Source organism: Macaca nemestrina, chromosome 1 (genome assembly GCF_043159975.1).
Source record: "Macaca nemestrina isolate mMacNem1 chromosome 1, mMacNem.hap1, whole genome shotgun sequence".
Classification (NCBI taxonomy): Eukaryota; Metazoa; Chordata; class Mammalia; order Primates; family Cercopithecidae; genus Macaca; species Macaca nemestrina.
In genome coordinates this window covers 19,692,093-19,836,271 of record NC_092125.1, presented here as the reverse complement: position 1 = coordinate 19,836,271, position 144,179 = coordinate 19,692,093, and the positions used below count along the sequence as shown (strand labels likewise).

Sequence of the window (144,179 nt, the reverse complement as noted above, 5' to 3'; positions counted from 1 at the left end):
ACTGAAAACTTAAAAGCAGAAAGGAAAAAGCAGGTAGAAGGCCAGTAGCAGAGGAAAATTTGTGAAAATTTTTGAATTATAGTATTTAAAGGGCTATATTTTTCTGGACATCAGTGCAATGTATAATGCAAATTAAAATGCATCTGGGTACAGATAATTAATTTTTTCTCCTTATTATCCACCTTTTTATTTTTTATTATATATATTGATATGGTTTGGATTTGTGTCCCTGTCCAAATCTCATGTTGAATTGTAATCCCCAACGTTGGAGGAGGGACCTGGTGGGAGGTGAGGAGATTGGATGATGGGGGCGTACTTCCTCCTTGCTGTTCTCATCATAGTGAGAGAGTTCTCATGAGATCTGGTTGTTTAAAAGTGTGTAGCACCTCCCCCTTTTCTCTCTTCCTCCTTCTCTGGCCACGTAAGACTTTCCTTGCTTCCCCTTCACCTGCCATCATGATTGTAAGTTTCCTGAGGCATTCCCAGCCATGCTACCTGTATAGCCTGTGGAACTGTGAGTAATTAAACCCTCTTTCTCTATAAATTACCCAGTCTTGAGTAGTTTTTATAGCAATGCGATAAGGGACTAATACATACTTTTTTTATTTCAATAGCTTTTGGGATACCAGTGGGTTTGGGTTACATGGATGAAACATATAGCAGTGAAGTCTGAGATTTTGGTGCACCCATCACCCGAATAGTGTACATTGTATGCAATGTATAGTTTTTTATCCCTCACTCCCCTTCCACCCTCCCCCTTCTGAGTCTCCAAAGTCTATTATACCACCCTGTATGTTTTTGTGTACCCATAGCTTAGCTCCCCTCCCACTTATAAGTAAGAACATATGGTATTTGATTTTCCATTCCCGAGTTACCTCACTTAGAACAGTGGCTTTCAGTTCCATCCAAATTGCTGCAAAAAACATTGTTTCATTCTTTTTTATGGCTGAGTAGTATTCCATGGTGTATCTATACACCATATTTTCTTTATCCACACATCAATTGATGAGTATTTAGGTTGGTTACATGTTTTTGCAATCGTACAGCTAATTGTAGGACTAATTAATGAGCATAACCAGGCTTTCATAGTTAGACATCATTATGTAATGGCATGCTATGAAAACAAAAAACCTTTCATATGTATACATTTGTAGTTAGACCAGGAACATGAAAAGGTACAGCAATGATCTTCAATTTATTGGGCTCTCTTTGAAAAAGTCTTGTCAGGCACACAGTGGGTCATATCTGTCATCCCAGCAGTTTGGGAGGCCAAGGTGGGAGAATCACTTGAGGCCAGGAATTTGAGATCTGCCTGGGCAACATAGTGAGACCCTCATCTCCACACACAGACACACACACACACACACAAATTAGCCAGGCATGGCAGTGCACACCTGTCATCCCAGCTATTCAGGAGGCTGAGGAGGACGGCTTGAGCCCAGGAATTTGAGGTTGCAGTGAGCTATAATCACACCACTGCACTCCAGCCCGGATGAGAGTGAGACTTGTCTCAAAAGAAGAAAAAGTCTTGCTATTTAATAATGTTTTCCTTTTTTATGTTTTTATGTTTCACGGCTCACTGCAGCCTTGACCTCCTGGGCTCAAGGGATCCTTCCACCTCGGGCTCCTGAGTAGCTGGGACTACAAGCGTGCACCACCGTGTCTGGTAAACTTTTAAACTATTTTTGGTAGAGATGAGGTTTTGCCATGTTGCCCAGGCTGGTCTCAAACTCCTGGGCTCAAGTGATCTTCCTGCCTTCACCTCTCGGAGTGTTTTGAAAATGCAGAGGAAGAATTATTTCAACACCTTTAGCATTGAGTAAGAATTTCTCTCCTTTTTTTTTTAATGAGACAGGGTCTCACTTTTCACCCAGGTGGAGTACAGTGGCACAATCACAGCTCACTGCAGCCTCAGCCTCCCTGGGCTCAGCTGATTCTCTCACCTGAGCATCCAGAGTAGCTGGGACCATGGTGCACACCACCCTACCTGGCTAATTTTTGTATTTTTTGTAGAGACAAATTTTCACCATGTTGCCCAGGCTGGTTTCAAACTCCTGGGCTCAAGCAATTCACCTGACTTGGCCTCTCAAAGTATTGGGATTACAGGCATGAGTCACTGCCTGGAAGGAATTTCCTTTCTCAACAAATGCAATTTCTTAATAAATGGTGTCTGGATTAACAAGGTTTTCTTTTTTTTTTTCAAGACAGAGTTTCGTACTTGTTGCCCAGGCTGCAGTGCAATGGCATGATCTCGGCTCACTGCAACCTCCGCCTCCCGGGTTCTAGCAACTCTCCTGCCTCAGCTTCTCAAGTAGCTGGGATTACAGGCATGCGCCACCAACCCTGGCTAATTTTTGTATTTTTAGTAGAGATAGGGTTTCACCACGTTGGTCAGGCTGGTCTCAAACCCCTGACCACAGGTAATCCACCTGCCTCTGCCTTCAAAAGTGCTGGGATTACAGGCATGAGCCATTGCGCCCTGGAAATGAGGCTTTTGTAGGGGTTGAGATTCAGGAATTTAGAGGAATTTCAGAAATCTCTTAGCCAGCCGGATGTGGTGGCTCACGCCTGTAATCCCAGCAGTTTGGGAGGCCATGGCAGGCGGATCACCTGAGGTCAGGAGTTCGAGACCAGCCTGACCAACATGGTGAAACCCCGTCTCTACTAAAAATACAAAATTAGCTGGGCGTGGTGGCACATGCCTGTAATCCCAGCTACTCTGGAGGCTGAGGCAGGAGAATCACTTGAACCTGGGAGGTGGAGGTTGCAGTGAGCCAAGATTGCACCATTGCACTCCAGCCTGGACAGCAAGAGTAAAACTCCGTCTAAAAAAGAAATCTTCTCTTAACCAAACTGAAAGTGACAAGTGATCATTGGTTTACCCCATATCAGTGTACTTGACACTTGACAACTTGTCTTAGTCAGTTTGTGTCGTTATAAAGGAAGACCTGAGACTGGGTAATTTATAAAGAAAAGAGGTTTATTTGGCTCACAGTTCTGCATGCTGTACAATAAGCATGGTGCCAGGATCTGCTTCTAGGGAGGGCTTCAGGTTGCTTCTACTCGTGGTGAGAGGTAAGGGGAAACGGGTCATAAGGTGAGAGGAGGGAAGCAAGAGAGAGAGAAGGGAAGTGCCAGGCTCTTTTTAACAATTTGCTCTCAGGCAAACTCTCGTGGGAACTGGCAGAGGGAAAGTTCACTCATTACTGTGAGGTCAGATGCACCAACCTGATCATGAATACCTCCCACCAGGCCCCACCTCCAACACTGGGATTAAATTTCAACCTGAGCCTTGGCAAGGCCAAACAAACCATATTCAAACCATAGCACAAGTAGCCCTCTCTAGTTCTGGAAATACAGAGTAAAGTTTTCTTGGTTTATTTAAGTATCACCTCACCCACTTGTGGGGTTTCATCTTCTGAAATTCAGAACAGCATTGCTCAATCTGCTTCCTTTGATAGCCTCAGAGCCTTTCAGCTGTTGCAGACAGCCATATCCTATCAGTAAGTCATTCATTCCTAACATGAGAAGGGTCCTAACAGATCATCGAGTCAATCCCTTCGCTTTAGCGATAAGGAAATGGAACCTCAGAAGCCAAATCCGTGCCCCTGAGCCCTGGCCAAGCTCACTTCTCGCCTCCCCAGCCTCATCTTTGCTCCTTTACAAATGGCTTCTCCTTGGTGGGAATATGGGCATTTTCTTCTCCGCTGCTTCTTTATTTTTTCCTGATTTTTATAATATGCATTTTGTTGGTTTTCTTAAAGTAAAAAACTAAAAACATACATATGTTTTAAACATTAAAATGTTTCTGGCTTGGCGTGGTAGCTCATGCCTGTAATCTCAGCACTCCGAGAGGCGAAGGCAGGAAGATCACTTGAGCCCAGGAGTTTGAGACCAGCCTGGGCAACACGGGAAAACCTCATCTCTACCAAAAATAGTTTAAAAGTTTACTAGGCATGGTGGTGCACGCCTGTAGTCCCAGCTACTCAAGAGCCTGAGGTGGAAGGATCCCTTCAGCCAGGAGGTCAAGGCTGCAGTGAGCCGTGATGGCACCACTGCACTCCAGCCCGAGTGACAGAGTGAAACCCTGTCTCAAAAAAAAAAAAAAAATTCTTTATATTTGACTCCCCAGTTCTTTTTCACATGAATTGCCAAGATGTTTCCCCCATGGTTAAAAATCTAAATCCAAACTTGACATTTATCCGGGCTCTCATTTGACTTGTTGGTCTGAGCCCATCATTCCAGGCCTGTCAAGCTTCTAAGTTGAATTGTGTTGTTGACATACTAGCTTTCCCTATAAGTTTTTTATTATTGACAGATTTGGCAGCAAGTTTAATATTTCTGAACATTGAAATTCAAAAATAGACGACTTCATTCTCCAGGATAATACTGATCCAGTTTTTTTCTTGTATTATATAATTTATTACATACAAATAATTACACTTAGCCCCATGCAAATTTAGTGAGAAATAAAAATACAGCAAATCTTCAAAAAGGAGCGTGGAAATGACATATGGGGTAGACATATTTAAATCTGAGAACTCTAGGATTCTAACCACATCGCAGTATTTTTGAAAGTCCCAAGGTGGTTTTCTCCTTTTAAATTTACACTGTGAATAGATGTTCTATGGTTGGAAGGGAATTTAGTGATTAAAATTTAACCTACCCCAAACTAAAATCTCTTATGCAACCACATCAAGAGATCCTTAAACATGATCCATGTTCTTACCTTCAAGGGTTTTTTCCTCTCGTATTTTATTTTTTATTTTTAAAATTGATATATCACAGATGTATATATTTTGGGGATACATGTGATATTTTGATACATGTGTACAATGTGTAATGAGCAAATCAGGGTAATTGGGACAGTGCAGGTTTTTTAATGTAGATGTTCAATCAATTGATCTTTCACCTGTCCAATTGTGCTACCACCAAGACCATATTTCTTTATTTTATACATGGGATTTTATGTCAAATGCTTGATAAAATGTTAAAATATGCTTTCTATGGGATTCTTCTGAGGTATGAACCAAGGACCTCTAAACAAGGAACAGTGTGAGTTTGGCATGGCCTGCTCTTCTGAACTAGCACAGATTCCTGGCAATCTGTATTTCTTCCTAATGTTCATAAATCATATGCTCAACAATCAACCCCAGGAGTGCTCAGGAAGCTACGTCAAGCAACCCAACAGTTTCTTACGATCTACTCTATTTTTCTTCTCAAAAAAAGGAAGAGATGCTTACCTGATTCTAATCTTTTCGGTGCTTTTACCATTCTCTGTGATGCATTAAAAATCATTTAAAAAAAAAAAAAGTTTCAAATTATATCCAGGAGCACGGAGCACCATAGGAAAGCCCAGTTCTGGATCATCTGGGCCTGGAGTCTGCAGCTCCGTTAAAACATCCCGCTCTGCCCTGCACTCTGCTGTTACCTCAGAGGACAGCGCAGGATGCTGGGGCTGTGGGAAACTCCAGTCTCCATTGTAACTCATGAGAACTTCTCTAGGGGTATGAACTGACACAGAAAACTGAGTGCCAGTGAGTTCTCCACGCCCAGTGCAAGTTACAGCTGCAGACATTTTCAAACCAACCAGCTGGGGTCCTCAGGGACTGAACTTTCCCGTGGGGCTCCCTCAAGGGCTCAGATGGCATTCCCTGGGCAGCAGGCCAGGGCAGATTAGAGGGTAAATGATACCATGTCCTCCTCCCTAAACGTCCGGTTCTGGATGATGCACTTGCCGAGCCCAGCACCATCGTGTGCTGCATTTATAAATAGCTCCCCACTTCTCTGCAGTAGCTTAGGAGGCTTCCCGCAGACACAAAAAAAAGGGCGCTCGCTGCATAAGAAAGGAGAGAGATTTTACAGTTCTTTTTCGGCAGGCAGTTTGCATGAAACGAAAGTAGCAAACCAAGCCCGTTACAGAATCAAGGATTTTCAGATTAATTTCTTTGGGATTCGGATTTTGGGTTTTATGACAATAATGGCTTAGTCAGCACGTGATGGAAAAATTCCATAGAGGTTGGGGAACTAAGTTTGAGGGGAAGATGTAAAGAATTGAGATGCGAAATAGAATGTTAATATATGACTTAGTTCCTAAAGACACTGATGACCTAATTTGTTTGAGAAGCTGGAAACCCTTTCTAAGCTTTCTTTCTTTCTTTTTTCTTTTTCTTTTCTTTCTTTCTTTCTTTTTTTTTTTTCTGGATATGGAGTCTCATTCTGTCACCCAGGCTGGAGTGCAGTGGTGTGGTCTGGGCTCACTGCAACCTCCACCTCCTGGGTTCAAGCAAGTGTCCTGCCTCAGTCTCCCAAGTAGCTGGAATTACAGGTGTGTGGCACCACACCTGGCTAATTTTTGTTTTTTTTTTTTTTTTTTTTTAGTAAAGATGGGGTTTTGCCATGTTGGCCAGGCTGGTCTCAAACACCTGACCTCAAGTGATCCACACACCTCGGCCTCCCAAAGTGCTGGGATTACAGGCATGAGCCACTGTGTCTGGCCCCTTTCTAAGCTTTCTGATTTGCTATTACATTCAGCCCAGTCCTCTCACAACACATCAGTGGAGAGCTCAACAACATCTTCTTACAACCACTGACAAAGGACTAGATCCAGCTTCTCCGAGAAACAGGAATGGAATCTACTTGGAGAGTGCCCGGCAGAAGTGATTCAGAGAACAAACATCCTTACCTGGTTGTATTCCACCTAAACCCGGGCAGACGGCTTCCATCCACAGCTCATAGAACACCGAGGGCTGTGGTTTGAAACATGACACACATTACCTGACCACCAAAATGAGGGACTGAGGCGTAGGTTTATTCAGCCACTTTAGGGAACATCTGGAAAAACACAAGCCACTTTACCAAGTCCTCTGAACAAAACTGCTGGCCCCCTCTGTGGTCTACGCCTTAAAACTGCTTAAAAACACACTGTTTGCGAAACTAGGACAAGTGGTCCTGTTGTTCTCCACGGCAGCCCTCAGCTTCAAGTCTTTGGGTCCTGATATCTGAGTATGAAGACACACTATGAAAGAAGGCTCTAGAAGGGTGAATAGTGTTTGACTTTCTAAGCGGTCAGGCCAAATCCAGGCTTTCTCTGGCTCTGCGGTCTGCTGCACAGGCCGTGCTCAGGTAGACTCAGGAACCTAGCTGGGGACAAGATGTCCTGGGTTCTGCAAGTTTGGGTCTCTGCACTGTGGTGTGAGCTTTTCAAAGCCTGGGCCCATGTCTTTTACTCAATTCAACAAATATTTGCAGCAAATATTCACCAATGTGACTGTATAGTAAAGCTAATTAAGCTTCAGTTTTAGGGACCCTTATTTGCACAGGTACATATCAAGACCCTGGGAGGAACTTTTCAATGCTTATGTAAAAGGTCAGGTTTTGGTAAAGTTTGCAAAAGTAAGGTATCTTTCCTACAACTTTCCCTGGATTACACTTCCCTCTACATGGGATAGGGGTAGCCACGGGGGATTCAGGATCTAGCTAGAGGGGTGTTGGGATGGAGATCCTTTAACTTGGGTCTGGCGGGCTGTCTGATGATGAGCAGGAAGTGATAGTCACTTCCACATGTAGCCATCTCGGGTACAGCTCCCACACCTCCTCCTGCCCACTGCGCTGACTCCCTGGGCACCCTGAGGCCACGGTGCAGCACAGGAGCTGTGCCATGGCCTGAATGTCCCCTACTGAGCCCAGCACTGGGCATGTGAGCAAAGGTGACACAACAGAGTGGAAATCAATGGTGCCAGAAGCTAGTCTGCAGACAAGCACTTCGGAGACTGGCAAGTGAACTAATTCATAAAAAATATGTGATTGTCCTACATCTTAGGATAACATGGCCTGCAAGGCTTTTTAAAATCTGCAATTGTTATGATTTTTCAGTCTAAATAAATTATTTTGAAACTTTTTTTTTTGAGACGAAGCCTTGCTCCTTCGCCCAGGCTGCAGTGCAATGGCCAGATCTCTGCTCACTGCAACCTCTGCCTCCCGGTTCAAGCAATTCTCCTGTCGCAGCCTCCCAAGTAGCTGGGATTACAGGCACACACCACCATGCCTGGGTGATTTTTGTATTTTTTTAGTAGAGACAGGTTTTCATCATGTTGGCCACACTGGTCTCAAACTCCTGACCTTGTGATCCACCCACCTCGGCCTCCCAAAGTGCTGGGATTACAGGCATGAGTCACTGCGCCCAGTCTCCTTTTCTTAAAGAAGCCCTCCAGACCAGGTGTGGTGGCTCACGCCTGTAATCCCAACACTTTGGGAGGGCCAAGGTGGGCGAATTATCTGAGGTCTCGAGTTCAAGACCAGCCTGGCCAACATGGCGAAATCCCATCTTCACAAAAACACAAAACTTGGCCGGGTGTGGTGGCGCGTGACTGTAATCCCAGCTACTCAGGAGGCTAAGGCAGGAGAATCACTTGAACCCAGGAGGCAGAGGTTGCGGTGAGCTGAGATTGTGTCACTGCACTCCAACCTGAGTGACAGAGCAAGACTCCATATCAAAAAAAACGAAGAAGAAGAAGCCCTCCAAAACTGTCTGTGCTGTGAGCCTATGGAAGCGGGATATGACTGTCACTGTATGTTCACTCTGCAGACATTCTTCCAGCTAGTGAGCAAAACAGAAAAGACAGCTGCCCATAGGTACTACTAATGCCTGTGACAATGCTGCCACTCGGCAGACACCTCATGACTGTTAATGTAAACCCAATGGCACCCTATAAGAGTCAACTTCTCAGGGCGGTCCAGGGCTAATCCCAACAGCATCCCAGGGTCACTGGGTATCTTAGCCTGTTTGTGCTGCTGCTGTAAAGGAATGCCTGATGCTGGGTAGTTTATAAAGAAAAGAAGCTTATTTGGCTCACGGCTCTGCAAGCTGTACAAGAAGCATGGCACTAAGCAAGGAATCCCTGGCTTAGTAAAGTCAGTCCATTTATCTGCTTCTGGTGAGGGCTTCAGGGAGCCTCCACTCATGGTAGAAGGGGAAGGAGAGCCAGCATGTGCAGAGATAACACGTCAAGAGAGAAAAGAAAAGATAGAGAAAGGCCAGGCACGGTGGCTCACGACTGTAATCCCAGCACTTTGGGAGGCTGAGGTGGGCAGATCACTTGTGGTCAGGAGTTCGAGACCAGCCTGACCAACGTGGTGAAACGCCATCTCTACTAAAAATACAAAAATTAGCTGAGTGTGGTGGCGCACCTCTGTAATCCCAGCTACTTGGGAGGCTGAGGCAGGAGAATAGCTTGAACCTGGAAGGCGGAGGTTGCAGTGAGCTGAGATCGTGCCACTGCACTCCAGTCTGTGTGACAGAGTGAGACTCTGTATAAAAAAAAAAAGAGAGAGAGAGAGAGAAAGAGAAAGAGGAGGTGCCAGGCTCTTTTACTAAGAATGAGGACTTCCTCATTACTGTGAGAAAGGCAGAAGCCACTCCTGATGGATCCGCTCCCATGACCAAAGCACCTCCCACCAGGCCCATCTCAAACACTGGAAATCAAATTTCAACATGAGATTTGGAGGGTCAAACATTCAAACTATCCTGCTGGATCAGGCTTTCAGAGCTACTCCCTCACCCCTTCAGAAAGGTAAGGAGTCCACTCTGACATCAGTCTTCCTGCCTCTGCTGCAGGGCAGAAAGGTAAGGAGAAACCTCCCTCCAGTCCTCTGCGGTGAGTGATGAGCTACTGTCCCACAGCCCGAGCTCCAAAATAGCTCTCATCGGCCCGTCCCATGGCCTAAAATACTTCCATAAAGATGATTCTCTGGTCTGAACATTTGTGTCCCCGCAAAATTCATCTGTTGAAATCGAATCCGCAATGTGGTGGATTGAGAGCCAGGATTTTTGGGAAGTAGGCTCTGCCCTCGTGAATAGGCTCTGCCCTCATGAATGGGATCAGTGCCCTTATGAGGAGGCCCAGGGGAGCCTGTCCACCCCTTCTGCTGTGTGGGAACTCAACAAGGAGGCGCCATCTGTAAAGCAGAGAAGCGCTCACCAGACACCAGATTTGCTGGTACCTTGACCTTGGACTTCCCAGCTTCCAGAACTGTCAACAATCCATTTCTGTTGTTTATAAACAACCTAGTCTGTGGTATTTTGTTATAGTCACCTATAGGGACTAAGACCATGACCTTTGTGTTTTTTGGGAAACACTCTAAAATACAAGGAATCCCTGGCTTAGTAAAGTCAGTCAATTTATCATTTATGTCTTCTCCAGAGCAAGTATAATCCGCTCCCTTTTCTCTGTGATTGGAAATTAAGACCGGCTCACTGCGGCACAGGTGGCACAGGTGCACACGCAGGAGGGTGCTTCTCAGCCAGGTGGCATCATGAAGGCCCTGGAAGCCAGCCTGTGGGGTAGGAGAGGGTGCAGGGAGTAAGGGATGGGTACAGAAAAGGAAGCAAGAGGGCCCAGAGAACCTGCCCCATGCGGTATAATTGCACCCAAGCCCCTGCCTCCCCTGCAGGGAGAAGGGCAGTCTCTCCCTCACCCATGGGGGAGCACTGAGTGGCCACCTCTGCGCAGGCCCTCTGCAGGGGCAGAACCCTCTCCCCGCCTGGCCGACCAAAGAGCCAGACACTCCATCTGGCCCAACCGCAGCTGAAGGCGGCACCAGCTTGCTGTGCCTTCAGGGACTCACCAGGGCCACTTGAGTGTGGTAAACATGCATTTTAGGTTAAGTTTTTTAAAATAATTATTAGAGAGGTCATATTTATTGTAGAAAACTGGCAAAGGCCGGGCGCGGTGGCTCATGGCTGTAATCCCAGCAGTTTGGGAGGCCACAGCGGGTGGATCACCTGAGGTTAGGAGTTTGAGACCAGCCTGACCAACATGGAGGAACCCCATCTCTACTAAAAATGCACAATTAACTGGGTGTGGTGGCACATGCCTGTAATCCCAGCTACTTAAGAGACTGAGGCAAAAGAATCGCTTGAACCCGGGAGGCGGAGTTTGCAGTGAGCTGAGATCGCACCACTGCACTCCAGCCTGGGCAACAAGAGCGAAACTCCATCTCAAAAAAAAGGAAAAAGAAAAAAGAAAACTGGCAAAATGTAGAGAAATAGAAACATTCCTTTAAAAGAAAACACTCATAACCTCCCCACGTGGAGACATGTGCTTCTAGTATTTATTTAAGTTTATTTCATACACATTTTATTTATTTTTATTTTTATTTATTTATTTATTCATTTATTTATTTTTGAGACAGAGCCTCACTCTATCGCCCAGGCTGGAGTGCAGCGGCGAGATCTCTGCTCACTGCAACCTCTGCCTCCTGGGTTCAAGCAATTCTCCTGCCTCAGCCTCCTGAGTAACTGGGATTATAGGTGCCGGCCACCACAGTTGGCTAATTTTCGTATCTTTAGTAAAGACGGGGTTTCACCATGTTGGCCAGGCTGATTTTGAACTCCTCACCTCAGGTGATCTGCCCGCCTTGGCTTCCCAAAGTGCTGGGATTAGAGGCATGAGCCACCGACCTATTTTTTATTTTTAAATTTTAATTTATGTATTTTAAGATACACAGGGGTCTTGCTCTGTCCCCCGGGCTGGAGTGCAGTGATGCGATCATAGCTCACTGCAGCCTCGAAACCTTGGGCTCAAGTGATCCTCCTGCTTCAGCCTCTAACTAGGATTATAGGCCTGTACCACCACACCTGGCTAATTTTTTAATTTTTGGTTTTTGTAGAGATGTGGTCTTGCTATGTTGTTGCCCAGGCTGGTCTGAAACTCTTGGGCTCAAGAGATCCTCTGCTCTCAGCCTCCCGAAGTGCTGGAATTACAGGCATGAGCTACTGCACCCAGCTTATACACATTTTAAAAAATAAAATTGGGAGCATGCTGATTTTATGATGTAATGTGCTGCTTTTTTATAGAATATGGCGTCACAGTCGTTTTCCTATATCACTTCAAAACCTTTGAGTATATGCCTCTAGTGGCCACACAGCAGTACATCATAGACCACAGGCCATAAACCATCATGCTACGCTGTATCCTTACATGACCCATCACTTCCTACTCAGTTCAGGATTAGCATAAACAGCACGACGCTCATTGTCTTCAGATTCACATCTTTGCTGCCTCCTTTATTATTCCCTTCAGATAGATTTCTGAAAGTAAGAACACAGAATAAGACATTTTTATGGCTTTTGGCTTTCATTTTCCAAATTGCTTTCTAGAAACGTTTCCAATTTCCATACCCCCAGCAGTGTGAGGGAGGGCCCACCTCACTGCAGCTCCCCGGCACGTCTCAGAGGTCTGTGTTTGGTTCTTAGTCTGTCAATCTGATTTGTGAAAGGACTGATTAAGCTGCTTAGATGATCACTACCTCGGTCACTCCTAGTGTTAAATATTCTTCATGTGTATTGATTTAGAGATTTCTTATTTTATGTTCCCAGTGCTTCTATATATTATTTACCTGAAGCTCTTATTTGTTTACATATGTCCGTTGTTTGCTTTTCTATTTGGGTCTTTTTAAGGTTAATTTTGTGTTTTCTTCAGGTAGGAATATATTGACTGTCTCTCAGATTATGGCAAGTGTTTTCCCCATTGATTGTTTGAAGATGAATTTGGTGGCTGGTTCTGTCAGTCCTGCCACCTCTGTCTCAGGCATGAGGGATGTCTTCGTGCAATAGATCTATCCAGGACACTGATATCTTTCTTGAAACACAGCCTGAAGGGTAGTGGGCAAACTGATCCATAACGGACACTTAAGTCTGCAAACTTCCCTCTACTGGATCAAGTGCAGAACGAATTCATCTGCCAGGTCTTTCTTTCTGGCTGTCAGCTGTGCATGAGGCTTGCACACGCCTCCTCCAGCATCTTCCTCAGCAACCTTACTTAAGGTGCCCCATTGCTTAAGGTCTTAGGCAGCTCCTGCGGAGGGAAAGCCAAACCCCTTGGCAGGATACAAAAAACCTTTCCCGCTCTGGCCTCTGCCTGCCTTTCCATCCCCATCTCCTCCAGCCCACGCTTAGCCTAAGCTCCAGCAATGCTGTGTTGAACATCCACAGATCTCTGGGTGAGAAACCTTCTATGCTCAGTATGTTTCCCTGTGAAGCTAATGATCCATGTCCAGGGCTCTCTGGAGGCAGTGCCCCTTTCTGGAAGTCTCCCTCTGTCCACACGCACCTCTCTCCTTGCCCTCATCACAGTGGCGTGCACTGTTTGCTTGCTTCTGTCCTGCCAACATGCTGTGTCTGGCTTGGCACCGGGAGCTGGATTTCTTCTCTTTGCAAAGCCCACTTGCACATAGTAGGCACGCAATGCAAATTTGCAGAAGGAATGAGGGGAGGGAGCAGAACTGGTTGTTCCCTGTCTCTATAGATTTTGCGTTACAGAAGAGTGCTTTGCAAAGTGAGTCCTTCTACCCATGCAGGGCATCTTAGTAGCTGTTGGCGGCAGCGGTCATATTGGGGTTGTTACTATCATCTACTTTAAAATTAAAGTAGGAGCCATCTGTAAAGTCTTACACTGAGCAGGCAGAAAAACACAACCTTCATGGAAGAAAAATCTTTCTTGAAGGGTGAAATTTCTCACTTGGCAAGAGAAACGAATATATGAAGCCAAGGTGGTTTGTTTGCTAATTGCACTCTCTTTCTAGGGTTTCAGCAGCCACCAGGTGTGAATGTCAAGGGGACCACACCATCTGCTCGATGATTCTCTGGGGGGCCTGTGATTAGATTTGTATATGACACGTCACCCACATTTTACAAGCACAGGATAGAGTGTGTGTACACCTAGGGGCGTAGGGGTGTCACAAGACAATGCCCCGCCAGGGGCTAGGCAGGAGCAGAGCCTGCCATGCTAAAACGCATTTCTTTGCAGTGTTGAAGGTGGATTTGTTGGGAGACTTTGCCACCCGCCACCTCAGAGGACATCAATGCTGCATCCTGGGTTAGCATCCAGGGTCCTGCCTGCCAGCTCTGCAGGGGCCACCGCCTTGTCGCCTGTGTCCCGCATGAGTAACTGCTCTTTGACGAATACTGGAGCTATAAGCGATGTTCATGAAGGGCCCTCCCCATCTTGTCCCCGCATCGGGCCCTTCTGAGTTGTTTTTTCCTTAAGGCAGCATTGCCTGTAGGCCTTCCTTATCCCAAGATCTGAAGTGCTAATTGTCAGAGCCATCCTAGGAAGCACATCTCCCAGTTCCAGGAGTCAGGAGGCCAAGACCTGGGGCTACAGCAGCAGTACAAGCCCACGGACCTTAGCAACCTAGGCTCTGCTGGGGATGGGACACTTCTGTTCCCTGGAGCAAACATTCACCAACATTCATCCACTTGAGGATCATCCAGGACTTAGATAATCTGCAGGGTCCAGGTGTCCTGCCCTAGTTGCTGACTGGATGGAAGCCCTGGAATCTGCATGCTCCCATCTGCCCTAGGGGACTCTGATGAGGCGGCCTGAGGCCCAGTCATCAGGAAACACCACCCTCACTGGGCTGACACACACAGCAAGCAGCAGGTGGAGGAAAAGAGCTTCTAGCGTATCAGGCAGCACTTTCGCCACCTCATTCTGGATCAAAATAGACACCATCTCTCCTCCCACATTTATCAGGTCCCTCCCTGCCCCATGCATTAAAGGATGGTTCAAACCAGAGTGGGTTTTTTTTTTTCCCAAAAAAGGAATTAATGTTAGTATTTTTATTTGAATTACATTAGAGTTATATTTTTACTCTAAATATAGAGTTATATTTTAACTGGGAGCATGGGTAACTATAAAACTGTTGTTTTTCTAAGAACAGGTCATACATTTGCTTTTTAAAAATTTTTTTAGAAGAGGGTCTCACTCTGTCACCCAGGCAGGCTGGAGTGCCCCTCTGTGACAGCCTGTCCAGGGATGCCAGTGCCAGGCTAACTCCAGCCGTTCTGGCCCACCCTGAAAAAGTTAGAATGCGAGTCAGAATGGCATCAATCGAGGGACCATCTTAACCCATCAGACACAGGCTCAATCATTAGCAGATGGTTTATTGTTACTATTAATCACTTTGGATTGTTTACTATTAGGGCAACAGACTACATGCAATCCAGCTATTCGGAGCACCTAGACCTGGCCAGAGGGCATGGAATTCCTCCCCACCCCCAGGGATGGGTACAATGACAGGTTGGCATGTGCGGTGGGGCAGACAGTGGAGTGGGCGGCTGGAGGGAAGAGGAGGAGATGCTCAGAGAGCAAAAGGATACAAGTTCAAAGCGGAGTTTTGCCTCAAGCAGGGCTCAGAAATGTGTACCTGTGGAACTGGAACAGGTCACTGGGGGATTAAGGGAGAATCAAGCGTCAGTTGCAACCTCCCTGAGCGCAGCCTGGTGCCTCGTGACTGAGGCCTGCTGGCCTCGGCCTGATTGCTGACCCTTCCCCTGGTGTCAGGAGGCAGAGGGGTTTTGATGGGGCCACACACCCCTAGCACTAGCAAGAGGAGCCCCGGGAAGCCACTGCCTCTCTCAGCGTGTGAACAAGGAAGGGTAGGGGCTGAATGCTCTCGTAGGCCATTCCAGCTTTAAGGTTCTGTGATTCTGGGTCAGAGAGATTTAATATATATATATTAAATTTATATATAATATATAATATATAATATGTTAATATATTAATTATTATTTTAATATATTAATTATTAATTATATTAATATAATAATATATTAAATATATATATAATAATATAATATATATTTTTTTGAGACAGGGTCTCACTCTCACCCAGGCGCGAGTGCAGGGGTGTGATCACAACTCACAGGAGCCTCGACCTCCCAGGCTCAGGTGATCCTCCCCACTCAGTTTCCTGAGTAGCTGGGACCACAGGCAGGCAGCACCACACCCAGCTAATTTTTGTATTTTTTGTAGAGATGGGCTTTTGCCATGTTGCCCAGGCTGGTCTTGAACTCGTGGACTCAAGTGATCCACTCCCTTTGGCCTCCCAAAGTGCTGGGATTATAGGCATGAGTCACTGCATCTGGCTGAAATTTAATATTGGTCGATTATTTTCACTCAAGGCCTAGGGGTAATTATAGGCTAAGGGTGACTCCCCAGCAAAAATCAAAGTATCAGACAAGTAAAACGGAATGATTTACCCTCAGAGTTCAGCATCAGATAACATCGCTAGCGGAAAATTTTTTTTAAGAAATCTGTCTCGGAATGCTCACTTCAGCAGCACATATACTAACATTGAAAGGATATGGAGAAGATTAGCATGACCTCCCCAAAAAGAATAAACAAATAAATGTGTCTGCAAAAGCGAATCAGATGGGAAATGTTGCCTCGATCATTCATGAGAGACTGAAGGAAAGACTGCCCAGAAGGGAATCTCTAAGACCCACCTTGCCTAGATACTCAGTAAGTTTGTTTCTTGAGACAGGGTCTTATTCTGTTGCCCCGGCTGGAGTGCAGTGGCACCATCACAGCTCACTGCAGCCTTGACCTCCTGGGCTCAAGTGATCCTCCCAATTCTCAACCTCCTGAGTAGCTGGAACTACAGGCACATTCCACCATGCCCGGCTAATTATTTTATTTTATTTTATTTTATTTTAGAGACGGGGTTTTGCTCTTCTTGCCCAGGCTGGAGTGCAGTGGTGCAATCTCCGCTCACGGCAACCTCTGCCTCCCGGGTACAAGCGATTCTCCTGCCTCAGCCTCCTGAGAAGCTGGGATTATAGGCACCTGCCACCATGCCGACTAATTTTTTTGTATTTTTAGTAGAGACAGAGTTTCACCGTGTTGGCCAGGCTGGTCTCGAACTCCTGACCTCAGGTGATCCACCCGCTTTCGCCTCCCAAAGTGCTAGGATTATAGGCATGAGCCACCGCACCCGGCCGCTAATTTTTGTATTTTCTGTAGAGATGGGTTTCACTATGTTGCCCAGGGCTGGTCTCAGTAAATGTTTTTTTAAGTAAATGGACACACATAAAATATACCTAAACTACTGTGTTCATCAGAGATTGCTAGTTGCCATCCAAAACCATCCTCCTTTTTTCCATCTTCATTGAATCCCCACTTTTTATTTGAGCATATGCACCCCCAGAATAAAAATTACTTTTCTTCGTCGCCTTTGAAGTAACATATGGTCATATGACCAAGTTCTGACTAATGAGATGTAAGTGGCAGTATCCCATGGCAGCTTCCAAAAGTTTTCCATAAGGACAGCCGCTCATGTCCTTTCCCTTCCTCCTTCCTTCTGGCTGGAATGTTTGTGTGATGACTGGACCTGCGCAACCATATTGGACCAAGAGGCAACCATATGAATTGAGATGATGGACAGCAACATAGAAGAAACCTGGGTGTCTGAGGACTCGGTGGAGCAGACTCACAATTCTGGCCCTGGACTACCTACTGCCAGACTTTTATAGGAAGGAGAAATACATTTATATCTTGTCACTAGCAGTGTCTCTTACTCGCAGTCGCATCTAATCCAAACTGATGTACCATGCCATTAGGGATTACAATATCCCTAATCATCTGACACTTTTCCAATAAAACGCAAATAAATTTACCCCTGGCCGTAAGATTACACATTATAATAGCTAGCATTCATTCCTCCTTACTACAGAACAGACACTGTTATGATAGTAACTCACTTACTCTAAACAACAAATTTTGATTATTACCATTTCCTATTTGGCAAATGAGGAAACCAAGACACAGAGGGATTTGATAATTTGCCGAAGGTTCTACGGCTAGTAAATGGTTGAGCTGGGATTAAAACACTATTTCTCATGCACGTGTGAGGATTCAATGAGGGTGCACACTTTCCGCCTTATTCACTCACCTGTGCCCACTGACTAGAACGGTGCCTCAGGAGTGTTTACTTACCAAATAAATGCCACAGAAATAATGCACATTGTCAAAAAATGAAGAAATATAGACAAACTATTTTCCTATAGAACGAAAGAGAAAATTTGAGGCTCATCCTGAGTCCTGCCTACAGCTACAGAACTGGGTATTAGTGGGCACGAAACAACTGTTTGCACAGCAAATGCCAAAATACTGTGCGCCGAGCTTCCCTGGAACCTGAGAGCTCAACCATGCAAAAACAAAACCAGATTTTTTTTTTCTTTTTTTTTTTTTTTCTTTTTTGTGAGATGGAGTCTCGCTGTGTCACCCAGGCTGGAGTGCAGTGGCTGGATTTCAGCTCACTGCAAGCTCCGCCTCCCGGGTTTACGCCATTCTCCTGCCTCAGCCTCCCGAGTAGCTGGGACTACAGGCACCCGCCACCTCGCCCGGCCTTTTTTTTTTTTTTTTTTTTTTTTTTTGTATTTTTTAGTAGAGACGGGGTTTCACCGTGTTAGCCAGGACGGTTTCGATCTCCTGACCTCGTGATCCGCCCATCTCAGCCTCCCAAAGTGCTGGGATTACAGGCTTGAGCCACCGCGCCCGGCCCTGGATTTTTCTATAATCAAGTTTTACTTTTGTTTTGAGCCCCTATTTTCTCCCAAGAGCAAATAATCGTGTTATTTCCATACCAACTCCATTAAATGATTAATGATGAAGTTGTTTCAGGATTTAAATTGAGCTATTCCCCCACCCTCACCCTGCTGTGCTCTGGGGATGTGTGGAGACTCTGGGAGACTCAGGCAATGCTGCAGGTTTAGGGAGCAGGTGCTGGCCTCAGTCCACCTCTGCCTGACTTGCCCTTCTGCAGGGGTTTCATCTCCTGCCTCCCAATCCTTCTACTCTGGAGGCTGAGGCAGGAGGATCACTTGAGCCCAGGGGTTCGAGGTTATAATGAGCTATTATGGCGTCACTGCCCTCCAGTCTGGGGGACAGAGGGAGTATTTTCCCATAACATTAAGTTAAACAGATCTATTAGGTATCAGAAAGTGCTCAGGGGTGAAGCAAAAACAAACAAACAAATAAAAAACCAAAAAATCCTAAACAAGCCAAGCTCCGCTGGAGCTGTAAATTCCCCGGAACCACTCTACCTCTGAACTTTCGTGTTTAAGTCCCTTTTAGTCAGTTTCTATTCCTCGTTGAGGAAGCATTCTAATGGGTCCCGAGGGGCTCCACTATGGATGTGGCTTTGAGGACGTTGCTTACTTCATGACACTTTCTTTAAGAGGGCTCACAGGAGGCAGTGACATCTGGCCTCAGTTTTATGAACCATTGTACTTCTGAGCAATTGGCTTCTTTTTCTCACTGGACACCATGAATTATTGCGAACTGTACCTGGATTATCTTACTCAGCGATGGTAAGAAAAACAGGAACAGAAATGACTGTCAGGAAGGAAGCAGTTCGTATGCCACAGGTCCGCAGAAACAGGAGGCAGGGTACAGGATGCAGGGCCACTGGGGAAGCACCAGCGTGGGTCAGGAGGAAGGAGCAGGAGAGGATGATGGGGAAGAGCCTTGACTGTGGTATCTAGGGAAGGAAAGGCAACACATGCAAGCTTGGGCTTGGCTGGTGTCTATTATTTCAGCAGACTCTGGGACATAGAAACTGTCCCCGGTTGTCTGGTAGCCAGCCCTGCGGTGACTTGGGTAAGGGAGAGTGGTCCAGAGGATGACAGCCCCACAGAGAAGGTGGCTGGGGCTGTGGGCTCTGGAGTAGTTGGTTTGCTTCTGAAGGGCATGCTGAGAGTCCTAGCCCTTTACTATCTTTGGAAACTGGCCAACCCTGGGAGGACAGTCTTCCAGGGTCAGTAAGGCTCCCAAAATGTCTAAGCATCAGAATAGAAAGTCATGATTGGCTGGGAGCAGTGGCTCATCTCTGAAATCTTAGCACTTTGGGAGGCCAAGGTAGGTGGATCACCTGAAGTCAGGGGTTCAAGACCAGTCCGGCTGACATGGCGAAACCCTGTCTCTATTAAAAATACAAAAATTAGCCAGGCCTGTGGCGGGTGCCTATAATCCCAGCTACTCGGGAGGCTGAGGCAGGAGAGTCGCTTGAATCCGGGAGGCGGAGGTTGTGGTGAGCTGAGATTGCGCCACTGCACTCCAGCCTGGGCAACAAGAGCGAAACTCGATCACACACACACACACACACACACACACACAAAGATAAATCAGTCATAAACCTGCTTGTATGTCCCTCTCAGCATAGCTGTTAATAATCTCAGAACCAAATTTATGGTTCACTCTGCACCTGCCTGTGTACTACTAATCCACTCCTAGATGCATCTTAGCTTTCCAATCTCTATATCCCGTTTCTTCACTTAGTTATTCTTATTTTATCTTCTATAATCTTGTATAAACTATCATAAATCCTTCCTGGAATGAGACAATGTATAAATAAATAAACAAAGAAGAAAAACATTGCAGCCTCTTGCGAGGATTTGCACCTTATGAAAAAAGACATACGATAATTTTATAAGAAATAATCATGAACCCCACAGTACAACATCCTGCAGCTCATAAAAAAGGCATTGCAGGCCAGGAGCAGTGGCTCCTGCCTATAATCCCAACACTTTGGGAGGCCGGGGCAGGCAGATCACCTGAGGTCAAGAGTTCGAGACCAACCTGACTAACTTGGAGGAACCCCGTCTCTACTGAAAAATACAAAATTAGCTGGGCATGGTGGTGCATGCCTGTAATCCCAGCTACCCAGGAGGCTGAGGCAGGAAAAATTGCTTGAACCCAGGAGGCGCAGGTTGTGGTGAGTCGAGATGGCGTCATTGCACTCCGGCCTGGGCAACAAGAGTGAAACTCTGTCTCAAAAAAAAAAAAAAAAAAATCCTGGCTAACACGGTGAAACCCCGTCTCTACTAAAAAAAACCAAAAACCTAGCCGGGCGAGGTGGCGGGCGTCTGTAGTCCCAGCTACTCGGGAGGCTGAGGCAGGAGAATGGCGTGAACCCGGGAGGCGGAGCTTGCAATGAGCTGAGATCCGGCCACTGCACTCCAGTCTGGGTGACAAAGCAAGACTCTGTCTCAACAAAAAAAAAAAAAAAAAAAAAAGAGGCATTGCAGCTAGGTCATGAACGTGACCTCCTATTGTACAGTCATAAATGGGTATTTGTTACACATTTAGTTGAAAATAGCTCTGTCCTGGAATGTAACAGCAAGTTTTAGGGGTGAGTAGGAATTCCTTCTTTAAAGAGATCTCTGGAGAAACGGGAATGGTAGTTGTCTTCATCTATTCAGGCTTCCATAACAAAACCAACAAATTGGGCAGCTCCAAACAACAGATATTTATGTCTCACAGTTCTGGAGGCCGAGATCAAGGCACAGGCAGATCTGGTGTCTGGTGAGGGTCGATTCTTGGCTTGCAGATGGCCATCTTCTCATTGTATCCTCCATGATGGAGAGAGAGAGAGAGAGAGCAAGCTCTCTCATTTCTTCTTTTTTATTTATTTCAATTTGGGGTCTCACTCTGTGGCCCAGGGAGAGGTGGTACAAACACAGCTCACCGCAGCCTCAAACACCTGGGTTCCAGTGATCCTCCCACCTCAGCTTCCCAAGTAGCTGGAACTACTGGTGTATACCACCACACCCAACTATTTTTAAAAAACTGTTTGGGGCCGGTCGCGGTGGCTCACGCCTGTAATCCTAGCACTTTGGGAGGCCGAGACGGGCTGATCACGAGGTCAGGAGATCGAGACCATCCTGGCTAACACGGTGAAACCCCGTCGCTACTAAAAATACAAAAGTTAGCCCGGCATGGTGGTGGGCGCCTGTAGTCCCAGCTACATGGGAGGCTGAGGCAGGAGAATGGCATGAACCCGGGAGGCGGAGCTTGCAGTGAGTGGAGATTGCGCCACTGCACTCCAACTTGGGCAACAGAGCGAGACTCCGTCTCAAAAAAAAAAAAAAAAACTATTTGGGGAGACAGGGTCTCACTATGTTGCCAAGACTGGTCTTGAATTCTTGACCTCAAGCAATAACTCCTGCCTAGGCCTCCCAAAGTGCTGGGATTACAGGCATGAGCCACCACACCCGGCCCCGGTTTATGTTCTTCTGCTCAACCAGGACAGTGATGGTAGCTGGTTGGAGATGTCTGAGCAGATGGAGAGGCAGACCAAGAAGTTAAACCACTGCACCTGGCCTGCTTCTTCTTCTAGAAAGACACTAATCACATCATGAAGGCTCTACTTTCACGACCTAATTACCTCCCAAAGGCCTCACCTCCTCATACCATCCCCTTAGGGATTCAGGTTTCAGCATATGAATTTGGAAGAAGTATGACTATTCAGATCATAACATTTATTTTATCTGTCAAGGGAATATTCAGAGACAAAGTCTTTCAAAAGGAGAAAAGTTTGTGGGCAAAAAAGGGGAAGAAAACTAGGCTTCACTAAGACTAGCTCATCCAACAAAAAGTCCAACAAGTAGTTAACGTTTTTTGGGTTTTGTTTTGTTTTGAGACGGAGTCTGACTCTGTTGCCCAGGCTGGAGTGCAGTGGCGTGATCTCGGCTCACTACAGCTTTTGCCTCCTGGGTTCAGGCAATTCTCCTGCCTCAACCTCCCAAGTAGCTGGGACTACGTGCCGCCACTCCCGGCTAGTTTTTGTATTTTCAGTAGAGACAGGGTTTCACCATCTTAGCCAGGATGGTCTTGATCTCCTGACCTTGTGCTCCACCTACCTCAGTCTCCCAAAGTGCTGGGATTAAAGGCGTGAACCACCGCGCCTGCCCTTAATGTTTTGTGTCTAAAGCCCGCAAGATCACCATGTTTATACCCACCTTTTCATGGTGGAAAAACACCAAGTCCTCTCATAATTATCATGCACAACGCTGTGTTACTTCCTCCAACATCAACCCTGCAAAAGTCGGAGATGAGGTGGTTTCTGCTCAGGAGTCCAGGCTCACAGGAAATGCTCAAGATTTTGTTCTTTGGAAACCCAAGCTGGACAGAGTGGCGGTATTACTTTTGTTTTCTATAAAGGCACAAAGTGTTTTTTAATCCCTGTCTGTGGAAAATGATCTGCTCACACATTGTAAGAAGGGCTGAACCACGTGCCGATTTCCAACATGATGAATCATTTGTTTACATTTTTACCCATTTCTTTTCTCATTGCAATATCATTTCAGCCCCTTCAAATACATAATCAAAATCAGTGTCATTCCTAAGAGGACACCTTTTTCTTCTACTCATATTGGAAGTTCATGGGACCATACGGAAAAGTGACTTAAACAAAAGTGACATCTGTCATTTTGCATTAGAGAAGTTGAGACCGTCATACCAAGGTTGCTTAATTCTGGTTCTTTCAGATTTTTTCTTATTCCTTGAACACAGTCTGAGACATATGAGTCATTACATCTGTTGATCTTAACGAAGCAGAAGAATATCTGGAATTATCACTATTCTTGGAACTTCCTTTCCACCCTATGACTCTCATATTAAAGAGGCTGAACTCAGAGATGGCAGAGTGTGTGTATGCTCACTTTGACTTCGAAACCAGGCTCCTAAAACCCACACCAGAGAGAGTTTCAAAAATCAGCATCTTTGTTTGCAAGCACCTGCCTTACCTGCGAATAATAAGGGTATTGAAATCTCACAAGAAGACTCCAGGCAAAAGGATCACACACGTGCACCTGCACACGCATACATGAACACACACACAGAGTTTTGGAAGGGCTCATGCTTAGCCTGTTTTCCTACCACTTTCGGAGGAGAGAAAGATTTTCCAGGTGGGGACTTGAGGGCCTGCTCTGCCAAGAAGACTCAACTTCGATCCTAGTTTCTGCACCATGGCTCCTGGAGCCTCTGAGACGTTGCTGGCCTTTTTCACTCATTCACTGAACACATAGTTGTGGTGCATCTATTTCACCCCTTCCAAAATAGAGACATTGAGCTGGGTTGACTTTAGCTCCCTGACACTCATGGAACATTCAGGAACAGATTTTGGGCTCACTCTGAATGTGATGCCAATGGGGATACTACCCTTGCTTTGTGTTATCTGGTCCACTTGCCTCCACTTAATTTGGAGGGGGACTCAGAGGGGAACTGTTATGGGTTGAATTGTGCTCCCTTCAAGTTCACGTGTTGAAACCCCAATCTCCTGTATCTCAGAGTGTGACCTTATTAGGTGTTAGGGTTTTTACAGGGGTAGTGGAGTTAAAATGAAGTTGGTCTAATTTAGGGTGGGGTTTAATCCAATATGTCCTGTGTCCTTATAAAAAGGGGAAATTTGGAGACAGTCATCCAGAAAAGAAGAATGTCCTGTGAAGATGAAAAAGGCCACCTGCAAGTCAAGGAGAGAGGCCTCAAAAGAAACCAACTCTGCTGACACCTCCATCTCGGACTTCCAGGCTCCAGAACTGAGACAATACATTTCTGTTGTTAGAGCGCTCAGTCTGTGGTGCTTTGTTACGGCAGCCTCAGACATTGAATACAGGCACCAATTCGAGCCCTTCAAACCCTTTGTCTCATGTCAGATGCCCTGAGCAGACTGAAGTCCATTGTGTTTTAATGTCTATGCATCCACCAAAGACTTCACGGACCCCCCTCATCCCAGTACAGGTGAAGAGGAATCCAGCACTGTGTGGGGTGGGTAGGTTGTGGCGTCTCTTGGCTTTGGATTGCTGAACTATCTGTTCCACCCATTCTTTTGAGGGTTATCTGTTGGAGTGCCTGCCCACCCACAGGCCAGTGACCCTCTTCTTTGGGAGCTTTTCTCTTCTCCTCCTTCTATCTGTGAGAGCAAACTCCCGTCGGCCACATTATGCTAGGGAATCCCCTTCCCCAGCCATTGCTTACTGGACCAGGGACAGAATCTTGATTCCAGCTAGATTTTCTTATTCCTGGAATCATCAACTAGAACTGAGAGACAGCTGAGCTCTGTGTCTGACTGGACCTGGAAGTGAATTTGGAACTGAAGGGTTCCCATTCCCTAAGGGAGGCTGGAGGAGCCCAGGAAACCACCTGACAAAGGGAGGAACAGAGCAGATGTGGCAAGAGAAAGCAGCAGTGGGGAGCGGTGCTCAGGCCAGTGCTGGAGGCTGGCCTCCCGCACCCTCACCATGGCTCCCACCCACCCCGCTTTGCTGAAGCCAGCTGGGCTACTTTCTCTGTTCTCACTATCAAATCTCTAACATACCTCCTTCTCTTCATGTAGCTAAACACCTCCAAATACTAATTAAATAGCTGAAAGCAATCTGCATAACCCAAAAACATTGACCCATTTGTCTTTTTTCTTGTTTTGTGAGACAGGATCTCACTCTGTCGCCCAGGCTGGAGGGCAGTGGCACCATCATAGCTCACTGCAGCCTCAACCTCCTGGGCACAAGCAATCCTCCCACCTCAGCCTTCCAAGTACCTAGGACCACAGGTGCCTGCCACTATGCTCAGCTATTTTTTTTTTTCTTTTGTAGAGAAGGGGTCTTACTTCCCAGGCTGGTCTCGGACTCCTGGGCTCAAGTGATCCTCTTGCCTTTGCCTCCCAAAGTGCTGGGATTACAGGTATGAGCCACCGCACCCAACCAGTTCTTAGTACAAGTACAGGAATGCCAATTTCTTTTTGGTTGGAAATAAATATAATAGCTAAACGTATGTGCTTTGTATTAAGTCAGAGTTGAATCCAAGCCCCAGCTCCGCCACTTACTTGCCGGGTGATGTTGGACAAGTTTCTTAACCTCTCCTAGCCTCAGCCTCTTCGTGTCTCACACAGGGATGACGATAAGAGGCACTTAGCTCAATAGGTTGCCATAAGAAATCAGGTTCACATACAGTGTGGCAGGCATGTCTCTAGCCACGTGGAAAGATATCCACAATCTCATCATTTATTTTGGATAAGGTTACAGAAGTATGATACCATTTGTTTAATTACTCATATTTACTTGCACTAGAAAAAATCTACACTTAAACACAGTAAAATCAGATCTCTGAGTGATTGCCACTTTTTTTTGCCTCTATTTTCTCATTTTTCAACAAAAACACACATTACTTATATCAAATAAATTAGGAGGACTTACTCTGTGATCTCTGTGATTCTCTCTCTCTCCCTTCCTTCCCCTCACCTGTCTCTCTCTACCTCCTTCCCTTCTCTGCTTCCCTTCTTTCTTTTCTTTTTTTTTTTTTTTTTTTTTGAGATGGAGTTTTGCTTTTGTCGCCCAAGCTGGAGTGCAATGGCATGATCTCGGCTCACTGCAGCCTCTGCCTCACAGACTCAAGCAATTCTCCTGCCTCAGCCTCCCAAGTAGCTGGGATTACAGGCGTGCGCCACCACAGCAGGCTAATTTTTGTATTTTTAGTAGAGACGGGGTTTCACCATTTTGGTCAGACTGGTGTCAAACTCCTGGCCTCAGTTGATCCTCCCACCTTGGCCTCCCAAAGTACTGAGGTTACAGGCGTGAGCCACTGAGCCCGGCCTTTTTCTGACATTTTTAAAAAATTATAAGTAATAAAAAAGAAATTAAGAAAAAATACCTTCCTCAGTGAGGGGGGGCCTGAAATCTTTTTCTTGAAAGATTGCCGTATTTGCCATCTTTGAAGTCAGACGTAACCTTAAGGATCATTTCATTTAAACACTTCTTTTTATGAACAGACTGAGGAACTAATTTCAAAAATATCTGGACAAGTTATATACCTGCAACTTACCTTAAAATGCATGTAAATATCAGTGGGTAGAGGGCTGACAGGTGGATAAATAGGTGATAAAGCAAGTGTGGCCAATGTCAGCAGTTGACTCTGGATGCTGAGTGCAGGATGCTTGTGTACAATCCTTGCAACATTTCTGTCTGCTTGAAATGTTTCATAATACAATATTGAGAAAACTCACAAATACATGCAGGTGATAAAAACTCAAGTGGGCCAGGTGTGGTGGCTCACACTTATAATCCCAGCACTTTGGGAGGCCATGGGAAGATAGCTTGAAGCCAAGAGTTCGAGACCACCAGCCCGAGTAACATAGCTAGACCTCATCTCCACAAGAATCAAGAATTTTAAAAATTAGCCAGGCGCAGTGATGCACACCTGTAGTCCCAGCTACTCAGGAAACTGAGGTGGGAGGATCGTTTGAGCCCAGGAGTTTGAGGTTGCAGTGAGGTATGATCTTACTACTTCATTCCAGTCTGAGAGGCAGAGTGAGACACTGTCTCAAAAATAAATAAATAAATAAATAAATAAATAAATAAATAAATAAATCTCAAGGGCCAGGTACGGTGACTCACATCTGTAATCCCAGTACTTCGGGAGGCCGAGATAAGTGGATCTCCTGAGGTCAGGAGTTCGAGACCAGCCTGGTCAACACAATGAAACCCCGTCGCTACTAAAAAAAAAAAAAAAAAAAAAAAAAAAAAAAAAATTAGCCAGGTGTGGTGGCCCACACCTGTAGTCCCAGCTATTCAGGAGACAGAGGCAGGAGAATTGTTTGAACCCAGGAGGCAGAGGTTGCAGTGAGCAGTGACAGAGTGAGAGTCAATTTCAAAAAAATAAAATAAAACTCAAGTGGAACAGAAGTATAGAAAGGAAACAGTACAAGTTCCCTTTCATATCTGCTCTCCACACCCGCTGGTCTCCCCAAGTCAACTGCTGCAGACTTCCAGCTGAACCCCCTAAACGTCACTGCCTTACTTTTTAGAAGAGCCCTGGAGAAATTCCATTTCTTGCCAGGATCTCATTGCAAGTTACGAGGCTTCTATCTCCCAGTCTAAGCCCTCATCATTATTCTCCCTGTCACCCAGGGCTTTGAACCACCCAATATTTCTTTTCACACTCAACAAGCAAGAGTGTCTTAACAGCTGGTAAAGCCCATGAAGTACTCTCAGCCCCATTCATTCAAAGACACTTGAGGGAAGCAAATTTATCATCCCTAGTGACAAGAGTTTTCCTTGCCAGCATGCAATCCAAAAATTGGCTCCAACCATAGAAATGCACACCTACGCTGACTGATAGTGTGTAAATAACTGCACATCCACCTCAACGTGGCCATTCAGAAAGAAGTTGCCTGGCACTGATGAACCAGAAAAAACAATGTACAACATGCAGACCGGCCTGGATATTAGAATGTAAATAGTCTTTACAAACTAATAAGGAAAATGGACATGCCCTTCGACAAATGTGGAAAGGATACAAACAGGCAAGTCACCAGAGAAAAAATCTGGCCAATAAGCATCTTCCACACACACTCCACAAAAAATAAAGTTCTGACCCAGCCATCCCATTCTTGGGTATATAGCCAAAGGATTATAAATCATTCTACTATAAAGACACATGCACACATATGTTTATTGCAGCACTATTTACAATATCAAAGACTTGGAACCAACCCAAATGCCCATCAATGATAGACGGGATAAAGAAAAGGTGGCACATATACACCACAGAATACTATGCAGCCATAAAAAAGAATGAGACCATGTCCTTTGCAGGGACATGCATGAAGCTGGAAACCATCATCCTCAGCAAACTAACACAGGAACAGAAAGTCAAACACTTCATGTTTTCACTCATAAGTGGGAGATGAACAATGAGAACACATGGACACAGGGAGGGAAACATCATAACGGGGCCTGTCGGGGGGTGGGAGGCAAAGGGAGGGAGAGCATTAGGACAAAAACCTAATGCATGTGGCACTTAAAACCTAAATGACAGGTTGATAGGTCCAGCAAACCACCATGGCACATATATACCTATGTAACAAACCTGCATGTTCTGCACATGTATCCCAGAACTTAAAAAATAAAATAAAATAATCTGGGCGTGATGGCTCACACCTGTAATCCCAGTGCTTTGGGAGGCCGAGGCAGGTGAATCACCTGAGGTCAGGAATTCGAGATCAGCCTGGCCAACAAGGCGAAACCCCATCTCTACTAAAAAGTACAAAAATTAGCTGGGCGTGATGGCGGGAGCCGGTAATCTCAGCTACTCAGGAGGTTGAAGCAGGAGAATCATTTGAACCCGGGAGGCAGAGGTTGCAGAGAGCTGGGATCTCACCATTGCACTCTAGCCCGGGCAACAAGAGGGAGACACTGTCTCAAAAAAATAAATAAAATAAAGAAAAAAGTAAAAGAAAAGTAAAGTTCAATTTCACTAGTAAACAAAGAAATACACAAGTGAAGTCAACAATTACATTTTTTTCACACATTGGATTTCTCAAGGTCCAAACAATGATAATAACCAGTGTTGGGATGGGTTGGCCCCTTCACACCACTCCCATGTCCGCCCCCCTTTTTGTTTTACTGATTGACTCTTTTCTACACTTTTTGTGCAGCTAGGGGCTGGCAGCCCACCTCCCCTGAGTCTTCACTTTCTTCTGGTCCAGGAAGTCACTTGTTTGGCTCCACAGCCAAAGGGAATTCATCTATGTTTGGAAAATGCCAGCCACACATTAGGCTACTTTGGAGAATTGTGTGGTCAGAGAGTTAATTCTACAGGAACTAGAACAAATATTATTTCCCAGTATAGACTTGGTTTAGAAAAAAATTTAGCTGGAGACTGTGCACCTAACACACCTTTTTGGTAATAGTGTCACCTTCCCACTCTCTGTTGCCATTTTCAGGGTCCCACTCCCAAAAAAAGTCAATTCAAAAAGAAAAGAGGAGAGCTGGGTGCCATGGTGCATGCCTGTAGTCCCAGCTTCTCGGAGGCTGAGGTGGGAAGATCACTTGCGACCAGGAGTTTGAGGCTGTGGTGTGCAATTTTCATATCTGTGAATAGCCACTGTACTCCAGCCTCGTCTACTAAGTTGGGCAATACAACGAGACCTTGTCTCTAAAAGAAAAAAAAAATTTTTTTTTTAAGATGGTGTCTCACTCTGTCACCAGGCTGGAGTGCAGTGGCGTGATCTCAGCTCACTGCAATCTTTGCCTCCCGGGTTCAAGCAATTCTCCTGCCTCAGCCTCCCGAGTAGCTGGGACTAGAGGCACATGCCACCATGCCCAGCTAATTTTTGTATTTTTAGCAGAAACGGGGTTTCACCATGTTGGCCAGGATAGTCTTGATCTCTTGACCTCGTGATCTGCCTGCCTCAGCCTCCTAAAGTGCTGGGATAACAGGCATGAGCCACCGTGCCTGGCCCTAAAAAAAGTTCTTAAATAGTAAGCCTGGACAACAGAGTGGATCCTGTCTCTACAAAAAAATTACAAAATTAACCTGGCCATTGGTATGGTGGTGCGCACCTGTGGTCCTAGCTGCTTCAGGGGTACTGAGGCAGGAAGATCGCTTGAGCCTGGGAGGTCAAGGCTGCAATGAGCTACGATCGCTCCACTGCACTCCTGCCTGGGCAAAAGAATGAGACTCTGTTTCAAAGAAATAAATACAAAATGCAAATTAAAAACAAATAAAGAAAGAAAATAAGACATGGGCTACAGGTGCGCCAGTCTACTTCCTCCCTCACTTTCCCCTCCAGGCAGCACTTCATTGCTGAAGTCATGGGTGGGAAGATTTGTCAAAACACTTGGGAAATTTGACAGCACTCAGGGCAGAGCAACAACAGGGAAAGAATATGCTTCATTTCAGAGCTGTCAGCAGCTGAGACTGGCATATCCAACTTAAAAAATATACCGCACACACAATTAGGGGTTTAGTAGAATAGCCTTTAAAATTGTAGAATTGGCTGGGCACAGTGGCTCACGCCTGTAATCCCAGCACTTTGGGAGACCGATGTGGGTGGATCACCTGAGGTCAGGGGTTCGAGACCAGCCAGGCCAACATGGTGAAACCCTGTCTCTATTAAAAATACAAAAATAAAAATAAAAAATAAAAATTAGCCGAGCTTGGTGGTGGACGCCTGTAATCTCAGCTTCTCGGCAGGCTGAGGCAGGAGAATCGCTTGAACCTGGGAGGCAGAGGTTGCAGTGAGCTGAGATCTCACCACTGCACTCCAGCCTGGGCAACAGAGTAAGACTCTGTTTCCAAAAAAAAAAAAAAAAAAAAATGCAGAATTTGCCAAAGCAAACATATAATTTCATTTATTTATTCATTAATTCCCTACTATTTATTAGGCATCTACTAAGTTCCAGGCATTAGCTAGACACAGGATGCACTAGAAAACAACATGCCGCCCCTTTCCCCAGACCTTGTGTTCTAGTGAAGGAAGCTGACAAAACTCTAGGAGTCAGAGGAAATACGATAAACATCATAGAGACATGGAGTGCTCATGGGAAGGTCTCTGGACTACGCATGCCTTTTATTTGTGATACTTCTGATGCATTTTCTCTGGGGTCTTGCTGATCCTGGAGGGACTGCCCCTCCCAGGGTGAGTCAATTCCTAGAGAGAGTAAACAACTCGGCTGCAAGTGAACAAGCCTCTCAAATGCAAGCCAACCCATCCAGAGCCAACACCCCAACCACCTCCTCTGTGGGGCTGTCACACTCTGGGCCACTCTCTCCTGCCCTAATCACCCTAGCCAGACAATTATGTATAGTCCCTAAGCCCTACAGCCTTCAGATGATCCAAAGCAGCCCATCCTCAGCCCGCTTATCCTGCCCCCTCCTTCCTTCCCATGGAAATCACAGCAAAGACTCTTGCCCACTGCTCCCTCACTCCCCCTCTGCCTCCTGACCTACCTGGAACCTCCCCGTGCGGCTCTGAGTGGTGTGCCGGGCCTCCTGTTTCTAGGGACCTGCGCATATAAACTTCCTCCTTCGTGACAGTCATTCCTGTGCTCATGTGTCTCACCAGACCTGAGGAAACAAATCCTGGGTCCGCTTAAAACAGCTTCTCTGCAAGGAAATGCTTCAGCTGATCTCTGAAGGGTGGGAAGGATGCCCAGAAAGGAGGAAGGTTGAGACTCACAGGCAGAGGGAGCAGCTGTGCAAAGGCCTCAGGTCAGGAAAGAGATTGCTTGGTTGGGGGTCTGAAAGAGACCCCAGTGGGCAGAATGTGGTGGACAGGGAGCTACCAGCAGGCGCATCCTCCACAAGTGTTTTATTTGTTTGTTTGTTCTAGAGGTGAGGTCTCTGTCACGCAGGCTAGAATGCAGTGGTGTGACACTAGCTCACTGCAGCCTCAAACTCCTGGCCTGAAGTGATCCTCCCTCCTCAGCCTCCCGAGTAGCTGAGACTACAGGCACGCAACACTGTCCCAGGCCACACCTGAAGATCTGGAAGCCTGTGGCACTTACAGCTCCTTCTTGGCATCATTGATGAAAAAAGCGGTGATACAAATCCACACAGAATGCCCTCCTAAGGCTCCACTGGGAGCTCCTCACGCCACCCACCACTGCCCGAGCAGGGCTCTCGGCCTTCCACCTCTGGAGAGGAACTGCATAAGCTCCTGCTCATAAGCAACCTGACATAGGAGAAAATTCTTTTGAAACTTTCATGAAAATGATTTAAGAGAATATTTTGTACCAGTTAGTGTGGTGTTTAATAATTGAAGCAGAAAGAACCTTTCAAATATTAAACATTCATGCCCATTTTTCTTGCCATCTGGAGTCTAGTAAACTCTTCCCTCAGTAGATTACCTATTGCGTTCTTCATTAGGATTCCACAACAGAGTCCTCTTGGAGGATTTAGCTGTGATGTGTGAAGTCTCCACTGTGGGCAATGCAACTGTCTTGAGATCACATCAGCTATTGGTGAGAGGACTGAGACAGGCTTCTTTCCTCTCCAAACTGCACTTCTGAAAGAAATCAGGAAGACCAACAGGTGAGGGAGGAGGACTGGTGAGGGAGCTGGGGGGCGGGGGTGGAGATGAAGAATTGTGGAGCCCTCATATGCTCCAGGCACTGTCTTGGGCACTTCTTTTCCATTTTAACTTTTTTATAGATGTATAATATACATTCAGCAAAGCATCAGATCATGTGCATAGCTTGATGAATTTTCACACACGGTGAAGGCACTGGTATATTCCACGCCCTAACTAGGAAACAGAACGTAACTGGCAACCCGGAAGTCCTTCGCTGTCCTCTTTCCATCATCATATCCTCCCATGAGTAATCATTGTCTTATTTATTTATTTTTTAAGAGGGAGTCTTGCTCTATTGCCCAGGCTGGAGTGCAGTGGTGCAATCTCGGCTCACTGCAACCTCTGCCTCCCAGGTTCAAGCGATTTTCCCTCCTTAATTTTTTATTGAGATGAAATTAAGATAAGATTTACCATTTTAGAGTGAACAATCTGCTCAGTGGCATTTAGTACATTCACAGTGTTGTGTGTTGTGCAGCCACCATCTACCCCTGGTTCCAAAACATTTTCATCCACCCCAAATGAACCCCACCTCCACTGGACAGTTCTTCCCCATTCCTCTCCTCCCATGGGCTCTGAACAGCTGCCTGTCTGCTCTCTGTCTGCGGGGATGTACCTGTTTTGGATATCCCATACAAATGGGCTCATACAATATGTGGCCTTTTGTGTCTGGCTTTTCACTTAGCCTGATGTTTTCGAGATTCATCCACGGTACAGTGTGTATCAGCTCTTCAATCCTTTTATGGCTAAATAATATTCCATTGTATGCACAGACCGCATTTTGTCCATCCATTCATCTGGTGGGGACAATTGAGTTGTTTCCACCTTGTGGCTATTGTGAAGAGTGCTGGTATGAACACGGGTGTGCAAATATCTGTTCGAGTCCCTGCTTTCCGTTCTTTGGGGCATATCCCTAAGAGTGCAATTTCTGGGTCCTATGATGAGTTTATATTTAATCTGGGGGGAACTGCAAACTGTTTTCCAAAGGAGCCGCACCATTCTTTTCTCCCATTGAACTGTCTTGGCGCCTCTGTTGAAAATCAACTGGTCATCACAGATTATACAAGACTCAGACTAATCCTGTTAGAGCTATTGCCTCACAGCCAAACAACCTAACATAGGAGGAAATTCTCTCTCTGATGGGGAGAAAGAAGTCTTTCTTGGAGAGGCCAGCAAGACACCGAAGTGAGTTCAGTCCAACTGGAACCTAAGCGCCAGCTACAAATACCCGCCTTGAAAGGATACAGTGAGCATCTCTTACATGCCTGGCACCATTCTGAGCACCCTACAAATATCATCTCACGTCATCCTCACAGCCATCTCCAGGATACCTAACAGAGGAGGGAACGAAGGAACTAAGAGGTGACGAAGTTTGAGAGCAAAGCCATGCAGCTGGTAAGAGTGGGAGCCAGGACTCAAACCCAGGCAGTTTGGCTCCCACGTCTGGGCTCCCAAACACTATACAGGCTGGGTATTCCTCACCTGAAATACTTGGGACCAGAGGTGTTTTGGATGTGGAATTTTTTTTTTTTTTTTTTCCTTTTCAAACAGGGTCTAGCTCTGTTGCCCAGGCTGGAGTATAGTGATGCCACCATACATTACTGCAACCTTGAACTTGGGCTTGAGCAATCTGCCCAGCTCAACCTCCCAAAGCACTGGGATTGCAGGTGTGAGCCACTGTGCCCAGCCAGATTTTTTTGAATTTTGAAATATTTGCATATATTATATAACGAGATCTCTTGAGGATGGGACCCACCTCTAAACATGAAATTCATTTTTGTTTCATATACATCTTATACACATAGGCTCAAGGCAATTGTATACAATGTTTTAGAAAATTTTGTGCATGAAACAAAGCTTTTATTTCATTACTCTTTGTGAGCATGCTTGCATGGGGGATCTGGGCATGTGTGGAAAAGACATATTGCAGCCAAAGGGGACTGGGAAGGCCTTTTCCCCCTCGGGGACACTGAATAAACTCTGTGTAGTGCAACTGCATTTTGACTGTGACCCATCACATGAGGTCAGAGGTCAGGTGTGGAATTTTCTTTTTTTTCTTGTTTTTGAGATGGAGTCTCCCTGTCACTCAGGTTGGAGTACAGTGGCACAATCATTGTAACCTCCACCTCCCAGGTTCAAGGAATTTTCCTGCCTCAACATCCTGAGAAGCAGCTGGTATTACAAGTGTGTGCCACCACATCCAGCTATTTTTTTGTATTTTTAGTAGAGACGGGGTTTCGTCATGTTGGCCAGGCTGGTTTTGAACTCCTGACTTCAGGCAGTTCACCCGCCTCAGCCTTCCAAAGTGCTGGGATTATAGGCATGAACCACCGTGCCAGATCAGGCGTGGAATTTTCTACTTGTGGCATTATGTCAGTGCTTAAAAAGTTTTGGATTCAGGAGCATTTGGGTATTGGATTTTCAGATTAAGGATGCTCAACTTGTACTAATTAAATAAGGTACTTGTACTAAGTAACTAAGCAAGGAGCCTAACACAGGCCCTGCCAAATCTCAAGCTCTCAAAAAAGAAAAAGGAAAAAAGCCACACGGTGGCTCATGCCTGTAATCTCAGCACTTCGAGAGGCTGAGGTGGGAGGATTGCTTGAGCCCAGGAGTTTGAGACCAGCCTGGGCAACATAGCAAGAGCTTGCGTCTACTAAAAATAATAATTTTTAAACTAGGCGGGCATGGTGGTGTGTTCCTGTAGTCTTAGCTACTCAGGAGGCTGAGATGAGAGGATCGCTTAAGCCCAGGGATTTGAGGCTGCAGTCAGCTAGGATCGCACCACTGCACTCTAGCCTGGGAGACAGAGTGAGACCCTGTCTCAAAAAAAAAAAAAAAAACAAGGAAAAAAAGAGGAACTATTCTTCATGAAAGGGAATAATAACATCTACCTCATAGGTTTGAGATTATACATGTGCAAGTGCTGCTACATAAACTCCCTAGTGCCATTTCAACGTGGCTTCATGAGCTCCAGATGAAGGACTGAGGTTCTGCCAGTTTTTTCACTGGCCACGTCTGTGAGATAACCGAGGACTCCTATTTGTGGAGAGTCCTGCTGGCTGGCGGAGGAACCTTCCATCAAGGGACATATTTCTGGTTTAATCTTAAAACAGCTTTACAATGCCAAAGAATAGAGCAGGTTTTTTTTTTTTTTTTTTTTTTCCAAGGCTTCCTCAAACTCACTGAAAGCTCAGCCCATCTATTTCTGGAAGGGCTGAGAACACATGGAGCCCCCACACTCACAGGCACGTGCACACACACACACCAACTCCACCATCCCGCATGCCCAGCTCCAGGAAGCTACCTTTCCCTTGGAGACGCTTTGTTATTTGGAAAGAAAAAGCAACGCGTGAAAATAAATCTTCAGGTTGCAGAGGATCTATCTATAGGATATTGTTGTCATCCTGATATTCAGGAAATGAAGATGCTCTAAATAGCAAAGGCAGATCGTTACTGCCTTCCAAGGAGAATTGGCAAGAACTCCAAAGAAGGGAAACCGAGTTTGCCTCCATCCAAGTAGGACTGATGCATATAACAAATTTGCTTTTGATGTGGAAGTGATGGAAATGAAAGTGTCAGTGTTAATTACCCCAGGGTAACAAGTTTGTAACACGGATCCCAAAGAAAAACATGCCCCTTTGCAACATGGTCTCTATTTAGCCTCTGCAGAAGGTTTGGCCCATCCCCAGAAGAGGAAAATCAGCCCAGGAAAGGGTCATTTTTCATAACACACTTGTATTCGTTTTCTATTGCTGCAGTAACAAATTACCACACATTTAGTGGCTTCCACAATACAAATGTATTATACTTTTAGAGGTCACAAGTTTGAAATGGGTCTCAAATCAAGGTGTTGACAAGGCTGTGTTCTAGGGGAGAATCCATGAGCCTAGGAGTGAGGCCACCTGCACTCCTGGGCTCATGGTCTCCTTCTGCCATTGCCCCCTCCAATGCTGTGTCTATTGTCTCACCTCCTTCTCTGACTGACCCTCCTGCCTCCCTCTCATAAGGACCCTTGTGATTAAACTGAGCCTATTCAGAAAATACAGGATGGTCTCCCACCTACAGAGGTCCTTACCAGTCCTTTTTGCCATATTAAGATAACAAGTTCACAGATTCCAGGGATTAGGACATGGACATCTTTGGGGGCCATTATTGTGTCTACCATTCAACTGTAGCCTTTTCTGCTTCCAAGGGAACAGGTAAGGAGACCGCTGTGCCTGCTCCAATCTGAGGCAAGCGCAGAAGGCTGTGGTCCTGTTCTTCCAGGAGCGTCATGGAAGATGCAGCATCGAGAGTGTGGGGGATGAGAGTACCTGGAGCAGGTGGCCTTGGACTTGGCCTTCCTTTTTATTTATTTAGGGTTTTTTTTTTTTTTTTTTTTTTTTTTTTGTACATGGTCTCATTCTATTGCCCAGACTGGAGTGCAGTGGTACAATCATAGCTCACTGCAGCCTTGAACTCCTGGGCTCAAGGGATCCTCCCACTTCAGCCTCCCAGGTAGCTAGGACTAAAGGCACATGCCACCATGCTCCACCAATTTTGTAATTTTTTGTAGCGATGGAGAGGTCTCGCGATGTTGCCCAGGCTGGTTTCGAACTCCTAGGCTCGAGCAGTCCTCTCACCTTGTCCTCCCAAAGTGCTAAGAATACAGGTGTGAGCCTCGACACCCTTTTAGAAAGGCCCTTTCTTTCTAAATAACAATGACGGCTACTACCAGTAACTGAACGGCTACTGTGTGCCACACACCCAGTTGAGCATTATGTAGACAACATCACCTTTATCCTCACAACAATTTTGCAAATATTTCTCTTGACAGGAAGTAGAGGCTTGGAGGAGCAAGGTGGAGCTCCCAAGATCACACATCTGGGGAGTGATCACACAGATTCAATAACCATCAGACTCAGGATCTGCTCCTAAACACCACACACGACCCGCTCTCCACCCTCCCAATCCCCAGCCTATGGGAAGCCTTTGTCAAGCAGTGCCAGCCCACAGAGGTCACACGGGCCCTGAATGTCTGAACTGCATGACCAGGACCCATGCCCCCAGGGTGGTCCCTGCACATCCTACCTTCTCCTGAAGACCGTGAACTCTTCGGGACAGGAGCAAGGTCTCCCCCTGCCCTGTTATTTCCCCCAGTGACTAGCAAGAGTGCTAGGTACACAGTGGGTGCACAATTAAAGCCTATCTCCTTGACTTACTTGCCTTAGATTTACATACCAGGATGGAGTACATATTAAGCACCACACCCCACATGCCCTCAGCACGGCCCCACCCGGTAAGGTCTTGAGCAGAAGGAAGAGTGAGGACGTCTTCTCCACACAGCCTGTCCTCATAAAACCTTTCATGCTTCATCCTCCAGGGTTCTTTCAGCCAAGATTCTTTCTCCTTTAATCCAGAAGCATCTGGGATCTATGAGCCCTGTATGTCCCTTGGATATGTCTTCTGTGTCTTTGACTTACCAAGTGAGCGAGACCCAAAGCTCCAGTGACACGACCCTTTTGCCCTGGTGCAGAGCAGGGACAGGTGGAAGGGAGCCGGGGCCCGCTCCCACCCTGACCACAAACTCCTCTAAAACAGGCTGTGGGGGCAGTGGCCAGTCACTGCCATTGGCCCCAAAGGTGGAGGCAGAGCTCAGGCAATGACACTAAATTCAGGGCTACTTTCGGACTGCAGGACCAGGAAGCCAATAGCACCTGGCAGTGGGAGGAGATTGTGCTGCGAAGGAGGAAGACTAGAATGACCTTTTCCTGCAGGAGCGAAGACCAGGTTTCTCATGGTCCATGTGGCCAAAGCAGCACCTGTGGGCATGCCTCCCCCTCAGGAAAGGGGAACCCTTGGACTCTAATGATCCAGCCAGGGCACCTAGAGGTTCCTGAGCAAGGACACCCCATCCAGCAGGAGGTGCCAGCATCAGCTCTAACGTGGCCAAGCAGCTACCAGCATAGTAAGGGGGAAGGGTGGCACCCAGAGACCAGAGAAAGGATGCCTAGAAGACAAAGGCCAGAGCATGAGGAAAGGACGCCTTCCCATCCTTACCAGAGCTGGCTCTGGCATGAGGGCTATTTTGTGGGGATGTGCCATTTCAGTCTGACTCCATTGGTAGCTATATGTTGGCAGGCAACTGGGTGAAAAGTAAAAATACAGAGTAATCAGATGTCCTCTGTGTAATCTAGTTGTCCTCTGGGGTCATATGTCCTCTTGAGATAGAAATAAGATAAGCAGCCAGGTGTGGTGGTGGCTCATGCCTGTAATCCCAGCACTTTGGGAAGCCGAGATGGGATGATTGCTTGAGTCCAGGAGTTCAGGACCAGCCTGGGCAACATAGGGAGAGCTCATCTCTACAAATAATAGTTTTTAAAATGTTAGCTGGGTGTGGTGGTGCATGCCTGTGGTCCCAGATACTCGGGAGGCTGGGGTGGGAGGATGGCTTGAGCTCGAACAGTTGAGGCTGCCATGAGCCGGGATCACACCATGGCACTGCAGCCCGAGAGACAGATCAACACCCTTAGTAAGGAAGTGCTGGATAAGCAGAAGTATTAGGGCATGTCAAAAGAACAGAGGGGCCAATCCAAAAGAGCTTCAGATGGGCAAAGCTGGAACCATTTAAGCAACAAAATAAAGAACAAATAATTGAATTATAACCCAAGGTACAAAATAAATATATATACGTTTATACTGATATAAATTATGACTGAATAGTGAGAAGGGGTGGCTTCTCCCTACAAAGGATTCCAAACAGTATATTAGATGCATCCTGATCCAGGAGGTGGAGTTAAATCTCCCCACCCCCAACAAGCCTGGGTTCCAAAGAATGTGGTAGAAAAAGTGAAAAATAGTGACTTAAGAGTAGAGAGATCTGGCAGACACCACCTTAACCAAATGATTAGTGTGAACATTACCAGGGATGGCATGCCACGTACCCACTGCTAGGATGCCGGGAGAAGGGCATTCTACCTCATTTTTTTTTTTTTTTTTTTTTTGAGATGGAGTTTTGCACTGTCGCCTGGGCTGGAGTACAGTGGTGCGATCTCAGATGACTGCAACCTCTGCCTCCCGGGTTCTAGCAATTCTCCTGCCTCAGCCTCCCAAGTAGCTGGGATTACAGGTGCCTGCCACCACACCACACCCAGCTAATTTTTTGTATTTTTAGTAGAGACAGGGTTTCACTATGTGGGCCAGGCTGGTCTCAAACTCCTGACCTTGTGATCCACCAGCCTCAGCCTCCCAAAGTGATGAGATTGCAGGCGTGAGCCACCGTGCCTGGCTGGCACTCCACCTCTTTAGTGTTCTTTCCAAACGCCCATAACCCCAGACTAATCATTGAGAGAAACATCAGAGAAAATCCACATTGAGGACATTCTGCAAATCTCCATCTACAAAGGAGTCTTACCGGGACTTCTCAAAATGGTCAAGGTCACAAAAAACAAGGAAAGACTGAGAATCTATTACAGACCAGGGAGAATAAGAAAACATGATGGCTATGTATAACGTGGCATTCTCAATGGGATCCTGGAATAGAAAGAGGTCATTCTATGGGAAAACAGGAAAAATCCAAGTAAAACCTGGAGTTTAAGTAATGTGAATGTGCCAGGGCATGGCGGCTCACACCTATGATCAAAGCACTTTCAGAGGCCAAGGTGGGAGGATCCCCTGAAGCCAGGAGTCCATAGACCAACCTGGACAACAAAGCAAGATCCCTCTCTCTACAAATAATTTTTTTATAATTAAAAAAATAGGCCAGGCAGGGTGGCTCATGCCTGTAATCCCAGCACTTTGGGAGGCCGAGACAGGTGGATCACTTGAGGTCAGGAGTTCGAGATCAGCCTGGCCAATAACATGAAGACCCGTCTCTACTAAAAAATACAAAAATTAGCCAGGCGTGATGGTGTATGCCTATAGTCCCCGCTACCTAGGAGGCTGAGGCAGGAGAATCTCTTGAATTCGGGAGGTGGAGGTTGCAGTGAGCCTAGATTGTGCCACCGACTCCACCCTGGGCGACAGAGCAAGACTCCATCTCAAAAACAAACAAACAAACAAACAAATAGAATTCACCACAACTGATTCTTCAGTGTGATGGCTATAGCAAGGTAACATATGGTGTTAACAACAAGGGGAACTGGGTGCAGGATATGTGGAAACCTATGTTCTACCAGGGCAACTTCAAATTTTTCTGCAAATCTCAAATTTGCCCAAAATAAAAGTTTACTTGAATAAAAGCTTGAGCTGTAATTGAGGTTTTAAAAAACGTATCCTTTTAAAAATGCATTCAATGAACTCACATATAGAACTTCACCTGCTCAAGGCACTGTTCCAAGTGCAGCACAGATGTTAATTCCTCATTGTAGTATTGTTATCACATGTAACCCCTCGGCTGCTGTCTGGCTGAGCCGGACATTCTCCTCCACTTACTATCCTACCTCTCAGCTCCTGTTTATAGCCTGTGGTCTGCACCATATCAACCAAGGTTGGTCTCAGCCCCTGCTTCGATTGCCATCAAAAAAAGTGTCGCGTCCTCCACACACCTCCCCAAAACCAAACAAAGGCCATTCACAAAAGACCTCTGTGTGTATCAGATGTCTCTGCTGTTTCAGAAGCAGTGGTTGGGCTTCTCCACCAGACAGAGAGCCTGGCCTCTGACCCCTCCCCCCTCTCTCCTCCCCTCCCGCCCTGGTCTCTAGGTTTACTTCATGCTGAGGTTGGTCGCTTCTTTCATCCACTGTCTCCTACGCAGTCCGTGCCACGGGGGAGAAGTTTTTCACAAGTGTCCTTTCTTCCCCACAGTGAAGAGACGTGCCCTGAGTCTGGAGTTCAACAGGCAAAATACGACGTGAACAACTCCTGCACACAAAAAAGGCCCCGAGTTAACTCTGCTGCATAGGCGAGGGGGGCACCGCGTCGCCAGTCGGGGACGCAGAGCGAGCGCGTCCTCTGGGATCTGAAGGCCGCCCCCATCGAAACAGGCATTCGGGGACCTGAGCGTCCCGGAGCTGTGGAGCGGCAACTAAGGCAGGAGCTCAGAGCTGGGGGGAAAGAGAGATCCTGGAAGTGATTAACGTGCCCCTTGCTTTACAAATGTGGCAGATAAAGCCCGAGAGGGAGCCCTGGTTCCTGAGGGGCTGTCCTGGGAGGGAGCGAGGTGGGGAGGGGGAGCAGGCCCTGCCCGGAGCGCCCCGCGGACTGAGCATCTGGCGTGCGCGGCGGAGGGGTTACCGCGGGGAGGTGACACCCTAGGGTGGAGAGGGCACGCAGATGAGCCTGGCCTGACGGGTGCCTGCTTTGGGGAAAGCGGTCTGTGGAGGGAGGGCGGGCGATCGCAGCCCCACGCGGGTTGTGGTGCTGCAGCTCCGCGCCGCAGGAAAGGCACCGTAGCCGGATTCGCCCTGGGATGCCCCAGCTGGGCGCACTCACGCGGCTCTCCAGCGGCTTCTCGGGAATTCGCCTCCAGGGCAATCAGCTCTTCACACAAACATTCGAACCAAGGTGAGGAGCGATCAGAACCAACCAGATCTGCTTTGCAGGCCTGGCCAGGGCCCTAAGCCCCCACCCTCCCGCTCAGAGGCGGGAGAGGCCGAGGCAGCGCGAACCCGCCCCACCGGATCAGCTCCAAGGCGCCCTGTTTAGCGTTACCTCTACGACCCTGGGATGGGCCTGGGCAGGGGCTCGCTTCCCCTGGCTAAACGCAGTCAATGAAGGGGGTTCACTTGCCTAAATACGCCGGGCCCTGCCCGTATCCCCCGTGCAAAGACGCAGGGCCCCTCTCCCTCCAGTCAATGGTCCTGAGGCTTCGGAAAGGGCGGGAGAGTTCGCTTTCCTCCCAGCCCGAAGCTCAGCCTAACAGGGACCTACTTGTGGCGCCAGGTGGCCTCTGCCCTGGATGGGCCCCCCCCCCGACCCCTCCAGGAGCAGTAGGTCCCGACATTATCCACCCTGGTAAACTTGCCCGTATGTTACCAAGAGGAGAAAGCTGTTAGACCCTTGTCAGCCGTGAGCTAAGATAATCTAGAGAACAGAAAGGATCCATCAGGTGCAGGGTGCCGGAGGGACATCTGAGCAAGGCAGGCCGCATGAGGCCTCAGGGACAGTGGGGATGAGAAGTGGCACCTTCTTCATTCTGCCTGGAAGCAGGCAGTGGGCCAGGTCTCTTTCAGCCGGGCTGAGGACCCTGGACAGAGCTCAGGTTCCCGATACGGTTCCTCCACAGAATGGGGTGGGAATCCGGGTGGGAATCCGGGTGGGCCCCACCCACTGAGGCTCACCCAGGCTGCAGGAATCCCTGGGACCTAATTATACACACAAATCAGAAAGCGGGCCGCAGGCCCTGGCCATGCAAGGAGAGAAAGAAAGCTGACGCCTGTCCTAGCCTGTCCCCACTGGCTTGCCCTAAAAGCAGCAGGGCGTCTGGTCCCAGAGCCCAAGGACTCACTGGCTGGGCAGCCAATAGCGCCCTATATCAAGAGGATGAGCATGCTGCAGGGAATGGCAGGCATGTGGCCCAGCTGTCACAGTGAGCACAGCCCCGTGGGCCCGCCCCGGCTGCCTGCTTCAGGCTTCTCCCACTCCACAGCCTCCTTCCTGTCCCAGGCTCTGGAGCCAGCAGAGGAGCTGCGGTCAGACCAGCTCAGGCACTTTCAGCCTAGTTAGGAGGACCAGGCAGCTGTAGGGAGGGGAAGGGGAATAAATGCAGCCTGATAATGGGGAGCCTGTGAAATGAAACATGAGGAGGTCGAGGTCGCTTAGAGGCGAGCAAAGGTAAAAACCTGCTTATGGAAGGTGGAGGGTACCGTTCTCAACACTGGCTCTGACTGACGGGATCTAGAGGGAAACACTCCCTTTTATCTCCCACCCAGGAAGGAGTCTGAGAGCTTCCATGCCCCAGACTTGCCCACCATCCCCACCACCACATCCCCTCCGAACATTCCGTGACACTAGAGACACAGGCTCCATGACTTTATGATCAACCATCAGCCTTGTTTTTCAAAGCTACTCAATGGGAATACGTCTAGCTTTCCTCCCAAGCAGGCGGCTCATTAAGTTCTTGGCCCCGGAGGAAAGATCCTTTCACCCAGTTCAGGGTGGACAGAAATGCCAGGAGACTCGCTGATCAGTCACCAGGCCCTCCCTGAGCCAGCCCTGGGTGTAAGGACCTACATGGGCTCCTAAGGGGCATGTTATAAAGGACACTTGGTCACTGCTCTCAAGGAGTACCTGAGATTAACAAGACGTAAGTCAGAAAGCTGGTGCTGAGGGAGGGTGTCCAAGCAGTTCAAGGCTACCTTCTGCCCAGAGTTGCGGACCCCACGCACACAGCTCCGTGTGCTTGTGGAGGAAAGGCAAAGCAGTTTGAATTCCTGATCAGAAGGGTGGGGAGCACAGTGTGAAGTGAGCTCCCAGGCCTCCCTGGAGCCAGGCACCTGAGGCACTGAGAGACAATGTCCCTGAGAAGGGGCCAAAGTGCAGAGAAGGACGGGGTGGTGCAGGGGATGGGGGAGGGTGGCACAGGAGAGCACAGGGTATGCACTGGGGCCGTGGGTCCAGGGAGCTCCCAGGCAGGGTCTGGATGCTCTTGTCTTTCCCCCAGAGCATGAGAACCCTGGGGAGATGCCCACCAGAGCCGCTCTCCTGGCTCTTACGTTTGGGTTTAAAGCTGTGCTTATTGTCAAAGCGGCTGGGGGAAAGAACAAGCCCTTTGTCAGAGGCCCTCTTCTTCCTTCTATGTTCAGGCAGAGTGTGGGAAGGAGAGGACAGCTGACACCCAGGAGCCTCCAGAAAGGAGAGGTCTGTGACACGGCCAGATGTCCCCACTCTAGGCATGGTCCTCGGGCCCTTGGAGCTATGCTGGGGCCAGGACTCTGCTTCTGCATGCAGTTAGGCCCTGGGAACCTGCGTCTCCAGCATCTTGCTCTGAACACGGGGATTCTTCCTGAGGACAGATCAGACATGTGCCCATGCCTCTTCTCCACCAAACCCAGGAGCTGGGAGAGAACAGCAGGGCCGGCATCCATCCCAGGCACACAGGAGCACACATCAGCTCTGGCTGCCCATCTCTCTCTGAGCATTGCAGAAAGGGCGGTGCCGCAGAGCTCCCAGCTCACCCCAAGTTTCTCTTAGCAAAAGAAAACCTGAATTCTCCTCTTCTGAATTCTCCTCTTCTGAGTACTTTGAAGGCAGCAGGATGTCCATGTTCACCATTCACCTTCTGGTTTGAGCTTGTCCGCGGTTCTAGCAGGGAACGGTATACACTTGACCACAGAACATTTGTCCTCTGTCAGAGAAGATCCTCCTCTTCCAGCCAGCACGAAGCTTCAGGAGAGATTCACATGGAGCAGTGAGGGAGGAAAGGGATGCCTGCCTAAGCCAGCAGGTGTCAACCCATTTGAATCAACCCTCTGCAGAAGGGTAGCCCCAGGCCTCGTGCCTGTCATTCGCTCTGATCATCTATTATGTGCAGATAGCAGCAGCCCCCCACCATCTGTTTAGGATCCTTATTATGTGGGTGTCACATGTAAGTGCCTATTAGCACAGCTTCCCTGAGCCCCTCCTGCAGCTGCTACCACCCTTTGGTGCCAAAGCCCAGGCGGTTGCTCTGGTTGACACTCTGTTCTCCTTCCCAGAACCCTGATTACTGCTGGGAGGGCTGGCAACTCCCCACAGCCCTCTAGAGCAGCAGCTGAAAGCGCCTGGTTATTAAAAAGGCGAAGAGCTCCTGATAAGAGAGAGGGATCGCTTTATAATTCCTATGTAGACTTCTAAATTATTCCCTCAGCCCTCATCCTCTGCCACCAGATTCCCCTCCACCAGTTGGAAGGCTTAGTTAACGAGTCAGATATGAGCAGGCGCTGATATAAAAATAGAGGCAGGCAGTGGGAGCTGGCACCGTGACTCACCGTGTGGCAGGCGTGGGGCTCTGCAGACAGCTGCAGGCCTTCTGCCTTCCCCCTCGGCCTCCTCCTCCCCTCACCTATCTCTCCCTGTCCCCTCCTCCCCTCTCCCGCCCCTCCCTCTCCTCCACTCTCCTCCCCTCCTAGTTCCCTCTCCCTTCCTTCCCTTCCTTCCGTTTCCTCCCCTTTCCCTCTCTCTTCTCCTGTCCCTCTCCTACATCTCTCCTTCCTCCCTCTCCCCTCCCCCCTTCCCTTTCCAGCACCAGAGCACAGGCCTTCGAACAGACCCTGGGTCCAGCCAGGCTATTTGAGCAGGTTTCTCATTTATTATTTACATTCCCTTGAGGCAGTGAGTCAAATGGGAGGGAATGCTGAAATAGCACAGACTCTCATTCTCCTGTGGGCTTTTTGAGTTTTCTGCAGAGAATATTCTAATGACCCTCCCTGCCAGCCCCAAGGCTCCAACAGACTGAGAGGAAGTAAAAAGCCTGGGACCCAGGTCATCCCGCAATCTCAGGCCCAGCCTGCCCTCCTCTCCCCACTAGGCACGCTATTTCCAGGGCTCCCATCCTGACTGGTTCCCCACACCAGTCAAAGCTCCCAAAGGAAGCTGCCCTCGGCGAGCATCCAAATGTGTGAATCAGAGACCTGAGAGCTGTCATTCAGTTCTCCCTCCTACACCCACCGAGGCCCGGTTCTGTGTGTATGTGTGTGTATGTGTGTGTACGTGCGTGTGTGTGTCTCTCTCCCTCTCTCTCCTTAAAACAGTTCAATGGATTTCCATTGCTCTTCAAATAAAAATTATATGTACATTCAGCAGTGGAGGGTCTGCATGGGTTGGGTTGCCACCTGTGCCTCCTCCACAACCCCACGCCACCCCTACCCTCTCTCACAGCTACACGGACCTCCCTTCAGGACCTTGCTAGAGCCGTTAAACCTGCCTTTCAGAGCTGCACTTGCTCTGAAAGCCCTCCCTGACCTGAGGCTCGGTCAATGCTGTCTCATGCCACACCCCTCCTTTGTAGCATGTGTGAAATGTGCACAGAGGTCCAAGTTGCTATTACTTGTTTGTTTGTCTGAGACGGAGTCTCGCTGTATTGCCCAGGCTGGAGGGCAGTGGCACAATCTCGGCTCACTGCAACCTCAGCCTCCTGGGTTAGACGGATTCTCCCACCTCAGCCTCCCGAGTAATTGGGATTACAGGCACCCACCACCACACCTGGCTAATTTTTGTGTTTTTAAGAGAGATGGACCGGGCGCTGTCGCTTATGCCTGTAATCCTTTCTCTTTGGGAGGCCAAGGCGGGCGGATCACAAGGTCAGGAGTTCAAGACTGTCAGGCCTCTGAGCCTAAGCTAAGCCATCATATCCCTTGTGACCTGTGCATATACATCCAGATGGCCTGAAGCAACTGAAGATCCACAAAAAAAGTGAAAATAGCCTTAACTGATGACATTCCACCATTGTACTTTGTTTCTGCCGCCACCCTAACTGATCAATGTACTTTGTAATCTCCCCCACCCTTAAAAAGGTTCTTTGTAATTCTCCCCACCCTTGAGAATGTACTTTGTGAGATCTACCCCCTGCCCGCAAAACATGCGCCTTAACTCCACCGCTTATCCCAAAACCTGTAAGTACTAATGATAATCCATCACCCTTTGCTGACTCTTTTCAGACTCAGCCCACCTGCACCCAGGTGAAATAAACAGCCTTGTTGCTCACACAAAGCCTGTTTGGTGGTCTCTTCACATGGACATATGAGACAGAGACCAACCTGGCCAACATAGTGAAACCCCATCTCTACTAAAACTATAAACATTAGCCGGGCGTGGTGGCTCATGCCTGTAATCCCAGCTGCTCAGGAGGCTGAGGCGGGAGAATCGCTTGAACCTGGGAGGCGGAGGTTGCAGTGAGCCGAGATTGCGCCACTGCACTCCAGTCTGGATGACAGAGTGAGACTTTGTCTCAAAAAAGAGGAGAGAGAGAGAGAGAGAGAGAGAGATGGATGGGGTTTTACCACGTTGGCCAGGCTGGTCTTGAACTCCTGACCTCAGGTGATCCACCTGCCTTGGCCTCCAAAAATGCTGGGATTACAGGCCTGAGCCACTGCGCTCAGCCCATGTTGCTGTTTGATCAATATCCACCTCTCAGGTAGACTGCCGGCTCCCTGAGGGCCCAGGCACTGATTTGTAGGTGCTAAGCAAGTGTCGGTTGAATAAATCGGTGAATTAATGGAGGATTGGAGTGGGTGTCAATAAGAAGGGCAATAGCAAGGGAGGGGGTTCTGTATCCGTTTGGAAAATAAGCTGAAGCATAATTTCTCAGGCTGAGGAGCAGCACAGCTCCCTCCCATGTAGTCCCATAACCAGGAAAGTACATGGAGGAAAAAGGACACAGACACTTCCCTGGCTGGGGGCCACGGTGCCTGTGCTCTCCTGTAGCCTGGAACAATTTGCTTTGCCTCATGGTGCCCAGGGCTGCCCCTTGGAAAAACTACAGCCACCTAGTGCAGGGCTGGGTCTAGGTATGTGGAGTGAGGCGCATCCTCTGTGCTGGTGGTACAAGTGCACGTGCGGATTCGGGGGCCTCTCATCTCATCCTCATCCCGGCCTGAACCAGTGTTTGCTTTGCCCATGTCGGGAAGAGATCCCATGATAATTTCAGAGATGCTGAGTTTCCTGGTTTTCAAATTCCTGGTCTCCAGTTCCAGCGTGGTGTGGGAAAACACATGCAGCTCCCCCATCCCCCAACCCGGGGAGAATGACCCTGGTAGGTTCTGCCCCAGGGCACCTGGAGATCTGAGCATGCGTCTTCCTGGGGCCTCGCTGTACCTGCATGGACTTGCTTCCACCTGCCTGCCTTGCACTGAGCCCTAGAGGCTGAAACTAACATTAGTGGAAAATCCAGATTCTAGAAACAGATGACATGCGCCCTGACATGTGCCCAGGGATGACAGGCATCCTTTTGAAGCATTTACTTGAGAAGAAGTTCAAGTAGGGCTAAGTTATTCCATATAACTATATTCCATATTGTGCCTCTCTGTGCCTGCAATGGTAGAGATACTCCATAAGTATGTGTTGATGAATGGACAAAACGAAAGAGAGGGAGGAAAGTGGGGGAGAATCTTGAGCTCTGTAGCATTGGAAGGAGAAAGAGTACAGTGGAGCCTTTTTCGAAGCTTTCAAGGAACGTGCCATTGGAAAAATGTGACTCTCCCACTTCTAGCTTGCTCCCTCATCCGGCAGAAATCTGCTCCTCCCTCTCCCATGGCAGAATGGTATTGGAGGGGGAAACCCAATGGGCTAGGCAGAGCTAGGACTAGAACTCAGTCTCCTGAACTCCAAGTGTTCTCTTTCCACGGATGTCTGCTGAGTACATCCAGAATTGCTCTGGTGCACAGGGCAGGTCAATGAAAGCAGCAACTTGAGCTCCTTCCAGCAGGTGCCGCCTTGCATCACCTATGATCCTGTGTGTCATACACGTGTATGACTGTGTATGATCCACTGATCCCCTGCCCAGCCCAAGCCCCTAAGCTCCTCCATCTGTCGCAGAAGCCTGGCCTCTGGTCATCAGCAGGATTGTGAATGGATCCGCCCAAACTTGTCTCTGCTACTGGAAAGAGAATTCTGGGCTGCTGGACTAGTAGAGCCTTTCTTTTCTGTTTAATTATTCATTTGTGCCTTTTGATTTAATATTTTTAATGTTAACATAACACGTATTTGTTGAAAATATGACATTGGTGGAAACATTGAGGTACAAAAAGGTCAGGAAAAAAATCCCCCACTCTTCCACCCACGGAAGCTGTCATGGTGATTTATCACTTTGACCTACTTTCTTCGTCCCTTTCACCCTTCGTTCTTTTATTTATTTATTTATTTTTTATGTTCATGGTTCAACTGATCCCTGTTGCCACATGGCACATTAGCTTTGGGCTGCAAGGACTCCAGGCATCTCGGCCTCCCAGCTGGTGGCCTGTCATCCTGGGAAAATTTTCAGATTCAGTGCATTTTTAGGCCCGGGAAAAAGGCAACAGCTTTAAAATAAGGCATCAGAATTTGGGGCACACTTTCCAAAGCCTACATGTGAGATTTGAGATGTTTTTCAGGAGTGGCTAAAGACAAAGTAGGGTACGTTGAGGTCTATTTTTAGGGATATGGTGGGTTAAATTCTTGGGACTAACACTTCTATTGAAACCAACTAAAAATGCTTGTTACAACTTTTTTTTTTTTCTTGAGACAGGGTCTTATTCTGCTGCCCAGGCTGGAGTGAAGTGGCACAATCTCAGCTCACTGCAGCCTCCACCTCCTACGCTCAAATGACTCTCCCTCCTTAGCTTCCTGAGTAGCTGGGACTTCAGGTGCATGCCACTACCCCCGCTAATTAAAAAAAAAAAAAAAATTTCTTTTCAGGGGGTGGGGGGCAAGGTGAGGGAGAGCATTAGGACAAATAGCTAATGCATGCGGTGCTTAAAACCTAGATGACGGGTTGATAGGTGCAGCAAACCATCATGGCACATGTATGCCTATATAACAAACCTGCATGTTCTGCACGTGTATCCCAGAATTTACAGTAAAAAATAAAAAATTATATATATATATATATATATATATATATATATATATATATATATATATATATATTTGTAGAGACAAGATCTCACTATGTTGCCCAGGCTGATCTTGAACTCCTGGGCTCATGATCCTCCTGCCTCAGCCTCCCAAAGTCAAAGTGCTGGGATTATAGGCATAAGCCACCATGCCTGGCCTAAGATATTTTTTTAATCTTCTTATAAACACTGAAGAATTGATGAATGGTAAAGAATTACTAAGCCAGAGTGGGGCATTACGGCATGTGCCTGTAGTGGCAGCTACTCAGGAGGCTGAGGCAGGAGGATCGTTTGAGCCCAGGAGTTCAAGATCAGCCTGGGCAACATAATGAGACCCTGTCTCTAAAAAATAATAAATAAATAAATATTTTTTAAAAATTCAGACCAAAAAAAGAATTAGCCAAAATTTAAGAAAAGCTATAAGTGCAAGGATCCTAGAAATAGCTGTTGTTCAGAGAGTGTTTGCTTATTCCAACTACCTCGCACTGGGGTTTAACAGCTTTGCAAAGCCTGTGATCTCCTTACAGGAAACTAAGACCCTGAAAGTCTACACCATTGGGTAAGCTTATAGGAGTGAACTATAAGCTAACCCTACCTTAGAGCTACACTCAGGGAATTTGCAACTTGTCTTGGCAGTGAGCACATGCTCATGGTATGGGATGCTGATGGTCGTGGTATGGGATGGAATGCAAACTTCTAGGAAATGGTAAATACAAACTCAGTTCTCATGTGTAGTTGCAGGACAGATTGATAATTCATATCACCTGGGGGACCAAGAGTCCTAAAGCTTTGAATTTACTTTAATATGGTCTTGGATTAGAAGCGTTTTTCTGGGAGAAGCAAACTCAAACCCTCTCTGGGGAGAGTCACCTTTATTCTAAGTGTCCCACAAGTAATTCTTCAAGGACAATGAACGTGGCACATTTAAGTGCACATGGAAATAAGGAAGCATGAGTAAGAACTAAAGCAGAAATGACAGAAACAAACACAATGATTTCAGCCACTGGGATTATCATATCTGTATTATTATTATTATTATTATTATTATTGTTATTATTATTTTTAGATTGAATCTCACTCTGTTGCCCAGGGTAAAGTGCAGTGGTGTGATCTCAGCTCACAGCAACCTCTGCCTCCCGGGTTCAAGTGATTCTCTTGCCTCAGCCCCCTGAGTAGCTGGGATTATGGGCACGTGCCACCACACCCGGCTAATTTTTGTATTGTAGTAGAGATGGGGTTTCACCATATTGAGCAGGCTGGTCTTGAACTCCTGACCTCAGGTGATCCACCTGCCTTGGCCTCCCAAAGTGCTGGGATTACAGGCATGAGCCACTGTGCCTGGCCTCATATCTGTATTATTAAGAAACTATGCTTGCTCTGTTAAAGAAGTAAAAGATAAAGTAATAAATTTTTTCAGGGAACAGAAAACTATAAGAATGTGACCCAGTTGATTTGGAAAATAACAAAACAATTTATAAAACAAAAAAATTTAATACTAGAAATTTAAAACCCAATGATATTGGTTAACAGGCTATTAAGCAAGTTAAAGGAAGAGTTAGTGAACTGGAAGATCAGCTGGAGGAAATTACCTACAATGCCATTCAGCCAAACCCCCCAATAAAAATACAGAAGAGAAGTTGTAAAGTTGTAAAATGTAAGCAGCCTGGGAAACATAGTAAGACTTTGTCTCTACATTTTTTTTTTTTTTTTTTTAGCTGGGTGTGGTGGCGCATAACGGTAGTCCCAGCTACTTGGAAGGCTGAAGTGGGAGGATAATTTGTGCCAAGTTTGAGGCTGCAGTGAGCTGTGATCATGCTACTGCACTCCAGTCTCAAAAAAAATTATAGAGCAAGACCCTGCCTCAAAAAAAAAAAATTATAAAAAATAAAAATTAAATAAAATGTAAAGAATATCAGAAAGTTCTGACATCCTAGTTTTTGCTTACAAAAAAATTTGCTTCTATTAAAAGGCATGTAAAGTAAAATGCACATCTTAAGAGTATAGTCCTGAATTTAACCTGTATATCCCAATCCTTTATCAAGATACAGAACATTTTCATCACCACCAAAGGTTTCATAATGCCGGTTCTTAATTTCCTTCTCTACTTTCCAGAGGCAACCACAGTTCTAATTTTTTTTTCCTAGTTTTGCCTATTCTCAAATTTCATATACATGGAATATTACAGTATATACTTCTCTGTGTAAATTTTCTTTTACTCAGCATATTCTAGGGATCCATCATGTTGTTTTGTGTATCCATGGTTTGTTCCTTTTTTTTTTTTTTTTTTTTGAGACGGAGTCTCGCTCTGCCGCCCAGGCTGGAGTGCAGTGGCCAGATCTCAGCTCACTGCAAGCTCCGCCTCCCGGGTTTACGCCATTCTCCTGCCTCAGCCTCCCGAGCAGCTGGGACTACAGGCGCCCGCCACCTCGCCTGTCTAGTTTTCTGTATTTTTTAGTAGAGACGGGGTTTCACCGTGTCAGCCAGGATGGTCTCGATCTCCTGACCTTGTGATCCGCCCGTCTCGGCCTCCCAAAGTGCTGGGATTACAGGCTTGAGCCACTGCGCACGGCTGGTTTGTTCCTTTTTATTGCTGTGTAGTATTCATTATAAGCCTACACACAGTTTGTTTCTTCTTTTTCTTGTTGATGGATACCCAAGCTGTTACCAGTTTCTACTTTTATGAATAAAGCTGCTATTAGCATTCTTGCTCAAGTCTCTGTTTGAACATATGTTTTCATGCTTCATGGGTAAATTTGTAGGGGTGAAATTCTCAGGTATTAGAATAGTTGTATATTTAGTTTTATAGGAAACTGCCAAATGCCTTTCCAAACTTGTTGTACCATTTTATATTACCACTTAACAGAGTATGAGAATTTCAGTTACTCCACATGCTTGCCAATATTTGGTGTTACCAGTCTTTTTAATTTTAGCCATAATCATGGATGTATAGGAATGTCTGATATATCTTTTATTTTGAATCTTTCTGATGACATCAAGGGAATGGGCACTGTTCAAAAGGGAATGTCAGCCAGGAGCAGTGGCTCATGCCTGTAATCCCAGCACTTTGGGAGGCTGAGGTGGGTGGATCACTTGAGGTCAGGAGTTTGAGACCAGCCTGGCCAACATGGCAAAACCCCGTCTCTACTAAAAATACAAAAATTAGCTGGGCGTGGTGGCAGGAACTTGTAATCCCAGCTACTCAGGAGGCTGAGGCATGAGAATCACTTGAACCCAGGAGACGGAGGATGCAGTGAGCCGAGATCATGCCACTGTACTCCAGCCTATATGACAGAGTGAGAGAGACTCTGCCTCAAAAAAAGGGGTGGGGGGAATGTCCCACAAATACAACGTTACCCAGCATGCTGTTGACATTGTTACAAACAAACAAGTTAAGGACAAGATTCTTGCGGAGATAATAAATGTGGTTATTGAGAATATTAGGCACACAAGATAAATTCCTAAAACACATTGAAAAAAAAAAAAAAGATCATGGCTGGGTGCGGTGGCTCACGCCTGTAATCCCAGCACTTTGGGAGGCCGAGGTGGGTGGGTCACGAGGTCAGAAGATAGAGACCATCCTGTTTAACACGGTGAAAACCCGTCTCTACTAAAAATACAAAACATTAGCCGGGCATGGTTGCAGGCACATGTAGCCCCAGCTACTCGGGAGGTTGAGGCAGTAGAATGGTCTGAACCTGGGAGGCGGAGCTTGCAGTGAGCTGAGATGGCATCGCTGCACTCCAGCCTGGGCGACAGAGCGAGACTTCGTTTCAGAAAAAAAAAGAAAGACAGAAAAAAGAAAAAAAAATCAGTAAAAGAAAGAAGCCAAAGAGAAAGTTACCTAGGTTCAACTGAAACACCAGCCTACCTCATCTGGAACAGCACACTTCATGAGAACCGAAGAAGCCTGAGCTGCTGGAACCTATTCTCTATGAAATTGTGGCATAATAGGTGTAAAAAAATTAAGATTTCTGATTAAAGAAGAAGAGGAGGAGGAGGGAAGGAGGAGGAAGAGGAGGAGTAGGCAGGGAGGATGAGAAGAGGAGGAGGAGGAAGAAAAGAAAAGAAGGAGGAGGAAGAAGAAGAAAAGAGAAGGAGGAGGAAGAGGAGGGAAGGAGAGGAGGAGGAGGAGGGCGAGGAGGAAGGCGGCAGCCAGGTGAACACACAGAGATACATTGAAACACATGGGGAAGAAGACCATGTGGAGATGAAAGTAGAGGTTGGAGTGATGCATCTACAAGCCAAGGAATGCCAAGAATTGCTGGCAACAACCAGAAGCTGGGAGAGGATGGAAAGTTTCTCCCTCAGAGCCTTCAGACGGAACCTATCCTGCCAGCACTGGGATTCTAGGCTCCTGGCCCCCAGAACTGTGAGAATACACTCCTGTTGTTTGAAGCCACCCATTTTGTGGTACTTTGTTACAGCACCCAAAACAGAACACAGGCACCACGTAGGAAACTGGAGAAAATGGGGTGGTAAAAGGCAACCCTGATTCTATTCACACCCATGAGAACCACCAATATCATCTTTGCACCCTTCAAAATTTCCCTTTCCCTCACTCACCATCCCCAGAAATGGTTCGATATCCGAATAAGCCATTAAGAAACTGACAAGGAAGGCAGGGCCAGTCAAGGGCTTGGGGCTCCTTCACCCAGTGATAGGCCCTCCAGCTTCCTATGTGATATGAATGGCCTTGGGGGAGCCACCCATGTTCCCTTCTCCCACGAGCTACCCTGCAGTTGCTTCTGCCACCTCACACCCCTTTTGGAAGTTGCAGCTCATGGCCTGCCTGAACAGGGCTCTGGCTGGGAGTGACAAGGATGCAGGTGGACATGGGACCCCCGTGTTCCCACCATGCCACCTGTCTAAACAACAGAGCAGGCTTCCTCAGCTTCTTTTTGAGAGCCACATTGAAGCTCAAAAGTTCATGGTAGCTCCTCAAAAGCCCTGGGACATAGCAACAGTGGTAAAACGAATGCTTTCCAGAGGACACAGCAGGACAGAAAGGAAATGGAAATGACAGAAAGGGAGACAAAGAGCAGAGGCAGGCAGGCAGGCTGACCCCATGGGCAGAGCTCATTTCCCTCCAGTCCTTCTGGCTGAGGCGCTGCTGGATGAGGCCATGCCACTTTCTGTGTCCCTGGAGCCAGGGAGAGAAGCAGGCCTTCTTGAGCACAATAAGGGATGTGTTTCCTCCACAAGAACCAGGATCTGGAACTCAGCCCATCTTGTGAGAAAGCAATACTGTGCCGTGGAGCAGCCTCACAGCCACAGCTAACTAAACAGAGTGAGAAACAGCACAGAACCCACAGAATCCACACAGTTCACAGTCAGGGTGTGCCCCCACCTCCTCTCCACCAGTAGCCCCCAGTGTGCTCTGTGCCAAAAAGAGACTCAAGAAGAGCCTAGTGCCATGGCCCATGCCTATAATCCCAGCTACTAGACCAGCTGGGAAACATAGTGAAACCCTGTCTTAACAAAGGGACAAGCACAGTGGCTCACACCTGCAATCTCAGTGCTTTGGAAGGCTGAGGCAGGAGGATCGCTTGAGCCCAGGAGATCAAGGCTGCAGTGAGTTATGACTGGACCACTGCACTCTAGCTTGAGTGAGAGAGTGAGACCCTGTCTCTAAAATATAAAAAATAAAAATGAATTCTAACAGGAAGAGCCAAGGCATGAGAGGCTAGTCGTGGTAAGGATCATGGCAGCAGACTCCTAAGGATGGGACATATCTTGGCCTTCTCTGTACCCCTTGCACATAGAGACTGGGCAATATGTCCAGGCATGGTGGCTCACGCCTGCAATCCCAACACTTTGGGAGGCCAAGGTAGGAGGATCAGTTGAGCCCAGGAGTTCAGATTGGCCTCGGCAACATAGCAAGACCCCATCTCTACAAAAATAAAATAAAATAAAAATTAGCCGGTGTGGTGGTACATGCTTGTAGTCCTAGCTACTTGGGAGGCTGAGGCAGGAGCATCATTTGATCCCAGGAGTTCAAGGCTGCAGTGAGCTATGATCACATAACTGTACTCCTACCTGGGCAACAGAGCTAGACTCTGTCTGCAGAAAAATAAAACAAAAAACCAAGAAGCTGAGCAATACAATAGTTCACTAACCCTTTGTACATTCGGCCACATCTGAGGTGAATGTGATAGGCCTTGGGACAGATGCAGCAGGAAGGACCTTGATACCCCCAAATTCTAATCTTCAAAGGTTTAAATGAGAGAGCCCAGGGTGCGCCCCAGTCCTGAGACCTTTCAGTCTTTTTTCTCAATCCTAGTCCCACGCTTTAATCCTGACACCTTTCCTCTTTCCATTTTCTTCTTTCCCCTATCTTTCTCCTCCTGTGCACTAGTAATATAGATTTAGTGGGGAAAATGTTAATGGCAACTTAATGAGCTTTTATGAGAAGGAAATAAGTCCAGTTAGATCCTTGATGAGTCCTTTTGCCACGTCTAAGAAAACACGATAAGCAATAGGTGGGGGGAATCTCTGTGGCCTTCACTTCTATCATAGCTCTAAATGGCTTCTCTGAGAGGGCTTTTCAGTGGGAAGTCTGCTGTGGTATAATCCCCTCTGCAGGGCCCAGTACAGTGTTGCCACACAGGGTCTTGGTTCTTGTTACCACAAACACCGTGTAGCTGCAGAAAATAGTTATTTTTGTCCTCATATAGTATAAATATTTGTATATGTTCTGGATTGTTTTTAAAGATTCATTCCTGACCACACCATACCACAGAAAAAAATCCTCTTTCGGGCCTAATACTGGTAACACAATTTACAAAATATCTATAGCCACAACCCAATATGAGAGCAGAAAAGATATGGAATACTAATAAAATGCAAGATGCTTGTTTCCTTTTGGAGAAGTGTTGGAAGAGAAATGGCATTTTGGCCAGGCATGGTGGCTCTTGCCTGTAATCCCAGCACTTTGGGAGGCCAAGGCGGGCAGATCTCTTGAGGTCAGGAGTTCGAGACCCGCCTGGCCAACATGGTGAAACCCTGTCTCTACTAAAAATACAAAAATTAGCCAGGCGTGGTGCGCACCTGTAATCCCAGCTACTCGGGAGGCTGAGGCAGGAGAATTGTTTGAGCCCAGGCGGCGGAAGTTGCAGTGAGCTGAGATCGAGCCACTGCACTCCAGTCTGGGCGACAAAGTGAGACTCCATCTCAAAATAAATAAATAATAAATGACATTTTTTAGATTTTGTGCATTTCCAGTGAAAACATGTAATTTATAATTTTTGCACTTACTTTGGTAAAACAGTAATGTCAGTAATGGGTTTTAAAAATTGGTGCTTGACAAAATACTATCACAGTATATTGAAAACTTCTGTCAGTTCTAAACTATTATGAGTCATTTACAGATTATGATCATAGGAGAAATAGGCCTTATATATCTTACTTAAATCCCAGTTGATTTAGGTTTCTAGTTCAAACATCATTAGCATGACAGTCAGCTAACACGTGTAATAGTGATATTTTACCAGGCTGATGGCTGCATGAATTTATTTATTTATTTATTTATGAAACAGGGTCTCACTGCCCCCAGGCTGGAGTTCAGTGGCATAATCTTGGCTCACTGCAACCTCTGCCTCTTGGGGTTCAAGTGATTCTCCCACCTCAGCATCCCCAGTAGCTGGGACTACAGGTGCACACCACCATGCCCAGCTAATTTTTGTATTTTTAGTAGAGACAGGGTTTCACCATGTTGGCCAGGCTGGTCTCGAACTCCTGGCCTCAAGTGATCCTCCTACCTCAGCCTCCCAAAGTGCTGAGATTACAGGTGTGAGCCACTGCACCTGGCCACGAATGAAATATTTAAGCTATGTGTTTATAGGTTGTGTTTGCTCAGATATGCCTTTCCATATTCAATATTACTAATATGCTGGTGTATCATTATATCAGATATGTCTATAGTGGTTAATATTATCAGCAAAAGCAGTATCTCTCTGAAAGACTAGTATTTAGCCCATTTTTAACCTTCATCCACCCTGAGTGGGACAATACAAGGTTTTCAATGAACATGGTATTATATAATTGTTTTATTAAAATCTTAAATTTTAGGATTATTGTCAATTCTCTTGATATCTGGATTTGACAGTACCACACCCTTGGAGGCCTCAAAGATTTCTGAAGTTTTTCAATAAGCCAGAAAATGAGGGATTAAACATATGACTATGTGGCATATAACATAGCTATTTTGTCAATTGCAGCTATAAACTTATTTACAAACGAGTTTATTACTTTGAGTCTGAATTCGTTGTATTTAGGGGCCACTGCTCTTGAGAACATTGACTAGGAAACTTTAAGTTCATTTTAAGGAATAGGTATTGCACTCTCCCACAGAAATTCAAACTGTTGATAAATTTGGTGCCTTTAAAACTTTTTTCGGAGGGGGAGGGTGTACCTCCTTCCCTTGCTTACCTCTCCATCTTCCAGTGCCAGCCTCAGCTTCCCACCCTGCGACGCTTCTTTGCTGCCCTTCTTTCTGGAGCTCTCACTTGGCCCTTCCTTGCTTCCTTCCCAGGCCCTGCAGGAGGGGGTGCTTCTTTCTACCAGCAGCACCTGGTGTGAAGGAAAGGCCTTCCAATTGGAGACAGACAGTGACGGTCTTCACTTGCAAATTAAAACTCATTTATTAAGCCTGGACATAGTGGCACAGAACTGTAATCTTAGAACCTTGGGGGGCTGAGGCAGAAGCATTGGTTGTGGCCAGGAGTTCGAGACCAGCCTGGGCAGCATAACAAGATCCTGAGACCCTGTCTCTACAATAAATATAAAAAATTAGCTGGACGCGGTGGCACATACGAAAATATTAGCAACTGGGGAGGCTAAGGTGGGAGGACCCCTTGAGCTCAGTTAGAGGATACAGTTGGGCTCTGAGTGCACCACTGCTCTCCGCCCTGGGCGACAGGGGCAAGACCCTGTCTCTGTTAAAAACAAAAACAAAAACAAAAACAAAATGACTTGTTAAATACAGAACACAGCCCCCTCTCAGATCTGGAGATTCAGTAAGGGAACACCGTAGGCGGAGCTGAGATGCCCTCTGAGAAACAGCTCTCCGGCCCCAGCACCATGGTCAGCGCCCGCTGCCAGAGGGGGGCCCAGGGCCACCAGCCGAGGCCGCCGCCGCAGGGCTGCAACTCTTGGGAGCGCTGCGCAGAGGAAGAAAGCTGCCTCACCACGCCCCAGAGGGTCAGGTCAGGCCACCAACAGCTGCCAGTGATCTGGGATGGATCTGATCCACTGGGGAAACCGGCAGGGGAGCATGGGAAGTTGTAACTTTTGTCTTCCAGGGAGCCCATTCATTTGGGGTATTGTGAAAAGTGATTAAGGAGGATGTGGGGGGATGGGGATCCCTCTTCTGGCTCCACTCCCACCCCAAGCAAATAAACACGACCACTTTACGCAGCTTAACAGAATGACTTTAATGCTTCTTCAAGTTTTCCATTTCCTTCCACAGGGCTTTGTTTCGAAAAATAACAAAATGAGGTAATAAGTTAATGTATGTACACGTTATAAACACTGTGTCAGTTTACGATGGCAACAAAGGAAGTTGTTACAAAGAAAGTGAATGCGGGGTGGCTGGTCAGTCGCCAGCCGATTGAGCAAATTCGTCGTCCTGAGAAGTCTCGCGCTGGAGGTGGAGTGTGTCTAGAAGCATTTGCGGTGGACGATGGAAGGGCCGGCCTCGTCGTACTCCTGCTTGGTGATCCACATCTGCTGGAAGGTGGACAGCGAGGCCAGGATGGAGCCGCCGATCCACACCGAGTACTTGCGCTCTGGCGGGGCGATGATCTGCAAGACAGAGCGTGAGGTGGGGAGACCTCACCCGAGAGCCCACCCCGCCGACAGCCCGCGCAGGCCGCCGCCCACCTTGATCTTCATGGTGCTGGGGGCCAGCGCGGTGATCTCTTTCTGCATGCGGTCAGCGATCCCGGGGTACATCGTGGTGCCCCCCGACATGACATTGTTCGCATACAGGTCCTTCCTGATGTCGATGTCGCACTTCATGATGCTGTTGTAGGTGGTCTCGTGAATGCCCGCCGACTCCATACCTGGGGACCGCGGAGGGGAGCGTGAGAGGGAGCTCCGGGCGCCGGGGGCCGGCGGGGCCTGGGGTAGGGGGCGCGGGCGCGCGGGGCTCACCGATGAAGGAGGGCTGGAAGAGCGTCTCCGGGCAGCGGAAGCGCTCGTTGCCGATGGTGATGACCTGCCCGTCTGGCAGCTCGTAGCTCTTTTCCAGAGAGGAGGAGGAAGCGGCCGTGGCCATCTCGTTCTCGAAGTCCAGGGCCACGTAGCACAGCTTTTCCTTGATGTCGCGCACGATCTCGCGCTCAGCTGCGTAGGGTAGAAGCAGGAGAGGAGCCCTCATTCAGGGCCCGCCGCCGGCCCTCCCTCCCGGGGTGTCGGGGCTCCGCGCACCTGTGGTCACGAAGGAGTAGCCGCGCTCAGTGAGGATCTTCATCAGGTAGTCGGTGAGATCGCGGCCCGCCAGGTCCAAGCGCATGATGGCGTGCGGCAGCGCGTAGCCCTCATAGATGGGCACGTTGTGGGTGACGCCGTCGCCGGAGTCCAGCACGATGCCTGTGCGCGCGGGAGAGAGTGAGTCGCTGGGGGCGAGGCCAAGGCTGGGCGCTCAGCGCTAGGGGCGGGGGCGGGGGCGGGGGCGGGAGAGGGGCCTGGGCGCAGCGGGCACTCACCGGTGGTCCTGCCGGAGGCGTAGAGGGACAGCACGGCCTGAATAGCCACGTACATGGCGGGCACGTTGAAGGTCTCAAACATGATCTGGGTCATCTTCTCGCGGTTGGCCTTGGGATTGAGGGGGGCCTCGGTGAGCAGGGTGGGGTGCTCCTCGGGAGCCACGCGGAGCTCGTTGTAGAAGGTGTGGTGCCAGATCTTCTCCATGTCGTCCCAGTTGGTGATGATGCCATGCTCGATAGGGTACTTCAGGGTCAGGATACCTCTCTTGCTCTGAGCCTCGTCGCCCACGTAGGAATCTTTCTGACCCATACCGACCATGACGCCCTGCGGATCCGAGACACCACGCACCCATTAACGCCGCTCCGGGTGGCACCAGACTGGGTTACGCGGGGACCCCGACCCGGCTCCTTCCGCGGAGCGGCAGCCTGACCTGGTGTCGGGGGCGGCCCACGATGGACGGGAACACGGCCCTAGGGGCGTCATCCCCGGCGAAGCCGGCTTTCACCAGGCCGGAGCCATTGTCGCACACGAGGGCGGTGGTCTCGTCTTCGTCGCACATTGTGTCTAGTTTCTGCAAGGACAGGGAGACCGCGAAGAGGCGCGGTGCATCAGCGCAGAGGTCTCAGCAGCAGCGGGGGAGGCCTGGCCGGCTCAGACGTCCTCCCTCCCCAGGAACCTAGGGATATCCCCTGCCAGAACCACTCAAATTCTGCCAGGGCGGCGACCAGGGGTTCTCTTCTTGAGCTTTGCCCCTGGCTAAGGGCTGCCCTGCACCAGGAAAAGGGGCACAGGGTCGTGAGACCACACTGAGAAGTCCTCTGTCCACACAGCCAGGGGAACATGTCCCCCAAGACCTGTCTGCCCTCCCTGCCTGACACCTGCTCCAGGAGCTGGACGCTAGTGCCCATGCTCTCTGCACCTCCCTGACCACATCTGTCACCTAGGAAGATAAGGCCTGGGCACTGCCTGCTCGCTAGGCCAGCGTGAGGATGGAAGGAGATGCCCATGGGAAAGGCGTTGGCACCCCATCCAGGGAAGAGTGACCTGTTAGGAACCCTATGACATTTCAAACTCAGAAAGGGCCTTTTTCCTGTTGGAAACGGAGCATGGGTGGTCCTGGCTGCTCGCTCATTAGCTCTAGCGCTAGTTCGGAAGGGAACTGCCTTGGCGACAACTAAAGCAAAACCGTTTATCTCCCTAGGCACATCCTACATGCCGCATAAAGCAGCCCAGAGGGGCTAGAGAAAAATCTGGAGACGTCTAATTTCCAGAGTCTGTCTTGTCTCCTTTTTAAAGCGCATGTAGCTCCGGAGACGAGGCACAGCGCTCGGGGCGCAGGCTTGGGGCTGACCAGGTGAACCGACTGGGTTCTGCCCCGGAGTCCTTCAGGTTCCCCTCGGTATTCCCCTGTCCCCCTGTCCCCTCCCAACTCCCGCCCTACCTGGGCGGGTAGCTACAACTGCTACTCTCGGCTCGGGCCCTGGTCGCCGCGGGAGGGAAGCGAGGCTTCACTTGGCGCTGTCCGCTGCGGTGGCCGCTTGTCCCTCTGCTCAGGTTTTATATAGCCCGCGGGCACTCCCTCCGCGCCACCCCGCAGGAATGTCGCTGCCCTTCTCCTGCCATATTTGGGTGTTGGGCACTAGAGCCCCCTCCCTCGGCCGGTTCGCGGCCTGGGCCCCCGCCCGGGTCCCCTGCGTTGACCAAAGAAGGAGCGGGTTGGCCCGGTCCCAGGTAACGCGGGCCGGGCCGTATATGGAGTGTCTCCCTAGCGGGTTTGCCCCTCCTGACCCGACCCAGTTGCCCGCTGGAGGGGATGGGGTGGGGCGAGGGTCACCGCGTGCGCCGGTGGGTGCATGTGTGCGCCTGCGCTCCGGGAACCACACCTGTTCCAAAGGCCTCCCCACCCATGCCCACTCTGAGCGCCCTGGGAGCTCGGGAAGGTGCCTGACTGCTAACTTCCAGTATTTCAACTCCTCTTCAGGTTCTTTGCTCAGATTCCCAAACTCCCACTTGCGACTACCGGGAGGAGGGAGACGTGTGGAGTGGTGGGCTTGGGCGGATTGGAGAAGCCGTCACTCCTGAGCCTCAGGCAGGGAAGGAAGGCGAACTCCCTCCCCCTTACGCCCCTGGAACTCCATTTCTCTCTTCCCACCCCTGAGCTCCCTGAATCCAAAAAGCTGAGCGCGAGACTCCGTCTCAAAAAAAAAAAAAAAGCTGAGCCACGTCGACCCCTTCCCCCACCGCACAGAGGGCCACTGGCGGCTGGAGGGCGCGCAGCTGTCGCAGGACAGACAACTGGCGGGGGGGTAGGCGAGGGCGGAGCGCCGGGGAAGAGGCGCGGGGGCTCCCGGGGATAGGCCCGTCAGACGCAAAGCCTGGGCACACGGAGCTGTCCGCCTCAGGGACGCGCAGAGTACTTGGGTCTCCTAAAGGGAGAAGGGGTGAGGGTTCCCCTCCTCTAGGACGCACTGGCCCCAGGTTTTGGTGGGCTGAGGCCCTCCCCCAACCTCTTCGGTGGCACTATGTGTGTCCCTCTCCTGGGGCTGAAAGACGAGGGTCATAACCCGGGACTGGCTAGACCTGGAATGGAGGTGGAGATGGGTGAGGGGCTCTTCCTAGATGAGGCTTTGCTGGTCCTTCCTGCCAATAAAGGGCGGGGGGGGAGAGGGGGGCAAGTAGGCAGCACTCTAGGATGGGTGGCAGTTTTTCCTTCTGCAAAGGCTGAACAAACTCATCTTTATATTTAGAGGATGATGCCTGCCAAGGCCGGGCTGCCTCCCAGTCCACCTTAGAGTCATCACCTACCAGAGCCTGCTGCAGGTTCTATTTATATCACTGATATATGGGGCTATGCCTTTCAGATTTTCTAGAAGGATTTGGAGCTACTTATGGTAAAGTACAGTGGGGGTCAGCAGAGGTTACCCAGCTGGTGCCTGTCTCTCTCTCTCTCTCTTTTCCCCAAGACAAGGACAGTTCTAACCTTGTGGAGGGCACAGGAGGAGCAGTCTTTTGTGATGAACTCAGTGACATGCTTTAAGGGGGTACATCAGTGATACGGTGTGGGCCAGAACAGAATCACTCATTTTTCTGGTGTGCTTAAGTGCTCCTAAAATAGTTGCAATTCACATTTGGTAGTGGAAATCAGCAACTGGGACAGGTGCGGATTCTCTAAAAGGGGGATAGAAGCATATGTGACCCTCCTCTGTAGCCCACATCATGGCAGCTCATCCTAAAAATAAAGAAGTATTAACAAAAATGTTTTAGTGAATAAAATACTACCCTCCTAAAAACAATCAATTAAAAAATAAGGAGTTTGGCTAGTATAGGGACTACGTGGTGAGTATAAAGGCTCCTATGGTATCATATTTAGTTCTTCCAAGTATTTTGGAGAATAAGTGAATAACTGACAGAACTGTATTTCATTTTTAATATCCTGTGTCCTCCTGTGTCAGCGAGTAGTGGAGGTACTTGAAAAAAACCACCTGGCAAATGAGTTGCATGTAACATAAGGGGACTAGCTTACATTTAGGCCTTGAAAGTAGGAAATTTGCTGCCGTTCACTGGATACCTCAATATCTGTTCGCATTCCAAAGGAGAATGGGACTGTCACTATTTTTCAAAACTCTTGCTCAGTCCAACTCTTACCTTTCCTTACAGAAAGCTTTTCTAAGCTCAGTCTGTTACATTCAAACCCACACTAAATGCTGACCGTGATTAAAAACACTCACAAGCGAACAGAGACCTGCTAGTACAGCAAACTGTGGGAGATGGCCCCTGAAGTGGCCAGTTCAGGCATCTGTTCCCTGCCCACATGATTTGCAGCTGGTTTAAATAGTCCCTGACAGGTCACCACAGGCCACCCTCAGTCCCATTCTGGTCTTGTTGCATTCTCATTGGCTTAGAGAATAGACTGAACGGTGGGTGGCAGAGCCACGTCTCCATACATGTATGTTTTGGGGGAGCGCAGCAGCGCCCTGCACAGCATTTTGAGAACTGTCACTAAGGAAAGGTCAGCCATGTAGGGTGTGCTTGACAGGGAGTTCCTGCTTCTAAGTTTTCAGGTGCAGTCTCAGCTCTTCATACCCTGGTGGGGCCCTTCTGCTACCACTACGCCAGTGTGTTCGCACTTCCCTTCTCTCCAATCGTGCCACTCAACGGTATCAGTCTCCCAACGGTGCCACCCAATCTCGCTCAGTCCCAGTCTTCCCTACTGTGTTTCCTATCAATTTAAACAGGAATTGGTAAAACACTTCATAATATGCTTTTATGTTTCAATTAACCTTTTAACTATCCTAAGGTAAATAAGATAGGTATTACTCATTCCAGTTTTTTTTTTTTTTTAAAGAAAACTGAGGCTTAATGAGTTAAAACACACCCCAGGTTCCACAGCAGCCAGTGGAGGAGACAGGCTTGGGCTGTCCTTCCTTCTACTGCCAGTGGCCAGGGAGGGCAAGGACTGCGGCTTCTCTCTAATCTTCCCCAACACTGAGTACAGTGCAAAACACAACAGGCCCTTGAGGGATCTTTCCCAGTAATGAGCCAAAGCCATCCTAATATGAAAAGTCATGGCTTCCCCAGAAACTCAGCTTTGAGGGGCTGGCTGGGCACTCCAAGTTAGAGACATTCCAGGGACTGGGTAGACAAAGACAAACTCATTCTCCTTACAAGCTACTTAAAAAGGTCGGGTCGGCCAGGTGTGGTGGCCCACGCCTATAATCCCAGCACTCAGGGAGGCTGAGGCGGGTGGATCACTTGAGGTCAGGAGTTCAAGACCAGCCTGGCCAACATGGTGAAACCCCATCTCTACTAAAAACACAAAAATTAGGCCGGGCGCGGTGGCTCAAGCCTGTAATCCCAGCACTTTGGGAGGCCGAGACGGGCGGATCACGAGGTCAGGAGATCGAGACCATCCTGGCTAACACAGTGAAACCCCGTCTCTACTAAAAAATACAAAAAACTAGCCGGGCGTGGTGGCGGGTGCCTGTAGTCCCAGCTACTCGGGAGGCTGAGGCAGGAGAATGGCGTAAACCCGGGAGGCGGAGCTTGCAGTGAGCTGAGATCCGGCCACTGCACTCCATCCCGGGCGACAGAGCCAGACTCCGTCTCAAAAAAAAAAAAAAAAAAAAAAAAAAAAAAAAATTAGCCAGGCGTGGCGGTGCACACCTGTAATCCCGGCTACTTGGGAGGCTGAGGCAGGAGAATCACTTGAACCTGGGAGGTGGAGGTTGCAGTGAGCCGAGATCCTACCACTGCACTCCAGCCTGGGCAGCAGAGACCCTATCTCAAAAACAAAAACAAAAACAAAAAAAAAGGTTGGGTCAACTCCTGGCAGTCGCAAAAAAAGGGCTTGGATTTTCTCCTTTTTCCTCCTCCTGAAGCTGGTGGTGTGTGCACTCATGGCCACCTCCAAGAGCCTGTTGATTCATTGGAGCAGTGCCTACTCTTCAACCTCCTTTATACCCAGAATATCAAGAACTGGTTAGGAGCTTGCATTCTGGAGTCAAGTAGAGCTACATTTACCTTCCGCTCTGACTGGCTATGTGATCTTGGACAAGCGACTTTCCAGAAAGCATTCTCAACTCATGATACTCCCTAAGACTGATTTGAGGATTAAAAGTAGGGGAGAGCTGAGTGTGGTGACTCACGCCTGAAATCCCAGCACTTTGGGAGGCCCAGGTGGACAGATCACCTGAGGTCAGGAGTTCGAGACCAGCCTGGCCAACACGGTGAAACCTGGTCTCTACTAAAAATACAAAAAAATTAGCTGTGCATGGTGGCGGGTGCCTGTAATCCCAGCTACTAGGGAGGCTGAGGCAGAAGAATCTCTTGAACCCAAGAGACAGGTTGCAGTGAGCTGAGATCATGCCAGTACACTCCAGCCTAGGGACAGAGCAAGACTCCGTCTCAAAAAAAACAAAAACAAAAACAAAAACAAAAACAAAAACAAACAAAACAACAAACTAGGTGAGTACCTGAGACATATGAAACATTCAGCACATGATGCCATGTCTTGCTTCCAATAACTAAGGGCTTGGGGCAGATGCACACAGTGCAGTGGCAGGAAAGGAGAGAAAAGAATATTAGAAATTGGCCTGCTCAGTATACACACATCAATGTCACAACTGAGCAGCGAGAGTCAATGTCATGTTCACCGTATTTGGAGGGCATAAAGATTTTTGTACAAAGATTTATTCTAGTATTTAAAATGGTCAAAACAAAACAAAACACAAAACCCCGTGTGTCTTAATTTTTGAGAGAGAGAGAGAGATACAGCAAGAGGGTAAGGGCTGTTACGTTAATTATGGTTCTGCCATATGGTAAAGTATCACGCATTTTAAAAAATTGTATTCTAAAGAATAATTAAGATGGGCATTCTCAAAGGGGGAAAACTTGGTTCTTAGGGAGTGAAAAAAATTCAGCTAGTACAATGGTTTGTGGCTTCCAAAGGCCACAGTATATTTAAAAGATAGTCGGCCAAGTGTGGTGGCTCACGCCTATAATCCCAGCACTTTGGGAGGCCGAGGCAGGCAGATCACCTGAGGTCAGGAGTTCGAGACCAGCCTGGCTAACATGGTGAAATCCCGTCTCTACTAAAAATACAAAAATTAGCCAGGCGTGGTGGCGAGTGCCTGTAATCCCAGCTACTGGGGAGGCTGAGGCAGGAGAATTGCTTGAACCCAGGAGGCAGAGGTTGCAGTGAGCTGAGTCCATGCCACTGGACTCCAGCCTGGGTGACAGAGGAAGAACTCCATTTCCAAATAAACAAATGAATGAATGAACGAATGAATGATATATAGTAGGTGTGTGGTATTACACTTTCTTTGGAGTGGGAGGTGATTAGGAAAAACTGTCTAAAAAGGCTCCTCAGGAGGGGTGATTAATTCATTTTCTACAGTGTTTTTCTTAAAATTTAGAATTACATATTATTTGAGACAGGGTCTTAATCTGTCACCCAGGCTGGAGTGCAGTCGTATGATCATGGCTCACTGTAGTCACAAAATCCTGGGCTCAAGCAATCCTCCCAACTCAGCCTTCCAAGTAGCTGGGACCACAGGCACACATCACCATGCCTGGCTAATTTTTGTAATTTTTTTTTGTACAGACAGGGTCTTGCTATGTTGCCCAGGCTGCTTGTGAACTCCTGAGCTCAAGCGATTCTCCCATCTTGGTCTCCCAAAGTGCTAGGATTACAGATGTGAGCCATCATGCCTGACCCAGTATTATTTTTTTTTAATGTATGTTGGCTTTTAATCAGTGGATTTGTTTACACGGGTGTGTGTGTATATATATATATTTTTATTTATTTTTTTTTTTTTCAGGCATCCTCAGGATAACATGTCAGGAACAGGCTACACTGTTTTTAAAGTTAGCCTCAAAATGTCCAGGTGTGTAGGATGTAGGTGGGTGATGTTAGGAAAACTACAATTCAGCCCCTGAAGTAAAAAAAGAAACACAGTTCAATCATTAAAAACGAAAGCCCTCGGCCGGGCGCGGTGGCTCACACCTGTAATCCCAGCACTTTGGGAGGCCGAGACGGGCGGATCACGAGGTCGGGAGATCGAGACCACCCTGGCTAACACGGTGAAACCCCGCTCTACTAAAAACACAAAAATTAGCCAGGCGTGGTGGCGGGCGCCTGTAGTCCCAGCTACTCGGGAGGCTGAGGCAGGAGAATGGTGTGAACCCAAGAGGTGGAGCTTGCAGTGAGTGGAGATCGCGCCACTGCACTCCAGCCTGGGCGACAGAGAGAGACTCCGTCTCAAAAAAAACAAAACAAACAAAAAAAACAAACAATGAAAGCCCTCAAAGAGAGGTGTCAGTAGCCTTAACCTCACTCAGGAGTTCAGCAAGTTTTTACTGTCTGTCTCCAGGTCTGCCGCAATCCTTGACACCATTCTGTTCACAAATTCTCAAGACATGCCAGTCCCCACGCCTGCGCACACTCCCCTCTGCTCACGACACACAACACTTTCCTCTTGTATTCTGTCAAGGTCCCAAGCTGGGACTCTCAGGGCAGCACTTAAAGACAGGCATGATCACAAACCTTTTCCAAGTCAGTAAAGTGTCTCTTTCCATAGAAATGTCACACAGCACCTGTATAATTATCAGCTACTTTATACAAAAACCATTAATAATTCTTTGATGAAGACTCTGCTGTGAAACCACTTTTTAAAATTCTAGAGAAAAAATTATTCAAAATCCTAGGTCTTAATTTCATTTTCCCTGTTAAAATAATTTTTAAAAACTCAACCATTTGAGTGTAATAGCCACTAACTATGAGATAGAGAGAAAGAGGATTAGAAGAGTGAGCTTTTTCCTCCCTTGACAGGATGCTCCACTTCACACCATAAGAGCAGTTGTTTTACATCCACACAATCAGTGGGTTCTGGGGCATGATCAGATCGGCTTTCCTGTGGTACCGTCCCATCCACCAGGGATCACTAGGTTTGCAGCTGGAAAGGAGGGTGGTGGGAGCCTGTGTGTCCCAGAGCACGTTATCACCTGACAGAGTCCTACAGGTGAGAAGTGAACACTGACAGCTGACCTCCATGTAAAAACAAAGCCTTATCTTACAATACAAGTACTCAGCGGTTTCTTACCGGCCATCTGACAAGCTGCTCTTCCCAACTTCTCCTAGTACCTTCCAACATGTTCCCAACCCAGACCCTAATGCTGTCCTGACACACGAGCTGCAAAGAGAAAAAGACCAGGCTGCTAGTTTCTTCTCTTTGATTTACAAACAGTTCCATTAACCTGATCTTCCAAATATACTCAAGGGCTGGCCTTGCAGTCTGCGGGGGAGAAGGCCTGATGCTGGGCTCTGTGAATCCAGGAACTGGACTCTTCACCATGTTTAACTTCTGACCTTTTCAGATGCTGGAGCAAGCTGGTTAGTGGGCATTCGACTGGGCCAAGGCGCGGACATGCCAGCAACTCCCTGTCCAACCTCTGGCCTTTATTTAAAACTCAGATAAACACCGAGTGAGTGATGACACCGGTCAGGACAAAGCTCAGAGAGAACAGTACCTTTTAGTCACATCGATTGCCATATTAGGACAGCCTATAATGGTTTCTAGTATCATTCATGCTTTTGACTAACTAGGCCGACTGTGGTCAAGATTCATGAAAGTCATTCTGAAAATACATGAGGCTGACTGAATCCCCATACTGAAAGAACTAAACATCAACAGTAATTTATAGACAGGTTAGAAAACCACATAAATGTTTCATTCACTAAAATACTTTCACTAGTGCTCATTTATTATTTATGTAGAAAAGTTTAAAATGCTCCCAGTGAGTTCATAATTATCAAGCTCACATGAGTTAGGCCTGCTCTGCTTTTGTTTTTCATCTCATAATAAGTCAGCAAAGTTGACACTTATCTTACTGGACATTTCCCATTAGCCCTAACTGAAACAGATACCAAACACCCTAGATTCTCTTTGGTGCAAAGTATCTGGAATTTTAGAGACAAGCTAGTGCAATCTAGTAATTTTCATGGTCACAGAAACTGAGGCCTACAAGTGATTTGTGCATGTGAGTAGCTAGAACCAGGACTAGAACTCTAGAACCTGGGGCCATGTCAGAGGAAGAAGAAAGGGCACCGAGTACAGGAACAACAACTGACACATTTCAGGTGGAAAAAACAAGTCACGTAACTGAAAACCAAAATCACAGTTACATAACTATTTTATATTAGCTTCCTACATATAAAGTGTAAAAACTCAGCTATACATGTTCTGAAATTGTACAAACTTATACTTGTTTATGGCCTAAAATTTTTATAAGGACACACTTATACAAATTTCATGAACAATGGCCATTTTTAGAAAAAGTTATATTTGTCCCTGAACATAATATTCATAATTTGCTTTCAAAACAAACTCGAAGTAAGGATTGGACTTTAAGCTTCCAAGCTGATCTGCTTGCAGCAGGTCTTTCACCTCCGGTAAGTACTCACTGAGCTGAATGCCTATAAACACAAACACAAGAAGTCATTTTTTAATTATTATAAAACTCTCAAATGAATTCAGATGATTGATGACAAAAACACCTGTGCTTCTATTTAAATATAACGTCACTTCGCTGTTGGGAAATACTCTCTTCTAAATTCCTTCCATCTGTCAAACATACTTTCAAGTCTAACAATGTGATACTTACTCTTCACAGGGGCTGCCTGAGTGTTTTTCCCTCCAGTGGTCAAAAGAGCCATTCTATTTAAAGTGTTTAGTAAGATCTGAAACGTTTTCATGTATTCCCAAGCTTGAAAACAAGTATTTCAAACACTTATAGGATCCCCTATTTAGGGAATAATTTAGTAGAAACACTGTTATGAATGCTAGCTATAGTATCTCAAAATGTATTTACAGTATAAATCTAAAATTAGATAGGCAAAAGAATCATTTCCTCACAAGTCATCCATAGAGTTGAAAAGCCAATGAACATGAACTAAATGGATTGTCTGACATCTGTGTAGTTACAAACAAGCATATACAATTTTCTCATTTGACAGAGAAAACTGGATGAAAATTTTCAAAATAATAAGCCAATAGTATTTTATAATTTGCTACATTACCATAAGATTCTCAAAATCAAATACTGGTTTAAAAAAAAAATCCTCAAAGGGTCTTGCATCATTTTTTGTTTTTTTTTTTTCAGACCGAGTCTCACTCTGCTGGCCAGGCTGGAGTGCGATGGTGCCATCTCAACTCAGAGCAACCTCTGCCTTCTGGGTACAAATGATTCTCTTGCCTCAGCCACCCCAGTAACTGGGATTACAGGTGCCCATCACTACGCCCAGCTAATTTTTTGTATTTTTAGTAGAAATGGTGTTTCACCATGTTGGCTAGGCTGGTCTTGAACTCCTGACTTCAAGCGATCCACCCACCTCAGTCTCCTAAAGTGTTGGGATTACAGGCGTGAGCCACTGTGCCCAGCCTATTTTTTGGTTCTTAATTGTAGTTTTTATTTTTTATTGAGATAAGGTCTCCACTCTCACCCAGGCTGGAGTGGAGTGGTACGATCATAGCTCACTGTAACTTCAACCCTTTGACCTTCCCAGCTCAAGTGATCCTCCCACCTCAGCCTCCTGAGTAGCAGGGACTATAGGCATGCACCACCAAGCCTGGCTAATTTTTTTTTTCTGTAGAGGTGGGGTCTTGCTATGTGGCCCAGGCTGGTCTTGAACTCCTGAGCTCAAGAGATTCTCTTGCCTCTGCCTCCTAAAGTCCTGGGATTACAGGTTTGAGCTACCACACCTGGTACTTAATTGTTATACAAGAAAAATCTGAGTTGATAAGTGTTATGAGACTAAATCCAAACAAAATATTTGTATATCATTTATTATGATTAACAAACACACTTTCAATAAAAGTTATTTCTCTGTAAAATGATATACTTGTAAAGATACCACATTAATTTGTAAAAGATAAATTCTCTTTAAAAAGTAACATTTTATTTGACTTTTAAAACTCAAATGCTTGCAAAAGCTTGGTAGGTAACAGACTGTATGAGTGAAGGCAGCCATAGGGCATCTTGGTAAACTTAAGCCAATGGCCTGGCTGCAGGAGGGCAGCATTCTTCAGCCCAAGCTGACTGCTAAGTGTAACAGTTTCAGTCTCATATAGGCAAATCTTTGATTTTCAAGTGAAGCCAGAAAAATAAGACTTTTTGTTTTTTTTTTGAGACGGAGTCTCGCTCTGTCGCCCAGGCTGGAGTACATTTGTGCAATCTCGGCTCACTGCAAGCTCCGCCTCCTGGGTTCACACCATTCTCCTGCCTCAGCCTCCCGAGTATCTGGGACTACAGGCGCCCTCCACCACACCCGGCTAATTATCTTGTAGTATTAGTGGAGACAAGGTTTCACCACGTTAGCTAGGATGGTCTCGATCTCCTGACCTCATGATCTGCCCGCCTCGGCCTCCCAAACTGTTGGGATTACAGGCATGAACCACCGCACCTGGCAAAATAAGACTTTCATAACACTATTCTCAACTATTAAATGTTGGTGACTAAGTAGAAAAAAATTTAAACTTCATTTAATGAGACAGGCATTTTGTTCTATATGTATAATGTATTTCAGGTAACATGTAAAAACAAACCTTGTGGGTAATTGAAATATGTCTGCAGGACGAATGCACAGGCTGAAGTAGCTGTTGCACTGTCAATGCCTATGAAATATAACGCAAGGTTATCTGTATCTCCCTACCTTCAGAATCTGTCCTTTAAAAACACTACTGTGCATGAAAGCCATATTATTAAGAAGGTTCTAAAAATACATTTGTCCTGTTCTTAAAAAAAAAAAAACAAAAAACCACACGACTTATATAGGTAAAATATACATATATAATACACACACACATATATAATTTTTTTTTTTTTTTGAGACAAGGTCTCACTCTATCACCCAGGCTGAAGTGCAGTGGTACCATGACAGCTCACTGCAGCCTCCATCTCCTGGGCTCAAGCAATCCTCCTACCTCAGCTTCCCCAGTAGCTGGAACCACAGGCATGCAACCCTGTGTCCAACTAATTCTTTTTTTCTTTTTTTTTTTTAAATATAGCGACAGGATCTCCCTACGTTGCTCCGGCTGGTCTTGAACTACTGGGCTCAAGTGATTCTCTCACTTTGGCCTCCCAATGTGTGAGCCACTGCACCTGCCTATATTTTTATTTAAATAAAAATTTCAGCTGGGCACGGTGGCTCATGCCTGTAATCCCAGCACTCTAGGAGGCTAAGGCAGGCAGATCACAAGGTCAGGAGTTCGAGGCCAGCCTGACCAACATGGTGAAACCCTGTCTCTACTGAAAATACAAAAATTAGCCAGGCATGGTGATGCGTGCCTGTAATCCCAGCTACTCAGAACATTGAGGCAGGAGAATCACTTGAGCCTGGGAGGCGGAGGTTGTGGTAAGCTGAGACTGAGCCACTACACTCCAGCCTGGGCAACACAATGAGACTCCATCTCAAAAAAAAAAAAAAAAGTTTCTACTATTCTTGTCCTTTATGAAATTATGACTTTCCATTCCTGTTTTTCACCTGTTTTATAATCCACTAAGAATAACAAAAACTGCAAAGCTGCCCTTAAATATTAGCGCTAGATACTTAGACACAATTCAGTCTGTGGCGTTTTTACAGCTACAAACGGAAGCTACAAATCTGAAAACTAACGCATGGAGATCAATGTGGACAGACGCCAAATGAAAGCTTCTTGGTTTTTTTATTCTTTAGACAGAGGATGAGGCAGGTGGATCACGAGGTCAGGAGTTTGACACCAGCCTGGCCAATATGGTGAAACCCTGCTTTTACTAAAAACATAAAAATTAGCCAGTCTTGGTGGCGCAGGCCTGTAGTCCCAGCTACTCCGGGGGCTGAGGCAGAAGATTCGCATGAACTCAGGAGGTGGAGGTTGCAGTGAGCCGAGATCACACCACTGCACTCCAGCCTAGGCGACAGAGCAGTACTCCATCTCAAAAACAAACAAACAAAAAACCCAAAAAACTGAAGAGTGACACTGTAATTTCCAACAGTATAGTCAAACCACTTACCATCTTTTAAAAGTTTCTGTAAGATCTTCACAAATATACTGTCTTTAGATACTTCAATTGGATCATCTTTGCCATCAGAACTGGACCAGCTAGAAAACAAAATCATTATGAGGGAAAAATGAAATCACTGATATAGCTGAAATAAATGATTTGCTTGCTATCATGGTTTTATTTTGATGGCTGTGGGGTATAGAGAATCTGAGTTTTGTGATACTGTTTCAAATCATATAAATAAAGGCACTTTACATGTTGAATACACTGACAGTTTCTACATTAGATATAAGATGTTACACTCTAGGAAACATGCAAGAGAAGCCAAGGAAAATACATTTAAAAAAAGACGTTACACTCAAGGTAGCTACTGACTCAGTATAACTCTTATGTATTTGATTTCAAAAACTAAGTAGTGAGATATCTTTCTGAAGAAAATTCAATTAGTAAGTAACATATTCAGTATGGACCCCAAAGCATGACTCACTGTAGCTTCGAACTCCTCTGCTCAAGCGTTCCTCCCACCTCAGCATTCCAAGTAGCTAGGACCATAGGCATGCACCACTTTGTGCCTGGCTAATTTTTTACTTTTGTGTACAGACAAAGTCTCGGTATGTTCCTAGGCTGGTCTTGAACTCCTGGGCTCCAGCAATCCTCCTGTCTTGGCCTCCCAAAGTGCTCGGATTGCAGCCGTGAGCCACTGGACCCAACCAGAAGCTTTCTTTATGTAGTTGTGACTATCTACTACTAAATTAAAAATACCAAACCACTGCTCTGTAATCAATGGACATGATACTTTTAAAATTTTTAAACAAGAAACTAAAACAAGGAATTCTAATCAAAATGATAGCATCCTTTTGTACGACTGGGAAGGGACAAAACAATCAAGTAGGCATAAAGCTAGAAGCTTCAGGGAGTGACCTCTAAGACTAAACTTAACAGCAATTTTAACTATTTTGGAGTGATGAGAGGAGGGAAGAAATGGTTTAGTAAAAACAGCTCCTCTATAATATTTTACCACAGGAAAAAGGAAAATTGTGAGTAGAAGAAGGCTTTTAGCATTCAAGTCATGCTTTGTTTAAAATTCTTTTCCTGGAAAGAATTCGTTCCTTCAACTGATTATTCTTAGTCTTTGCCATTGAATCGTAACATAAACACCATTTCCATAGGTGGAAGTCCTCCTCTGCAGAAAGGATATGATAGTGAGAAAGTAGTACTTGCCAGGAGAGGTGGCCTGTAATCCCAGCACTTTGAGAGGCCGAGGCAGACGTATCGCTTGAGGTCAGGAGACCAGCCTGACCAACATGGAGAAATCCAGTCTCTACTAAAAATACAAAAAATTAGCTGGGCATGGTGGCGCATGCCTGTATTCCCAGCTACTCGGGAGGCTGAGGTAGGAGAATCGCTTGAACCTGGGAGGCGGAGGTTGCGGCAAGCCGAGATTGAGCCACTGCACTCCAGCCTAAGTGACAGAGCCAGACACTGTCTCAAAAACAAAAAACAAAAAGCAAAACAACAACAAAAAAAGAGAGAGTAGTACTTAATGCCTTAGAAAAGGGCACTGACCCTCAAATTGTAGTAACATAAGAAACAAAATAGACCGGGCATGGTGGCTCAAGCCTGTAATCCCAGGACTTTGGGAGGCCAGGGCGGGTGGATAACGAGGTCAGGAGATTGAGAACATCCTGGCTAACATGGTAAAACCCGGTCTTTACTAAAAATACATTAAAAAATTAGCCAGGCGTGGTGGCAGGTGCCTGTAGTCCCAGCTACTCGGGAGACTGAGGCAATGGTGTGAACCTGAGAGGTGGAGCTTACAGTGAGCCAAGATTGTGCCACTGAACTCCAGCCTGGGCGACAGAGCCAGACTCTGTCTCAAAAAAATAAAAAATAAAATAAATAAAAATAAAAATAAATACAAACAAAATCATAGCTTCAAGTCTCGTTTGGCATGATAAACCTTGCTTCTGTGAAAATAAGGGATGTGGCCAGGCATAGTGGCTCACGCCTATAATCCCAGCACTTTGGGAGGCTGAGGCGGGCAGATCACAAGGTCAGGAGTTCGAGACCAAACTAACATGGAGAAACCCTATCTCTACTAAAAATACAAAATTAGTCAGGCATGGTCGTGCACGCCTGTAATCCCAGCTACTTGGGAGGTTGAAGCAGGAGAATCACTTGAACCTAGGAGGCGGAGGTTGCGGTGAGCTGAGATTGTGTCACTGTACTCCAGCCTGGGCAACAAGAGTGAAACCCCACCACAAAAAATAAAGAAAATAAGCGATGTGTATTTCTATGCAAACTGACAATCTAAATTTTAAAATCAAAAGTAGTGATTTATTATATCAGTGGTCCTAAGTCTTTAGGTTATTCTTAATTATTAAAATAGAGAAGACCAAAGCTAAATAAATATTACTAATATAACCATTAAAATTGTCATATGTTACAATATGGTTAGGTTATAAAACCATTTGACATATAATATCATAATCTTCCTGTGATACTGTGAAATATGTATTTAGTCTTCTTCCTCACCCTACTCCCTGCTTTGCAACTCCTAAAATCCTCAGGCTCTCCAGAGATGTCTTTTTTTTTTTTTTTTTTTTTTTTTTTTTAATACTAATGAGTTGACTGATAGCCGGCAGCCCCCAGCTAGCTTCAGGATAGGGGCTGGTCAGCAGAAAGAGCATAATTAGAGTTGGGACTTTCAGTCCTATTCCTCAATATCCAGGGAGGGAAGAGGGGCTGACGGTTAAGTTGGTCACCAACTTTAATCAATCATGTCTACATAACGAAGCTTCCATAAAAACGCAAAAGGACAGGGTTAGAAGGGCTTCCTAATAGCTGAACAGGTGGAGGTTCCTGGAAGGTGGAGGGCCAGAGAGGGTCTTGGAAGCTCCAAGCCCCTTCCCTCATACCTCACCCTATGAATTCTTCATTTGTATTCTATGTGAGGCTTTCAGATGCCTTAGAATCAGCATTCCCAGAAGGTTAGGAATTCTTAGTCACAGGATGAGACAGGAGGTCAGCAGGACTGGTATCACAAGACACAGGTCACAAAGACCCCACTGATAAGACAGGCTGTGGTAAAGAAGCCAGCCAAAACCCACCAAAACCAAGACAGTGGTCTCTAGTCGTCCTCACTGGTCATTTTACACTAATTGTAACGCATTAGCATGCTAAAAGACACTCCCATCAGCGCCATAACAGTTTACAAATACCGTGGCAACGTTGGGAAGTTACCCTATATGGTCTAAAAAGGAGAGGAGCCAGGCGAGGTGGCTCATGCCTATAATCTCAGCACTTTGGGAGGCTGAGGTGGGTGGATCACCTGAGGTCAGGAGTTCGAGATCAGCCTGACCAACATGGTGAAATCCCATCTCTACTAAAAATACAAAATTAGCCAGGCGTGGTGGTACATGCCTGTAATCCCATTTACTTGGGAGGCTGAGGCGGGAGAACTGCTTGAACCTGGGAGCGGCTGCAGTGAGTCAAGATCACACCACTGCACTCCAGCCTGGGCAACAAGAGCTAAACTCTGTCTCAAAATAAATAAATAAAAATTTTTAAAAAAGGGGAGGAACCCTCAGTTCTGGGAACGTCTCACATTTTTCCAGAAAAACTCATGAATAATCCACCCCTTGTTTAGCATATAATCAACAAATAACCGTAAGTATACTCAAGTCAAGCAGCCCATGCCACTGCTCTGTGTAAGAAGTAGCCATTCTTTTATTTTCTTCTCTAATAAATTTGCTTTCACTTTACTCTGTGGACTTGTGCCAAATTCTTTCTTGCACGAGATCCAAGAAGCCTCTCTTGGGGTCTGGATCGGGACCCCTTTCTGGTAACAATTCCCTTTATAATAAATCGGTGGGCACGTTTTCCTGAGTTCTATGAGCTGCTCTAGCAAATTAATCAAACCCAAAGGGGGGGTTGTGGGAACCCCAATTTATAGCTGGTCGGTGAGAAGCACAGGCAAAACCATCTGGGGCTTAGACTGGCATCGAAGTCGGGGGCAGTCTGAGCCCTCAACCTGTGGTTGTAGACAGTGTCAGGACGGAACTAAATTAAAGGACATTCAGCAGGTGTCCACCAACAGAACTCACTGGTTGCCCAGTGTGGGAGGCGGGAAATCCCAACACGTTTGGTCACAGAAGTCTTCTGTATTGACTGTCGTGTGGTGACAGCAGAGGAAAAGCAGTTTCTATACTTTCCAAAGAAGCGATGCCATGAGCACTTACTTATCTCTCTGAAGAGCTTTGCAAAGGATTTCCAGTTTGAGATCATTTATATTTACATCTTCTTCCTTCACAGCAAAACAAAAAATCCTGATTAAATCCTGGCTTTGAAAGAAATACGTGCTTAAATTTTCATTATGCTAATACTACATACATAGAAGCCAATTAATATCTATGAATTATTTTCAGGTTACTCTGTGATGATTTTATCAGCAACCTTGAGAGGGGTTAAGAGTTGTGTTTTTTTTTTTTTTTTGAGACGCAGTCTCACTCTGTCGCCCAGGCTGGAGTGCAGTGGCGCGATCTCATCTCACTGCAACCTCTGCCTCCCTGATTCAAGCAATTCCCCTAACTCAGCCTCCCGAGTAGCTGGGACTATAGGTGCACGCCACCATGCCCGGCTAGTTTTTTTTTTTTTTATTTTTAGTAGAGACAGGGTTTCACCATGTTGGCCAGACTGGTCTCGAACTCCTGACCTCAGGCAATCCGCTCACCTTGGCCTCCCAAAGCATAGAATTACAGGTGTGACCCACCTCGCCCGGCCTGAGAGGGGTAACATTTTAAAATAAGGTAATGTAAAAGTCAACATATTATGTTTTATAGAAGCTACCAAATTACTTTCAATTGCATGGACAGGTAATAGAACTACTTATCCTACAGAATTTTCACTATAACCTATTGAAACACAAGAAACAGCTACTCTTAGGATTAATACTATGAAGATTTTATATATATATATATATATATATATATATATATATATATATATATATATTTTTTTTTTTTTTTTGAGACAGTCACCCAGGTTGGAGTACAAGTGGCACAATCTCGGCTCACTGCAACCTCTGCCTCCTGGATTCAAGCAATTCTCATGCCTCAGCCTCCCAAGTAGCTGGGGTTACAGGTGTGTGCCACCACACCCATCTAATTTTTTTTTTTTTTTTTTGTATTTTTAGTAGAGGTGGAGTTTCACCATGTGTGCCAGGCTGGTCTCGAACTCCTGACCTCAGGTGATCCATCTGGCTCGGCCTCCCAAAATGCTGGGATTACAGGCACGAGCCACTGCACCCAGCCAGAATAAACTGATAGAGTCATATATTAGATTCAGAAACTAATGACTTAATAAATGAAACAGAAAAAAAATCTCAGGACTTTTAAAAGCAGTATTTGTGCATAAAAAAAAAATATCCAGGAACGTGTGAGACTTATCACGAAAGGAGTCTCTTGACTTTGACAGCTTTTCTCAAGAGTTATATACATTCTATGGATTAAAGGTAGTTGAACCAGATACAGTCTTTTTTGCTTAATTCATTTTCATGATTGACTAGAAGAGGCATCTCCCTCTTTTTATAAATGTATTCAGTTGCCTGAGATCATCTCAAGTGGTTTTACTTACCTCATCAATATATTCCAGCAAGTCCAAAGCTTTCTTGAAATCATATTCATTAGCTCTTCTATTTTCTTCACAGATATATAGCTATGACAAGTTAAAATAAGGTAGAAGATTACTGTATACAATCATATAACTAATACTAGAGACATTTATGGAGAAAAGAAGTCATTATGTCTTAAAATAAGGTAGAAGATTACTGTATACAATCATATAACTAATACTAGAGACATTTACGGAGAAAAGAAGTCATTATGTCTTGTAAGGAAGTTGTAGTTTTTCGGTTTGTTTTGTTTTTTGAGACAGACTCTTGCTGTGTCACCCAGGCTAGATTGCAGTGGCACAATCTCGGCTCACTGAAACTTCTGCCTCCCAGGTACAAGTGATTCTCCTGCTTCAGCCTCCTGAGTAGCTGGGATTACAGGAATCCATCACCACACCTGGCTAATTTTTGTATTTTTTGTAGAGAAGAGGTTTTACCCTGTTGGCCAGGCTGGTCTCAAACTCCTGACTTCAAGTGATCTGCCTGCCTTGGCCCAAAAAGCTGGGATTTTAGGTGTGAGCCACTGCGCCTGGCCAGTTGTATTTTTATAGTAAAAACAGTCTCATATTTGGAAACTGAATTGCATCTACCTTAAACTGTCTTTTTAAAAAACGTGTATTTTAGGCACAGCACAGTGGCTCATGTCTATAATTCCAGCTCTTTGGGAGGCCTAGGCAGGCAGATTCCCTGAGAACAGGAGTTTGAGACCAGCCTGGGCAACACGGCGAAATGCTGTCTCTACAAAAAGTATAAAAATTAGCTGGATATGGTGGTGCACATCTGTGGTCCCAACTACTCCAGAGGCTGAGGTGGGAGGGTCACCTGAGCTTGGGAGGTCAAGACTACAGTGAGCTGTGACAGTGCCACTGCACTCCAGCCTGACAGCCTGAGCAACATCAAGACTTTGTCTCTAAAAAAAAAAAAAAAAGAAAAAAAATTGAGACCTACAATAAAGTATACAGTTGATCTATATTTACTTAAAATGTAAAAAAACACATCAACATGTTGCCAACACTTATCCCTGGTTAGATTACAGCTGATCGCGTATTCATTTCTGTATTCAAATTTCCTGTAATTTTTATGGTCAGAAAAATACTTGCCTTATTAAAAATATCAATTTGAATTTTTCCCGTCTTCCTTTTCCAAAAACTATTTATAATTCAATTTTTAAAAAATTGTATATATAATCCTTTAATAGCAACAACACTCAGACCATTTCAGAAAAAAAGCTATCTGCTTGTTTTCATTGTCTTACAGCAGTCAAAAAATACTATTTTGTTGTTCTTAAACATCCTTTTTACCCCACCATCTCTGAAATTGGACTGTGGTATTAAAATTATGTATCAGAGTAAAATTGGCACTACTTTTTTCTTAGTGATATATAATGGTGAGTTGCAATAGATAGTATCTTACATTTCTAAATTAAATATATATTCTATCAGGAAGGGCTGTTGTAAATTCAGTTACAACAGGAAATCTGCTACTAATAATGGCCAACATGCTAATGTTTTTTAATTGTTTGCTTTCTTTTTCAAAGGTGATCCTACAACATCATTCTGGCAAACAGATGCTTTTTCTCTAGGCTGCAGCCCGTACTCCGGTTCTGCCCTCGGGGATGTGTTGGGTTGCAGACGAAAGTTGTAAGGACAGCGCTGCCAGACCATGTAAACTGAGTTCCTTAATTTATTTTTTCTTATAGAAGAGCTTGAAAAGTAATTCTGTGGGGGAAATAAAAGTTATCTCATGGTACTTATATGTCCTACACTAGAAAAGTAAAATATCAGTAATTTCTCCTGGTCGCCTAGATACAGCACCTTTAGGTGGAATGTATGGGGAGGCAGAAGCTGATGAATTGTTCTCTAATGAACTTTCTGTTCCCAAACAGCTTCCAAAAACATTTTTCTAGGAGAGTTTTCTGGAAGGTAGGAAGTAGAACGGTAACTCCCCTTAGGAACTATACTACACGGCCCAATAAACACCAACAATGTTTTGAGTTTAAGAAACAGTGTTAAGGATTTGAAAAGCACATACACCAATGAGTTGTGGTGCAGTCAATACTGGCATCGCACTGAGATGTAGCTGTTTCTCCGCTAGCAGCTGTTCAGGTAGGGTCTCCTGATGCAGTAGAAAGCGCTCCTGCTCAGCCATTTCTAGTATTCAAGATGAGAGAGAGGGAAAGAGAAAATGATGGAACTTTGATTTTTGCTCTCATTTTTGCTGTCATAAAACAAATCTGAATTTTAAAAGAAAAAAATAGCTCCAGAGGTAATCCCATCGTTATTCAATGATCTTAGAATGCTTTTAATTCTTATTCTTGATTGCTGGTTATGTTTACAACATATCCATGGTTTGATCAAAGTCTTATAAATTATCGCAGCAACGAGAAATAGGAGGGGAGAGAACAGGTAAGGAAATACGTTCTACTGCTTGAAGAAGTTGGACAGCAGATAGCTATTTCATGAGGTATAAACTTCCTAAATGTGGAGATCTCTCAATCATATTTTATAACTCAGTAAAATTTTTCCCACTGGAATTTTTAATATATAGTTGGCCCTTAAATAACAAGGAGGATGGGCCACTAAGCTCCTGTGCTGTCAAAACTCCCAGCAAAACTTTTTAAAGAGATGGAGTCTTGCTATGCTGCCCAGGCTGGTCTCAAACTCTTGGGCTTGAGTGATCCTCCTGTTCTAGCCTCCCAAAGTGCTGGGAGGGTAACTTTTGACTTCCCAAAAACTTAACTGCTGCTGCCAGCTTCATAAATTTTCTTTTTTTTTTCTTAAACAATGGTCATTAAGGAAGACTCATTTATATTGAAATGGGGGCAACCAAAACTGCAGACCTCAATCTGAGGTGCCTATCAAGCAATTCCACTTCTTGTAATGTCATGACTCTCCTATGCTTCTTGGGAGCATGCCAAGCATCACTTAGTGGCACTTCATATGAGTCCCAAGATGTTATTAAAGGTTTATGGTATTGCACTAAACACAGGAAAAAATACTTGAGAACTATGAGAAATCAATTCTTACTGCAATAGGAAATTTACTTCTTGCTGCAATAGGCAGTTTACTGGAGTGTAAACAAAATTCTCACACAGAGATGATCAGAATCATTTTAACTGGATCATCACTTTAATTGGGGTTTTAATTGAATACTGGTAACACTTGAACAAGCGGACACTTGCCCACAATAGCAACAGGACATGGCTATGAAATTATTATGGTGAGGACAGTATTACAGTTAATTTCAGGCAGTTGTGATTTAACGCTGTGTATTTACATTGTTTACATTTGCCTCCACTGTGAATGGTGCTATGTGAGGTCTGTGTTTGTGTGTTGATAAATTTTAACTTTTTATAACAGATCTGTGCATGTTCTATGGTAGTAAATGATAAAATAGACTACATATTTTATGTATTCATAACCTGTCTTTTTCTGTTTTTGTTTGTTTGTTTTTGGTATTTCTAGGCTACACGGTTATACATGGTGTATATCTATGAGTGTTTTCATGTTGTTGAAAATCTCTGAAATATATTGATTGAAAATAATCTGCATGTAAGTGGACCCATGCAGTTCAAACCCATGTTGTTCAAGGGTTAACTGCAGTTTCATTCACAAATGGAAATGATATAAAAGCTACCATGAGTCTATCAAGAAAAACAAGACCTGGAAGAATATACAGCACATATCCTAGGTAGCAAGGGTTATCTCCACTGGAAGAGGTAACGGGCTTCTGTTTGCCATAAACTCCCCAGGTTGCAGCCCATGACCTGGCTCTACCCCAGGGAATGTGCCGAGTTGCAGGAAAGGGTGAGAACTGCTAGGTAGCCTCATAATAGGTAGCATTCACAGCAAAACAGTGACCAAAGCACAGATACTTTCATTCAAATACTGGCAGCATTTCCCATGATCCTGGTTTTGGAAAAATTAAATGGAACATTTTTGTCCATTTCTATACCTAGAAAAACAGACTGGGAGGATACCTACAAAACAGTACCAGTGGTTATCTCTGCGGAGGTGGGACTATACATGACTTATTTTTCCTGTTGTATTTTTTTCTATAATTTACACATTTTCCATGAGGAATTATTTAATTACAAGAGTTATTTTTAAAAAGCCTATCCCCTCCGATTAGATATACTGTGCTAACAGTCCGTAGAATCACTGAGACCTGCAAATGTTCCCATTGTGTTAAGAAGTAAAAGCTAAGAAGTGATCAAATGCAAAGCAGGGAGAAAGAAGAAACAGGAAAGCCCTGTGGTAAAATACTTTGATTAACATGATCTATCTCTGGTGGCCAGGCTAAAATATGGCTTCCCCTCTCAGACTATCAGCCAGTCCTATAGAATATAAACACACGTTTTTTAGAAGAGACACTACTAGTGCAAAAAATAAAAAGATTGAAGGAAGATTATCCCAAACAGTGAAAAATAATTTTAATAATAAAAGGGGCTAATATCTAGAATTTACTGAGTACTTAATGTATGTAAGCCATTTTTCTCAAGACAGTGTCCTCAATCCTTACAACTACCCTTGTTATAGATGAACAAACTCAGATGAAGGAGCATAAATCAACTATGCAAGGTCACAAAGCTAGTAAGTTCTGGAGAAAATATTTGAAATCCCAATTCTTTCTACTATATCCACTCCCTCAAAAGGAAAAAAATGACAGCAGTAAAATTTAAACCCAGATCTTAGGCTGGACTCTGTGGATAAGTCACATAACCAGATATCCATATCTGCATATACTTGATCCAAACCACATAGCTGAGATTCCCCACTCCAATTTTTATTTTGAAAAATTCCAGGCTGGGTGTGGTGGCTCACGTCTATAATCCCAGCACTTTGGGAGGGCGAGGTGGACACACTGCTTGAGCTCAGAAATTTGAGACCAGCCTGGGTACACATGGTGAAATCCCATCTCTACAAAAAAATACAAAAATTAGCTGGGCATGGAGTATGCACCTGTAGTCCCAGCTACTGGGGAAGCTGAAGCAAGAGCATCACCTGAGCCCAGGAGTTCAAGGCTGCAGTGAGCCATGATTGTGCCACTGTGCTCCAGCCTGGGCAACAGAGTGAGACCCTGTCTCAAAGAAAATAAATAAATAAATAAATAAATAAAACAGAAAAAGTCCAAATCTACAGAAAAAAAAATTTTAAATGCCAATGTGCACTTTATATCCTCCAGCTAGAGTCATCTGTTGCTAACACTCTGTCCCTTTTGTGAACTATGTATATAGGTAATTTTTTTTTTAAGCATATGAAGGTTGCAGACATCATGACATTTCCTTTCTAAATACTCAGCATCGTCTCCTAAAAACAAGGACATTCAACCACAATATGATTATCAGACTTACAGAATTTAACATCAACTCAGTTATATCACCTAATATTAAGTATGTTCAAACTTTCCCACTTGTTTCCACAACATTCACCATAACTGTTATGGTTATTCTGAGGGTGATTCAGGATCGAGAATCTCACCCTGTATTTGCTTATGTGTCATGGCTCTTAGGTTCCTTTCATCTAAAAGAGCCTCTGTCTTTGTCTTTCATTTCATATTGGTAAAATTTTTGAAGAGTCTAGGGCAACTGTATTATACAATGTCCCACCAGCAGGTTATGTCTGATTGCTCTTGTGTGATTAGAATCATGGTGAACATTTTGGCAAGAACAGGACACAGGTGATGGTAGTACACTGCTTCAGAAGTACACAATGTGGGTTTGTTTTGTGGTTGATGACAGGGTCTATCAGATCTGTCTACTGATACTCCAAAAACACGGGAATATCTTGTTCCCCTAGCCCCTAAACTCAATGGTCTCAGTACCCTTTGGTGACAGTTATTCACTGTGGTTGTAATAGTGACTTCTGCCATTCTTTCCACAATTATTAGTTGGCATTCTCCTGTAAAGAAGCATTTCACTGACCCTTTCCCTTTTTGAAAATCACTGTAGATTCATGAATTTTCTTCTTTTATAGACTGTGGAATATACCCTTTACTACCTTTCTTTCGATATTAAAATTGTCCCCAGCCGGGCGCGGTGGCTCAAGCCTGTAATGCCAGCACTTTGGGAGGCCGAGACGGGTGGATCACAAGGTCAGGAGATCGAGACCATCCTGGCTAACCCGGTGAAACCCCGTCTCTACTAAAAAATACAAAAAACTAGCCGGGCGAGGTGGCGGGCGCCTGTAGTCCCAGCTACTCGGGAGGCTGAGGCAGGAGAATGGCGTGAACCCGGGAGGCGGAGCTTGCAGTGAGCTGAGATCCGGCCACTGCACTCCAGCCTGGGTGACAGAGCGAGACCCCGTCTCAAAAAAAAAAATAAAATAAAATAAAATAAAATAAAATAAAATAGTCCCCAAACTTGAACAGTGGGAGCTGTTCAAGGCTCTTGTACTCTTTTAGTATCTGTACATTAACCTTGCTTTCTGGCCCAATAAGACTCTCCAAGATTTCTTCAATTAGCCCTCATTTCTTTTACTGGAAAATAGTACTCAGAAACCAAAATACGGAACTAGGTATACTCATGCTACTGGTGTGTCACTGCAAGAGACAAGATGTGTGTGTGTATATATAATAAAATGCATATATATGTGTATTACGTATATATACATACAATTTTATTATATATACACACATTTTGCTATCTATATCTACATTATATATATAATATATATTTTATATTATATATATTTTATATATATATATATATATAGAGAGAGAGAGAGAGAGAGAGACTTACTTTTTTTTCCTGAGGCAGGGTTTTTACTCTGTTGCCCCAGTTGGAGGGCAGTGGCACAATCACATCTCACTGCCACCTCGACCTCCTAGGCCCAAGTGATTCTCTCACCTCAGCCTCCCCGCAGCTGGGACTACAGGCGCACACCACCACACCTGGCTAAGTTTAAATTTTTTGTAGAGACAAGTTCTAAGTTGCCTAGGCTGGTCTCAATCTCCGGGCTCAAGCAATCCTCCCACATCAGCCTCCCAAAGTGCTGGGATTACAGGCGTGAGCCACCACACCCAGCCAATGTATTTTTTTAATTGATGCATAATAATTATACATATTTATGGGGTACAATGTGATGCTTCAATACATGTATACATTGTGTAATGATCACAGGGTAATTAGAATATCCATCACCTCAAACAAGAAAATATATTGTTTTTAAAAATCAGATTCTATCTAGTATTTCCAATGCAAATTCAGTAATACAGAGTTCTTCTTCACTGTCTTTCTCTTTGTATCTCCTTTCTCCTTGGTTCAGAAAATAATACCATCATGCCTCAATATCCGCTGACAACTGGTTCTAGGACCCCTGGGAATACCAAAAAGCTCAAGTCCCTTATATAAAAATGGTAGTTACTTGCACATAACCCACATACATCCTCCCATATACTTTAAATCACCTCTAGATTATAATACCTAATACAAAGTCAATGCGATGTAAATAGCTGTTATACTGTACTGGTTTTTTAAAATTTACACTATTTTGTTTCAATTTTGCATTATTTTTGTTGTTTTAATTTTTTGTTGTTGTAATTTTAACTGCTGTTGAATTATTTTTAATTCTTTTTTTCCCCAAGTATGTTTGATGTTTGGTCAAATCTGCAGATGTGGAATCCAAGAATATGGAGGGTCAACTGTACTACATGTAATAGTTTTCATCTATAATATACACAAAATAGTTCAGAATTATTGCACCTATACCACACTACCTACAACAAACCCACTGTGTAAAGGTCAAGATTGCTTTGTAGTTCTTTTTGACCTTGGAATATGTATCACTAAGGGTACATAATCAGACCTCTCCATTCAAAACCATTTGAATCTATTCTTTAGGAATTCTTATTTAAAATACAAATAACTTTTCTCTAAAAAAATTCCAAGTATATAATTGAGTAACTACACCTGGACATTAACTAAATGCATTCCTCTTAGAGACAGGTCCTGTTTCTAACAGACAGATCCTGCTAACTGATGACAGGAATACATCATGAGTTAATTGATGGCATGACCAATCTGTAAATCTTTCTGTTTAAATTCTTTCACCTTCAATTTTTTCTTGCAGTATATCCTCTGGAAAGTCTGAAGCTAATGCAGCCAATTTACTCAAGCCAAGAAGGGTTTTCTTCTTTGCAAAGTAACGCGTTTCCATATTTGCCAAACCCAGAAGTGTTGCATGAGCCTACAATAAAATATGCAAACCATTGTAAGATACTGAGTACCAATTCAAGCTGAAACAAAGGTAAGTAAACCCCAAACTTGTTTTTCTCCCCAAGCCATATCAATGAATGAAAAGTCAACAGTTAGCAAACCTAAAAACTGAGCAGTACCATAACATTGAGAGTAATCACACAGCAAAATATCAACCATCCTCATTAAGCATTGGGAAAAGAGACATGTACAAAACATTTGCTCTAAAACAATTACATATTCACCTGAACATCCTGTCAAGAACAAATTTTAAAATTAATGTGTGTGTTTTTACTCATAATTTGCATATTTATTACAACAATATGCTCATTGCAAAAAGGCCAATGACTGTTACAGACACATCATTAAAATTTTTGTGATTTTAATGTGATGTCAAATCATGATGGACTACTTTTTTTTTTTTTTTTTTTTGAAAGACAGCCTCACTCTGTCACCCAGGCTGGAGTACAGGGGTGTAGTCTCAGCTCACTCAACCTCCACCTCCGGTTCAAGTGATTCTCCTGCCTCAGGCTCCTGAGTAGCTGGGATTACAGGCATGTGCCTCCATGCCTGGCTGATTTTTGTTTTAGTAGAGACGGGGTTTCACCATGTTGGCCAGGCTGGTCTCAAACTCCTGAGCTCAAGCGATCCACCCACCTTGGCCCCTCAAAGTGCTGGGATTACAGGCATGAGCCACCACACCCAGCCTGGACTGCATATTTTCATTGAGATATTAGACGTAATGGCAATATCATCACAAATTAAGAACGTTTTATGCAAATTATGTGAGAGAATAGGAGTACACATTCTAAATAATCCATAATAAATGCTTTAAAATTTAAAAAAATTATTGTATACTGACGAATTATAATTGTATATATTTATGGATACAAATTAATGTTATATGTATGTGATGTGGAATGATTAAATCAAGTGAATTAACATGCCCATCACCTCAAATACCTATTATTATGGTGAGAACATTTCAAATTTGTTCTCTTGGAAATTCTAAAATGTACAATACACTATTATTAACTTTAGCCACCATACTGTGCAATGTATTTAAAAAATCTTCCTGGCTGGGTGCAGTGGCCCATGCCTATCATCCCAGCACTTTGGGAGGCTGAGGTGGGTGGATCGCTTGAGCCCAGGAATTCGAGACCAGCCTGGGCAACACAGTGAGACCCTGTCTCTAAAAAACAAAAACAAAAATAATCTTCTTCCTCCTAACTGAAACTTGTACCCTTTGACCAACTTCTCTGGCCCTTTTGCCCATTTTTAAATTGGGTTATTTGTTTCCTTGCAATTGAGCCGAGTTCCTTATATACGTATATATGGATATGTGTATGTGTGTGTATATAAAATCCCTTCACCCTTCTGACAACCACCATTCTTCTGCTTCCATGAGTTCAACTGTTTTGGATTCCAGATATGAGTGAGATCATGTGGTATTTGCCTTTCTGTGTCTGGCTTATTTGGTTTAGTGTAATGTCCTCCAGCTTCATCAATGTTGTTGCAAATGAGAGAATGTCCTTCTTTCTTAAGGCTATTACTGCTTTGTGTATTCTACATACATCTTCTTTATCATTTACACTGATTGATGGACACTTAGGTAGATTCCATAACTTGCCTATTGTGAAAATGCTGCAATGAACATGGGAGTGCAGGTATCTCTTCAACATACTGACTTCAACTCCTCTGGATATATACTCACAAGTGGGATTGCCAGATCATATGGTATTTCTTTTTTTTTTTTTTTTTTTTTGAGGCGGAGTCTCGCTCTGTCGCCCAGGCTGGAGTGCAGTGGCCGGATCTCAGCTCACTGCAAGCTCCGCCTCCCAGGTTCACGCCATTCTCCTGCCTCAGCCTCCCGAGTAGCTGGGACTACAGGCGCCCACCACCTCGCCTGGCTAGATTTTTGTATTTTTTTAGTAGAGACGGGGTTTCACCGTGTTAGCCAGGATGGTCTCGATCTCCTGACCTCGTGATCCACCCGTCTCGGCCTCCCAAAGTGCTGGGATTACAGGCTTGAGCCACCGCGCCCGGCCTCATATGGTATTTCTAAGTTTAACTTTTTCAGGAACCCTCATACAGTTTCCCATAATGGTTGTACTTACATTCCCACCAAGAGTGCATCAGAGTTCCCTTTTCTCCGTGTCTTCTCCAGCACTTGTTACCTTCACCTTTTTGATAATAGCCATTTGAACAAATGTAAGGTGATGTCTCATTGTGGTATAAATTTGCATTTTCCTAATGATAAGTGATGCAGAACATTTTTTTCACACATCTGCTGGTCATCTGCATGTCTTCTTTTGAGAAATGTCTATTCAGGTCTTTTGCCATTCATTCATTCATTCATTCGAGACAAGGCCTCACTCTGTTGCCCAGGCTGGAGTGCAATGGTGCAATCTCAGCTCACTGCAGCCTCGACCTCCAGAGCTCAAGTGATCCTCCTGCCTCAGCCTCCCAAGTAGCTGACACTATAGGTGTGCATCACCACACCTGGCTAATGTTTTTGTATTTATATTTCCTAGGCCGGTCTTGAACTCCTGCACTCAAGAGATCCACCTGCCTCAGCCTCCCAAAGTACTGGGATTACAGGTATAAGCCACCATGCCCAGCTCCTATATATATTTTGGATAGTAACCCCTTCTCAGGTGTATGACAGTAAACAGTATTTTAATTACTAAAAACAAAACTAATTAAAACTACCTAAATTGCACACATCTGCTCCATATAAAAATCCTTCTTACCTTTTCTAATTCTTGGCTATTAATTTCATGTAACCAGCTGAGATGTTCATGAGCTTGCAAAAAATTCGCCAACTGTCCATGCTGAGAAACGGGCTGAGATAATAATTTGCCTCGCTTTCCTTTCTCCAGATACCAACGGAAGAGAAAGTCTGAAAAATTCTACAAATAACAGAACATATAATTTATTCATAATAGTTTTAAAAAATACATTTCTGATAACAAAACATAACTTTGTTCTAAAGGCCTCCAAAACAGAAAACCTGTTCTAAACAATGATTTCCTATATTGTAGGATCACTTAATTCAATCATCTCATTTGACAAATGTGTACATTCACATTCAGAAAGGGCACCTCGCTCAAGATCACTGACAAGATTAATGGCAGACTCTAGATTGCGTTGGCCAATATGGTAGCAACTTAAATCAAAAATTAGATTGAAATTTAAAATTCAGTTCCTCAGGTACATTAGCCACATTTCAAGTGCTCAGTAGCCCCATTTGGCCAGTGGCTCCCATTTGGACAGCAAATATCAACAGCTCCATTATCACAGAAAGTTCTGTGGGACAGCATTGAGACTGTAACATTCCAGAATTATGTGCCAGCTGGCCACATGGGCTGGCACGATACATCAGAATCTAGAAAGGCCCAAATGCCCAGCCAGTTTTCCTCACTGGCTGTTTGTGGAGTGCTGGGGTGGTGTGGAGGCTGAGCTGGAGAGGAAGACCAAGACGTCCTACAGTCTCACAGTGTTTAAGAGATACTTCCCCTAAAGCAGGGATCCTGCCATGAAAGACTTCTGAAACCAGAAATGAAATGAATATTACAAAAGCTGAGACTGAGTCCTGGGCCACCTCTATTCTTAATGGACTGAGTAATCTTCCTCTCCTCTAAATTGCCTAACACAGAAAAAGAAAAATCCACTAGGGAACAAATAACATCGATTTCCATACTATGGAGTTTTAAAAATATACAATGTCTAAAATACAATTTAAAAATTGCCAGATATAAACAGAAAAATATGATTCAAGCAACATAAAAGCAGGCAACAGAAACAGACTCAAAGATGATCAGAGTAAGCACAAAAGGACTTTAAAATAACATTTAAACATGTTAAAGAAAATATAAGAAAAAATGCAAAAATGCATCAAAATGTCAAAAGAGAAAGAAAATCCATAAAAATAATTTTAAAATCATGATCAGTGCAAAAAATATTTATTTAGCAATGTTTTGAAATACTAAGTAAGTTCATGTACAACGACTTTTTTTTTTTTTTTTGAGACGGAGTCTTTGCTCTGTTGCCCAGCCTGGAGTGCAGTGACACAATCTCGGCTCACTGCAACCTCCTCCTCCTGGGTTCAAGTGATTCTCCTGCCTCAACCTCCAGCCACGAAATCCTGACCTTAGGTGATCCACCCACCTCGGCCTCCCAAAGTGCTGGGATTACAGGCATGAGCCACCGCACCCAGCCCAACTGATCGTTAATCAAGTCAGTCATACCCAGTCAATGAAATTCTATAATGCTATTAAAAATGCTGCTATAGAATATTTAATAACATGAACAAATGTTTGCAATGTATCAAGTGAAAAAAGCAATTGACAAAACATGTTTGTCTATAATACATAGAGTGGAAAGACTGAAAATATAAACCAAATGTTTAAAAGGTTCTCTCTGGGTGGTGGCATTTTGAGTGATTTTTATCTTTCCTGTTTATAGTGGTTTTCTAAATTTTATACAGTGTCACTTTTACAGTAATAAAAAAATAAGCTTTTCATAGTAATCAACTGACTAGACTGGCTTTAAGAAACAACTTTAAATTCACTTCAGATAGTGTCACAATGGAAACTTTTTTTTTTTTTAAAAGATAGGGTCTTGCTCTGTCACCTAGCTATAGTGTAGTGGCACAATCGTGGCTCACTGCCTTGACCTCCTGGGCTCAAATGATCCTCCCACCTTAGCCTCCTGAATAGGTGTGGCCATGGGCGTGTGCTGGCATGTTTCAAAAAAAAAATTTTTTTTTTGGTAAAGGCAGAGTCTCACTATGTTGCCCAGGCTGGCCTCAAACTCCTGGCCTCAAGTGATCCTACCGCCTTGGCCTTTCAAAGTGCTGGGATTACAGCATAAGCCACTGAGGCTGGCTGGGAACTTTGTTTTTTAAACAGGAAGCATAATATCCCTCAAGGAAAATGAGAATGTTAGGTGTATGTAAAGCTAAGCTCTCTTAAAGTAGTGTTCTATGCTCCCGAATATCTTCTATCCAATTTTTAAGAACTTTATCAACATTCATATACCTAAGTACTTTTATAATAACTAGAAAATATATAAACAGAAATGAAAGTTATAACATATTTTCCAAAGGTCAAAGAATCTTTCAGTAATATTTATATATAAAGAATTGTGTGGCCAGGCGATGGTTCAAGCCTGTTATCCTAGCATTTCGGGAGGCTGAAGCAGGAGGATCGCTTGAGCCCAGGAGTTTGAGACCAGCCTGGGCAACATAGTGAGACTTTGTCTCTACTGAAAAATAAACAAAATTAGCCAGGCGTGGTAGCGAGCTCCTGTGGTCCCATCAACTGGAAGGCGGGAGGTGTGGGACAGGGTGAGGTGGGAGAAGTGATTGGACCCAGGAGGTTGAGGCTGTCGTGAGCTGTGATCTCGCTACTGCACAAAATTTACAAAGAAACACAACATACGAATTAGTATTTTCTCATCAAAGTTAACTACAAAAAGATCGTATCATATTCCAAAAGCCCTGATTACTAAAGGACTCAGTGGCCACACACCCAACACTCATCACCTGATCAGCAAACTGGGTCATGTAGCGCTGCAGTCGGCTCTGGTTGTCAGTCTGCTCACACATTTGTACCAAGATATCAAAGTCACAGTATTTCTCTGCTAGAGAAGCAGCCCACAGGTACTGGCCTAGTGTAACTGTGGGAATGAGAACAGATGGGAAAAAATCCTGTTAACAAAACTTAAAATCTGTAATAAAAAATATGACTTGAAATGTTATCTTTATTCCTATTATAAATCAAGAATCATTAATGGAATGGAAACCTTCCCACTTACTGGCAATTAGTTTCACAATTCACATCAATTCCTTAAAGCTGCAAATTCAGGCCAGGTGTGGTGGCTCACACCTGCAATCCCAGCACTTTGGGAGGGTGAGGTGGATAGATCACCTGAGGCCAGGAGTTCAAGTCCTGCCAGGCCAACATAGTGAAACCCCGTCCCTACCAAAAATACAAAATTAGCCAGGTGTGGTGGCACACACCTGTAATCCCAGCTACTTGGGAGGCTGAGGCAGGAGAATTGCTTGAACCCAGGAGGCAGAGGCTGTAGTGAGTTGAGATTATACCACTGCACTACAGCCTGGGCGAGAGAGTGATACTCTGCCTTGACAAAAAAAAGATGCAAATTCAGACCCTTGTTTCATCACTGCCTCCCCAAAACGCTATTCCCTTCCTTCGTGTAAGAGTAAAGCAAACTCTTCCCAATCCTAGCCTGGAGTATAATGTGTCCTTGGCTGAAGAGCCATACTATTTATCTGTCCCCCTCAAGCAGCCCTCATTAGGCTGTACTTTGCAATCCAGTTACTCATGTAAAGGTCTGTGATGCTAAGCTCTTTAAGGGTAGTCTCCACATACTGTTTATGTATTCATTAATCATCTTCAGTATCATCTATGGTACTTATACCTAGATAGTACTGGAAAAAAAGTTGAATAAATGAGAACAGAAAGCTGCGCATATTTGCTTTAAGTTCTTTATTACAGTTGGATTAACATGACTACACTGAATATATTGCATTAACTATTTGATCCTTTCATCCATTCAGCAAATTTAAAACTCTTGCCAAGTATCATGAACTTACGAAGAGGAGATAAGAGATCTGATCTTTTCTGTAGGTATTCCATCTCCAGATTGTCATATCTTTCCCGATTACTGGATTTATCCACCGACTTAAGCTGAGAAACATAACCATCCAGGAAGCAATCGATCAGGGCTACCAGTTGCTCGGTCACGATGTTTCGGAGGTTGCTGTCTGCCTGTGGATAAACCACCTTCAGGACAATCTCATGCTGGCGTATTATTACCGTTCGGATGCCCCCAGGACCACTCGTTGCTGTGAAATTACACAAAATAATATGGTTAAGTAAGGGTTCTAGTGACGGCTAAAGGAAAGACTAATTGCATAAAAATTATGCCTCTTCATCACTGCTGGAAAATTAAATCAAACAGGGATTCAGGTGATACCTGTCAATGCCCTGCTTGAACCCCATCTTCTCTAAAGAGATTTCTTCAGCAAAGCCAGGTAAACATGATTCTTCTTCCATCTAAATTCCTTTAATGCAACTCCACTACTCCACTTACTTTCTTGTATTAAATCAACACAAAATATAGTTCATACCTCTGAGGGCAGGACCTGCTTCTATGAATAACTATTTGAACTAAAACCTAGTAAATGCAAAAGTACCAGTTAAATACATACATTATAGAGAGATCAATAAATAAGAGCAAGGGAAGAATAAAGTGATTTTGACAAGAGCTGCTCATTTTGGAGATGGCACTTTTTCATTTCAGTTACAAACCTACACTAGGGGAATAACACAACTTCTAAAAATGATGGGTCATTAGAAATGTATTTTGAACAACCGTTAATAAATCAGTATATTACCCGTCCATGGAACATATTCAGGTTCTTTTTCTAGTGATTCTTCTCTTCTATACAAAGAGTTTCTATTTTGGCGATAATGACTAGCAGCCTGCAGCATATCCTGGAAAAAAAATTAATGTGTTATCACACGCAAAAGGTGATGGATCACAGTATTTCTGAAGATAATTTAAGACATCAAAGTAAATTAGTAAGAAAAAATACTCAGGGGCCAGAAATGTTGGCTCACACCTGTAATCCCAGTGCTTTCGGAGGCTGAGGTAGGAGGACTGCTCCTAGCCTGACAACATAGTGAGAGCCCCTCTCTACAAAAAAATTTTAAAAATTACCTGGGCATTGTGGTGTGCACCTGCAGTCCCAGCTACTTGGGAGACTGAGGCAGAAGGATTGCTGGAGCCCAGGACGTGGAGGCTACAGTGAGCTATAATCAAGCCACTGCAAACCCAGCCTGGGCAATGGAGTGAGACCATGTCTCAAAAAAAAATTAAAAAATGAAAAAAAATAAAAATAAAAAAGAAAAGAAAATAAGAGAAAAAAGTCAGCACAGATCTGCATGATTACTTTTTGGTTCTTTCTGCTTCTTGTTTTACTCCGTAATTTAACTTCAAGTTTTGGCAAACAATAGTTACCAAAGTAGGAAAATCATTACTATAAGTCCACTAGCTAAAATTAAATGCAACACTTTAGTCAACAGTAAAAGTAGCAAGGTTTTGAGTAATTAAAAAAATAGAAATGAGAAATATTTAGACAGTTACATTAATAATACGTTTGCAATCAGGCATGGTGTCTCAGGTATGTAATCCCAACACTCTTGGGGGCTGAGGCAGGAGGAACTTGTGAGCCCAAGAGTTCAAGGTTACAGTGAGCTATGATGGTGCCACTGCACTCCAGCTTGGGTGACAGTGAGACCTTCTCTCCGAAAAAAAACCAACTAAAAAAACTGCAAAGATACAAACACATCTTCCCAAATGAAAGGTTTACTATTCTACCAAATAGAAACTCAGGATTATAGGAATTTATTAATAGGCACCAGGTTAACACTCAAAATATTCACTAGCTGATTAATAATAAGATGACTGACATTTTTCTAACTTTTTTGGGATTAACAAATGTCTACAACCTTATAAATTATTGGCAATACAGAGTAGGAATATGGAAACCACTTCCTTGTCTATCTATGCTCTGGGCTTTGAAATGCTGAAACCTTTACTATATTTTTGTACCTTGAGAATATTGTTCACATTGATCACCACTTCAGCCCATTCAACGGCATCCATAGGTGTATCCCTCAAGACTTGCTCCTCATGCTCCAGTAAGCACTCACAGATGGTATCTACTTGGGACACCTGAGAGAATACACAGAAGTCAATGACTTCAACAAAAATTATGGTGATGGGTAACAACTACCCAGTGAGTTTTACTCATTAAGCCATATCCTCAGACCTATAGATGGAAGAAAATTTATTGACAGTTGATGGTAAAAATAAATTCAAAAATCAAGAAAAGTCAGATCTCCTAACTTTTAAAAGAGTGCCCAAGTAAGTCTTATAAACAGGCAAATTCTGGATTGTTACCAAGTAGATTTTTTTCTTTAAATAACATTATTTATTATAGCTACTCTGCTCCAGGCACCTTTAAATGGCACTAGGTTACAGATGACGTCACTTTACAATGTCATACCCCAAACTAATGCACTACTAGACTAAAATAATGACCTCAAAACATGAACTTGCTAATTTCTTTCTTTGAGGAATTCCCCTTCTTCAGACATAACAGAAATGTTTGCAGAATAGAAGTAAGCAACATAAGAGAATAATGAACTAAATACATAACTTCTAACTCTTCCTTTGTCATTAATTAATACATGGAGGTAACAATGCAAAAATACCATCAGGCACTGAAACTCCTGTTTCAAGTTCAAGTCTGCATTTGAGCTTGCCCCCGTTATTAGAGTTAGCATAGCAATGGACAGAGATAAGAGGAAAGAAAAATCAGATCAGCTGCCCTCAAGGACCTCACAAACTGGCTGAAGGAACAAGACACACAGTCACAGATAAAACATGACCCAAACAAAATCCCTCCCTTTTGCAAACCTTGTTCTTCCTTTTGCATTTCTGATGTTAGCCAAAGGCATTCTAACAGCCCAGGCAAGAAATCTTCAGCATATTTAATTTGTAAGATTAAGCATAAGAATATTTTACATTGTTAACATGAAAAACACAATGAAAGCCTATATAATGGACAGGCGCGGTGGCTCACGCCCGCAATCCCAGCACTTTGGAGGTGGGAAGATAACGAGGTCAAGAGATCAAGACCATCCTGGCAAACACGGTGAAACCCTGTCTCCACTAAAAATGCAAAAATTAGCTGGGCGTGGTGGCACACACCTGGAGTCCCAGCTACTTGAGAGGCTGAGGCAGGAGAATTGCTTGAACCAAGGCGGAGGTTGCAGTGAGCAGAGATTGTGCTGCTGCACTCCAGCCTGGTGACAGAACGAGACTCTGTCTCCAAAAAAAAAAAAAAAAAAAAAAAAAAGGAAAGCATAAAAGACAGAAAATAAAAGTGCATAAAATGCCAAAACACTTGTTAAATTATCTTATCATGTATATATTCAGTGATTTCAAATATTGCTCATATGCCGTGTCAACATAGTCTGTTTCTTAAGCAGTAAGCTCTGCTTTTCCAGAGCTCTGGGAGGTACAAGGCCTTCCCAAACTGGAGACAGAGGCAAAGTGGAGAGTGCACCCTCAGGCAGGCTCTGTATTGTTTTACTTTCTATCAGGGCTGCCAAGTCAAAATATTTTTCTATATGGCCCACCAATCAGAGATTGATTTTAGTTAACCAGCTCATCCCAAAACACAAATACTCCTTAGAAAGGTACTTTGTCACCCCCAAGGGAAAGGACAGGTAAAAAGAAAAACTACTATATGTACATAGCTATTATATTCTCTTTTCATGATGATTATGACAGGGGAGAAAACCTTTAGAACTACACCCCAGAGAAGCTGAAGACCAATGAACATCATGAGAAATGAAGATAAATAGTGACGTGAACAGTCCTAAACATTACCATTTTTCATATGGAACATTCTTTTGAGGAGCCAATCACACTTTTAGTTTTGCTGTATCATAGTCCTAAAATACTATTCTATATTATGTATCCAACTGATAATTTCCAGACCCTTCTCTAATAATTCAGCTAACTGAAACATGTACATACACTGCATTGACAATTACACTTTGCCCTTTGATACAAATGCAGAATAATAAACCAGGCTCTTGCTCAGTTCTTACAAGCAGTCTGTCATTAATTTTTAAAAATTCATTGCCTTATCATATAAAACTATGTATGAATAAACACCAAAAAGGACACAAAAAAGACAACAATTTGATTTGTTAGATCATGAAACTTGAGGTGATTTGTTTTTCTTTCAGATTTCTGGCATACTGTCTAGATTAAAAACAAAACATAACAAAGCACTTTTCCTTCCATTCCCTAGGAACTAACACAAACGTATAAAAACAAAGAATTCACACTAAACGCATTTATGGAATCAACAGAAGACTGAACTTAGGTTACAGTACATCAAACATTAAGAAAAAGAGACCTGTTGGCATAATGTGTTACATGCTAGAATACAGTTAGGCTATAGGAGGAAGGAAGCAAAATCTGGGACACCAAATAGAGTTTGAAGCTCCTCAAATGCATAAGGAATTCCAAATTTCACTGAGCTGAGGGAAGAGTTGGCACTGTTTCTAAAACTAGATCATTCTGCAGTCTCAGTTAAGACAATAGGTCTAAGTCCTAATGTCACACCTTTAAAGGGAGACAGCGAATTCTACCCTGCTGCCTCAATAGGCTGTGACGCTTCACAAAACCGTGAGGACTGTGCCACTATTTCCACAATGTCCAGCTGTCACTGGCTGACCAGCATCTTAACCATTTCTGTCTTTGAAGTTTGTAGCAGACTTTACTTTTTCTCTGAAAATAAATCTGATTTTACAAGTAAGGTGTAGCAACAGGATCCTAGGAGGTAGCTGAGGAGTTCAGTGAAGGGACTGTTTGCAAAGGTGTGGACAAGATTAAGGGGTCCAAAAGGGGATGGGGCAGCACCCTAGGATGAGGCATTATCAACCTCCGGCCTGAAGAGGCAAGAGGAGGGGCAGCTACTGGAAACAAGAGAAAGCAGTTGGACAGGAGGCATGGTCCCTGACAGAGGGGCACAGCCAATGTAAAGTGGGCACAGGCAAGGAAGAAAGCTGGGGGAATAACTACTACAACTTCCGGCCTTCTGGCAGGGCCTCCCATTCATCTGACCTGGCAGAAGTGGGAGGGCAAGGGAGCCCACTCAGGAAGGCTACTTGGCTGTGGCACAGTCAAGGGTAGATCTGCCTGGTCAACAGGGTGAAACAGGGTCTCTACTAAAAATACAAAAATTAGCTGGGTGTGGTGGCACAGGCCTGTAGTCCCAGCTACTTGAGAGGCTGAGGCAGGAGAATTGCTTGAAGCCGGGAGGCACAGGTTGCAGTGAGCCGACATTGCACCATTGCACTCCAGCCTGGCAACAGAGCGAGACTCAGTCTCAAAAAAAAAAAAAAAACAGTAGATCGAGAGACAAAGTAAGGAGAAGAACAGGATGGACGCAGTGGCTCACGCCTGTAATCCCATTACTTTGGGAGGCTGAAGGGGTGGATCACCTGAGGTCAGAGTTCAATATCAGCCTGACCAACATGGCAAAACCCCACCTCTACTAAAAATATGAAAATTAGCCAGGCGTGGTGGCTGGCACCTGTAATCCCAGCTACTCAGAAGGCTGAGGTAGGAGAATCGCTGGAACCCGGGAGGTGGAGGTACCTGGGCAACCGAGTGAGACTCTATCTCAAAAAAAAAAAAAAAAAAAAAAGGGAAGATCAGCACCCAAAGCAAATAGGTACTTGGAGATAGTTACTAACGGGAAAAAAAGTCAACAGGGAGCACTTCTCAGTCAACTTTGCAAGCTCTTCTTTGTAGGTAACTGGTAAATGATACTTCTGAGTGATACTTTAGCCAGAAAATCTGGGGTCCAATTGAACATTTCAGTGAGATCTTTTGTGATTTAACTTGTCCTCACCCTCTTTCCTGCCTAGGGCATGATCACTAAATGGCACAGTTCTACAAAGCCACATGAAAGAGGACTCATCATACCTCCCTGAAAAAGACATCTGCAGGAGTCAGGTTGGATGGGATTTCATACTCCCTCTTGTTCAAAGCAATCAATATGGCCGTGTTGACGAGATCAGAAAGCCGGGAGTGGTGGTTCTTGAGAACAATGGTGGCTGACAGCTTTTCGGCATGCTCACAGAGCAACAATCGAGTGGCCATCGGTGTCCCTCTAACTGGAAAACTGCCTAGACGTCCAAATAAGCCAACCTTGCAAAAAGGCAAACATATATTCTTAGAAAGCAATATGGTAACATGCAAAATACCATAGCTGTATTTTCCCCAGAAGCACCCTGGGCAGTCACTGGCCCCAGCTCTCCCCCAGCAAGTCCCTCCAGCTGTCTCTTGTTTTAGCTGTTTCTAACACACAGACACACTTCAGCCAGGCCAGTAACACCCACAAGGAAGTGCAGACATTCCTGTTCTAAGAGCAGGGTCACTCCAGGGCTTCTGTCCACTACTATTGTCTCTACATATCATGTTTCCCAAATTATTGTTTATGGTTATCAAAACAGTCACACTGCTCTTTTCGCCTTTTTTGAGACAGGGTTTTGCTCTGTTGCCCAGGCTGGAGTGCAATGGTACAATCACAATCACAGGTCACCCTAACCTTGAACCCTCAACTCAAGCCGTCTTCCACCACAGCCTCCCAAGCAGCACACCACCACAACAGGATAATTTTTACATTTTATTTTTGTAGAGATGGGGGTCTCTGCAAGGCTGATCTTGAACTCCTGGCCACAAGTGAGCCTCCTGGCTCGGCCTCTCAAAGCACTGGAATTACAGGTGTGAACCACTGCACCTAGCCTCACATTGCCCTTTGCTAGCTGTATCAGTTAACTCCCCTAGATTCCAGACTTTCGGGAATCAGAAACTCAGCAACCTCCACCTTCAAGGATTGATTCCATACCCCTAACGCTGCCGGGAGGGTGAAGACGTCTTTAACCCTTTGCATCTCCTACTGAGTTGCGTGGTGCCCATCTGTGCTGTGTTATGATCTTCTAGGGGTTTTCCTAAGCTTTCTCACTGCATACGACGTTACAATAACCTGAACTCGGAAGAAGCCAAAAGACAGGCATAAATAATGAATATTTTTCACATTTTAAGTATAATTCTCTTTTGTTAATAAGTGATCTGATTTTCTTATCCTTCATTTTCTGCATGCTCTTGTAGTATTTACATGCTAGGAGATATCTTTTTTATAATACAAAAGGGGTCACACTATATATATTGTTCTGTACCTTGTTTTATTTGATAGTATCGTATTTTTTATAACACATTTAGATATTCTTCTTTATTTTTAATGACTGTGGAATACTTCACTGAATCCTAATGTATTCAACCTGTTCACCTTATTATTTTAAAATAAAAGTTACATGGTCTTTCCTGACTTGAATTTACTTCCTGGTTCCCTCAAAAATATTTTATGTGTAGTTGGCCAGGCGTGGTGGCTCACAACTGTAATCCCAGTACTTTGGGAGGCCAAGGCAGGCAGATCACGAGTTCAGGACATCGAGACCGTCCTGGCTGACACAGTGAAAATAAAAATACTCGGGAGGCTGAGGTAGGAGTCTCTACTAAAAATAAAAAAAATTAGCCAGGCGTGGTGGCGGGTACCTGTTGTCCCATCTACTCTGGAAGCTGAGGCAGGAGAATGGCATGAACCCAGGAGACGGAGCTTGCAGTGAGCAGAGACTGCACCACCGCACTCCAGCCTGGGTGACAGAGAAGACTCCATCTCAAAAAAAAAAAAAAAAATTTTAGGTGTAGTTTTCACGCAAGGTTATCCCAATTGCCTGCTCTACTTTGCTTTGATTGTGGCACTGACAGGGAAGCAACAGTTCTAGATTAAAACTACTCTAGGCCGGGCGCGGTGGCTCACGCCTGTAATCCCAGCACTTTGGGAGGCCGAGGCGGGCGGATCACAAGGTCAGGAGATCGAGACCATCCTGGCTAACACTGTGAAACCCCGTCTCTACTAAAAATGCAAAAAATTAGCCGGGCGAGGCGGCGGGCGCCTGTAGTCCCAGCTACTCGGGAGGCTGAGGCAGGAGAATGGCGTGAACCCGGGAGGCGGAGCTTGCAGTGAGCCGAGATCACGCCACTGCACTCCAGCCTGGGCGACTAAGCGAGACTCTGTCTCAAAAAATAAAAAAAAATAAAAAAATAAAAATAAAAATAAAACTACTCTAGGCCAGGCACAGTGGCTCACACCTGTAATCCCAGCACTTGGTGGGAGGCAGAAGCAGGCCATCACCTGGGTAATGTGGTAAAACCTTGTCTCTACAGAAAATACAAAAATTAGCTGACTTCGTGGCACATGCCTGTAGTCACAGCTACTTGGGAGGCTGAGATGGGAAGATCAGCTAAGCCCAGGCAGGCTGTAGCTACAGTGAGCTATGATCATGCCACTGCACTCTAGCCTGGATGACAAGAGTGAGACCCTGTCTCAAAAAAATTTAAAAACTAAAAAAAAAAAAAAAAAAAAAATTCATTCTAGTCACACAGTGAATATGATCTGATTACCTCCCTGCTTCTGTATTGTATGGAGATACAATGTATGAACACAGAGGCTTCCCTTAACATCAGAAAACTAGAGGCGAGGGTACTGTTCTGAGGCACTGGTGTTACTTCCACTCCCTTCAGAATGAGGATATGGCCCCGCAGATGCCAAGTTTGGCTCAAGGAGAAAAGGAATACTTCTCTATATTCAGAAGTATTCCCTAGGGCTGGGTGCAGTGGCTCAGGCTTACAATCCCATCACTTTAGGAAGCCTAGGCAAGAGGATCACTTGAGGCCAGAAATTTGAGACAAGCCTGGGCAACATTATGAGACCCTGTTTCTACAGAAAATAAAAAAATTAGCCAGGCGTGGTAGTGAGTGCCTGTGGTCCCAGCTATTGGGGAGGCAGAAGTGGGAAGATTGCTTGAGCCCAGGTGGTTGAGTCTGCAATGAGCTGCGATAGTGCCACTGCACTCCACCTTGGGCAATAGAGACCCTGTATCCAAAAAAAACTTTCCTTAGAAGTATCTAGTTATGCTTTTTCCTGATTATTATTATTTATTTTTATTTTTTTGAGATGGAATCTTGCTCTGTCGCCCAGGCTGGAGTGCGGTGGTGCGATCTCGGCTCACTGCAACCTCTGCCTCCTGCGTTCACGCCATTCTCCCGCCTCAGCCTCCCAATTAGCTGGGAATACAGGCGCCCACCATCACGCCTGGCTAACTTTTTTTTTTAATGTTTTTAGTAGAGACGGAGTTTCACCATGTTAGCCAGGATGGTCTGACCTTGCGATCTGCTCGCCTCAGCCTCCTAAAGTGCTGGGATTACAGGTGTGAGCCACAGCACCCGGCTTTCCTGATTATTAACATAAATTCTTCCCGATTAGTAAAATGAGCTCTAAATAGTAAAGGAAATAGAAACATAAAAGGCATGGCTGGAATGGGGTTTTCAGAACTAGCTACAGATTGCCTTGGGACAGATACTGCTACCAGCAGCCGTGGGTCTTTGTCAGGGTTCTCTGGAACCCAGGAAGGCTGAGCCATGAGTGCTCACGCCCTCATGGCTTTTGGGCCTCTGATACATCCATGCTCTCAGTGTGCCAAATCAGGTCAGGGCAAGTTCCTCCCGGCCCAATATGCACATCCTCTTCCAATGAGAATGACTCTGCCACTCTTCCCATCAAGAGGTATAATCACACTGGGCACAGTGGCTCACACCTGTAATCTCACACTTTGGAAGGGAGAGGCAGGCAGATCACTTGAGCTTAGGAGTTCGAGACCAGCCTGAGCCACATGGCAAAACCCCTTCTCTACAAAAAATACAAAAATTTAGGCCGGGCGCGGTGGCTCAAGCCTGTAATCCCAGCACTTTGGGAGGCCGAGACGGGCGGATCACGAGGTCAGGAGATCGAGACCATCCTGGCTAACACCGTGAAACCCCGTCTCTACTAAAAATACAAAAAACTAGCCGGGCGAGGTGGCGGGCGCCTGTAGTCCCAGCTACTCCGGAGGCTGAGGCAGGAGAATGGCGTAAACCCGGGAGGCGGAGCTTGCAGTGAGCTGAGATCCGGCCACTGCACTCCAGCCCGGGCTACAGAGCAAGACTCCGTCTCAAAAAAAAAAAAAAAAAAAAAATACAAAAATTTAGCCAGGTTCAGCACCATGCGCCTGTAGTCCCAGCTACTGGGGAGGCTGAGGCAGGAGAATCACTTGAGCCCAGGAGGCAAAGGTTGCAGTGAGCTGAGATTACACCACTGCGCTCCAGCCTGGGCGGTGGTAGTGAAACCCTGTCACACACATACAAAAAAAGAGGTATAATCAATTATTTAATCTTTCATCCCAGCTGAGCTTGTGACTTGCTTTGACCAATGTCACTTTACTGTAAGTAACATTATGTGACATCTGAGATGAGCCCTTAAGAAGCTTACAGCTTCTATGTTCATCCACTGAGACCACAGGAAGCCAGTCCAGCTCGGAGCAGGATGAGCAACTAAATGGAGGAGAACTACAGAGCCTTTGCTGACAGAACCAACTGTCAGAAAGCGGGAAGAGGCAGGCAGACTCTCCAGCTCAGTGCATCCTAAATGGAGTTCGAGTGATTCCAGGTGAAACCAACAGAAGAACTGCCTGACTAACCCACAGAATTGTGTTAAGCCACCGTGTTTTGGGGTGGTTTATAAGGCAGTAATAGTTAACTGATACACCTGGCTAATTAAATGACCATATCGGGAGAAAATGTGTTTTTTCCTCATTAATCCATATCCCACCTAAAATACCAACAAAAAAAGAGAGAGACTAAATGAATGATTAGTTTCCTTGCCAAGACGATACAAGAGTAGACAGGAGACAAACCATGCACAAAATTGAAAAAGAATGTGGGATTAGGAACAATCAGTCATTTCTGAAATTATCTAGTGCTGCACTGTCCATTAAGGTAGCCACTGCCCATGGTGGCTGTTTAAATAAGTTAAAATTCAGTTCAGTTGCTAGTCACATTTCAACTGTTCAGGTTACACGTGGCCAGCAGCTGTCCCACTAGACGTCACACTAGGAGAACATTCCTATGATCACAGAAAGCACTGGATTGGACAGCACTCACTAGAATCTCCTTAACATAAAAAATTAGCCAGGTGTAGTAGTGAGTAGGCACTACTGAGTTTGAAAAACAATCACGGAAGAGACTGGTAGCTCATGCCTGTAAACCTCAGCACCTTGGGAGGCTGAAGTGCAGGGATTGCTTAAGCCCAGGAGTTCCAGACCAGCCTGGGCAACGTAGTAAGAAAGACTCTGTCTCTATAAAAATTTTTAAAAAAAATAAAAAAATAGCCGGGCGCGGTGGCTCAAGCCTGTAATCCCAGCACTTTGGGAGGCCGAGACGGGTGGATCACGAGGTCAGGAGATCGAGACCATCCTGGCTAACACGGTGAAACCCCGTCTCTACTAAAAAATACAAAAAACTAGCCGGGCGATGTGGCGGACGCCTGTAGTCCCAGCTACTCGGGAGGCTGAGGCAGGAGAATGGCGTGAACCCGGGAGGCGGAGCTTGCAGTGAGCTGAGATCTGGCCACTGCACTCCAGCCTGGGTGACAGAGCGAGACTCCGTCTCAAAAAAAAAAAAAATAAAATAAATAAATAAAATAAAAATAAAAAATAAAAAATTATATGGGCATGGTGGCACAAACCTGCAGTCCCAGCTACCCAGGAGGCTCTGAGGACTGCTCGAGCCTAGGAGGTCAAGGCTGCAGTGAGCCAAGACTGTGCCACTACACTCCAGACTGGGCGACAGAGTGCCCTGTCTCAAAAAATAAACAAAATCCAAAACAGGTTGAAATTCATTCATTTGGCTATGTAATATGTCTGCAAGTCACTTTTAATGATGAGACAAGAATGGGTGAATTTATGTAACAATTCTGTCCAGTAGCAAAAACATTTTCTAATTAAGGCACAATATATATGAGGATAATCTTTACACAAAAAAGAAAAGGAATACTTTAAATGAGGATTTGATTCTAATGGCACCTCAAAACTAAAAGTCGTATGTAAAAATCTGTCAAATACAAAATCAACTCATGAAAACTTTTTCCACAAATGCACACAGGAAATCCGAATGAAGTCCTGCAAATTATACCTGGATTAACAGGCTTGTACCTAGCCCAGGAATTATGGACTTTTAAATTAGCACAGAAAATGGAAAACACTAGTCATGCCCCAACCAATGAAACACCTCAAAATAGAGAGAAGGGACTTCCTACTGTGTTGGAGAGACTGACAAAGGCAGAGCAGACGGACACCGCGGGCTCTTACTTGATGAATGAAGTCCATAAGGAAAGAGTGAGCTTTCATTTTGTCTTCCAGCTGGTGAAGGATAATCAGTGACGTATTGCTGAACCCAGGTGCTTCTGTTAAAACATAGTGATAAAACTTAAACATAGAACATAGTGGTTTTACAACTATGCTATTTTAATATTAGTGGCCAACTGCTATTAAAATACAAAGCTAAGGCTAGGCGTGGTGGCTCACGCCTGTAATCCCAGCACTTTGGAAGGCTGAGGCAGGCAGATCACGAAGTCAAGAGATCAAGACCATCCTGGCAAACATGGTGAAACCCCGTCTCTACTAAAAATGCAAAAATTAGCTGAGCATGGTGGCATGCGCCTGTAGTCCCAGCTAACTCAGGAGACTGAGGCAGGAGAATCGCTTGAACCCAGGAGGCAGAAGTTGCAGTGAGCCTAGATTGCGCCACTGCACTCCAGCCTGGCGAAACAGCAAGACTCTGTCTCAAAAAAGAAAAGGAAAAAAAAAAGAAGTTAAGAAAGTCTATACAAAAGAAAATTATCGACCTCATAATACAATTATTTATAACATTACTCAGGAGTTTTAAACATTTAGGAGAAAATTCTGGAGGTTGGATATAATTCATACTGTATTTATTCAAAAGGCAAAATATGTTTAGTTTAATCATTTATAACAATTTAAGCTTGACAGCACCAACAAAAACAGTCAAAGAAAGGAGATGAACTCTGATGTTTCCTTCCTAAATCTCTAATGCAGCTTAGTGAACTTGCTAAGAAGTAGGATAATTAGGGAGATAAACATGTTTGAGACAGTTCCCTGGCACTGGGGACCCCAGAGTTCCCCTCAAGTTGCTGAAGTGGAAGTGTAAGAGGGGCAGTCACCTGGGATAGGCAGCAAGACATGTCTCGCCTACTTCTACATATTGACATTTGATCACTGCTGCTCTTAGGGGAATGGACCATTTCTATTAGTCAAATATACTGATTATGCCAAAATTATTTAATTTGGGAGTAAGTAGGCTGGGCATGTTGGCTCACACCTGTAATCCCAGCACTTTGGGAGGTCAAAGTGGGTGGACCGCCTGAGGTCAGGACTTCGAGACCAGCCCAGGCAACATGGTGAAATCACAACTCTACTAAAAATACAAAAATCAGCCAGGCGTGGTGGTGCACACCTGTAATCTCAGTTACTCGGGAAGCTGAGGTGAGATGATCACTTGAACCCAGGAGGTGGAGGTTGCAGTCTGGGCGACAGAGTAAGGGAGACTCTGTCTCAAAAAAACAAAACAAAACAAAACAAAAACAAAAACAAAAACAAACTGGGGGGCAGGTAAGTGCCAACTGTCTACCTATGCTACCAATTTTGTTTTCAAAATAAAAGCCAGGAAAGCTAAGTAAAGCTAATTAATCTGCCTCAGATAGAACAATTAGGATTTGCCCCAATGTTCCTTTAGTTTCTTATTCTGTTATTTAGACCTGTTCTGAGCCTTTTTCAAAACATACTATAAGGAAAGTTACAATATTTTAAAAAATATTGAATTAGTATTAAATTGTTTGAGAAGCTAAAAAACACGCTTTAAGAGATGCCTCTAATAAAGAAACCAGAGTATGTTCAAAACACACCATTCCATAATTGAAACGTTCTTACCCTCAGGGACAGACTCAGCCCACCGTGGGTCAGACGCTGGGTAGTCATCCATCAGGTCGACACTGATTTGGGTAACTGCCCTGTCTAGTTCAGAATCAGAATCCAAATCAGAGTGAGAGGAAAAGAGCTCATCAACCACCATTTGAGCATGACCTAAATCTTTTCTGAAATAAAATCAGAAACCACAAGTATTAAGGAAGGCAAAATATTTTCAAAAGTCACCAAGAAAAAAAATTAATTGTGGAGTACTATTCAGCCAAAAAAAAGAATGAGATCCTGTCATTTGCAACAGTATGGATGGAACTGGAGGACATGTTAAGTGAAATAAGTCAGGCACAGAAAGGCATGTAACCAACTTTACATGCTCTTACTCGTGGGAGCTAAAAACTAAAACAACTGAACTCATGGAGATAGACAGCAGAGTGATGGTTACCAGAGGGTAGGAAGGGTAGGAAGGTTAGGAAGAGTAGTGGCAGTGGTGGGGAGTGGAAATGGCTAATGGGTAAAACAATATAGACAGAATGAAGAAGAGCTAGTATCTGACAGCACAACAGGCTGACTACAGTCAACAATTTATTGTACTGTAACTAAGAGCATAATTAGAATGTTCATAACACACAAAAAAGATGAATGCTTGAGGTGATGGATATCCCATTTACCCTGATGTGATTATTACACATTGTATGCCCGCATGAAAATATCTCAGGTACGCCACAAACATATATATCTACTATGTACCCATAAAAATTAAAAAAAAAAAAAAATTAAAGTTAATTGTGAAGTTAAATGTATCCTAAAAACCATTTATAGGTTTTGGCTCAAAGTTACTTTTAATAAAATTTATTTAATTAAAAGGGAGAAAACTATTATCCATTCATTAATTCAATAAATACACATGGAATACTTACAACGTGCTAGGCTCTGGACACAGACAGACAAAAAGACTTAAAAAATAGTCCAGGCAATTGAGCAACCAATGACACAGGTGATAAAAACTGACAGAGATGGGGAAAACTTCCTAACTGGTAAAGAGGAGGTCATGGAAAGCTGGGGAGAATTGGGAGAGGGGTATATAGCTACACACAGAACATACATCCACATTCATCAGCAAGTAAGCCTCTATCTCAGGAGAGAACTGAGCCTACGGGAGAGGCTGAGATCACGCAGGAAGCAAGAGTTTGGAAAAAAGCTTGCAGGATAACCAGTTAAAGGAAGGGTGAGCCCATAAAAAGCAGCAGAATCTTCTAACTGAGAGAGATTAGGGGACAACCAGGGTGTCCATGAACCCACCAGGGGATTAACCACGGCACATATGAAGAACTGAGGGATACTGAGAAGGGATGAATCACAAAATTAGAGGACACAGTCTTGTAAACCATGTTATGGGGTTTGAACCTAATACCAAGGATGATGGACAGGCACTGTAAAGGAGTGTCACAGTCTGTTCCAGTGTCCCAAAAGATTGCTCTATCATATGGAGAGGGGATCAGATGTCGGATCAGACAAGAGAAAAATCCAGTTAGGAGGTTACTGCAGAAAGGAAGACAGGAAAGAGAAAAATCCAGTTAGAAGGTTACTGCTGGATCGGAGGTACAGTAGCCCCCTCTTATCCATGGTTTCACTTCCCACAGTCACAGTTACCTGAAGTCAACTGCAGTCTGAAAACAGATGACAGAGACAGAAAGAGAGAAGGAGAGACCGACCACATTCACATATTTTTATTACAGTACAGTCATCTCTCAGTATATGTAGGGGAATGGTTACAGGACCCCCAACATACACCAAAATCCACCCATATTCAAGTCCTGCAGCTGGCTGTGTGGAGCTCCAGTGTACAAAAACGTAGCCCTCTGTATAGGTAAGTGAATTTCTGATCTGCTTTTGGTTGAAAACATGCTGTGAATTTTTGATCTGCATTTGGTTGAAAACAGCCTGCATATTATGTAGACATATGCAGTTCAAAGCCGTGTTGTTCAAAGGTCAATTGTATATTGTTATCGTTGTTTTATTACTATTGTTCTTAATCTCTTAGGGTGCCTAATTTATAAATTAAACATTATAGGTATGTATAGGAAAAACATAGTATATATATGATTCAGTACTATATGCAGTTTCAGGTTTCCACTGGGGGTCTTAAGACATATCCCCCTGTGGGTAAGGGGGAATGCCTATATAAGGATGACTCCTCTATTGTTGCTTTGAACTGAAGAGATGGTAGTGCCTGTCACTGGAGCAGGAGGTAGGGATGGAAGAATAAGCTTTGGAGAAGATAAGTTCGGTTTTGGATACGTTGAAATGCAGGTGCCTGTGAAATATATACTGCTGCTGGACACTCCATTTTCATATAATGGCCCAGCTCATGGTACATCTGTTTCTTCAGCAAATGAAGCCATGGAGGAGAAAAGATCACCAAGGGAGTAGAGAGAGGGGGAATGTGGTCGACAACAGCGAATGTAGACAACCTTTCAGGTGGTTTAGCCATTAACAGGAACAAACAGATAACGTGGTAGCTCAAAGGATGCAAAGTCAAAGACTGTTCTTTTTACAAACGGCAGACTACATATGATTAATTGCTGATGAGAAGGAGCCAGCACGAGAAAGGTCAAAAGACAGAAGAAAGGGAGAACTGAAAGGATGTAGTCTTAAGTGAAGCAGGAGACAGTGGCCTTCATAACAAAGAGCAGTCTCTGATAGGGAGAAGAGCACACCTTCCTACTTTATTGGGAGGGAAAGAGGAAGAGGATTTGGGATCCAGATACATTCATAGCTAGTAAGCTAGAAGGTACAGGGAGCTCTTATCAAGGGCTTCTGTGATTTCTGTGAAGTATGAAGTTAAGTTAAGTCCTCTGCTAAGTCTGAGGGAAGTGGGAGAGAAATGGGAAGTGGGAGGAGATTGGAAAAGGGCTGTCATGGTCCCTTGGTAGAACAGGAGACACAGCTGACTGGAGAAACGCAGAAAAACTCTTGAAAACATGAAAGGCCAGGGTGAAACTGGAGACCCAGTCATGCTACAGATTATGGAAATACAAAGGTGACTATGGCAAGATTTAATAAAAAATTACAGAAAAAGTTCCCCAAAACTCTCATGAACAAAAGATTTTGTATTTTTTGGGCTAAGTAAAATGAAAACCGAAATAACATAAAAATTAATTTCAAAGAAATAATGCTATAAAAACAGTAATACTATCTTAGCAAAAAATTAAACAGATAATAACACTTAAAAGTGTTATCTACCAATTGTGACCCCAGGGACCATCTGGCAATGTCTGACGATAACTTTGGTCATCACAAGTTGGGGGAAAGGGTGCTAATGACATCTAGGAGGAAACGGCTGGTGATGCTGCTAAACAGCCTACATTGTACCGCTGGAGTGCAGTGGCGGGATCTGGGCTCACCGCAACCTCCGCCTCCTGGGTTTAAGTGATTCTCCTGCCTCAGCCTCCCGAGTAGCTGAGATTACAAGCACGTGCCACCACACCCAGCAAATTTTTTTTTTTTTTTTTTTTTTTTTTAGTAGAGACAAGGTTTTACCACGTTGGTCAGGCTGGTCTCGAAGTCCTGACCTCAAATGATCTGCCTGCCTTGGCCTCCCAAAGTACTGGGATGAAAGTACAGGTGTGAACCACCAAGTCTGGCCTCAAATGTCAATGTTAATGGGGTTGAGAAATCCTGCTTTAAAGGCACCACAATTCTGTTTGTAAGGAGTCTACATCTTTAAGAGCTAGCTGACACTCCCCCAGAAATCATCCCTTGTTAAGTCCACAGTACTTCACCCATGCTGGGCAGGATGAGTTCAGCACAGCTGTGCTACAGGGCCCATGACACTGTTCTTGAGGCTACTGCTTGCTCAGGACTTAGATCATGGGTCCCTTCTTGTGCCTAATTAATTTTCCCCTGTAAAACATCTTAAGATGACTACACCAGGTTGAACAGTGTCTCCCACAAATTCATATCTACCCAGTGCCTCAAAATGCAACTTTATTTGGAAATAAGGTTTTTGCAGATACAATGTGTTAAATTACGATGAGTCTAAATCCAATGACTGTTGTCCTTCTAAGAAGGCCATGTGGGCCGGGCATGGTGGCTCATGCCTGTAATCCCAGCACTCTGGGAGGCTGAGGCGGGCGGATCTCGAGTCCAGGAGTTTGAGACCAGTCTGGCCAATGTGGTGAAACCTCGTCTCTACTAAAAATACAAAAAATTAGCCAGGCATGGCAGTGCACACCTGCTGCTTGGGAAGCTGAGGCAGAAGAATTACTTGAAATAGGGAGGCGGAGGTTACAGTGAGCCGAGATGGCACCACTGCACTACAGTCTGGGTGACAGAGTGAAACTGTCTCAAAAAAAAAAAAAAAAAAAAAAAAAAAAAAAAAGAAGGCCACGTGAATGTGAGGACAGCTACGTGACGATGGAGGCAGAAACTGGAGTGACACATTTACAAGCCAAGGATTGCCAACAACCACCAGGAGCTGAGAGGTGAGGACAGGTCCTTTCCCAAAGCCTTCAGAGAGAGGGCTCTGTTCATGCCTCGCTCTCAGACTTCGGCCTCCAGAATTGTGAGAGAAGACACTTCTGTTGTTTGAAGCTCCTGGTTTGTGGTGATTTGTTACGGCAGCCACAGGAAACAAATCTAATGACTAGTCACTTGCTGCATTATCATTTACATTTTGAGATGCCACAATGTAAAGAATTTTCATTACAGGATAAACTTGTGAAAGATAAAAACTCAGCATTTCAACCAAGATTTTTGAAGACTGAACCATGTAAAAGAACAAGATTAAAAGAACAAAATTTTAAACGGAAACAAAAAACTTGCCTAATGATGCCCCCTTCTGGCGACAAACTAAGCTCAGTAGATCATGAGACACAGAATGTTAGAACTGTAAAAGCACTTCGGATCTGTTGTCTCCGTGAGTGAGCCTTTATGCCTCAGATACCAGTATGAGTGGGAATACGGAATCATGGGCTGAGAACTGGGGGAAATGAAGGTAGTAAACTCAGCATATTCCTTCAAAACAAAGATCTGACGATAAACTAATGATCCTTTAGCCATTCTAACTCGCTCCCCACTCAACACTTCAAAAAGGAAGAAATACAAACAGAATGGCAGAAATGTTCAGCAATCTGTCCAAAGTTTCCCACAGCTAACAACAGGCAGCGCATGGGGGCTGGATCACCATTTTCCTGACTATTTATTCAAATGTGAATTTGCCATACCTTTTAAGGAAAGTACCAGAATACATGAGCAGAATACATGTCTAAGATAAACTGAAATCTGCATTCGCCTTAAACCCAGAAGAGAATCAGAGCAGCAAGTGTGACCAAGTGAGGACAATCACTCCCCACCCCATACACGCATCTGCTTAGGCATGCTTTCACTACAACTGGACTTGCTCTGGCCAACAGGACACTAGCAAACGCCATCTAAGCAAAGACTTAGAGTGCTTGTGCAGTGACACTTGCTCTCTTGCCACTCTAGAACCCTGTGATACGTGAATAAGACCAGGGCAGCCTGCTAGTTGAGGAGATGTCACAGAAAGTAGAGAGCGAGCTGGTCAGCCAATGGCCCAAAAATGTGAGTACGGTAAAGAGCAGCCAGCCCAGTAGGAGACCAAAATGAGTGAGTCTACTCAGAATATAAAACTACCCCCCAAGCCCAGCCCCAAGAGTCAAACTGCAGAATCATCAGCTATGTTAAATGAGTCACTAAGGTTTGTGGTGATTTTGCATAAAGCAAAACTTAATAGGCCAGGTCTAATTCTTTTGCTTTTTTTGAGACAGGGTCTTGATCTGTCACTTAGGCTAGAGTACAGTGGTGTGATTATGGCTCACAGTAGACTTGGCCTCCTGGGCTCATATGATCCTCCCAACTCAGCCTCTCTGAGTAGCTGGGACTAGAGGCATGCATCACCATCCCCACTAATTATTTTTAAACTTTTTCTTCGTAGAGATGAGGTCTTTCTATGTTGTCCAGACTGGTCTTGAACTCCCATGCTCAAGAGATCCTTCTGCCTCAGCCTCCCAAAGTGCTGGAATTACAGGTGTGAGCCACTACACCAGGCCATAATTCTTTCATATTACCAATAAAACTTTGTATGCGGCTGGAAGTGGTGGCTCACGCCTGTAATCCCAGCACTTTAGGAGTCAGCCTAAAGTCAGGAGTTTGAGACCAGCCTGGCCAACATGGTGAAACCCCGTCTCTACTAAAAATAAAAAAAGTAGCCAGGCATAGTGGCACACGCATGCAGTCCCGCATACTTGGGAGGCTGAGGCAGGAGAATCGCTTGAACCCAGGAGGCAGAGGTTGCAGTGAGCTGAGATCACGCCACTGCACTCTAGCCTGGGTGACAGAGTGAGATTGTGTCTCAAAAAAAAAAAAAGAAAACTTTGTAAGCAACTTATTTGCACCTTAACATTATTCATAAAAGACGCTTGCAAGATGTCTTCATGATCACCATTTTTAATGGTACGTTGTTTTTCATGAAGTGGAGAGAGTATGTTAGATCCCATGTTTTTTTCCCTAGCCTAGCTAGCTGGAAACCTCCCATGGCTACTAACTTCAGAAGAACAGTCTATTAAAGTGCTAAAGCTCAAAAAAAATTCTCCTCTTGATAGCATCATTCCTCCAACTTGCTCCCACCAGTCAATAAATAAGTAGCACATGTCAGTAAAACATGTCCTCACACATAAAATAATCCATAACTTAAAAAACATGTTATACCTGCAGTATTGCAGAAAGGCAGCTTTCAGCAACTTGATTTTATCTTCCTGGGCTATAGTTTCATTCTTTGTAGTGGTCTCAAAAATCATACTCTGCAAAATAACAAATATAGTTTAGAGGTAAAGGCATCTGAATATTCTTAATTATTGGACTAAAAACTGTACCCATCCTATGACAGCAACTCTGCATATACACAAGCGGTTTGCTATATTGTCTGTACCAGGGGTATGCAATCTTTCGGCTTCCCTGGGCCACATTGGAAGAATTGTCTTGGCCCACACATAAAATACACTAACATTAATGATAGCTGATGAGTTTAAAAAAAAAATTCATGTTTCAAGAAAGTTTACAAATTTGTGCTGGGCTGCATTCAAAGCCATCCTGGTCCACATGCAGCCCATGGGTCGTGGGTTGACCAAGCTTCTATACCAGTCATTCATATACTTATTGAAACACTATAAATAGCACCAAATGATCAACCAGTCATACAGAAAAGGTACAGGTAATTCGGGGATTATGCTGTAAGTAAAACAATTTGGAGATTTCATCACAATTAACAGAATCTTTTTATAGGTTTGCTCTTACACGACTCACCACCGTGTATACTACCTAAGCATAATGGTTGATTACAAATTTAAACAAGGATTTAGAAAAATTTTAAAGAAATGGAACACTAAAATTGCTTCAGAATGTGTAACAGTATTACAATAACCATACAATTACAAAATAACCAAAGTATTAATCCTTTTTGTGAAAAGAAAAAAAAGTAAAAATTGTTACTTTCCTTTAAAACTAGACTCAATCATTTTAATTTTGAATTATAGAGGTAGTCTATATATTTCATACACTATTCAAATGGAAATTACCCCAAACAGTATTAATTATTTTTAGTCTTCTGTAAAAGAATGATAAAAACCTAATGGATGGGATATTTCAGGTTTCAAGACAACAGGAACAAAAATTGGTAATTTTTACCTGGGTATTCCTCTCAAAAAAATCATCCCAGAATAAAAAGAAACAGAAATACAAGTTCCATGGAAATATCTGTGATTCTAACTACAACAAAGGAAGACAGAAAGCAGAAGGAACAGGAAATGGCAGCACTGACAGGAAATGAGGCCACCTATGCATGGTGCAGGGACAGCTCCCAAGGATTTGAGGACCGTGGAAGAGAGAAGTTCGGGGATGACAGCTGTGCAGATGGAAGGTTTGTGGAGACTTGACTTTGGGAAAAACCACACTGAGGGGCACTCTACAGAACTCCCGGAGTGTGTAAAAAGATTAAGTCACATATGAAAGGAAAGTGAGAAAATATAAAATGAGGTCATGATACATTCCAAGAGTCACACAAAGTTGTATAATAAAGGAAATGTAATCAGTATTTGGCTCAGCAAACCATAAACAATATTCACATTGTCATTACAATGGAAAAAATGTATGTTAGAATGATAAAGGCAGAGGAAGGAGTATAAGGTAACCCAAAACCTCATTTTCTATAGTAGAAAATCAACAGATGAATCAGGAGACAGGAATATATGTACATTACTTAGATATATGGAGAAAAATACCAGAATAAATCACTAAAAGGCTTAAACGTAGTTGCTTCAGGCAAAGAGGACAGAGGGGATGAGGAAGACAAGAACTAATGTCTGCATTGTTAAGTCTTTGAAACTGTCTCAGTGTTGAGACCATTTGTATAAAATAATCTGATAAAAATAAAAATTAGGCTGGGCATGGTGGCTCCATGCCAGTAATCCCAGCACTTTGGGAGGCTGAGGCAGGAGGATGCTTGAGCCCAGGAGTTTGAGACCAGGTTAGGCAGCATAGGGAGATCCTGTCTCTACAAAAAATAAAAAATTAGGTGAGATGGTACATGTCTGTAGTTCCAGCTATTTGGGAGGCTAAGAGGGGAGGACTGCTTGATCCCGGGAGGTTGAGGTGAGGCTGCAGTAAGCTATGATTATGCCACTGCACTCTAGCCTGGGCAACAGAGTGAGACTCTGTCTCAAAAACCAAACCAAACCAAACCAAAATTAGCCAGGCACCTACTGGGAAGTCTGAGGCAGGACGATTGCTTAAGGCCAGGAGTTAGAGGCTGCAGTGAACTATGATTGTGCCACTGCACTCTAGCCTGGGTGACAGCGTGAGACCCTATCTCTAAAAAATAAATAACATAAAAACTTCAAAATCTTATAGAATCACATTACCTCATTGTTTGGTCCAGCAAATGAAGATGCTAAGGACTCTTCCAGGTCTTCTGCCAATATGGACACATTTTCCCGTGAAGTAATAGACACCAGTCCACTGTTTCTAGAAAAAATGATAGGAACACCACCACAGGCACCAGCACCTAAAACACTATCTCCTAAAAGAAAGAAAAACATAGAGTCAAATACATTTAACAAGAACAACAAAATGCTTTGTAAAACCTACCACCCTGGGCAGAAAATCATCTTGATGATATATTAAGCACATTTTTTCCTTTACAGTATTATTCCTACTGCAAACTCATCCTTTAAATCCCAGAATCAAATGTTAAGAACCGGCTGCTATTTGAAGAAGCAGGCTCTGTGTCTTTCAGCTTTAAAGACAATAAAAACTAGCCTTGCCAGAGAGCAATCTAGTAAGCCAAAAAAAAAAAAAAATTATTCATTCTGCAAAACTCAGAAGAGCTTTTTCAATCCTGTGGAGTTCTCTTGCTTAATTCTGACTTTAACTTACCACATCAGTCAATGGGGACTGAAAAAAAAATAAAAAAGTCTAAGCCTACCTTGCGCCTTAGTAACAGCCTACCCACCCTCCATCAAGGTTCTTGTGCTGGGACTAGAAAACCTGGGTTCCATGCTGTTACCTACCTGGACTCTGTCCTCTGCTCAACCCCTTCAGCTAAGTATCTGCTTGGTTTCTCTTCAATCCTGACTGGCCCCCCTGCACGAGTCCAGCACCTGAGGCTCTTATCCAGGGGTGTGGAAAAGTTAAAGAGCATCAACTCAGAATAAGTCACTTTTACTAACTAGGAATGAGCAATTACTTCTCTTGGCATTAGTTCTTTGCTTCTTGGCATCTTCTCCTGGAACAAATGTTACTATTTTTGCCTGTAAATATAATAGTTTGGAAATTCTAGTACCCTTTTTGTTTCTTAGTAGGGTTGTCACTTCAGCTGCTGTAGTTGTGGTATGAAATGTCTCAGAGTAACATTTGAGGGCAGTATGCTTGAAGTGACACTCAGGGAAAGAGAAAAAAAGCACTCAGAATGACTAATGAGCTCACCAATCATGCTTTCTAAAACTGCTACCATACCTTGTGCATTAAAGACAATTTTCTCCTGGGGAAGAGAAAATTTCCCAGTTCCTGTGGAGCACACATAGACAGCACTTTCGTTATACAGATAGGCAGTCTGGTTTGAAAAGTTTGGGACCGTCAACCGACACAAAATCAGGTCTTCAGACTGAAAGTTAAATTTAAGATTACATTTAACAAAAAGTAAAACAAAAATATTTGTTTGTATGATTTTTTAAATTCATTTTTGTACATTTCATAAAAATGATAAAATAATTCACCTATTTTCTTTCTAAAAATCTACCCATGAGATGATTAGCAAAATGTTACAAAGTTTATAAACATCAATTAGACATATATTTTGTTAACTTGCTTATTTTTTAAAAATTTATTTATTTATTTATTTGAGACAGAGTCCCACTCTGTTGCCCAGGCTGGAGTGCAGTGGTGCAATCTTGGCTCACTGCAACCTCCGCCTCCCAGGTTCAAGCGATTCTCCTGCCTCGGCCTCCTGAGTAGCTGCGATTACAGGCGCATGCCACCACACCCAGCTAATTTTTTTGTATTTTTAGTAGAGACAGGGTTTCACCATGTTGGCCAGGCTGGTCTCGAACCCCTGACCTCAGGTGATCCACCCACCTCAGCCTCCCAAAGTGATGGGATTACAGGCATGAGACACCACACCTGGCCTAATTTGTTAATGTCCAAAATTAACAAATTTTGAAAACATTTCCATGATGATGACTATAACTAGAAGCCTATGACAAATTCAAAGGAGAAAATGAAAGCACTAATTCATTGTATTAAGAACTGGCAATTTTTTATAAATGATCCCTGATAAACAAACATTTTGGTTCTTACCTTACTGGCAAGATATTAATGACAAGAAAACTTAGTTGATTTGTTTACATATAAAATCAGAGGCAGAAATAAAAATAAATCTCATTAAATAAAATTAGAATATGCTAAAAATAAGCTGTTATTAAAGAAGTAATTTTATAGAAACATTAAATGCGAGGTCCTAGAATTGTTTTTTAATCCTCAAATTCTCTTTATAGTCTTCTGCCCTGGCTGAATTTTTTTCTAACATTGAGCATGTTTTCCACACTGCATAATCAGAACACACAATAAAGTTTATTTCTGTTTGACATAAAAGAACAAATCAAAAGATTTTCTTACAGGATTCAATTAAACAAGTCATGTTAAGAGTAAGGATTAAAAAAAAAAAAAAAAAAAAAAGTGAAGATTTAAGCCAGGAACGGTGGTGCACACCTGTAATCCCAGCTACCTGAGAGGACTGCTTGAGCCCAGGAGTTGGAGGCTACCATGCACTATTGACGGACCTGTGAATATCACTGCACTCCAGTCCAAGCAACACAGCAAGACTTTCCCTCTTCAAAAATAAACAAACAAGGATTTAACAGAATCAGATACCATGTAAGAGTAAATAAAATAAATTTATAGATGTTCAGCTTTTTCTTCATGAATATCTGTTATTAAACATGTTTAATTGCTATTAATGAATTTAAAATTAGAAAGGCTGTCTTTCAGTTGTTTAAAAGAACTTTGATGACTATGTAACACTGCTGAATACAAACATAATCTTGCTTTGGGTAAAAAGGGGGATTTTTCTATAATATGCAAAGCTCTAAACCAAACCCTAAATCCTACCAGCTTTCTTCTTTTCTTTTTCTTCTTGTTTTAGGATGGGGTCTCACTATATTGCCTAAGCTGGAATGCAGTGGTTATTCACAGGTGTGAACACGGCACACAACAGCCTCAAACCCCTGGGCTCAAGTGATCTTCCTGCCTCAGCCTTTTGAGTAGCTGGGACTACAGGCATGTACTCATCATGCCCAGCGTGGTTTCTTCCTTACTTTCACCCTGAAATTAATTAATACCTTCTTTCTACTTAAATACAGAGATGACAATCCCTCCAAAGACCTAGAGCAGAATAAACAAACTGCTTTCTGCTAGTTGCTTCCATTCTAATTTTCCTTTAGCCGAAACTAAGCAAAAGAACAAGCCTGAGATGGCAAAGAAAATGCAACAATGTCTAGAAACAAGCTATTTTAAAATATTGCCAAGCCCTGCAGATGAAATCTGTCAAGAAATTTGACCCTGAAATGGGCCGTGCATCGTGGCTCACGCCTGTAATCCCAACACTTTGGGAGGCCAAGTTGGGGGAATCACTTGAGATCAGGAGTTCGAGACCAGTCTGGCCAACATGGTGAAACCTTGTCTCTACTAAAACTATAAAAATTAGCTGGGCATAGTGGCACACGCCTACAGTCCCAGCTACTCGGGAGGCTGAGGCAGGAGAACCACTTGAACCTGGAAGGGGAGGCAGAGGTTGCAGTGAGCAGAGATCAAGGCACTGCACTCCAGCCTGGGTGACAGAGCAAAACTGTAAATAAACAAATAAGACCCTGAAATAGTTAGAAAACTATTCAACATATTATTGCTTTGTAATTTAACCAACATAAATCTTACCTGGAAAGGTGGATTATATTGAGTGACTTCTACAGTAACTGCATCTGACATTTGGCAACCATTATCTTCTATTGTTATCAGAGAGTAATAGATGAGACACGGATTGTCTGCTGAGTGCCATGCTGCTGCCAGAATCACCAGCCCATCACTAATCAATAAAAAATAAAGATGTAAAGCCTCCCTAAAAAACAACTTAGGAGTTTCCTATAAAATTAAACATATGCTTCCAATAACCTAGCAATCCCATTCGTGGATACCTATACAAGAGAAAATTAAAAAACAAAAACAAAAAACCAATAACTATGTTCACACGAAAACCTGTGTACCAATGACTGTAGTGGCTTTATTCATAATTGCCTAAAACTGAAAACAACCCAGTGTCTTCCAACTGCTGAACAGCCAAACAAACGGTGGTATCTCCATACAAAAGAATACTATTCAGTAGTTAAAAAACAAAACAAAACAAAACAAAATGAATTTGAAATGTATTATGCTAAGTGACAGAAGCCAGACTCAAAAGGCTTTAAACTGTATGTTCCATTTCTGTGGCATTAAGCAAAAGGCAAAACTATAGAGACAGAAACCACATCAGTGGTCTCCAGGGGCTAAGGGTGGATGGAGGGGTCGATTACAGAATGGCACAAGGGAATCTGGGGGGTTATACAACTGTTCTGTATTGATTGTTGTGATTAAATGACTAAACTATGTATCTGTCAAAATTTGTAGAATTAGGGCCGGGTGCAGTGGCTCACGTCTATAATCCCAGCACTTTGGGAGGCCAAAGTGGGCAGATAACCTGAGCTCAGGAATTTAAGACCAGCCTGGCCGATGTGGCAAAGCCGTCTCTACAAAAATTAGCCAGGCATGGTGGCACATGCCTGTTGTCCCAGCTATCTGGGAGGCTGAGGCAGGAGAACTGCTTGAACCCGGGAGGCGGAGGTTGCAGTGAGCTGAGATCACACCACTGCACTCCAGTCTAGGTGATAGAGTAACACTCCATCTTAAAAAAAAAAGAAGAAAAAAAATTTGTAGAATTATACACTAAAGAGGGTAAATTTTTTACTCTATATAAATTATAGCTCAATAAACCGGACTTTAAAAAAAAGATCAAAACAACTATCTGATCCAGAGATTAGCAAAGTACAGCCCTCCAGTGAAACTGATCTCAAACCAGTTTTTATAAACGAAGTTTTGTTGGAAGGCAACCATACACATTCATTTATGCATTTTCTAGGGATGTTTCATGATACTATTGGTGAAATAGAGTACCTGCAGTAAAGACTATATGGCCACCAAAGCCTAAAACAGTTACTTTTGGCCCTTTACAGAAAAGGTTTGCCAATCCCTGATGTACTCAGTTATTTAAAGGTTACTCGCTTTTGTCCAGAGGAAAAACATTTAAAAAAAAAAATTTTACCACCAGGCGCGATGGCTCACACCTGTAATCCCAACACTTTGGGAGGCTGAGATAGGAGGATCATTTGAGCCCAAGAGTTCAAGACCAGCCTGGGCAACACGGTGAGACCATGTATCTCTAAAATAAATTTAAAAGGCCAGGTGTTGTGGTTCACACCTGTAACTCCAGCACTTTGGGAGGCCGAGGTGGGCATATCACTTGAGGCCAGAAGTTCGAGACCACCCTGGCCAACATGGCAAAATCCCATCTCAACTAAAATACAAAACACCCAGCATGGTGGCATGTGCCTGTAATCTCAGCTACTCAGGAGGCTGAGGCATGAGAATCACTTGAACCTGGGATGCAGAGGTTACAGTGAGCCAAGATCATACCACTGCACTCCAGCCTGGGCAACAGTGTGAGACTCTAACTAAAAAAAAAATAATAATAATTTTAGGCCAGGCACAGTGGCTTATGTGTTTAATCCAAGCACTTTGGGAGAGGCTGAAGCAGGAGGATCGCTTGAGCCCAGTAGTTCAAGACCAAACAGGGCAACTCTGTCTCTAATGTTTAAAAATATACATATATATATAAATGATTTTTAACAATCGGTTATAGAAATTTCAAACTGCTGTATATGTAAAAACAAACCATTTTGCATCTTAAAGCTTATTTGTCCCTTAAGTCTAGCAAACTTGCTGCCCCCAATAAATTAAATGGTTCCTATTTTAGCTCTTCTAAAACATCTAATACTATTACTAGCAACTTTTTTTGTTTTTTTTTTTGGCAGAGTTTCGCTCTTGCTGCCCAGGCTGGAGTGCAGTGGCGCCATCTCGGCTCACTGCAACCTCCGCCTCCCGGGTTCAAGCAATTTTCCTGCCTCAGACTCCCGAGTAGCTGGGATTATAGGCATGCACCACCATGCCCGGCTAATTTTTGTATTTTTAGTAGACACGGGGTTTCTCCATGTTGGTCAGGCTGGTCTCAAACTCCCAACCTCAGGTGATCCACCCACCTCAGCCTCCCAAAGTGCTGGGATTATAGGCGTGAGCCACCGCGCCCAGCCCTATTACTAGCAACTTTCATTCAAGTCTCAGAAATATTAAAAGGGTGGCAAAGCACCCTCTACTGACAATTAAAAACAAGAAACCAAGCAAGTAACTAAATGACATGACACTTCAAAGCAAGCAATCCTAGCACAGCTCTCATTTTCCTTCTTCACGGTTCTCTTCCCCCAGCTCCCCAAACTTTATCATTTCTGCTTGGACTCTTGAAAGGAATTCAAGAATATTGGTCCACATTATTCTAAGTGAAGTAACTCAGGAATGGAAAACCAAATTATCGTATGTTCTCACTTATAAGTGGGAGTTTAAGCTATGAGGACACAAAGACATAAGAATGATAATGGACTTTGGGGACTTGAAGGGGAAGGGTGGGAAGGAGGGTGAGGGATAAAAGACTACCTACTGGGTACAGTGTACACTGCTCAGGTGACAAGTGCACTAAAATTTCAGAAATCACCACTAAAGAACTTACCCATGTAACCAAAAACCACCCCAAAAACTACTGAAATAAAAAAAATTTTTTTAATCAATTTTAAAAAAAAGAATATTGGCCCAAACTTGTAACATGTTGGCAGTGTCTCTCTCTCTACAATGCCAGGCTGGCCTAGAATTCCTGGCCTCAAGTGATCCTCCTGCTTGACCAGTTAAGTTTTTATGTAAGTATATCCAAAGTAATGAAGTTAAGGTTAAAAAAATTCCAAACTTTATATCTAAAATGAAGATATCTAAACTTTGTATTAGTAATCATCTAGTAAAATTATTTATTTATTTTTGTTTTATTTGTCTCAGAAAAAAGGTATTTCTCTGTTGCCCATGGTAGAGTGCAGTGGTGGGATCATAGCTCACTGCAGCCTCAATCTCCTGGGCTCAAGTGATCCTCTCGCCTCAGCCTCCTGAATAGCTGGGACTACAGTACACGCCATCATGCCTGGCTAATTTTTTATTTTTATTTGCGTGGAGATAGGGTCTCGTTTTGTTGACCAGGTGATCTTGAACTACTAGCTTCAAGCAATCCTCCTGTCTTGGTTTCCCAAAGTGCTGAGCCACCCAGCCCAGCTACTCACCGAAATTATAAGCTCAGATTGTAGCTCTGCCCAAATGGACAACAAATCAGTAGGTGTGAGTGACTATGAGGAAGATAGACACTATTCTTAAAATAAAGAAAATGGACCCATATGAGAAATTCTCTGTACAGTTCTGATCATGAAGCCTCAAAGACATAATAAGAGTACTAACTGGATCATTTTGAGTAAAAGTGGAGAGGAAGGTCAAGGAGGATGAGGGCTGCACCTCACAGGGACCCTGCTGGTCAGCATGACACTGAGGGAGAGAAGCCCTGGGTGGACCCTGCATAGTAATTCCTAAGCATGCTTCTCATTCTCAACCCCATGTCTCCAGTTCAGAAAATTACGTGAAAAATGTCTGCATGGCCAGGCACGGTGGCTCATACCTGTAATCCCAGCACTTTGGGAGGCCGACGCGGGCAGATCACAAGGTCAGGAGTTCGAGACCAGCCTGGCCAACACAGTGAAAACCCGTCTCTACTAAAAATACAAAAATTAACCGGGAGTGGTGGCACCCACCTGTAGTCCCAGCTACTTGGGAGGCTGAGGTGGGAGAATTGCTTGAACCAGGAGGCGGAGGCTGTAGTAAGCTAAGACCACACCACTGCACTCCAGCCTGGGTGACAGAGTGAGACTCAGTCTCAAAAAAAAAATAAAAAAGAAAAATGTCTGCGTTATATGCCCACAGCGGGCTGTCCTAGCAGTAGTCCTACATTTCCAAAAGTCTGGTAAAGACAAATAAAAACAGGTAAATTGTATTTAATTAAAATGCTTACAGAAATTAAATAGTACTATTACTTTTACCTCTTTGGTAGCTTTTATAAGGTTTCCAGACTGTAAAGGAGCCTACTAATAGTCTAAACAGCCCAACAGAGAGAAAAATTACACAAAGCAGTACAACTGCAATCTCTCTCCAAGGAACAAGTAGAATTCGTTCTACTAACCCAAAACGTGTAACAAGAACAGTAAAAATTACTCTAAAACTCATAAAAAATAGTCTTCAACTTCTGAGAAGTTGTCTTCTGAAGGATTACTAGTTATATATTTGGATTCATTATGAGCAATGTTACAAATGGTTTTTAAGTTCCATGTGACCTTGAGCATTCAAGTTAAATAGTAACATGGGATAATTAGCTTTATCAGACTAACCCGGGATCCTATGCACCACTTAGAGCACTGCTTCTATGAGGAAATTTACTCTGAGTATGAACTATGACAAAGTTCTAATTTGTACTAACAAGACAAAGCCTTATCCCATCCTTAACTCAGCATAGCCACAAACGTAGGCCGAAAGCTCCTTGAGCAACAGAGGGTGGGAAACATGTGCCTGATACATCCAATTAGAGAAAGATCACACCATGGGGCACCCACAGCAGTGGGCAATGACAGGGTCTCAGGTATCTCTTGGCAGTGAAGAAGAGAAGCTCTACTTGTAAGAGCAGAAAAGCTTTGTCTCTAATGAATGAGATACCAACGTAAGATTATACCATTTAAGGCTGACAAATGTCTCAATTTCCCAAATGAACTAGCATCACTCAATAAACAACAGCAAGACCATTCAGTAAAGCTTAATAGGTAGCATGAGAAGATCAGCATTAAAAGAACAGGCTGGGCACAGCAGCTCACACCTGTAATCCCAATACTTTGGGATGCTGAGGCAGGAGGGTTGCTTGAGCCCAGGAGTTCAAGACCAACCTAGGTGACATGGTGAGACCCTATCTCTACGAAAAATTTTAAAAATCAGACAGGTGCGACGGCACACGCCTGCAGTATAAGCTACTGGGAGGCTGAGGCAGAAGGATCACTTCAGCCCAGCAAGTCATGGCTGCAGTGAGCTATCATGGCGCCACTGTATTCCAGCCTGGGTTACAGAGTGAGACCCTGTCTCCAAAAAAAGAGCAGTGAGATTGCTCATCATTTTATAATAAACATCAACTTATTTTTTCCAAACTCTTATCTATGTTCTTTATGACAAATTAATTGCTTACCAGTTTTGTTTCAAGTCCAAATATCGAATGTTGACTCCTTCTTTAATAGCTTCATAGTTACTTTCAGATCCCTACATGAAAATATCAATAATGTAAGCTTGAGTGTAGGAATGATTTATTTTCACCTTTATACCCCTAGCACCTAGTGAAGTGCTTCACCCATAACTCAGTTGATGAATGAATAATGTATACATTTAAAAAAATTGCTAAGTAAACCAGTACATTCCAATATTTACAGAGATTGACTACCCCATTTCCACTTAATCTGATAACTATACATTATGTTGTTTATTACACTGAAATGTGCTGAAATAAATAATTAACGGAACGAGCATTATCATACAACCAGAGCGTGAATTACAGAGATGAATATTATTGTTTCTTACCCAAATAGCATCGGTAATGTTTTCCTTCAGGGCTCTATTTATATCCCAACTGTATGCATGTTTTTCTGAAGAATCATCTAATTCCCATTTACTGATGTTTGAACTTGTCAAGCTATAAAAGCTTGATCTCTCACTATCCCAAAGAACACTTGAAAGCTATTCAGAAAAGAAAAAGAAGTCAAATTCATAGATTAAGTTCTAATGTTAAGGAAATATTGTTTTAAAACTCAAATTTCACATATGTGATTAGTAATCCTAGCAGAATTCTTCCTTTGGGATTTAAAGAAAGGAGTAATCCTGGGCCAGGTGTGCTGTCTTACCCCTGCAATCCTAGTACTTTGAGAGGCTGAGGCAGGTGGATTGCCTGAGCTCAGGAGTTCAAGACCACCCTGGGCAACATGGTGAAACCTCATCTCCACTAAAATACAAAAAAGTAGCTGGGTGTGGTGGCACACGCCTATAGTCCCAGCTACTTGGGAGACTGAGGCAGGAGAATCACTTGAATCCAGGAGGCAGAGGTTGCAGAGGTGCTGAGATCGCACCATTGTACTTCAGCCTGCTGACAGAGTGAGACACCATCTCAACAACAACAGCAGAAGTGATCCTGAAATAGAGTTTGAGGGCAACGTTGGACTCTTAGAGGAAGAAGGATACAGGCGGAAGGCCCAGGAGGAGCAGAGCTGAAAGGTGGGAAAGTTACAGAGTCTTTAGAGAATAAGAAGTCATCCTCTAACATCGGAATGTAGATGACAAGTCAAAAAGAAGCAAAAATAAGGATTTTTTGAAAAATGAGGCCAGGTGTGGTGGCTCATGCTTATAATTCCAACAGTTTGGGACACCAAGGAGGGAGGCTCACTTGAGCTCAGGAGCTTGAGACCAGCCTGGGCAACATAGTGAGACCATGTCTCTATTTTTAAAAATAAATAAAAATAAAAAATAATGAAAAATCAGGGACATACAGCAGAGAGTGTTGAATGTGAATTTGTAAGTGTAGCAAGCAAGGGAGATATTATCAATAGCTTCTGAACACAGAATTGTGTTCGAATGCATTTGGCAGAATGTATGTAGTCATACACAAGAGTATTATTTTGCCTTTTCAGTATATGCTTAATCATGAAGTATAGGTATTTGGCTTTTTAAAGCTGGATATACATGATTGCTTTGTGTTAAAACCCATCAGTGATGGGGCAGAAAGGTCAACAGCAAGCAAACTGAGCAGGTACCAGGAACTTAGGTGAAATTTATCAAGAATATAGGTTAGGGCATAACATCAAAAGCAGAAAGATGGGGATGGAAACCAGACTGGACAGAAGTTAAATCTACAGCACCTGGTAAATAACTAGTTTGCTATAGAAGGAGAGCGAGACACAAAAAATAACAAGGTTTTATACCTGGGTCACTGAGAAAAAGTGATGGTGCTCTTAACAAAAACAGAGCAAAAGAGAAATGAGTTTTATAGGGGTGAGTAGTCAATAGGAGAGATGAAAGAATACAATAAATTTGTTTTTAAACATGTTAAGTTTAGGTTTAAACAACATTCAAGGAAGCAGGTGATGATAATTATCTGAAACAAGAGGGAAACAGCACAGTAAAAAGAGCAGGCCTGGGTATGATTCCCAGCTCTGCCACTCAGCAGTTACACACCTTCCCGCTGAGGGTGCTTCCTCATCTGTAAACTGGAGGGAAAGTGCACTATCTTACAGGTTGTCACAATGATTACACAATATGAATATAACAACTACAGAGCACCGAGCAGTGAGTAGATGGTCCATAAATATTAGTTCCCATCATCCTCCCTTCACTATACTAGAGTATGGGGCAGAGAAATCCAACCAACAGATCTAGATTTCAGTCATCCACACAGACAGCTGGAGGCATGGCAGTAGAGACACGCTTCCGGTTAAATCTAAAAAGTCAAATTAATCTTTAAGAAACACATTTTAAATTTTACATAATAGTTTTAGTTCCAAAAATGTTCTTGTGAGATAATCTGATTTAAAGATATTAGTGTTACAAGTTATGGGAGAAGGTTAGTATGAACTCATTTCATCATAATAAAAATAGTTCACTAAAAAGATCAAAGGTTCTATTTTGCATAAACTATTGTCCATATGGAGGCAACACTAGCTTCAGAGCATACTTTCAACTTACTGATTTAACTAAGAAATAAGCTTGTAAAATAGCTATTTTATAAACTTACTGTGAGATCACTACTAGGAGATAAAATTCCAAAAAGAGAGGAAACCTTTCGACCAATTCCTGAAAGCACGCCTTGCCCCTGAGGCAGGACATGCTGATGAATCTTTCCTGAGCTCTCAGGTATCAACCGAATTAGTTGGCTTCCCGACGAGGACAAAATAAAACTTCCTCCCTGTGAAAAAATAGGAGATTAGTTCAGTTTAGCATCTAACGCTGAGATAAAGAAAGCTAACAAAAAATTCTTTGATACAGAGAAAAATCATTGTAATTGAAATAAATCTAAAAGAATACAAAATAGAATGTTGTTGTTTTATTAAAGTAATACATTTCAGAATCCATTCAGTTGATATCATTAATCCTACATAGAAAAACTCTCTAAGAAAAAAGAAAAACTGGCCGGGCATGGTGGCTCACACCTGTTATCCCAGCACTTTGGGAGCCCAAGGTGGGTGGATCACTCGAGGTCAGGAGATTGAGACCATCCTGGCCAACAGGGTGAAACCCCGTCTCTGTTAAAAATACAAAAATTAGCTGGGTATGGCGGCACGCACCTGTAATCCCAGCCACTTGGGAGGCTGAGGCACAAGAATTGCTTGAACCCACGAGGCAGAGGTTGCAGTGAGCTGAGATTGCACACCATTGCACTCCAGTCTGGGTGACAGAGTAAAACTGTGTCTTGAAAAAAGAAAACAAACAAACAAAAAACCAAACCTTCTGTAGCAGAAAAAAAGTCCATCTTTTTTAAATTCTGATTTTTAAACTACAAGCTCATATTTCAGATTCAACAAATTAGGTTATCAGATTTTATTTTTATTTATATTTTTTGTTTGCTATTTTATCAGAGACAGGGTCTCGCTCTGTCACCCAGGCTGAAGTGCATTGGTGAGATCATAGTTCACTGCAGCCTCAATCTCCTGGGCTCAAGAGATCCTCTTGCCTCAGCCTCCTGAGCAGCTGGGACTACAGGCACACACCACCACGTCCAGATAATTTTCAAATTTTTTTGTAGAGACAAAGTTTCGCTATGTGGCACAGGCTAGTCTTGAACTCCTGGCCTCAAACAATCCTTCCACTTCAGCTACCCAAAGTGGTGAGATTACAGGCATGAGCCACCATGCTCAGCCAGATTTTGTTTCTTTGTGAACCTACAAAGAAGATAATGCAAACTATTCTTTATAGTGTCTGATGGTGGCTTAAAAACAAGCCACTCTCATAAAATGTTTCTAAAAGAAATGCATATCACAAACTACTATCTGAAATTGGTATTTTAGAGCCCTGTGAGAAGAGCCTCCCTCGTCTAACTGTTCAGATCATAGATCCTTACATTCTTCTCTTCCTTGTCTCTTTTTGATTCCTCCCTGGTCTCTACAGTCTCTTCAAAACTCCACATTTTCAGTCATCAAATCTCATTTCCACAGCTGGGTGCAGTGGCTCATGCTTGTAATCCCAGTATTTTGGGAGGCCAAAGCAGGAGTTATTGCTTGAGCCCAGGAGTTTGAGAATTGCCTGGGCAACATAAGGAGATCTGGTCTCTATTTTAAAAAATAAATAAAAATCTCATTTCCAAGCCAAATCACAGCTTTCCAATAAATATAAAGGAATATCCACGGTATACCTGCACTGCTGTTAGGAAACTGTAAGTCTTATCACCTCCTGAATCAACAAAAGTCTCTGTGTAGGTATCTTCACTAGCAAGGCTTGACCAATAGCGGATGGATCCTTCTCTGGTGGCAACCATGACAGCAACAGCCTCAAAACAAGATCATAACAATCGGCAATCACAATACAAGAACCCCAAAACCAGGAGTCTGATGACACTGATATGAAAAAACAGGACAATCTACTATTTGATCAAGAAAAATCAGAAATAAGAACTCACTGGGGTTTTGGTTTGCATTTCTCTAATGGCTAATAATGCTGAACATCTCTTTATGTGCTTATTTGCCATCCTTATATCCTCACAAAGTGTCCGTTCAAGTCCTAGTCCCTATTTTTAAACTGCATTGTCTTATCAAGTTTTTAGAATTTTAAAAAATATTCGGGATACAAGTCCTTTACTGGATACATGATTTACAAATGTCTTCTTCCACTCTGTAGCTTGTCTCCTCATTTTCTTGTCTTTGGCAAAGCAACGCTTTAAATTTTTATTTTACTTTAATTTTAATATTAATTTTATCAAACTTTTCTTTTATGGATCATGCTTTTGGTGATTTCCAAGAACTCTGTCTAATCTCAGGTCATCATGATTTTTTCCTGTTTTCTTCTAAAAGTTTTACTGTTTTACATTTAGATCTATGACCCATTTCAAATTAATCTTTATAACAAGGTATGAGGTTTAAGGGAAAATTCAATACAATACAAATTGGTCATCTGTAATTTTAAAATTACAAATGTTCCTACACTATGCATTGATACAGAGAAAAGTCATCGTAAAAGACCATCCTTTCTGAATTGCTTCTGCACCTTCATCAAATATCAAATTGGCGCCTTTATGTGGATCTGTAACTGTATTCTCTATTCTGTTACATTGCCCTATGTGTGTGGCTCTCTTTGCCAATACCGCAATGTCTTGATTTCTATAGCTTTCTCAAAATCAAATAGGATGATTCCTTCAACTTTGGATGTCCTTACTGTAAAAAGTTTATTTCAATAAGCTTTTAAGTCACCTACCTGAGTAGAATGTGCTTCACCTGAGGGAGCAGAGTAAGAAAGAGCCACTAAGTCGGCACTCCAGTGGAAATCACTAGATGGCAGCTGAAGTTCTTTGCAAACTGATAACTGTAGAACAAACCCAAACAGAAAATCTTTCACATCAAATCCAGTATTTTGAAGATGCATCTGATTTCCCTTCCCTACATACTTTAGATTCTGACTCATTGCTGGAAACACCATTCTACAAATATTCTTTCTTCTCACATCTCCTTTTAATCAGGCTTTCAGTAATTTTAAAACAAAGTATCTTAAGAGATATTGAATCATGAAAACTTAAAGCTAGACCAAACTCTGAAGAACAACTATCCTAACCTCTTCCCCGGCTAGAAAAGTCCACTCAAGAGAAGGCTAAGGCCGGGCGCGGTGGCTCAAGCCTGTAATCCCAGCACTTCGGGAGGCCGAGGCGGGCGGATCACAAGGTCAGGAGATCGAGACCACAGTGAAACCCCGTCTCTACTAAAAATACAAAAAATTAGCCGGGCGCGGTGGCGGGCGCCTGTAGTCCCAGCTACTCAGGAGGCTGAGGCAGGAGAATGGCGGGAACCCGGGAGGCGGAGCTTGCAGTGAGCCGAGATCGCGCCACTGCACTCCAGCCTGGGCAACAGCGTGAGACTCCGTCTCAAAAAAAAAAAAAAAAAAAAAAAAAAAAAAAAAAAAAAAAGAGAAGGCTAAATAAGGTTAAGAGAAGTACTTAGGCTTCCTATGGAACTTTCCCAATCTACTATTGATTTGTTTATTTGACATTTAAAATTAGCACAAACAAACAGTAATTATACCAAGTTACCTAGGAAATATTTCTTAGACTCTCAGCCAAATATCAGGATCCCTCAGCTAACTCAGTATGTCCCCTAGGACTTCTCCCTCACCTATTACTCCTAACCCCATATACCCTTTTCTAGGCAGCAGTAACACAGTTCAGCAGAAGTGAAGAGTTGAGGTAAGCAGGAGCCCTGAGTTCCAATGGAACGTGGCCAAGTGAGTAATGAGTGGTGGAAGAGAGTAGTGCATCTAAGCTGTAACGAACAGAAAAAGGTCGCTGAGGATAAGTTACTAGACATGCAAATGATAACCCACTGTTGGAAGTGGACAAGTGAAAAGTTTAACTAGCAATTAGTATCATATTTTCTTATTTTATTAAGTATTATTCAGTAGGTTCAACAAAACATAGTTCTATCTTCTCGGAAATATGCAAACTCAAAGTTCATTTGCTTATATAGGTGGCATTTAGTCTGATACTTTATTAGGCAGACGGATTAGCACAATATTCATTGAAAATTTCAATGTCTCTAATTTTATTAAATGTAAACATAGATCTTTAAAAGGGGGAAACTTTTTTCCCAATATACAAATGTGTATGCATGCTCATTATTTCACATCACTATGAAAATGCAAACCCTTAACACCTAAGTAGTTTCATATTAACTATCCTCCAACTGTAAAAAAATTACGGTAAAAATTAAAAGTCAATTGGCATTCCTCTCCTCTATCTCCTTCCAGCTCTCTGAAGAGCCATTACCTTAGTAATAGGTGACAGAGCAATCTTCCAAATAATGAGCTTCTCTTTGCACACCAGACAAGCCCATCCACCTTCATCTATGTTAACAGTCAGCTGATCATCGACTAAAGGAAAAAATGAGGTGAGTGACTAATCATATAGTATAAATCTTTATCACCACACACTTTATCAAAAAAAAAAGTAATTGGCACACTCAGAAAGGACTAATTCACAACAAATACTTTTGAATATTCCAAAATTATCAACACCAAAAACAACAAATCTATTTAACTCTGATAACCAGCTTTAGAAATATATCTAATGCCTGTAATCCCAGCACTTTGGGAGGTCAGGGTGGATGGATCACAAGGTCAGGAGATCGAGACCATCCTGGCTAATATGGTGAAACTCCATCTCTACTAAAACTACAAAAAATTAGCTGGGTGTGGTGGCACATGCCTGTAGTCCCAGCTACTCAGGAGGCTGAGGCAGGAGAATCGCCTGAATCTGGGAGGCAGAGGTTCCAGTGAGCCAAGATCGCACCACTGCACTCCAGCCTGGGCAACAGAGTCAGACTCCATCTCAAAAAAAAAGAAATATATCTAAAGGCAACAGTTGTATTTGGGACATTTAATATTCCTTAATTTTTTGTTACAAACAGACCAGATACCTTATTTCCTGTAAGTCATATTTAGGCCAGGCATGGTGGCTCAAGCTTATAAATCCCAATACTTTGGGAGGCCAACGTGGGAGGACTGCTTGAGGCCAGCCTGGGCAACAAAGTGAGACCCTATCTCTTTTAAAAAAAAAAAAAACAAAAAAAAACCAGCCAGGTTTGGTGGTGCACTTCCCAGCTACTAGAGTGACCGAGGCACAGGAGGACCACTTGAGCCCAGGAGACTGAAGCTGCAGTAAACCATGATCACATCACTCCCACCTGGTCAAGAGAGCAAGACTCCACATCAAAAAATAAATAAATGGAAACAAAAACAAAAAAAGACTGGGCGGGGTGGCTCACGCCTGTAATCCCAGCACTTTGGGAGGCCAAGGTGGGCAGATCATGAGGTCAGGAGTTTGAGACCAGCCTGGCCAACATGATGAAAACCTGTCTCTACCAAAAACAGAAAAAAAAAAGTAGCCGGGTGTGGTGGCGTGCACCTGTAATCCCAGCTACTCTGGAGGCTGAGGTAGGAGAATGGTTTGAACCTGGGAGGCAGAGGATGCAATGAGCCAAGATCGCACCACTGCACTCCAGCCTGGGCAATAGAGCAAGGCTCTATCTCAAAACAAACAAACAAACAAAAAAGAAATATTTAGCAACATTTATATCGATAAATAATAAACTCATTAACTATATAAAACATTTCAAGGAAAATAATGTTCCTTCAAACACACATAATTTTCAAATAAGAGCTCCTTAAAGAAATGATAAATTATTTATTATATGGAGACAAAGAGTTTCATTCTCTATTAAGTGACAAAACTAAATTAGCATACGTCTTAGTATTGGTGGTAAACCTCCACAAACGTGTTAACAGCCCTGGAAATTTTATTAAGTCGAACTTTGCTCTTTAAAGAAAGGTAGAAGGGCGAAGTAAAAGGCACAATGTACAAGCGAAAATATCAAACCAAGCCCAGGCTGAGTGAGGACTTTTTGCTCAACTGAACTATCTGCTCAGTAATTTCCTTTTTCTTGAAAGCACTACAACTACTCCAGATCTTCAACTGGTGTGCCCTTAAGGGCTGACTTAACAGTAGTTGGCAGGTTTCTAAGTACGGAAGAGTTCTTCAAGTTGACATATCTCTTTGTTTTATATATTCGGACTCCTAGGGACTCTGAATTTCTAGATATGGGGCTGTGTTATTTAATCTAGTCTGTTAAAATAGCAGGAGTACATTAAAAGGTTTAAATGTAATTTAAAATGAAATTTTTAGAGGAGAAAAATATACATATATATATACACAATATGTATATTTATTTAAAACAGAACAATGTATATAGAGGTTGGTAGTTTAGTTGCCTGAAAACAACTATCCCTAAAGCTCCCAAGGACCTATAGGCAAGATGTGCAAGTTCCAGCTGATGAGATATATTCCTTCTTCTAAAACAGAGTACTTTCAGCTTTTTTTTTTTTTTACTGTTAACAGTAATATATACAGTAAATAGAGTTATTCACAGTGTAATACATTTTACATCATGATACACCCATATACAATTTAAGTAAAACAAACAAAAATTTACTAAACATTATATGAGATGCATTCTATTTCTTCTTTTTTTAAATGCTGGTCAAGAACCGCCAAATTTTGGTCACTCCTACAATTTGAAAAACACTGTTCCAGAAAAATCACAAAGATCTAGAATTCAATCCTCAATAAAAATGACTTCAGCAGATATTAAGGATGCTCTGAACTTTGCTCTTTCAGTGTCATCCAACTGTTCATCTTTAAAGTTGCCTAAGCTTGTGTTGATTGTATCTGTCAAAATTCCACACTAATTCTCTGCCAACAGACTCTTCTAAAGGTACACCACCACAATGGTAACATCATAAATTTGTGCACACAGCCTCTGGGATGCTACACAGGATCCAGAAATAGAGGTAGGACTTGATTTTACTATATTATTAAACCCAATAACATAAAGTGCCAGTTTTGGGGTTTTTTTTTTTTTTTTAACGGTAAACTTCATAAACTTGATCAACTCTTCAAACAAGACTGAATTTTGCATATACAGTATTTCCCCCTTTTATCTGCAGTTTCAAATACCCGTGGTCAATTGCAGTCTGAAAATATTAAATGGAAAATTCAAATGAACAATTCCTAAGTTGTAAATTGCATGTTGTTCTGGGGAAAGTGATAAAAATCCTCATACTGTCCTGTCTAAAGGTTGTGAATCAACGCTTTGTGCAGCGTTTCCATACTGTATACACCAAGCTTGTCCAACCCACGGCCCAGGGACACGTGCGGCCCAGGACAGCTTTGAATGCAGTCCAACACAAGTCTGTAAACTTTTTAAAACATTATGAGATTTACACACAGATCTATTTATTTATTTATTTATAGCTCATCAGCTATTGTTAGGGTAAGTGTATTTTATGTGTGGCCCAGGGAAGCCAAAAGATTGGACACCCCTGAGACTATCCAGCTGTTTGTCACTTAGTAGCTGTCTCAGTTACCAGATCAACTGTTGCAGTAATGCAATGCTCGTATTCTTATTTAATGACCCCAAAATACAAGAGTAGTGCTGGTATATTGTTATAATTGTTCCACTTTATTAGTTATTGCTATTCATCTCTTAACTGTGCCTAATTTATAAACTAAACTTTATCATAGGAGTGTACGCGTGAAAAAACACAGTATATATAGGGTTTGGTACTATACAAGGTTTCAGGCATCCACTGGGGAATCTTGGAAAATATCCCTCAAAGATAATGGGGGACTAGTGTACAGTACCTAAAACCATTAGACTTAATTTGATTGTGTTCAAATGAACTCATTCTCCTTCTCAAATTTATTATATATCTCAATTATAGTAAAAAACTAGGGCTGGGCACGGTGGCTTACGCCTGTAATCCCAGCACTTTGGGGGGCTGAGGCAGGCAGATCACGAGGTCAGGAGATCAAGATCATCCTAACACACTGAAACCCAGCCTCTACTAAAAATACAAAATATTAGTCAGGCAAGGTGGCGGGCACCTGTAGTCCCAATGACTCGGGAGGCTGAGGCAGGAGAATGGCGTGAACCCAGGAGGACGAGCTTGCAGTGAGCCGAGATCACGCCACTGCACTCCAGCCTGGGCAACAGAGCGAGACTCCGTCTCAAAAAAAAAAAAAAAAAGTAAAATAAAATAAAAAACTAGACAGGTGGCTGGGTGTGGTGGCTCATGCCTGTAATCCCAGCACTCTGGGAGGCCACGGTGGGCAGATTATCGGAGGTCAGGAGCTCCAGAACAGCCTGGTCAACATGGTGAAACCCCGTCTCTACTAAAAATAGAAAAAATTAGCCCGGCATGGTGGCTCACACCTATAATCCCAGCCACTTGGGAGGGTGAGGCAGGAAACTCGCTTGAACCTGGGAGGCGGTGGTTGTAGTGAGCTGAGATCGTGCCACTGGACTCTAGCCTGGGTGACAGAGTGAGACTCTGCCTCAAAAAAAAAAAAAAGAAAACTAGAGAGGCTACCCATCTCTCTCCATTTACATAAAGGTATACGTGAGAAAACATAAATTTAATCTTTATGCCGGATCTAGGCTCCATCCTAAATTGCTAATATAGGTAAACGGAAAGATGACACCTACCTTCAGCCAATGTTAGCGCTTCCATGACTTTAACAGGAAGAGAAGATCCAAACGTTTTCACATCATAGTTCACAGACTCAGTTATGGAGTGGTGTGGGAACATTCGTGTTGGTGTTCCTCTAAAGAAAAAAGTCTAATTACCTTACTTATAACTTAAAATTTTCCATTATCCTAATTATTTATGTATATATTTTCACAATAAGGAGTTCTCTGAAAAAAATTAACACTGGCTCATATTTATCATGTAATTAAATGTAATATTTTTCATGTAAAAAGACAGGATTTAGGAAAACTTGGCTTCAATTCCATATGCTCTAGTAATAAAATGCATGCCTGTATTCACCTAAACTCCTTATAATTCTGCCTCTTTAGCTGTGAAATAAGGCTTAACTAGACCAGTGTTTTTTTCAAACAGTGGGTCGTTTTGCAGATCTCAATCAATATTTTTGAAAGACAGAATATAAAACATCAGCTTTTACCATATGTTGTGGTCAAATATATTTTACAAATATTGGCTTAGATGAGATTTAAGTTCTCATTTGGCTTTAGGATTTTAAGAATCTACCAGATCTGGCTGGGGCAGTGGCTCATGCCTATAATCTCAGCACTTTGGGTGGCTGAAGTGGGAAGACTACTTGAGACCAAGAGTTCAAGACCAGCCTGGGCAACATGGCAAGACCTTGTCTCTACAAAAAAAATTTTACATTAGCCAGGCATTGTGGCACCAGCTTGTAGCCTGGGCGACAGAGAGTGAGACCCTGTCTCTTAAAAAAAAAATCTATCAGATCTGTACAACCAAGCAAGAAATCAAACAGGTTACAAGCATCAGCTGTTACATGGTCTTCAACAGCCGATATCAGAGTAAAAACTATTTCCTGCTCACACTCTTCTTAACATTTAGAATACTGTAAAGCCACCAGAATAAGTTATTCTATGTCTTATGAGAATTAAATGAGGAGATGCACATACAGAATGGCTGAGGGCTTTGTTTCTTGACAGAGGATAACAAAGGTTTTTATTCAAATGATCATCAGAAAGAAGAGATTTAAATAAAACAACATACATAGTAAATAAAGTACGCTTTTATTCTCCAACTTTTCGTTAAAGGAATAGAAAACAATGCCAAGATCTGCACTTTGTACTTTTCAAAATATGCCCCAAAAAAGTCACAAAGATACGGTGCATTCTTTAAAAACCACTTATCCTTTAAAGTACTGCAAAATTTTACAGATAAATTTTAACCATAATTTCAAGACACAATACTCGGTGTTTTCCTGCAGGGAAAAATTCATTTATTATAGATGAATTCAGAGAAAACTATGCAGAAACACGTTATCTTCTAAAGTTTTAGGTTAATTGTGAACATGGTGTGTGTTGGGGGGCGGGGGGAAGGGTGTGTGTGATTTTACTGGTGCTCCAAACCAGCAGTTTTAGTAACTAAATTACCACAGTACTCTTATCTCACTTATGTAAAGCCTTTTCCCTATAATTTACCTAGAAAGCTAAATTCCGTAGCTAGAAACCCTTCAATTACCAATCATCAGATATTAATGTCAGTTGGTATATTAGGCATTAAACAATTATATTTCAGGGTTGCAGGTCCTCATTATCACCATCACCTTACATCTGCATCGTGGCAATTCATACTAACTCCTCTGGCTCAGGTGACACATATTATCGCCATTTCACAGATGAAGAAAATCACGAGTGACTTACGCCCGATCACAGCGGTAGTAGGTGGGAAGTGGGTGACCATTGATGCGAATCCGGTTTGTACTTCACTTCTGCACAAAGGTATCCACGAAAAATGCAAAGTGGGGAATCAACGCAAAAAGTGAAGCAGGTATGACCTGCAAGAGTGGAAAACGTCTATTTTCCAATACTCTGGCATTCTCTTCCGCCGCCCCCGGTTCCGAAGGCTTCTGAAGACACTAACCGATCCGGCCCACGGCGGCCCGTGAGCCTGCTGGTTGCCAGACCCAACCAAGGAGATCACTTACCGCGAGCTTAGCGAGCTACGCCGGCCCACCGGTGAGAAGAGCACTGGAGAGCTGACTGCAGACCCCAGGGGCAGACCCTTCCTGCTGGCCGTCCGGGGCGTGGAGCCGGGCCCGAGTCCGGCCAGGGGGCCCCTTCGGGACCCGGGACCCGGGGTCCGCGGAGAAGGGGCGGCTGGGAACATGATTCGAAGGAGCAGAGACTTGGACGGCGAGGGATCTGGCCGTCGGGTTTCAGCGCGGCCTGCGCGCGGAGATTAAACACCTAAGGGGAGGGATGGCGCGCGATGATGACGTCAAACGCAGTGGCTCTCGCGAGTTGCGGTAGGAGCGCTGGCGGGGGCGTGATCGTGACGCTAAGGGCGGCGCCCAGCCCGCGGGGGAGGTCGGGAAGGCGGCCCGTGGCCGCAGATCCAGAACCGTTGGAGTGCAGAGCTTCCAGGGACGTGAAGCCGCAAAGCCAGGCCTCCTTCTTGACTGCGCCTAGTTGGAACTGGCCCTCCAGCAACTTGAACGCAGCCTCTTTTCACACTGGTAGTTCCTGAGACTCTTGTGAAATGAAAGATGTTCCTCAGTCCAAGCTGAGGACGGAGAAAAGCCTTTTGTAAAGCTGACACTGGTATCGCACTGTGATATTTGCTGTTTTCTAGGTTTGCCATTTTCCCATTCAACTTTGCACAGTTTCTTCCACGCTAATGACGCCATAAATCCGTGTCTCTAACCTGGATCCAGCTCAAAACCCCCAGACCCCTATCAAATCAGCTCCCTAGGGGACACATTCACCTGTAAGTCTTGCGGACTCCTCACAATCCGCTTATGAAAGCACATTCATGTTTTCCTTTTAGGACCCCTCTTCTACCACCATCTCTGTCCCAGCTTGGTAAGACTGGCCAGTTGTCCAAGGCAAAGAGAGGAGTTCTATCTGCAGTCATCCCTCACACTTACCTCCACCCTAAGATCCTGGTATACGTTGTAGCTCCTACGTATCTGTATTAGATCACACATTTGCACCGCCTCTGCCCTGGTTCTGGTACTTTTCTTCAACCACTGCGTAGCCTCTTTACTGCCAGCGGGAGGGAGTGGGAGAGACGAGAGACGGGGAGATGGTTCCTTACCTGTGTCTAGTCTGACTCCACTCTATCTTCTCAGTGCCAACCCAATGAATTAAGGCAAACCTAATGCTGCTCTTGGGCCTGTAAATGCTTCAGTGGCTGACCATTGCCAGTAGTTATTTGCTAAGCTCCTTTGCAAGGTCTTATGTGATCTAAGTCAGGTTGGCTTTTCTGTCCGTGTTGTACTTCCACCACTTCCCACTTGTACTCCACATTCCAAGAACTTAAAAACCCAAATCCCCCTCCATTGCGCATGTACATGTTTCTTTCACCTGGAATGCACTCTGTGCCTTGTTGGTCCGGAAGGCGCCTACCTTACGCATCAAGTCAGTTCTGTGCTGCCTTCTCAGTGAAACCTTCCACAGGATTAGATACCCCTTATCCTTTTTGTCCTCTCTGCTCCTTTGTGTAGACTGTATTTTTATCCTGCATAATAGTTTGTTTTCATAACTGTCTCTCAAGTACCTCCTTTTAAATGTCTTTTAAAAGCAGCAGGAGCAGTGACTTTGTTACCTTTGTGGCGCACAGTAACAGACATATAGTAGACTTTCATTCAACACGTGTTGAAATAAGGGAATGGTTAAGTAAACATTGATGTATCCACATGTGGGAGACCACAGTGTGGGTGTCAGTTGTTGACATTCCCCTGGGAAGCCAGTCATCGATCTATGCATGTCAGTGGCATCTGAGCAGTTATCTTGCCAAGGTTCCATAGGCTAGCTGCTTTACTCCTTCTCCAACCTGGGTGTCTAATCCAACTTGGCAGCTTGTTGAGTCTTAGGGCTCTGAGAGCCCAGTGCATTTCCCTCCTGTTTCATTCTTACAAGGAGGGGTGTGAAATAGGCAATAAAGAGTATTAATAGTTGTGTCTGAGAGGATTGGTGGGATCAATTGTATTCTTGTGCCTTGTTGGACTGGTTAGTGGTTTCCCCACCATCCTATTGTAAAAGCTGTTGTTTGCAGGAGTTAGAATGACTTGCCGGCACCTTTGAGCAAGAACTTTCCTGGAGTCCAAATGTATGACTTGAAGGTTAGTGAGCAGACAGCACAAAAGGTCATCCATTCGTTATGGATTTAGTGAGTACCTACTATTTGTCAGGCTATGTGATAAGTGCTAAGGTTTATAACTAAACAAAGCCCAACGGGTCCCACCCTCATGGAGATTACAGACCAACGAGAAAGACACTGAAAAAATGAACACAAATATCCAGCTACAAGCTGAGATGTGTACTATGAAATAAAACAGCAAAGTGTATGAGAGAGAATCACTGGGGCTACCTATTTTTGGATGGAGGTCTATAAAGGCCTCTGGGAGAAAAGGACATTTAACCTGAGACATGAAGCATAAGAGAATGCGAGGAAGAATATTTCAGGCAGAGGATCCTTGGCCAAAGGTCCTGAAGCAGCAAAGGATTTGGTGCATTCTAGGGACTTTATTTATTTTTATTTTACTTTATTATTTTTCTAGCGATTGGGTCTTACTCTGTTGCCCAGGCTGGAGTACAGTGGCGTGATCAAAGCTCACCACATCCTTGACCTGGGCGTCAGTGATCCTCCTGCCTCAGCCTCAGAGTTGGGACCATGGGCATGTACCACCACGCCTGCCTATTTTTTATTTATATATACATTTTTAGAAATGGGGTCTCACCGCCAGGCACAATGGCTCACGTCTGTAATCGCAGAACCTTGCAAGGCTAAGGTGTGGGAGGATGGCTTGAGGCCGGTAGTTCAAGACCAGCCCCTGGGCAACATAGTGAGACCCTGTCTCCCCAAGAAATTTTATTTTAAATTCTAAAAAAATACAATTTAAAAAATGGGGTCTTGCTATATTTCCCAGGCTGGTCTCAAACTCCTGTGGCTTTAAGTGATCCTCCAGCCTCAGCCTCCTGAATAGCTGGGATTAGAACCAGGGACTTTAAACAGACAAATCAACCTGAAAGACTAAAAGTAAAGGAAATTGGAGAAATAAGGAGAGACTATGAAGGGCCTTTAGGCTCTGTCAAATAAGATCCTAGAGAACGCCGGGCGTGGTGGCTCACGCCTGTAATTCCAGCACTTTGGGAGGCCCAGGCAGGTGGATTGCCTGAGGTCAGGAGTTCAAGACCAGTCTGGCCAACATGATGAAATCCCGTCTCTACTAAAAATACCAAAAAATTAGCTGAGCATGGTGGTGTGCACCTGTAATCCTAGCTACTTGGGAGGCTGAGGCTGGGGAATTGCTTGAGCCAGGAAGGTGGAGGTTGCAGTGAGCCGTGATGGCGCCACTGCACTCCAACCTGGGCAACAGAGCAAAACTCTGTCTCAAAAAAAAGAAAAGAAAAAATCCTAGAGAAAACAGATGGTACCCTCAAGCTAGGTAGTTAAAAGAATTTAATAAAGGAATGTTAGAGCCTGAGGGCGGTGGCTTACACCTGTAATCCCAGCACTTTGGGAGGCCAATGCGGGCAGATCACCTGAGGTCAGGAGTTCGAGACCAGCCTGGCCAACCTGGTGAAATCCCGTCTCTACTAAAAATACAAAAATTAGCTAGGCGTGGTGGTGCGCATCTGTAGTCTCAGCTATTTGGGTGGCTGAGGCAGGAGAATCACTTAAACCTTGGAGGTGGGGGTTGCGGTAAGCTGATACTATGCCGCTGTACTCACGCCTGAGCAACAGAGCGAGACTGTCTCAAAAAGTAAATAGGCTGGGCGCACGTAATCCCAGCACTTTGGGAGACTGAAGCAGACAGATCACAAGGTCAGGAGTTCGAGACCAGCCGAACTGTGAAACCCCGTCTCTACTAAAAATACAGAAATTAGCCAGGCGTGGGGTGGTGCGCACCTGTAATCCCAGCTATTCACGAAGCTGAGGTAGGAGAATCGCTTGAACCTGGGAGGCGGAGGTTGCAGTGAGCCAGGATCGTGCCATTGCACTCCAGCCTGGGTGACAGGGCAAGACTTTCTCTCAAAAAATAAATAAATAAATAAAATATGTGCCATGGTGGTTTGCTGCACCTATCAAATCCATCACCGAGGTATTAAGCCCCACATGAATTAGCTATTTTTCCTGATGCTCTTCCTCCCCCTACCCTCCCAAAGACGTTTTTTTATGATGGTAACAGTGGCCGGGTACATATCTCACGCTTGTAATCCCAGCACTTTGGGAGGCCGAGGCAGGCTGATCACGAGGTCAGGAGTTTGAGACCAGCCTGGCCAACATGGTGAAATCCTGTCTCTATTAAAAATACAAAAATGAGCTGGGCGTGGTGGCACCCATCTGTAGTCCCAACCACTCGGGGGGGCTGAGGCAGAAAATCGCTTGAATCCAGGAGGCAGAGGTTGCAGGGAGCTGAGATTGCA

General features: G+C 44.2%; 2 protein-coding genes and 1 long non-coding RNA gene across 7 annotated transcripts; all 3 read right to left on the bottom strand.

The window, feature by feature from the left end:
• Positions 1-30,779: 30,779 nt before the first annotated feature.
• Positions 30,780-45,405, bottom strand: LOC139357441 (uncharacterized). 4 transcript variants are annotated; one of them, XR_011610554.1, is made up of 4 exons: positions 45,363-45,405; positions 44,598-44,778; positions 41,163-41,316; positions 30,780-32,409 (listed from the first exon to the last, which is right to left on the bottom strand). It is a non-coding gene; the product is annotated as an uncharacterized lncRNA (long non-coding RNA). The 4 variants fall into 4 exon arrangements; XR_011610555.1 differs by lacking the exons at positions 44,598-44,778; positions 45,363-45,405 and adding an exon at positions 42,580-43,047; XR_011610557.1 differs by lacking the exons at positions 44,598-44,778; positions 45,363-45,405 and adding an exon at positions 42,430-42,573.
• Positions 45,406-59,367: 13,962 nt separating this feature from the next.
• Positions 59,368-62,218, bottom strand: LOC105499142 (actin alpha 1, skeletal muscle). Its single transcript, XM_011771613.2, has 7 exons — positions 62,110-62,218; positions 61,099-61,239; positions 60,668-60,992; positions 60,390-60,551; positions 60,114-60,305; positions 59,841-60,022; positions 59,368-59,762 (listed from the first exon to the last, which is right to left on the bottom strand). Exons 2-7 carry the CDS (start codon positions 61,225-61,227, stop codon positions 59,619-59,621), a joined length of 1,134 nt encoding a protein of 377 aa, XP_011769915.1. The 5' UTR covers positions 61,228-61,239; positions 62,110-62,218; the 3' UTR covers positions 59,368-59,618.
• A 7,391-nt stretch (positions 62,219-69,609) lies between these two features.
• Positions 69,610-140,005, bottom strand: LOC105499143 (nucleoporin 133). 2 transcript variants are annotated; one of them, XM_071074572.1, is made up of 26 exons: positions 139,733-140,005; positions 137,733-137,851; positions 133,457-133,560; positions 131,899-132,006; positions 130,844-130,978; positions 129,230-129,400; positions 127,030-127,185; positions 126,644-126,714; positions 121,132-121,279; positions 118,660-118,807; positions 117,567-117,724; positions 115,360-115,451; positions 108,640-108,803; positions 107,002-107,096; positions 100,682-100,906; positions 96,719-96,841; positions 95,499-95,598; positions 94,695-94,946; positions 93,621-93,754; positions 90,826-90,984; positions 87,929-88,064; positions 81,910-82,028; positions 79,842-79,922; positions 78,449-78,513; positions 74,217-74,305; positions 69,610-70,641 (listed from the first exon to the last, which is right to left on the bottom strand). In XM_071074572.1, exons 1-26 carry the CDS (start codon positions 139,912-139,914, stop codon positions 70,505-70,507), a joined length of 3,471 nt encoding a protein of 1,156 aa, XP_070930673.1. In that variant the 5' UTR covers positions 139,915-140,005; the 3' UTR covers positions 69,610-70,504. The 2 variants fall into 2 exon arrangements, with proteins under 2 accessions (XP_070930673.1, XP_070930674.1); XM_071074573.1 differs by lacking the exon at positions 139,733-140,005 and adding an exon at positions 139,449-139,582 and having other exon boundaries at positions 70,490-70,641.
• Between the last annotated feature and the right edge of the window lie 4,174 nt (positions 140,006-144,179).

Excerpts from the sequence above, each read along its gene's own strand:
- LOC105499142 (XM_011771613.2), bottom strand. The coding sequence starts at position 61,227 with ATGTGCGACGAAGACGAGACCACCGCCCTCGTGTGCGACAATGGCTCC. Across the intron at positions 60,993-61,098 it reads TGGGCCGCCCCCGACACCAG|GGCGTCATGGTCGGTATGGG; the intron begins GTCAGGCTGCCG and ends TCGGATCCGCAG. Across the intron at positions 59,763-59,840 it reads CCAGCACCATGAAGATCAAG|ATCATCGCCCCGCCAGAGCG; the intron begins GTGGGCGGCGGC and ends TCTGTCTTGCAG.
- LOC105499143 (XM_071074572.1), bottom strand. The coding sequence starts at position 139,914 with ATGTTCCCAGCCGCCCCTTCTCCGCGGACCCCGGGTCCCGGGTCCCGA. Across the intron at positions 107,097-108,639 it reads GGCTGAGTCTGTCCCTGAGG|AAGCACCTGGGTTCAGCAAT; the intron begins GTAAGAACGTTT and ends ATGTTTTAACAG. Across the intron at positions 93,755-94,694 it reads AGATCTCTTATCTCCTCTTC|TTACACTAGGCCAGTACCTG; the intron begins GTAAGTTCATGA and ends TCATTCCCACAG.